General features: G+C 39.7%; 4 protein-coding genes across 11 annotated transcripts in view; 3 read left to right on the top strand and 1 right to left on the bottom strand.

The window, feature by feature from the left end:
• Positions 1-21,517: 21,517 nt before the first annotated feature.
• Positions 21,518-47,812, top strand: htr1d (5-hydroxytryptamine (serotonin) receptor 1D, G protein-coupled). Its single transcript, XM_086275371.1, has 2 exons — positions 21,518-22,099; positions 42,740-47,812. The coding sequence occupies exon 2, from the start codon at positions 43,634-43,636 to the stop codon at positions 44,789-44,791; it is 1,158 nt and encodes a 385-aa protein (XP_086131497.1). The 5' UTR covers positions 21,518-22,099; positions 42,740-43,633; the 3' UTR covers positions 44,792-47,812.
• Positions 47,813-64,644: 16,832 nt separating this feature from the next.
• On the top strand, positions 64,645-90,670 carry ppp2r5ca (protein phosphatase 2, regulatory subunit B', gamma a). 5 transcript variants are annotated; one of them, XM_086274089.1, is made up of 16 exons: positions 64,645-64,939; positions 65,035-65,100; positions 66,014-66,164; positions 79,950-80,149; positions 82,717-82,827; positions 82,949-83,041; positions 83,221-83,351; positions 83,436-83,495; positions 83,732-83,840; positions 84,082-84,135; positions 84,318-84,488; positions 84,587-84,714; positions 85,093-85,194; positions 85,360-85,432; positions 86,805-86,921; positions 88,406-88,714. In XM_086274089.1, exons 1-16 carry the CDS (start codon positions 64,913-64,915, stop codon positions 88,448-88,450), a joined length of 1,638 nt encoding a protein of 545 aa, XP_086130215.1. In that variant the 5' UTR covers positions 64,645-64,912; the 3' UTR covers positions 88,451-88,714. The 5 variants fall into 5 exon arrangements, with proteins under 5 accessions (XP_086130215.1, XP_086130214.1, XP_086130219.1 ...); XM_086274088.1 differs by lacking the exon at positions 88,406-88,714 and adding an exon at positions 88,722-90,670 and having other exon boundaries at positions 64,647-64,939; XM_086274093.1 differs by lacking the exon at positions 88,406-88,714 and adding an exon at positions 88,722-88,860 and having other exon boundaries at positions 64,647-64,939; positions 86,840-86,921.
• Positions 90,671-129,141: 38,471 nt separating this feature from the next.
• On the top strand, positions 129,142-130,545 carry dio3a (iodothyronine deiodinase 3a). The gene has a single exon (XM_086274315.1). The coding sequence runs from the start codon at positions 129,223-129,225 to the stop codon at positions 130,006-130,008; it is 786 nt and encodes a 261-aa protein (XP_086130441.1). The 5' UTR covers positions 129,142-129,222; the 3' UTR covers positions 130,009-130,545.
• Positions 130,546-136,412: 5,867 nt separating this feature from the next.
• Positions 136,413-139,141, bottom strand: part of dlk1 (delta like non-canonical Notch ligand 1) — an 11,128-nt gene continuing 8,399 nt past the window's right edge. For all 4 annotated transcript variants that reach the window (XM_086275337.1, XM_086275336.1, XM_086275338.1 and 1 more), the window contains one exon: positions 136,413-138,618. In XM_086275337.1, the coding sequence (XP_086131463.1) occupies positions 137,832-138,618 (787 nt within the window). In that variant the 3' untranslated portion in view covers positions 136,413-137,831. The remainder of the gene's footprint in view (positions 138,619-139,141) is intronic.

Below are 139,141 nucleotides of genomic sequence, written 5' to 3'. Positions count from 1 at the left end.
ATGTAACATTCCAACTTCCCCCTTAGTGTGTTTGTTGGGCAGCTTAGATAATGTCACTTCAGAAAAGAATATAGCCCATATGGTTTTCACTGCCCTATGCATAGCCAAGAAAACAGTCCTCATGAACTGGAAAAATAAAAATAATCTTAATTCTAACCAATATAGAAATTATCTATTAGATTACATTAGTCTTGATACAGCCACCACATCAGATCAATTGCTCTGGGCTCCTTTGATCAGCTCCATCACCTAGTGGGGGTGGGGGGTCATAGTTTGGTCCCGCCTTCACTGTTGTGATTGGTGTGGGGGTAGGGACAGGCTTAGGGCGTCAGGGGGTTCCCCGGAGGCATCTTCCTTGGGGGGCTCAACCCGGGGTAGCGGTAATGTCCAATTAGGGGCTCTGTTGGCTCTCAGGTGACGGTTTCCTCGTGGCTACGTGCAGCGGGGCTAGGGGAGGGTCTGTGCTGACGGACGTGGGTTACTGACCTGGTAGCCTGGCTGCCCCTGGGTGGGTCCGGGATGGGCATGAGGTTCTGGGGACGCTCCGTCTCTGGGCTGGGGCCTTGGCCGGGCCTCGGGGGCTTGGGTCCTGGTTGGTGTGTTGCCGGGGTTGTGGGCGGGTGGGTACATAGGGGGCCCAGCCCTGGCGCAGGGTGCCGCCGGTGCGTCGAGCCACCTGGGGGGCTCTTCAACTGGTGAGGGAGGTTGTCACACCTTGCAGGAGCTTTCCTCTCTTCAGGAACTCTCTCTGCAGGAGGGGGAGATACAGGAGAGGTGGAGGAAGATCTCAGCCTGGGCGTCTATTGTCTTATGTAGTCTGGAAGATGAGTGGATGGTGGGGTGGGTGCAGTTTTCTCTGTGGTGGGGTTGGGTGGACTGTCCCGGGCTCTGTGGGGCCGAGCGGCGCTGCTGCACTGGGCCCCGGTCTGGATGGGCCTGGGCCCCCTTTCCCTGGCGGGTCGCGGAGTATGGGGGTGCCTACTGGGGTCAGCCGGGGAGCTGGCCCCAGGGAGGGGTCACTTGCCCCTCCCTTCCTTCCCTCCCCATCTCCAGCTGCCTCCCTCTTCCCGCTCCACCACAACCACCCACACATGCAGGGCCTTGGAGTAGGGGTATGTCACCAGGGTGCAGAGGAGGCTACCCCCCCCTCCCCCCTCTGTCCCCTTCTGGCTGCCTCTGCCTCAATTTTATCCCACAACTTAGACATTCACATTACTCACACTCTCATTACACATACATATAGGATCTTGGGGGTGGGCAAGGATTCCAAAAGACCATCAGGGTGTACACCTCACCCCTGGCGTCGTTGCCCACCTCTCAATTTTAAATACACGTAGACATTGAGGGCTAGCAGGAGGGACCATGCGTTTACCTGCTGCTCTCTGGCAGGTAGCTCCATGCCCTCCTGGGTTTTAAATGCACCTTAGAACACACATGCATCAGCACTACAATGAGCGGGTGGAGGGAGGTTTGGAGTCTTCTCTCACCCCCGTTCTCTGCGGCCTGCTGGAGCGGGGGGGTAGAAGGAGGAGTTGGCCGTCCGACTGCGGTCTGGAGTGTGGGGCCTCCCTGCTGCTGCGGAGTCGGGGCAGTCTGCCTCTCCCCACCGCAGGGAAAAGGGTAACACCACCTGGGTCTGGGTGCAGTTCCCCCTCCAGGGGCAAGGGTACCTAGACCCGGTTCGTAGAGTACGCTTGGGGAGTGTGATCGTGTGTACAGCGTCTCTTTATGTCTGTCTCCACGTTGGTTGAGTGTGGAGTGAGTGCATATGAGAGCATGAGGGTGGGGATGGATGTTTGTATCTGTGTGTGCCTGTATGTATGTGTCTATATGTCAGGTTGGGTATCAGACGCCACCTCTCTGGGGACATCTCAGGCCCTCCAAGGTTTGGAGGCCTATCTCCCCCCACCACCACTTCCCCTGCCAGTGGCGGACTCCCTCAGACATCGGTGCATTGGTGGTTCTTTGTGTCTGTGTCTGGCGCGTCACTGCAACTCCCCCTGGCTTCTGCTCGGGGCTGCTGAGTGACCCCTCATCTGGGACTCTCCTCAGCTCTTTCTGGGACAGTGGCGCGGCTGCCCCTCTGTTGGTCTTCCTTGGTCTCTTGTGTTCTGGGGGCCTCTGGATGTCTGGAGTTTTGATCTCCTCCATACCTGCTTCATGCCCTGGAGGACGGGGCTGTGGCCCCCCCACACCCTCTAGCAGATCATTACATGAAGGAACCTTTAAAAAAACAAAAAACAAGCGCGTCCATGCTCACAGGTGTACACACGGGTGATCACACACAAAAACTACACCCTTTTTGGCTCCTACCCCAAAGCACACTGTGTTCTGTTGATCTTATGTGCTGCACAATAATGTTTAATATTTAGTATTTACTGTCATATTCCCATATATCATTGTGATGTTGTTTATTCTATTACTCTTGTTCTCTTCTGCTTGTTTTCTTTTTTCTTTCTCAACAGGTGATCCAGGTGATCGATAGATGCATTTTTTTTATTATTTTTTTCTGCCCATTCTGTTGGTTTTTGTTTTTTGCCCTTCTCCCCCGTCCCTCTTCTCAGCTGTTTCTCTTTCCCTCTTTCTTTCTCCCCTTCTTTCCTCCAGTCAAGTCTGTCCCGTATTCAGCAAGTGAAAATAAAATAAACAATAAAAGGTGAATCAAATGGACCATTACGGCAAGGCTGGGATGGTCAATTTGGTAAAGTAAATCCGTTGGGCATCTTTCTTTGCCTTTAGACAACAATTCTGATGGCAAAAGAGCCAAACGGGACAGGCAAAAAAAAAAAAAAAAGCATTATCAAGACCCAGAAACAGTTACAGTTGACTGAAGTCAAAGCCTCCGTTGTTGGTTTAACAGTGAATCCAGGCAGAAAACTGTGTATTAATCTAGTTTTGGAGTGTTTACAGCAGTGTGCATTCATGAATAGGGGTTCTTTACCCTGAGTCTGGTGTTGAGGGTAAAATTCTTGAATGACTTAACTCTTGAGGTGCATCTTGGTTGTACTGCTTCAAGTAATCAGCTTGTCCGGATTATCACACAGTGTAAACATCACACAGTAATAGGAATGAAGGAAGTGGGCAATTACTGTAGCAAGACACCCATGGTGTCTTGCATAAAGACAGTTGCAATCAGAACAGTCAGTATAAGCCAAAGGGAAGGATTTTTTCATAGATTTCTGTGTAGGTTTCTGTCTAAAACAGTTGATTTAACAGTTTTTGACTTTGCTGACTCGTCTCAGCAGAGTGATTAATGATTTATTGTTTAAAAGTTGGGAGAATCCTCTTTTTCAGGTAGCAGCAGCTGACGTCAGCTTTAATTAATGTCAGCTCCAGAATGACTGCAGAATGTCCAAAGAAACTTCTTAAACCTTTCGTTGAGCACAACGCATCTCTTCACTGTCCATATGCTCAGTATGTTCCAAACACTGCTATTTTCAGCAAATGTAACAAAACAAACTTCTTCCAAATTACAATGATTGACATTGACTGCTAAGGTTTGGGATTTTCAAGAACATTGGCTTAATTTATGCTCTGACTCTGAGTTTTTTAAGTTTGTATTGGTGTGGGGGACTGTATGGTTTATGTTGTTATGTGGTAATTATGAGACAATGCATTTCAGGTCATTTTACAGAACATGAAAGTAATGTATCGAGTAGTGTAAGAGTTACTTTTGTTGATGAGAAATTAAGTAATGCACTCCATTTCTTTTAACAAAAGAATAGAGTAAAGTGTAATGCACTTACTTTTGGAAGTAACAATCCCAACACTGTTGAGCAATGATGTGGCATGCTGCCGCTCACAAGCTGTTTGTCTCTTTCTCCATACTTTTCTCTTCCCATTATTAAGGTATTAATCTTCATTTTATCTGTCCAGAAATGTACTTTACTAGAATTGTGCAGGCTAGTTTAGATGTTTTCTGGCAACGTATAATCATACATTCCAGCCTTGAATGTAACCAGTGGAATGCACTTTGCCGTAAATCCTCTATCTTTACATTCAAGACTGCACTGGTTTGCACTGATATTGGCTGATGCTTTCTTGACATGGTTCGATGTTGCAAAGGAGTTTTTTTAATCAGAAACAATTCATTCATTTTAGTTGTCTTCTGTACTCTGTCAAATCCTTTGGTCTTGTGCTTTCCTTCTCTTTAAGAATTGCCTGATTGTTGATTGTTTAACTACTCCTAAGACTTTTTTCGATCTTGCCAAAAGGTTGATTTCGGATTTTTCAGCCTATTTTTGGCTTCCTTCACTTGCATCTTCTTGGACTTCATATTGGCAGTTCCAGTGAAAAGCTACCAAAATCAAGCTCCAGATCTTTTTATGGTCTTGGTGAAACTGCCTGTCAGTCAATCATCAAATTAATTTTGAGCCTCTCAAAACACTATGTATAAAAGTGGCAGCAATACCAAAGCAATTGTTGTTAAACGCTTTGAATTAAAGGTTAAAGTCTACACTTCAGTCACATCTTAACTGTGCCTTTTAAGGTGCGCTGCAGTGGTGTTGAGAGACATTGTCCAAATACCTGTGGACCAAACTTAACAAATACTTATATAACATGAAAGTCTAGCACAGATCAGATAGAGGATGAAGTCATTACACTTTATCACAGCTGACTGAAAAACAACATTTTCCAGACTGCTGTAAATCTAAAAGTAGTTCCATCTGGAATAAATGTAATATAAAAGTGACACAGACTGTCAAGGATACAGGGCAGGTTGTTGTTAACACCATATGACAGATGATCAAAAAGAACATGTGACTCATGTAAATGCACTCAGTGATGGAGGGCTGTTTAATAAACCAAGATTACCAAATAAAAAAGTAGTCAGAAAAAGCTGCTTCACGAAGAAGGATTACATAATTGGGACATGACCATGGAAACCCCATCTCTCCAAGCTAACCCTCACCTGTGGTTAATTTTTGAGCTTAGCATTCACTAGCTTACATTGTTTACAGAATCTATGTTTGGCTGCTCCTTTGATTTAAATAAGTTATGTTCTGATATTTATAATCTGTCCTCAAACTGGAGGATGAGGTTAAGGTCAACCATAGTATTGAACCATCAGCTACGACCACATGGGGAACAACAACAACATAACCCCTTTCATGGACTTTCATGTCTTATAAATGCTCATTTTCACAATGGATTTTTGATATCATTTTTATCTTTGGCCCTGCGACATTCTGATGGCTTCTCCAAGTGTAGCCTGTCTATCACAGCTGGGTAAGCTTACTCAACTTATGACGATATGATAGTGGAGCCCTTCTTCTGTGACCCTGAACTGGATAAGTGGAAGAGGATGAATGGATCCATCGTTATATTTTGGGGGTAAAATAAAACCCACACCGTGAACATTGAACCTGTGCCTGTACATGTCGTGGTCTTGAAATCAGAGTTTTGACTTTTGTAGGTTCATGATTTCTTTTGGGTTTTGACATTTCACTCATTGTCCTTTTTTTAAAGCAAAGAAACTTGCACACTTAAATCTCTCTGTTGGATTTAGAATTAATCTGAAGTCATTTAGCAATATTTTATTAATTAACTCACTTTCTTGCTATAAAATAAATTACCGCACCGGTGTCCAGATGAGTACTTTAGGATGTTTACACATCCTATCCTATTGTACACAGTCATTCATAAGTAAAATCACACGATGATGTGAGTAAAACCAGTGCACTCCTTTTATATTTTATTTCTGCATCATGTGTAATGTGTACAGTTTGGGTTTCCATGTCAGTTTTCTTCATTATGAATTGATGGTTTCCGTAATTTATAGTCAGTTCTCAAATCTGATGTGAATTTGTTTGATATCATCAGCTTTGAAATAGATTTATTAAACAGATTCATTGACATACTGTGCTTTTTCCCTCATAACCTATTCTATAAAATATGATGAAGAGATGTCAGAAACAACTTGTTTGTCCCTTCCCTTCAAAAGCAGTGAAAATCAAACCAATGACTGACGGGCAATATAATGTGTTATTACTAAGCTGTCCCTTTGCCCATGTTAGCTTGTCCTTGAAATGTAGAGCCTGACTGGGTGGTAAAGTTCAGTTTTTTCTTTCATGTTTCTTTATGTCAAAAGAATGAAAAATGTAGATGTCCGCACCGCAGAGCGGAACAGACAGGCTGAAGAAAACAGTCAAAACCACCTGAACATGTCGCTTGTTTGTAGACCTTTTAAAGGGTTCCTTAAACGTTTTCACTCTATCATTGGCAACTTTATGGCAAGAAAAACAGGTTTGACAGGTGTAGCTGGAGGGATTTTTCCATCTGACTTTCTTGTTTCCACATTCCTGGTAAGTTTTCAGCAGTCAGAATTTTAATGTCTCTTGCTGGGTTTGTACCAATAGTAAATTGCTACTTCTGGGACAGGGCTCAGAGCCCGGCTCTTACTTGTATTCCCCCTAAACACCTAAACATCACACAAAGGAGAGGGATCCAAAACAAGAGAGGTAGTTGTGCAGTTGTGATTTCCTGATTTAGGGAAGGGAAAGTTGGGAAGACTGAAAAGCAGCATCGGCCACATAATGAAAAGGAATGGATGCAGAAGCAGATTTAGTGAAATAAATCTGCTTGATATTTTTCTACAGTCGTTTCTTGTTTTTCTCTTACAGTATCAGGTCATGTTAGGTAACTGATGCTTGATCTCACAGCAATATGTTTTGTTATTGATAAATAAATGTAATAATTTGCTTTCTTTTTAGACTCATTCCCAAAGCGACATGCCTTTCTTCTTTCTTTCCATCTTGTCTATATGTCATTCTCCGTTTCCCCGGCTGGTCTGTCTTTCCATCCGTCATAGCCAGCGTGCTTGTGGGCTCGTGCACGTGCATCATCGTATTCTGGCTAAATGCTAAGAGGCACTTGCAGATTAAGAAAATTGCATCGGAACAATAGTCTATAATAGACTTTAGCTGCATGCTGCCGGGGGGTGACACCCCTATTATACAGACAAGTGGAGCAAGTCGCAGGGCTGTGTCAGCACAACAGAACTGCTCAGAGGAAAAGCCCCGCCACCAAAAACAGAAATAGAGGTGCCATGTGTAGAGATATGGAATGCAAATATGTTTTCTCAGGCAGAGTCCAGAAGGTGCAGAGTCAATTTTTTCTTTCTGCAAAAGGTGAAATGTGTTCTCTTCCAATAAAATGCATCAGCTTTCAGTACTTCAATGTACTTAGAAACTCTAATTTGCCGCCTGCATTAAAGGCAAATATTCAGCATTTAAATGATGACTACTACTTAAGTGGTTTAATCATTAATCTTGTGCAAGATTTTCTTTCCCTATTTACAGCTTTAATTACATTTTTAAAGCTATAATTGCATCATTAATAGCTTAAATGAAGTCACCTTCTTGATAAGATAAGCTTACGTCTTTGTGACCTTGAATGTGATAAGCTGCTCAGAAAACTGATGAATGGATGCATATTACATTTTCTATGAGGCATCTCAACCTTTAATAAAAACCTAATTTACCTCATTTTTATTGAGCATTAAAACAGCTGCTTTTAAGATTTAGGAGCTATTAGTCACAGCGGTGGCTGCTAACCACTATTAATTTTATTCTTGACCAGGGTAGGTAGCATTAATAATAACTTTGGACCTTCTACATTGGGAGACTATATTTCAATAAAAAAGTTTTTTTAAGAAATGAATTTAAAAACTAATTAAAAAATCAATACTTTATAAAGCAATATCATGCCTCATTTAGTTCTAGTAATATGACATTATTAATAAGCTGGCAAAAAAATTACACATGAATAATTTGAAATTAAATAAGAATCAAAACAATTAGTGGTATTAGAACATACAGAGAGGTCTAAATTTTGACAGTATGAACAACTATTAGCCAAACTCTTGGTTTTTCTCAGCATGATGTGCAGTCCCAAAAAAATGTAGAGGATACTGGACAAGTGGAAAATAAAAGAAGTGTCAGGCCTAAAAAACACTATCTAATCTAGAGCAAAACAACAGTGTCTGAAAGTTGTGCCCTTAAGACCTGACACAGGACCTGAAAGACTGATCAAGGCCAGTTCAGTTTTACTATTCACTGAAGACTCATCAGAAATGTAAGGGTGGCCAAGAAGCCATTCTTAAAGGAGAAAAACTGGGTGAAAATGCTGAAGTATGCCAAATTACACAAGAAATGGTCTCAAAACTTGACATTTTTGGTTCAAACCACTGTCAGTATGTACAGAGGAGGTCAGGACACGGGTACAGCAGTGAGTGTCTACAGCCATCTGTAAAACACGGTGGAGGCTCTGTCATGGTTTGCTGCTGCATTTCAGCCAGTGGTGTTGGGAATCTTTAAAAAATGGAAATATGAATACAGAAAAGTAGAGTCAGCTCCAATATTCAACACCACACATTACTGAAAGAGTGTGGCATCATCTTGACTGAAAATGGACCAAAAGGCAGCCGACATCAGTATTGAAGAGTAAAGTTGGTCATATCAAATTCTTACTTTTAAGCAAGTTAGAGTTGTCATGTATGCTGTATTTACATCATTTATATTTGCATAATAAATTACTGGACTAATTTCCATCTATCCCAGCAAAAAATGTGCAGGTATTGCATATGAATTGTAAAATACCAAGAAATTTGTGCAAAATCTGTGTTATTCTAGCATAATCGTACAATGTTCAAAAAGATTCTTGGGATCTTAGGAAAGACTGACTTTGCCTTTCTTGTGTCCTTCATTACATTTTCATTGCAGCAGTTGTGAAACAAAACCATGAGAGTAAAAAATTATTTGGTCTTAAATAGTTCTTGCAAAGCTTTAAGGTGTGTTTTGGATCATTATCCTACTGTAGCAATAATCCCCCAACAAACCAGTGAATGAAGAATGTCTCTGTCATTCTTTGTTGGCCACAGTGGAGCCAGTGAGCGAAGGTGTAGGCAAGTCATCTTCAGAAAGGTTAAACTAGTACTTCCCCCCCCCCCCGAAAAAGTGATTTAGAGTCAACTACTCATCTGCTGAAACTCCTTAAAGACACCCTGGACAAAAATTCTGAACTCTGTATCTGTGATGAAGTAGTTTGGATGAAGTTCTGAAATGTGATCTCAGACTTTTGAAACAAATTATATACATGAGTAGAGTCATAAACATAGTAGGCTGCAGGGAGAACAAATTGCATAATACTTCAGACTTTTGAGTGGATTACTGCATCAGCTCAAGCATGTATACTGTCAAATTCTCATCATTGGAAATGGAATGAATGTATGTGTTAGACCCTGATCTATAGCTACCTTTTAAAACCTGAACAATGATTAAATATGATTAAGAGGACTTCAGTGATTGACTTTAATGTTAGCAGGTATCTATAGCTATAGAAACAAGGTCAGCATGTAGATAAATAGCAGACATTGTATCTGCAGCTGCACTTACTGCTTCTAAAATCAAACTTATGGTCACAGACTCAATGAAATGATACATTTTCATTCCTCTTACACAAGACTGTTTACAGTTGTCCATGGAAAAGCAGTCTGTCCTCCTGCTGTAATGGTCTCTGTCACAGAACACATCATAGAAGTTGTCAAACAAGTTAAGAGAGAGCAAAGAAACACTGACATGCTCTTTCGTCGTGAGATGTCCCAGATTTTGTGTCAGTTGTCTGTTAAATCGGAAACTATGCTTCTAAATCTGAATTTCCACCCCTTCTTTGTCAGCTAGGGTCTTTTTCATGCTGAACTCATGGAGTCTGATCTCCGTGATCAGATGTTTAATATCAGTTAGGGTCAGGAGTCATGTTGTGCTCAGTGAACATAAGGCAAGGTATTTATTTTGTCATTATATGCAACTAAATTCCTTAAACTTACATTTCCCTTTACTCCAAAACTCGGGTCTTTTATTCAAATCACTGAGTATGTTTAAAGTTGATGTTCTTTTCAGACAACTTTATATACTCAAACAATACCAGACCTCCTCATGAAAGATGTAGGAAGAGAAGGAGCATCTCCGTGAAGGAAAATACCAAGTTAATGACACAGTGGAGATTTAAGCTGATCGCTACACGAAGAAATCTTTTGTAACTGGGAATGTTTTCAAGAAGCATTGGAGTGCAAATCAAATTGTAGGAGGAAGAAAATATTTGTACAAGCCTAAAATAGATCATCTTATCATACATAACAAGAGGAGAAACAAAGGCTGTAAGATTTACATTAATCTCATGCACACTGTAAGAGTGTCTGTGCATGTGTTCATGCGTGTAAGCATGTGAATGCTTGAGTTCAGTTATTTCTGTTTATTGTTTTCCTGCTGGCCATCCAACATGTTTATGTTGTCCCTCACAGGCTTCTTGGCACTGCTTCACCTCAGATGCTATTAACTCCCTCTGAGCACAGCTATTTATCATATGTAATATTTTCACTTTCCTTTTACTTTTTAATCAAAGGGTTGGATCCCATGCTGAGAGGCTTATTCAACTGTGAAACAAGGTCCTGTCATCCCCAGCTAACCATACGCATTCTTAACAGAGTGAGCTGCTTGCTGACAAATGAGTTCGGCTTGCACAGCGAGAAGACAGGCTGCTGAAAATAAAGGAAGGAACAAGAACAAGAAAGGAAAACAATACTTTATATACAAATGAATTGCTTCTTCATTTATCATATGCCAGTCTTTTCATGTTGCAGCATGGTTGCAGGGCTTAAAAAAGACAGTCTGTTTAAAATATTACTGATTACTGATTATATTACTTCATATGTTACAAGTGAGGGGAAAAATGCCTTCTACATTGATCAGCTACAACATTAAAACCACTGACAGCTGCAGTGAATAACCTTAATTATCTCATTACAATGGCACCTGTCAAGAGATGGGATATATTGGGTAGCGAGCAAACAGTTAGGTCTTGTATATCACTGGGGGCAGAAAAATGGGCACGGCTTAGGATCTGAATGACTTTGACAAGAGGCCAAACTTTAATGGCTACATGACTGGGTCACAGCATTTCAAAAACAGGTCTTACAGCAGTGGTCAAAAGTTTACATAAAGTCATGATGAGTGTGAATGTTATGGTAACTTGGAGCTTTGGATTTCTCTTTTCTTTTTTCAGGATAGAATGACTTTCAAAAACAATAATTGGGTGCACAAATTTGAATTTATTTAGATTTTTTTATGGTCAAAAGGGCCAAAAATATACATACAGACTGTCTATATAAATACATCCCCACTAATATTTGGTTAAATGTCCCTCAACGAGCTTTTGGATGGATATTTGACCACTCTTCTTGGCATTCTTTGAGTTCATTACCACCCAGGAGCCATTAAGGCTCAACCTTGCCATATTGCTGGCTAGTCCATTAAACTTGATTTTGGAGTTTGAAAGATTTTCTGAAATTTGCTGCTGCTCTCATGGACGAGCAGAATGCTTTCTGGAGAAAAGTGTTGTGGTCATATAAGAGAAAGACTGAACTATTTGGCCACAGTGACACGATGTATGTTCGGAGGAGTTAAGGTGAGATTTTCAAACCTAACAACACAGTACCAGCTGTCAAGCATGGTGGTGGCAGTATCGTGTTGTGGGGCTGTTTTGCTGTCAGTGGTACTGGTACACTGTGGAAAGTGGATGGAATAATGAAGAAGGAGTACTACCTCCAAGTTCTTCAACTTGAACTCAACTCAACAGCTTGTCAGTTGACAAGGTGACAACTATTGTCTGTTCAAACAAGACAATGATCCCAAATTTATATCAAGACTGGTTTTGGAACAGGTAAAGCAGACATTAATCTTCTGGATTTGCCTTTCCAAAGAAGCGACCTCAACCCTACTGACATTTTGTGGACTATGCTTGACAGCCAGGTCTGTGCCAGGAAACAACCAATATAAATGAATCTTAACACATCCTCCAAAAAGAGTGGTCAAATATCCAGCAATAATTATGCAAGACACATCTGTTAGAGGTGTATGTTTATATTAGAGCATATAAAGATAGAGAAAATCGAAAATTATTTCAAACGTATGTGCACAATTCTTGGTTTTTAAAGGCATTAACGATATATGACATACAATCGATCCACTCTGGAAACAAAAATAACAATTCAGACAAACCATTAAAAGCTTCAAATGACCATGAGATTCAAGCCCATGATGAATGTATGTAAATGTCTGACTCTGACTGTATGTAGGAATCTAAAGAGGGGTAACCAGTGAACCACTGACGTATTCATGTGTGCCCAAAACTCACTAAAGGACATGGAGAGCAAAAACTGGCCCAAACTGCTCTGTGGAGCACGGTCTTGAGGTTAAATAATAAAATGGAAGAAAGCAAAGTGGCAGAAATAGTAAGATGCTCTGAGTGCTGGCAAACCACAGTTCCTAAAACTCATGTGTATATTTATTTGCATATATGATTTTAAATTTATATCATATTTGCTAAATCACGCATTCTTTATTAATTTATTTCTTTAAAAAATGTATTATTCAATTTATTTCATCACACTGATGATGTAGAAGTCTCAAAAACTCTCAAAAACCCATATCAAATATGATAAACTGATAAACTTGGCTTTAAAGGGTTAAAAATGTCTTCAAATTACTTTAAATCAACACTCTGTGAATTTGCATTTTCTCACATGTAACACATAACAGGTAACAGTCTTCTTAAAATGCAGTCTTACCACAGAAAATGCACGTTTTGGTTTAGGGGAGGGTACGCCTGTGAAGATCATGCAGACACCCGGACATTAATTTGCTGGCTGTGAATTTACTGGACAATTACCAGCTGTGTTGTCACACGCCGGCCGTTAGAACATCACACTGAATTTGTAAACGCGAGCAGGCAAATTAAAATTTAAAATAATTTAAGTCATGATTTGAATGACTTGGACAGTTGCATTTTCACACATACTTCTGCAGATGAATGTTTGGACAAGTTAAGAACTATATTGTAACCATAGTATTATCCTCCGGTGTTATGGGTAGAGTATTGTTTTATCATGGAGGTGCCTTTGGTTTACCTCATCACAAACCCAATTTGGCTTGGCTGGGTAGATGCTGTTACAGTCTGTTTTACCTTCCATGCACACACACAAAGCAGTCTGCTCTGGTGAAGCCTACCCGGACCAATGGAGCTCATACAACTGATAAAAGCAAATAAGGGTATTTGGTTAGGCTTGCTGCACATTCTGGCATGGCTGTATCTGCTGGCATCACGGAGGAAAATGGAGGAAGCAGCCTTCCCAGTTTATACCGCCAAATTCTGTAATAGCTCTCGTCAAAATACTAGGGAGGCAAACTCTACAGATAGTTTCAAGAATTTCAGTCCTACCTGCTGAGTTCAGGCACATTTAGTATTTTGGAAGATACAGACCATGTACATCATTACTACACTGGTCTTCTACTTCAGTTACTTCTGTTACTTAGTAATACTGCTTTTATGACCGTGTGGGTGTGTATGTATTTAATTATTTCTGATGGGCTGCTTGTTTTGCTGCTTTAACTTGTAAGTATCTTTGTTTCCTATTATGTTTTCATGCCCGTGAAGCCCTTTGAACCTCTTTATGGAATATAGGGCTGTACAAATAAAATTTAAGGGAATTGAACATTTTATGTGCTACATTTTTATATATTTGATATGTTCTTGTTCTATAATTCAACAATGAGCTTGTTATCAGCAACAGTACAATTGCAAGCAACAAAGGCCTTTCTGTGAAGTCCATGACTGATCAGTTTTGAAAAGTTCTTGCACTGTGAAGAAACACAGGCCTCAAAGTTATTAAAAAAAGATGGCGACATTAGTATTCTGTGAAGAAGATAGTGCAAACATCTTTCTGAAAATGAATGAGCTTGTTGACGCTCTCAGTGAATAATACCAAACCCTGCAGCTGACACTCTTCTGCCAGTCTGATATCTGCTGTTGTAGCTGCTTCAAAGAACACGCTGTTGTCTTGAGTTTGCAGAATTTGTGGACTCAGTAAGAATTTTGTCTTTTGTTGGTAGGAGTATTTCAAATGTTTTATTTATACTTATTTATTGTCAGTAAATCTCATGAGAAACACACCAGAAATATGTTAGACTGTCTCTCATACTCTCTGACTTCCCTGCCTTGCCTCTGGCACCTCATCCAAAAGCATAAATCTTTATAGACGTCACAGATATACAGTATAGTGTTTTTTGTTATTTTCTAAGGGAGAATTTTTTCTTAAAAAGTTTCCAATTTTCCAAATAAATATGGCTTTAGTTGTCGATACTGATAAATCTACAGCAAAGCGTAACCTGACTCTGCAGCTCCCCGTGGCATTACAGAACTTAGTAAATTTCATCCAATTGATTGTCTGTCTGGCCCACTATCATTACGGTTCACTCTTAATGCTCCTTTTGTGTTGTTTTTGGCTAACAGCCAGTATCAACAACTTAGTGATACTGGCTGGCAGAGGGGAATTGTGCAGCTAAATAACTAGATATTTTCCTGGGAAGATTGAAAAGACCAAAATCAGAGCTGAAAGAGGTAATTCAGGTGACCATAACACCTCCAATGTATATCGAGACTGGTGGTGTTACAGAGATTGGTGACAATCTCGACTAAAGTCCTTTATACACCTTTTGTGTATTAAAAATATTTCTGTGACTCACCTATTCTTATTGCTGCCTTTCACACAGGTCAATTTGTCATTTTTTGGATCAAGCTCCATTTAAGCTCGAGTAAAGCAACACTATTTTACTTTAGACACTATGCTGCTCTGGATCAATTGGCTTTCTAAATTACTTCCTCTGCCTCCTCAGATGTGGTCCCAACTCTGCCAACCACAGCTCAAATGCCCCTTTGACATCCTGAAATATGTACAAAAGCTGCCGTGATCCAGCTCCAACTCCTGGATCAAAGCATGAAATTCTCACAGCTGATTTTTTCTCTTGAGATTTGAGGAACCAGGAATCTCAGTTTCTTCCTTTTCTTGTTTAGAAACATCAGGAGCACCTCATCCTTGCTTTATGTCAGCTCCTTTTTTTGTTCTGGTGCATTTTTGAGGATGTTTCTTTCTTTCTTTTTTTTTTGCAAATTCCAAACCCTGTTCTGATTTTTTGGAATTTTATATCCTTTTTTGCAATAACTTGCTGCCTGATCCTTAATTTCAGCATATTTTATTTCACTCTTGTTCATGAGTGATGGGAGAAAGGAGTGGGAGATTGGTGCTGTGGCTGCAGTGATGCAGATGCTGTACTGGTCCTTCATGGTGAAGAGAGAGCTGAGTGTAAAAGCAAAGCTCTCAATTTACCGGTCGATCTAGGTCCCTACCCTCACCTATGGTCACGAGCTGTGGGAAGTGACCAAAAGAACAAGATCACGTATACAAGCAGCAGAAACGGGCTTCCTCCGAAGGGTGGCTGGCCTCTCCCTTAGAGAATAGGGTGAGAAGTTTGGCCATCCGGGAGGGGCTCAGAGTAGAGCCGCTGCTCCTCCACATCGAAAGGAGCCAGTTGAGGTGGTTCGGGCATCTGAAAAGGATGCCTCCTGGGCGCCTCCTGGGTGAGGTGGTCCGGGTATGTACCACCAGAAGGAGGCCCCAGGACATGCTGGAGAGCTTATATCTGTCGACTGGCCTGGGAACGCCTTGATGTTCCCTGGGAATAGCTGGAGGAGGTAGCTGGGGAGAGGGAGGTCTGGGCTTCTCTGCTTAGGCTGCTGCTGACCCAGCCCCAGATAAGCGGAAGAAGATGGATGGATGGATAAAGATATAATTATACTGTACTTAAATTTAGGTAATGTGTAACTTATGTCAAATAAGTAAGACCGCATGTCAATAATGTGTTCAGATCATGCCGTTTTCTTCCAATTACAAAAATAGATTTAAAGCACCAATTTTTAAGAGTGTATAGCTACAAGCTCCAGGAGCCTACAGTGTAATGCAAAGGGAATATGCATTAAAAACAACATCACTCTATTGGGACTGAAAGTTTGTCTGAGAGGGTTACTGTGGTAAATGACCTTGAGGTCACTAAAATCAATCTTTGTAGCATTAATGTGCTCGGGAATGTCATGGCAATCACCCTGTCAAAGTGAGAAGTTGGCCTTTTGGCCTTAAGAAAGTGCAAGTGGAAAACTAATTGAGTTCCTAAAATGAACAGGAGAGATCCTCTGGGGACACAGCTGGATAATGAATGCTGAAATCTTTCTCTCATATTTTAAGCGCCTATCGTGAAACAAAAGTGACTCACTTCACTATTGAATTTATCTCTGGAAATCCTGCCTGCATATAAAACAAGCATTTTGTTTAAACACCAGTTCCTGTTTGCAGTAATCTTTTACCACGAGGGATGCGTTTTTGCTTTGTGAGTGTGATAATAATACAATGATATTTTTGTTCTGCACTTTGCCAAAGGGAGGGGCGGCACTTTTAATCTTTTATGTGTTTAAATTGGAGATGCAATAAAGATTTCTGGTTCCTTCTTGGTGGATCTCCAGAAGGCTAATGTGCGCTAATATATCACTCCATAAAGATATGACAGGATTTATTACATGCTTACTGTTACCACATGGTGCTACTTGAATATTAAAGAGACACAGAAATTATAATTAAAATGTAGCCTACTTGTATGTAGTACCTATATTTGTAATTTGGATGTCTTTTTATACTTAGTGCATGTGATATTAAAAGTGTATTTAACATATTCAAAAAACAAACAACCGACAAAAAAATACATTGTTAGTATGACCTTTTAATGAGGGACAGTTTAAGGAATTAAATTTGTATATTCTTGTATTTAGATTTTTGTAGCATGCTTGCTTTTACTGATTTGTGAGCTGAAGAACCTACTAACCCATTTCCTCCTGTTCTAAAATGTGATGTCAGATATAGATTACTTTTATTACAGCCACGAAACTGTGATTTCTGTTTTAAATATGGGAAAACACTAACCCCAAGTGTGTCTAATGGCATCAAAATATACAGTACTATGATAAATCTTCGAGTCAACCCTCGTTTCTTTATACTTTTCTTCCAATGAGCCAGACTTTCTCATATGTAAAGTGGTGTCGGTCAATAGTTTTCCAGACTTTCTGAAGGTCTTAGCTGCTTTTTCACTCATTTTCAGTCCTTTCCTTGTACAGGACCATTTTCAGAGGAATGTTTTTTGTTTATTAAGCCACTTAACACTGACCTGCAAATAGGATTTTTGCACCAGCAAAGTGATTAACAAAGTGTTGTTAGCTGAAAACTTAGTCTCAGCATGGTGTTCAATGTTGTAAAAAAATGAGGAAACTGGAATCATGGAGGAAAAATGAAGGGGTAGGCCTACAAAAACTCTACACAGCAGATGAGCAGTACCTGAAAGTCGAGTCATTAGGAAAGGGGGAAAAAAATCTAGCAAAGCTCCGAGAGATGCATTTGGACCTTCAGTTGCTCGATCTACTGTTCATATCATGGTGGACAGGTGGTAGGATGGTCTCAGTGTAAAGAAGCCATTCTTCATGCAGGAACAGGGAGAAAAGACTGGGGTATGCCAAATTATCTAAGAACTGTACTACAAAAAAGGACCAACAGATCTTATGAAGTGACAAATGTTTGCTTCAAATCATTTACACTGTACAGAGGAGCTCTTGAGAAAGGTGAAAAGGCCATCTCTGAAGGCTCTGTCATTCTTGGGGCTGCATTTGCGCTTGAGGTGTTGGGGATCTTCTCAAAATTGAATTTTATAAACAGAAAAGTACAGGCAGATTTAAGTGACTGTGCAATGCCACCTGTAAAGTATGTGATTGGCCCCATCTTCACATATCAGCATGGCAATGATCTCAAACACACTGTCACTGAATTAAACGTAAACCTCGATAGAAAAAACACACAATGGGACTCTATCGGTCATGGTTTCGGCTCCCCAACATTATTACTGCAGTATGGGATTATCCAGACAGAGAACAGAATAAAAGGCAGCCAGCATCCAAAGAGGAGCTTTGTCCTTCAGGAAGTCTGACGATGTATTACTGAAGGCTACTTAAAGAAATTAAAAATAAGCTTGACTAAGAGAGTTCAGGCCTTTCTAAAGAATACAGGTGGTACCAAATATTGATTTTCAAGCTCTCTTATTTGCCTTATATAGTGTTTTTCCATGTTTGGTTGCACATGGTCCAATATGTAACTGCATCTGTTACCCATTTGCCTAGCAAAATATAAAAAAACCAAGTCGCGCCTCAAGGATTTTGCACCAACAACTATGTACCTCATCTTTGCTATAACAACAGTTTAAGGCCACTAATACTCTCCAGTTATGGAGAAGTATTCCACTCACACCAAAACACACCATCAGTTTTCATTGCTCTGTGTTTCAGAGAGATGATAAAATCAAAGTAAAAATTAAAATTCAGTTTTAAAGCTGAGCAGCTTTTTGTTCTGTGTAAAACATCGCATAAATCCTTTATGTACAAATGTGAGCCTACAAGCTCAAGTGATATGCTTCATTTCTTCCTTAACATTTAATGTAGATGAAGAGTCTGCTAATTTGCTTTCAAAGAGCTGGTATTGATTCAATTAAAGATAAAACATACAGAAGATGGGAGAGAAACAGCAGTGCACTCAAAGTACTTAATGAACTAACAAGGCTGTTCTTTGGGTGAATTAGTTTGGCTCATGTAAAATTATGTCGTTCCTACAATTTATCATGTAATTCTTTTGAGGCTAAATCCTTGATGTCAGAAGAAACCACAACTCTAACATGACGTGCTTAAGCAAGATGCAAATTTAAAGAGAAACCAGTTGCTAACAGGCAGATACTTTTACTATATTCTCAATAGCAGCCTGTATCACACCTTTGTTTAAAAATAATGTGACCACCTAGCATTGCTCCTTGGGGGCACTCTTCAATTTCAGCTAAGCTGTCAAAGTCCAAGTCACGCAACCTACTCTTAATGTATGTGGCCTCTTTGGCTGCTCGTTTTCTCTACAGTCTCTGAATCAATCCAAGCACAAGTTTCCCTCGAGGTCCAAATAATTTCCTTATGGCAGTTGCTTATTTCTCATTACTGACATCTGTGCTGAATTCCACTAAAGTTCCCAGGAGTTGGCAATGCCAATATAAAAATGGATGAGATGTGGATATATGATGAATAACGCTTTCAGCATACCTCCACTTTTGGAAGTTCACTGCAAACTGGTAAACCAAGTTTCTGCAAACTCATCACTGCACAGCCACGCTCAAGAGGGTATCTGAACTGCATGCTGCAGCTGTCCACACCAGTTTAAAGTTTTATTTTGATAGAAATCACACGCTGCTCAGGTAATCTGTTGATGCCCCATGTGGAAAACAAAGCAAAAACAGTACCATACGTAAATATATAAGACCTCATGCTTGTACCAGTTTTCACCATCAGATTTTTAACATCCTTTAAAATGATAGTAATATAGTATTTGTTTGTGGTGTAAAGTGTAAGCAAGTGATGATGTGAGAGTGATTTGTGAATTATGCATGCCCTCAACTATACTCCCTTTATGTCCTGTTTTATTCTACAAGAAATAATTTACAAAATAAACATGTTAAATTCAGTGACACATGAAATGAGCACTTTTAATGATAGCATGATTGGTAAACTGCTTCCTGTGCTAATAAAGCCAGTCAAAAATAGGTCAGTGTTCTTCTAACAGACTTGTATGCAATCACATTGAATTCAAACCAGGGGATTGGACCTCCGGCTGTGTATGAGAAAAAATACAGGTTTAAGGTATTGGCTTCACTTTTCAGACGCAGAAGCCAATTCTGTCTCTTTTATATACCTCTTGCTTTTAGCATGCTTCCAAATAGACTGTCTCAGTGTCTGTTTTCATTCCCAGTGAGATGCTCCAGCCCACACTCCTTTCTGGAAGAGCTTGGTGAATGACAGAGAGAAGTAACCAATTGGAAAGGCACAGCACATTTAGTTGACTGCATCGCAGCTGATCAGGCACAAATAAATCATCCTGTCATTTCCATCTTCCTCAGCGACTGATCATTTTCAATATAAATACAGCCGTTGACATCACAGCCTTTGTTTTATCGTGATTTTGTCAGAAGAGGTTGCAATAATAAAATTGGGGTTTTAGCAGTGCAAAGGAGCGACGCGAAAAACTGTCATGTAAGTCAGAACAGGTTATCTTGTAGTTAATGGTGATATTTTCTGACAACCAAGACAGGAAAATATGCCAATGAGATGAGCTTTATTGGGAATTTAGCTCTACTGAAATAAGGTACTGTATGTTATATGCAAACATAGAAGATAGAAACACAGAAAGCTACGAGCTGAGAAAAACAAAAACTGTCAAGAATATAAGCTTTTATGTGCTCAGGTGTGTCTGTGAAGGTTCTCAGTCATCCAGGTCATCGTAGTCAATCTTTTTGAGCTTGCAATCTTTTCTTTGCAAGCTCCTTTGACTGCTCAGGTGTGGTGCCTCTAAATGCAATCAACTTTGTGCAAACTTGAGAAAAAAAAGTCTTCTGATTCTGGTGTGTTTCCAAAATGAGAATCTTTTTCCATGTAACAATCATGAATTTTGAGTTCCATTTGAAGGTAAGTAGTAAATAGACTGGTACCTAAATAATGCCTTTCTACTCAGCTGAGCACTCAAAGTGCTCTCCCCAGTCACACATATTCATGCAGTGCTTTTATTTACTTTTCTAACTTTTGCAAACACACTCACACTCCGATGGATGCCTTAAGGTCACCTCAGGGTTCAATATCTTTCCCAAGGCTCTACCACTTAAGCCACAGTCCTCCCAACTAGATTGTAGCGTAATCTACACCATGCACTCACCTAGAGGCAGCAAGGCTATGAATACTTCGAGCTTGACAACTATTGGTTCTGATAAAAATCTTAGGGGCTCGTAAAGCTGGACCATCTTCCAGTTTGTGTGTATGGTACAAGAATGTAAAGAGTAAGAAGCAACAAATTGCAATAGCTTTGATTTGACACCTCTGAGTTAATCTAGAAAGAAACAAACTGAAAGCATATGCATTTTCACAAGATGATTTAAACAAAGTGTATCACTCTTTCAAGAACACCCAAGGCTCCCAAGAATGTGCTTTTCTTCAATTTTAAATGAACCTCAAATATACTTGGTGGGTTTTTTGTAAATAGCAAAGTTTAGTAGCAAAATAGTTTTGTTCAGGTACAGTACAAAATAATTTTATATGATGTTATATGACAAAGCATGTAAAAAGTGAATTCAAACTTACAGTGAGGGTTATATTTTTATTGTAAATTGGGAGGCCAACGCATGCTGCATCAGTCTTGCACAGAGCTTTAAAAATCATCCAATTTTGATTAAGGCAATACATGCAACTGGAATGCCAGCATATAAGAATGCTCTTACAATTTTAGTCCTTAAAGAGCTTGGTGGAAATGTGAGTCTTTAATTTAGCCCATATGTGGATTTTCTCTTTATTTTCTCCAAAGTAATATTGTTTACTCTGTGATGCCGTCTTGGACCCTACACCCGGTCTGGAGCACCTCTAGCCAATGCTGTAACACTAACGGGGCGGACCGTCTAATGAATTACTTGGAAACGCGCCTGTGCTTGCAGCGGGTAAATTCGCTCTCAGTGCAGCCATGCAGCCAGTCTCAACTAAACCTTCTTAAAACGCAGGCTTGAATGCAACTTGTTGACGTTTCTCTAATCTTCCCGGTGGAGAATCGTTCGCATCAGATCCAGGAAGTCCCCGTGTCTTCCACCGGGAGGGTTAATAATTACTGGAGACACCCCACAACGATCTGCATCCTTGCGCATACAACGAAGGTTCGCCGGTACAGCAGTTTTCACACTTTTCAGACATAGTGGGGATTTAACTCTGGTAATAAAAAAAAGAGAGCAGCTTTGCCAGTGACTGTGAAGAAGTCGTTGAAAGTGTGAGAAAGTGTCAAATATCAGATTTGAACGCTGACCACACGACCGCCTTAACTGTGTTTATACCCACACGAAGGATCTGCCTTTCAGATAAGAGTTGAAGGACCCTCAGCGCGCACAGCAGCAACATCTACAGAAGCAGATGCACTTTTAGTATAACCAGTCTGAGTTCCGACTGTTTGTACTGGACGTGCGTAAATAAAGGACGCCTCCAAAGACATTCCGGGATAGCTTTTATTCTTTTCTCCAAAAACGAAAGACTGAATATCAACAGACGAAGAACATCCACGGTACGTTTTGTTGTCTTTCTTTCTTTCTTTCTTTCTTTCTTTCTTTCTTAACCTCTGGGTAGACCGGTGACTGTTTGTTACCAATACGCATGGATCTGAGTGCGCAGAGCCGATGATTCAAAGACATCTAGTAAAGTTTATGTTTCTAAGTACAAAAAGAACTAACACAAAGACACAAGTAAAAGGGGGTACGCAATAAAAATTAAACCGCTCAGCGGAGAATTCTAAAATAATATATACAAAAGATACGACGAAGTGTGATAAGGTCACTGGCGCAGTTTACGTCCCTTTAGGATTATTTTAAGCGACACGGTAGGAAATGAAGAAATTTAAAGTAGGCTACAATAAGGCAACAATATGCTATAGACTAAATATAGAAGTCCCTTTGAGAAACCAATGCGATCTTAACATGAGCGATAAGACGTAAGAGATGTGAGATGAGAAAAGAACAAAAAACAAAACGCACATGTAGAAAACCTGCATGAACCTGCATGAACCTGCATGAAGCTCCAGTGTGCCAAAAACGGATTCACAGGGCGAGTAAGCCTGATCTTGTCGGTCTCAGCTGAAGGTTGTTGCAGCGTTTAAAGGCAAAAAACACAGTTTTGTTCAGGGAAATCAAGAAAACCCCAAAGACCTTTTAGCTCCCTAATAAATATCATTGATGTTGCAGAGTTATTCTTTTTAAACAATGGTAGCATTTATTTGCTGGACCTGACTTCATTTATTTATTTATGTAGAACGCTCTTTAAAGCTTCTTAAGTACGAGGCTCAAACCTACAGATCTCATGTATTACAGAGCATACGCTGCAGTGGGGGGACACATTTGAAAACATGTTGTACTTTGGTATCTGTAGAAGGTTTGAGCACGACATTTAAATTAATTTCCGCCTCAACAACTGTTAAGGTGGATTAGTGAGCAGCAAAGTCAATTAGTCAATTTCAAGTTGGAAAAATAGACCTGTGTGCTCTGTTGCAGTCCCCCCCCCCCTTTATTAGAACACTGATGTGAGAGATGATAAACAAAATGAAAGAGATTCACCACCACAGCGTTCTGATGAAATGTGTCTTTCAGCACAGAATGTAGCCCCATTTCACCACAGAGAGACACTCTCACACATGTGGAGTTTCCACTCTCACGTTCACCCTCACACCATTTTCTCCCCCATCCCCTCACAGTCAAGCAGAAATGTGACACACACACACACACACACCAGGAGACACACACAGACTCATCGGTGCACATACACCTTAACTATCAGGGTGTGACTGAAGATGAAGAACTGAATCCACCATCTATTTATAACCAGGCATTGCTTAATAACACTGAATAGAAAAACAGAAAAAATTGAAGATTATTATATTTTTAAATGAGTAGCTTTACCGTATTGTGATAAAAGATTTTTCTCCTATTATTTCAGGCAGGAGACGAGCACAGACGGGCACAAACAACTCATTTGCAGTTTTTTAGGCATTATATAAAATTCTGGTTTATCAGTTCATGTTGCACGAGTGCAGATGTTTAATCTCCTCTTAAATTTAGAGAATATAGAAATTCAAGAATCACTGGCTGCTTTATGCCTCACTTGTTGGAGTCACATTAATTTTTCACCTATAAAATATTGAGCTATAATATATTGTGAGGTATGAGGACTTAAGTGAACGTTGTTTGTTTTGTGTGTCAGTTTCAGGTTGAATATTTATTGTGGGAAGTAAATATGCCCCCTTTTTTTAGCTTATAGTGGCATTTTGATGAATATTGTCTTTTCATGTATAACACAGGATAGAAGAGCGGGATGGGCATCTGCTTTGGCTTTAAACTTTAGCAAAACATCTCATATGCAGCCATCCGTGTTACTGTATAATTATGTGTTAGCTTAAAAATCATCCATGCACATTTTTATCAAGCTCTTGGAGCATCACTAGCTAAAGCTAGAGCTGATGAAACCAGTACATGTCATTTGATATGGCCACTGGATACAAATGAGAACTCTGTCTTTGTCTACCTCTGAGATCACGAGGTGAATGGTCCACCACTTTCAGTGTTAACTTTACATTTGCTGTGAAAGAATGTAAAGGTGTAGTAATGGTAACTAAGAGAGACAAGCCTTATTAAATGTTTAACTGTAAAATCTAGGATTATATAATGAAATGAAAGTCAGTAGAGAGGAACCCAGTGAGACGCCAACAGCTTATTTCTCTCAGCTTCTTCTTTCTGGCACAGGGATTACCAAAAGATATGGACAGCAAAGCGCAGTAATGAAGTAAATGACTGAGTCTTCCAGTGCATGTGAGTAACCACCTGAAGGTAACTACTTCAGCTGCTTCCCAGAGCTGAACATTTGAGAACTATAGAGCTATGGTTCACACTTTTAGTATGTAATATAATGCAAACTTTATTGTCCCAACATGTACTTTTCCAAGACACAAAAACACTGGAAGCATAGTGTCATCCTTACATAGTTTGTTCTGCAGTCCACTGTACTGTGCAGCACAAGTGCTGGCTGACTAGCAGGATTACAGCTAAGCAGATGGTGCAGCAAGCAGTGTCTGTGAAGAAGAGTTCACCATTTGGCTCTAAAGCACTCCATCCTGAGAACATAGTTTTGCTAAAACTCCTGCAAATGTCAGGGGAAGCTATGTTCATTTGATTATTGCTTCTCTACCAAAGAACTGTCAGTGCCAATGTAATGACTGCTACTGACTGTCTGTGCTATCACTCATCCATCTCATCTCAGGATGAGCCCTCATGCCTTAGTCATTAAGTAGCTCAACTTCTGACATAAAGGAGAGCTAACTACTGGCAGATAGAATGTATTTCCCAAGCACTGTGAGACACGATCAGTCAGTCTGATAGCAGGTCTCAGTGGAGCATAACTTACAGACCAATGCATTAATGCTCTAAGCATAATGAATTTGTCACTGTGTGAGTCCATCGACTGTATATAAAAGGAGAGCGGAGTACCTTACTGCGAATGTAGCAACTTGTCAATCACAAGGCTGCACAGTGCTTTATTGTCTTTGATTATCAAAAGCCGACAATAGCAGAAATAAAAACTATAGTAACACAATGATAAAGCTTTAATTGTATAGCACTTTTCAAAAAATAGTTACAAAGGTGTTTTACAGAACACATTAACTGACTCAGGGCTGTGGGGTGACACTATGACACCTGTCATAGTGTGAGAGACTGGATACGTACTACACGTGTCACCAATTTGTTACATGGTTAACACAGAGATAGACAACCTTTCATAATCACATTTACACCTACAGCCAATCTAACCCCATATGCATTGGGGTTAGATTACCCAGAGAGAGCCCACTCAGACAGTGGGAGAACATGTAAGCACTACACTGGGCAGCTGTGGCTACAATGTAGCTTGCCATCACCAGTGTGTGAATGTGTGTGTGAATGGGTGAATGACTGAATGTAGTGTAAAGCACTTTGGGGTCCTTAGGGACTGAGTAAAGCGCTATACAAATGCAGGCCATTTTACACAGAAGGCCCCGGACTGGATTCAAACTGGTATGCAGTTTGGTACTGGGTGACTGTACTAACCACCACACCATCATGGTGCCTGTTAAAAAAAGAAAACAACAAGAAAAATAAATAATACAAGGCTAGATAAAATATGTGAGTAATATGACAGGTATAAGACTTGAGACAAACAAAACTTATGGGGAGAGATTTTAGTGAAGCATTAAATCTCGTAATAATAAAATTAAATTTCAGCTGTGATCGGTGGAAAGGCCATCACAGCAGTCTTGATGACAGAAACGGGGAGTGCTGCTTGTCAAAGAGGGCTCCATTACATTAGGGTGGAAATGTTATTAAAAAAACACACGCATGCACACACATGCACAAATATAGGCTATATTTAGCAGATATTTAATATCAGCTATATATTATTGCTGAATTACCAGCGAACCACTCAAAAGTGAAATATTACATATAATTAAACTACTAGTTTAATTATATTTTATTAGTAACACAAAACAGAGAACAGATCAGTTGGGAAAGCTGTAGGAACTGTCATCAGATACATAAATATGCAAAGTGAGTCAGCATGTTGTAAGCACAGTAATCTAAGTGTCATAGAGGTGTTATAGGAAACATTTTTATCTGATGGAAAAAATTACTCAGACAAACTGACTGATTTAGCAAAGCAGCTGATTGGTTTGAGAGATCACATTGTCTGATTGTTTTGCAGTAAATAAGACAACAATGTAAGGTGGTGAGTTAGCTGCTGCAGTATTTTAACTACAGACTATGTTTTTAAAAGCTGTGAAAAGTTTAAAGAAACAGACCCACAAGTCAAAATCAGGTGTTGATCTCTAAGAAGAAAAATGAGCAGACTTTGTTAGATAAAACGTGCCAGCTCACAGTCGCCATTCAAGCTAAAGAGTAGAATTGAATCATTTCATATTTGAGTTCTGTGATTTGCCAGGAAGGTATATAGTATTAATTCAATTCAATTTTATTTATATAGCGCCAAATCACAACAAAAGTCGCCTCAAGGCGCTTCATAGATACAGAGAAAAACCCAACAATCATATGACCCCCTATGAGCAAGCACTTTGGCGACAGTGGGAAGGAAAAACTCCCTTTTAACAGGAAGAAACCTCCGGCAGAACCAGACTCAGGGAGGGGCGGGGCCATCTGCTGCAACCGGTTGGGGTGAGAGAAGGAAGACAGGATAAAAGACATGCTGTGGAAGAGAGACAGAGGTTAATAACAGATATGATTCAATGCAGAGAGGTCTATTAACACATAGTGAGTGAGAAAGGTGACTGGAAAGGAAAAACTCAATGCATCATGGGAATCCCCGGCAGCCTATGTCTATTGCAGCATAACTAAGGGAGGATTCAGGGTCACCTGGTCCAGCCCTAACTGTATGCTTTAGCAAAGAGGAAAGTTTTAAGCCTAATCTTGAAAGTAGAGATAGTGTCTGTCTCCCGAATCCAAACTGGAAGCTGGTTCCACAGAAGAGGGGGCTGAAAACTGAAGGCTCTCCCTCCCATTCTACTTTTAAATACTCTAGGAACAACAAGTAGGCCTGCAGAGTGAGAGCGAAGTGCTCTAATAGGGTGATATGGTACTACAAGGTCATTAAGATGGGGCCTGATTATTTAAGACCTTATTAGAAACCTTGAATTGTAAGAACTCTTGGAAAAAAACAAGGTCCTAGGACTCCACTCTTGTGACTTGGAGAGAGTTTTGCACGCATTTGTGACCACTCGCCTTGATTACTGTAATGGACTTTATATTGGTATTGATCAGGCTTCACTATCACGCTTGCAAATGGTCCAGAATGCTGCTGCTCGCCTGTTGACAGGGACACGCAAACGTGAGCACATTACCCCTGTTCTTGCCTCCTTACACTGGTTGCCTGTCCATTTTAGAATTCATTTTAAAATTTTATTGCTTGCTTTTAAAGTTTTAAATGGCCTGGCTCCGTCTTACCTGTCAGACCTTTTACACCAATACACTCCACAAAGGTCCCTCAGATCATCTGACCAGTCACTCCTTGCTGTCCCCATGTCGAGACTTAAACACCGAGGAGACCGAGCTTTCGCTGTTGTGGCCCCCAAACTATGGAACAAACTGCCCCTCCATATTAGGCTGGCCCCAACACTTGAAATGTTTAAATCACTTTTAAAAACACACTTTTTTTCAAAGGCCTTCTAGGAGTGTTATCAGAGCCAGTTTGTAGTCAGTTTTTAGTCAGCTGTTGGTCATTCTTAATCTTTTTACTTTGTTAATCTTATTCATTGTATATCTTATTGTTTATTTTACTCATGTTGATTTATTTTTATCTTCTTTTTCAATTATATATTTGTTTTGTTTATTGATTTCATTGTATGCTTAAAGTATGGGTTTAACTGCTATCTCTGTTTTATTATTGGAAAGCACTTTGGTCAACTTTGTTGTTTTTAAATGTGCTATATAAATAAGGTTGGATTGGATTGGATCATTAAAAGACCCTTACTCTTATAATACCTTTATTAATACTACTGCAGTAATAGTTTAAAAAAAAGCGAGGCTGAAGTGCAGAGCTAGTGTTGCATGTTATTGCATGAGCACCGAAACAGCTTCACATTCTTATACTGAGTTTAGTTAAACAAAAATGGCGGTCACACAATGAAGGTTACATACATTACACTTCTGTTCGTGCTTCCGCTCATTAAGTCCAGAAGAAGTGAACAAGTCACTGATCGCAGCGTGCAGCAAAAGGTTGAATGAACTGCACTCAGACAGTTTCAGGCTGAAATGGACTGCTGATGGCCTATAATGAAAACAGTTGTGAACACGCTGTCAGCAGTCCAGAAGACAGTGGTCCGTTGAGGATGTCATTTATGAAAATATGCAGTTTTCGATATTCGAATATATCAGGACCGCTCACCCAAATATTTTGTGAGAAAAAAAAAACGTTTTCATAGGACTCTATACAGTCCTGTCATAAGCTAAGTACATCTCATTAATCAGTAGCTTGCAGAACCACCTTTAGCACCAATAACTTTTTCTGTATGACTTTCTCAGTCTTTTGAAATTGCTTCAGTTCATTGAGGTTTGCAGTCATTCAATTATGCACACTCTCTTGAAATCCCATCACAGCATCGTAATTATCCTGAACTCTGAACTTTAACTCGAACATTGTAGCACCTTAATTGTTTTGTTTGTACATGGCATTGTCCTGTTGTGTGACCCAGTTTTGGCTAAGCTTTAGCTGTTGGACAGATTTCCTCATATTTGACTCTAGAATATTTTGCTGTACAGATGAGTTCTTTTTTGATTTAGGCACTGCAAAGAATCTGGGTCCTGTGGCTGCAAAACAAGCCCAAATCATCACCCCTCCGCCGCCGTGCTTGAGAATCGTTATACGGTATAAGGTGTGTTTATTTTTTGCTAAACATGGTGCAGTATATTATGATCAAACATCTCCACTTTAGTCTAACCTGTCCATACTGCCATGTTCTTTTTAGAGAGGCGAGGCTTTCGTTTGGAAACAAGCCATGCTTTTTTAGTGTCTTTCCAATTGTGCCGTCATGACCTTTAACATTTAACATACTAACTGGGGCCTGTAGAGTCTCAAACGTAACATTTGTTTTGTTTTAGTTTCTCTGAGTATTACACAGTCTGACCTTTGGATAAATTTGCTTTGATATCCACTCCTGTGAAGATTGTGGCACAAACCTGAATGGTCCAAACTACCAAGCTGCAAAAAACTTGTGCCTTTAGAGAGGTGGTCACACTTGCTGATGATTAAAAAATACAGTGCATGTTACTAGCAGCACAATGCTACTACTTAACCTCTTAATTCCTAATTCCGAAGCACGAGTGGTGCACTTAGTGTTTCCAATTACTGCACAGAGAGCTGTGAAAACTTTCTTTTTCACATATTGGCTGACCTAACAGACACGTGTCCACATTTATTCAGATATTCTTCCTTACTACTTTGATTTATCAACTCCAGGATCCAATATGAGTCTTGTTTTGAGTTTACGTGCCGTGTTAGCTTTCTATTTCAGTTCCTCAAGTGTCAAAACATGAAAACAGCCAAATGGAAGTTAGAAGTAACAGTGCAGTTTGTTAAACTATGCTGAAAAGAAGATAGAAGTTATTCTAAGTCAGTCTTCATTTCATGGTACGGGTCGCTTCTTTCATTAAATCCTCTTGTTAGTTTTCATGCTGCTGGGTTTTCGCTTTACACTGGAATTAAAGCAACCCAGAACATTAATGCTGTATCACTGGTAATCCTGCTGGATTTACAGGCGAGATTATTTGAAAGGGAACGCAATCAGTGTGAGATTTTTTTCACTCAGGAAATGACACGCCTCTGTCAGTCTGTCCTCTTTTTCTGTTTATCGTTTTCCACATCATTTCTCCAGCAGCAGAGACAACCCACCACGTTGTTTCAGGCCTTGCAATGTTGTTCAAGTTTTTTTTTTTTTTTCATGATGATTTCTAACCTCAGTCACCCAAAGTTTATGTCTGTTTTCAGTCTGTTTTCCTGGCTCTCTTTCCAGGCCCTTGATTTCAAATATTTTCTGGTCTTGACTCTTTTGCTTTCCTCACTTCCTCCCGGCCTTGTATTTTTTTCATTGCTGTATCCCTCCTCCTTCAACTAATCTGCAGTCAGGCTGTCGGTATAATTAGAGCTGATTCCTAGGGTTGGGCCCTCCAGATGAAAGCTGTAATTTTAAACCATGAGAATTTGTCACTTGCTATGAAAATGACTGCAGGGGTCATGTTTGATTTCACAGAAAGCTGCACTCCCTGCTCTCACAGCAGCAACCTATCAGGCCATTAGTGGTCAGTGTTTCAAGATGGACTACTTCTTGAAAGATGTCTATTTCCGTTACTTCAGCAGCTCAGGGAAATAGTTAGCTCACATTATCTCAGAGCCTGTAATTTGCTGACTGAAAGCTTCTAAGTTAAAAATGTCAAACAAGCGTAACATAATACACTGTAGAAAAACAGTTTTTAGGTTCATTTAAAATTTTCCTTTTGCTTGAAATTTAAAAAGACAATTTAGGGTAGGAGGAGGACCAGAAAAGTTTAAATATTAGTAGTTTTACATGTTACTTGCTATAATAAAAATATTTTTAATGATATTCAAGCCATAATATGACTATAATAGCTCAAATAATGAAATTCTATGTGTTTTGGCTTCTACAGGGAAAATTCATTTTTGCATGTTAATAATGCAGAAATACAACAACAAGGGCAGACTGAATGCTTTAAATTTATTTATAGGTCCAAACCAATCTAATAGAATAGATCCAAACAGATATATGTGACAAGCATAATTTAAGAGAATTTCCAAGCTTTCTTGTACTTTGAATTTTTACTTAGATACAAACAAAATGTCATAGCGGTCCAAAATCAGCTGGAAGACGCTTACCTTTGACTTCTTTCAGCTGCTCACTTGCCACAAGTGATCACCCCAGTGGGTAGCTTGTACACAGAGATGCTCCTCCTGATGTAACCCCAAAGGGGAATTGTGCTTCTGGAGACACTTGCACCACTAAGCTTATGAAGAGAAAAAATCATATTAAGCAGAACTGAGTTCAACTGATGTGGCCCAATCCAAGTTGTAATGTTGCACCTTGGGAATGGCAAATTAATTTCCTGTCTTAATTCCCAAGTAACACAAAAAATGGGTCACATTAGCATTTATGTTAATTCACGTATTCCACAAAGTCCAGCTCAGCTGATAGCCTTCAACGTATCCAAATGTATCCTTTTAAAGATGCTTTAGCCTTCCCACAGGGCAAGCTGCAAGTCTGCAAGCTGCTTTGCAACCCCCCTTCCATTCAAGCTCTGCCTTTCATGCAGCTGCAGACTTAATCATTAGGTATCATATTCTGTGTGCAGATGAAATGGCAAAGAGGAGTGCTCTTCCTTTCGTGTGCATATGCGAAATGCAGAAGTTCAGGGAGGTAAAGCCAAATATAAACAAATAATATAAACAAACGCCTTAACGCCCACTCACATCCTGGGCCATTCGACCTCAATAAATCACATGATAGGGTGGGGCTAGGTTTCACAGTGGGTTCACCCAAAACCTTGGCTGATTGTGACCCACACCCGTTTTCACACCTTGGCTCGTGTGATTAGGTAGATAGAGACACTCCATAGGGCTTCAAATCTAGGAGTCTCCACCAACTGTGCTTAGAGCTGAAGAAGCTTCTTGGATGAGAGGTGAAACGTCTTCAAGAATACTTAAAGAAGTCCAGACGTTTTTCTTTTCAAGCTCCTTAGACAACGATGACCTGGATGTCTGAGAACCTTCACAGACACATTTTTTAATTTTTTGCTAACACGTGACTGAAATTTCACCACAAACACAGCATAATGGATAATCTTATACGGCATTAATATAATGATGAAAACACACAAACACACCTTCTCATGAGCAGGTGGCACTCCTGAGGCTAAAATCAACTCCATAAGATTGCATGTTTGAGACAGTTTTTCATTTGGAGAATAAACTTGGAATAAGACTGAAGATTTAATTGCGTTAATGTCATTTTGATATTTAAAGAAATGTTTTTGCAGATTTTTTTAAGTTTAATGATTTAGCTGAAAATGTGTTAATTGACACCATCTTTCTGTTAGAAATGTTACTCAAGTTTTGCTCAAAACTTCTTCTAAATTAGATAGTCAAGATGTCAGACTATACTGATCCTTTTACTTACAAATAGGCTTACACACATATTTTCTGGGGTTCTGCAATGCTCTATGGATCCATCCAGTTTAATTGACAATAAAATCGATATGCCATCTCTGTGAGAGCTACAGCTGTCTGGGTTTACTCACCAACTAACCGTTACCGCTCCTTTTTAGGCGCACTCCGAAACCATTGTTTTGCTGTCAAAAAGTTTATTTTTCTGCTATTTTTAAACACACCACAACTTGACCATTAAAAAAACTTTATGTACATTATAGGCATGTGTTGAGAGGCTTAAAAAACAATGAAGAGTAAACAAAATGACAAGCTATAGTGTAATAAGAATGAAAGGGATTGCAGCTTTTGGATGAATACGTCTGTAACAAAGCAGCATCACAAAGTCTGAATTCAGTAAATCAGTAGTCACATAAAGTAACACGAAAATAAATCTTTTTTTTTGACATTAGGTGTAATGTAAACATTGTTTCCCTTGCTAAGTACTGTACATTACTATTTGTATTCTCTGTCATGTTTCCCATAGTATTAGGTTATACTTTAGTATTTGGAGTTATGGTCTATCTTTGGCTCTCTTTGCTTTTTTTGCCTCATCCATTTTTTGTCACTATAGGAAGACTAAACCTACTATAGGCTTTCATGTTGTCCTCTTCAGTATCAAACATCCGCTGTTGTCTCCTGGATGGATCGTTGATCCTAACCTCTGGTGAATCACTACCTCTTTACTTTTATGACTCATATACACAGTCTAACACAAAAGATAAAGATAAAAGCACTCCTGTTTGTCACCGTCAGGTGATATGAAATCCAGCTTTAGTACTTCCTCTTGCACTCTCTGTGTGTGTCTGTAACACACACACACACACACACACACACACACACACTGCAAATTATACTGTTGTTACAATTATCTAGACAATTTTATTTATTTCATTTTTTTTTATGCCCAAGGTAACAGGCAAAGTGAATAACACTGATTATCTCTTCATCCTGGCACCTGTTAGTGGGTGGGATACATTGGGGAGCAAGTGAACATTTTATCCTTTTGACAAGGGCCAAATTATGATGGTTGGATGACTGGGTCAGAGCTTCTCCAAAACTATAGCTCTTGTGGTGTGTTCCTGGTCTGCATTAGTCAGTACTTATCAAAAGTGGTCCAAAAGAGGAATGGTGAGGAACCAGTGACAGGGTCATGGGTGGCCAAGGCTTACTGATCCAAGATACAAGCTTTTGTAGTTCAAATTGCCCAAAAAGTTACTGCTGGTTCTGATAGAACGATGTCAGAATGCACAGAGTATTGCAGTTTGTTGTGTATAAGGCTGCATTGCTGCAGACCAGTCAGGGTCCCATCTGTCCACTACCAAAACCACCAACAATGGACATGTGAGCATCAGAACTGGACCATGGAGCAATGGAAGAAGGTGGCCTGATCTCATGAAGCATGTTTTACAACATGTGGATGTGTGTGTGTGTGTGTGTGTGTGTGTGTGTGTGTGTGTGTGTGTGTGTGTGTGTGGCTTACCTGGGGAAGTCTTGGCACCAGGATGCACTGTGGGAGAAAGACAAGCGTGCAAAGGCATTGTGAAACTTTGGGCAATATTCCGCTGGGAAGCCTTGGATCCTGGATCCATGTGGATGTTACTGTGACACGTGCAACCTTTCTAAGCATTGTTGCAGACCAAGTGCACCCTTTCATGGAAACATTATTCTCTGATAGCCTCTTTTAGCAGGATAATGAGGCCTGCCACAAAGCAAAAATGGTTCAAGAATGGTTTGAAGAGGACAATAATGTACTTGAGGTGTTGACTTGACCTCAAAATTCCCCAGATCTCATTCCAATTGAGCGTCTATGGGATGTGCTGAACAAGCAAGTCTGTGGACTATGGGGGCTCCACTCCCCAACTTACAAGACTTAAAGGATCTGTTCCTAACATCTTTCTGCCGAATACGACAGCATACCTTCGGGGGTTGAGTGGAGCCCATGGGTCAGGCCTGTTTTGGCAGCAAAAGGGGGACCAACACATTATTAGGCTGGTGATCCTAATATTATGCCTCATTGTTGTGGCCAGACTGCTTTGAGCTGATAGAAAGGCAACAGTAGCTCAAATAATAATTTTTACAAAGTATTTAGAAGATTACACTGTGTGGTCTGTGAGCTAAGGACAGGAAACTGAGACTATAATTTACTTGGGCTGACCAAAATTGGGAAATTGATTGAAGATTGGAAAAGTGTTGCCTGATCTGGCGAGTTTCAGCCTCTGCTGCATCATTCACAGGGTAGGATCAAACTTTGGTATAAACAACATGAAAGCATCGAGCCATCCTGCTTTATATCAGTGTTATGTCATTGATGTGCAATCGACAAACCAAGTGTGTGACACTACCATGGAAATATATACCACACTCTCTGAGGAATGTTTCTGACACCCTACTGAATCAGTGCCACAAATTCAGTTAGTTCTGAAAGCAAAAGGGGATCCACCCTGGTACTAGCAAGGCTGGAGTATACATTAAACTATAGTAAATTATTTATATTCACAGGACATTAGCTTGTCTTTATAGCCAGGCACAGGTACTACCAGTGCACTTCACAAAATTCGAATATACCAAAAGTTTTCTCAGTCTCAGTGTTCCTCCTACAGCATCCTATAACATTTGCATTCTGATAATCTCTGCACCGTGTTATTTTTTTGGGCCAGCTTTCAATGAAGGGCATCTAAGCTGTCCCAGATTTACACTCGTCCTGTTCCACTTTCAAAGGGTCACATACATTGTATTACTGGTGCGAAGACTGTCTGCGTGTTGATAAAGTTTATTTTGTGCAGAAATGAGGAGAGTACAAAAGTCAGAATTTTCTTTTTTAAACCAGTTTTATGAAGCTGCTATGCAGCCTGTTAAAACTAACCATTTGGATGCCTTTAATTTATAGGAATGAATTTTCTACCATCTGTCACTTTCCTTCTCAGCTACTGTAATATGTCCTGAAGTAGACACAGAAAACTATCACCATACCGCGGGTTAACCTCCTCTTCTTTCCACACTTTCTAGTCATTTTCTGGCACCACACACCTCTCTCTCTCTCTCTCTCTCTCTCTCTCTCTCTCTAAACACATATATATATATATATATATATATATATATATATATATATATATATATATATATATATATATATATATATATATATATATATATATATATCGTGTCCCACTGATCTATAACTCTGTTACTGTTCTGCACTAAGCTGCTAAAAGACAGTTTTTCCTTACACCTGTTGCAAAGAGGTGGCTCATATAGGAGATCACTGGATATGCATAAACAATTTTTGCCTGTGTGCTGACTATAATGATAGGAAACAGCATCCAAATGCATTGGCAGCACACGCTTGGCTAGAACACAGTTAAAAGGCAGTTCACCTACTGAACAATGATTATTGTTTGAAGCCAGGCACGTAGGTTTGAGGAGTGAAATCGAGGAACATAAAATGTATATTTCTTGTATTTAAATTAATCAGGGAAGTTCTTAATTCATGCATTTATTCATTTTTGACTTTCATTATTGTGCACAAGAAAACACTGACTGATGCTAAATTATGAAATCTTTAACAACAAGTGCATAGCTGTTATGTGTACACCTTCTAGGTCTGTGTGTTTTTGTGTTCGTGTCATTGTGCCAGGAACTTAATAAATTTAACTGAGATCAGAATGGCGTTGTCTGATCTATTCAGAGATGGGCAGTAACGCGTTACTTGTAACGCGTTACTGTAATCTGATTACTTTTTTCAAGTAACGAGTAAAGTAAGGGATTACTATTGCAAAAATGGTAATTAGATTACCGTTACTTTCCCGTAGGAACGCTGCGTTACTGCATTACTAAAACCGTGATTTTTTGCGAGAATGTCTCACGACAGTGACGTAAGCGAGTGCGACGTTCGTGACAACAGCTGTGTGCAGATCAACAGTGGATCACATATCGATTGTGGGAGAGAGTATGAGCGTGCAGCGTTTAAAGCGTGGAAGTACTGACCTTACTTTGAGTTTGATTCCATAAAAAGTGACAAAAACATTAGCGTCCATTGTGCGTGGGAAGAAAACTTCTTTTTACAGCGAAAAAAACCCTAAACTTCCGAGCAAGCACCGAGTAGCTATGACGTAATGGGAAACTCACAGACCTGCACCAGGGTAAACCTCCGCCTACCGCACTCCTGCTTTACAGGTGAAAATAGAGAAACAGGACCGCTGAGTCTTTGACTTTATTTATTTTCTGCTGTGTTTTACTTGCATCTATTTGAAAGACTGAGTGTAAACACAAAAAATATTTTATTTTATGTGTTGGAATGTGTAGAAAATAGGTTTAAATGTTAAACTAATTTATTCAAGTCAGAGAATGTTGCTTATAGTTTAATTTTTACTTGATGCATAAAGTTAAAAGATTAAAACTAATAAAACAAGTTAAAAAAGAGACTTTTCCATCTGATTACATTTTGTATGATGGATTATGTAGAAAAAGTAGAATTGGGCTGAAAGATCTATCACTTTATCACCTATTCAGGTTGTAAATCGTGTTTTAAAAAAGTAACTAAGTAACTAAGTAATTAATTACTTTTGAAAATAAGTAATCAGTAAAGTAACTGGATTACTTTTTTGGGGAAGTAATCAGTAATTAGTTACTGATTACTTTTTTCAAGTAACTTGACCAACACTGGATCTATTAGTACTGAGTACTGATACAGTAATGTAGCAACACTCAGCGACTACTCATGGGTCAGATCGTCAACATTGTGACAGGATTTGTGGCTGGTGCAATCCCACTGTAAGATGATTTCTACCCTTGAGAAGGTTTCTTATTTAAGAAATGTTATACTGATTTAATGTGTATTTGTGATGCAAAAATCAAAGTTACTTTTGGTTTTACTCATGCCAGCAGCAGTAGCTTAGCCATGCTTACTGTTTTCAGGTCATAGTAGCTGGTGTGATTATATCAACATTTGTAATCAAATTAGGCAATCTCTCATCTGAATGGTCTGGGAATAACTGTGGTTGCTGGACAGTTTCCATGCATGTCCTGCAGCAATAAACTTTACCGCTGCATCTGTGAAACCAAATGTCCACCTACGCCAGAACTGATAGTAAATGGTCTTTAAGCTCTGGTCTCTCGTCTAATGTAGTACGAGCAAGTCCAGAGGATTCACAACAATAGAGTGGACAGCAAATCTTCTACCCACTGCACGATCCAACCTGTTCCTTAAACCCAAATAAAGGTCTCTTTCAACCCAGTATCACAGCAGACATGTAACAGACAAGCCAAATGAAAGTAATCATGGGAAAGCATCTAAACAGACATTACTAACACATTTGCGTGTAAATACATATTAGCCACCTATCTTAATAGATTCTTGCATTGATGGATCCTAGAATGGACTTCATACCCTTCTTTGTCACTAGCGACTTCTTGGCCTTAAATATATCATCTGCCCCTGCTGGTACATATATGTCTGCATGCCTGTCCTTTTCACGACTTGGAGAGGCAAAGCTTGAAATTGAAATGGTGGACCTGGTCTGTTACATGCTTTGCGGTGACATTGGGTTGACTATTTCCAGCTATGTGCTCGGACAAGTTCAGTTCAATTCAATTCAGTTTTATTTATATAGCAACAAATCACAACACTCACCTCAAGGTGTTTTATATTGTAAGGTAAAGACAAGTAGTAGAAAGAAACCCGAACAATCTGACCACCCTCTATGAGCAATCACTTGGTATCAGTAGGCAGGAAAAACTTCCTTTTGACTGGAAGAAACCTCAGGGTAAAGGAGGGACAATCATCTGCTGGGCTAAGAGAGGGAGGCAGGACGAAAGAGACACAAGTACAAATTTGGTCATTGTCTAGAGTTCATGTGCGATGCACCTCTACAGATACTGCAGATGCTGCAGAATGTATCATTTTACACCATCACTGGGTTCCCAGATGTCTTTCTCTGTTGGCATAAATTGAGAAAGACATAACCCTCATAAGCCCACCACACATTCAGGCACATAGCACATCCATGCTCACCTACCATTTAGTGCATGCTTGAGTAAACACTAGACATTAGCTGACAGCAAAGGTAGCAATGGCTCTGCCTCTTGGTTAAATCAATTTGTCTATCTACCCCGGCGCCACACGTCATATGCAGGCCTGCTGCATTTGGAGGGTATTACCCTTTCACCCAGACCAACAACCAGCCTGCCTCACATGCTGCAGCATCTGCTTGGACTTAACTCAAGCCTGAAATTAATAAATTTCTGATTTGTGAATGGCATGTGGAGCAATGGCTCCAACTGGGCAGAGATGCGGTATTGTGGGTGCTTCAGTTCTGCTTTTTGTCACACCCACATGAGTAATTTTAACTTTTTTTTTTTGCTTTTTATTATTGCAATCTTGAGATGTTGTTCCCACTAAGTTTTTTAAAGGATGATAAATGCACATTTCAGCTTAGCATCAGGCCTTACTGCATTAGACCTTCAATTTCAAAGCCAGATGTAGACATAATCGCTTTCACACAAACAGTATAGAGCTAATTTTAGGCAAGGTCTGGTCTTGATTGAAAATCTTCCCCTCTTATCCATTCATTATGAATCTCATTAAGTCATTGTGCTGTAAACCAGGCTCTTAGGAGATAAGCTTTGTCCTTCACTTGTCTGATGTGTAAACAGATAAGCTGTTTAATCATCTATCATACATGCTACTAGCACATGTGTTTGTGAGTGTGTAGGTGTGGGGGTGACATTCACTAGAAACATATTAGAGTATAGCAGCTTGCATCAGGGATAAGTGAATGAATAATTCAGCGTTGTCCACAACAGTCTTATTGCAGCCTCACTCTGTGGTGCATTCAGTATTACAACACTAGGAGTAAGCGTCATTACCAGACACTCTCCGCACGAATCAGTCACTTCTGTGCTGATGCAATGAAGCACTGGGATGACTCCAAAGTAGTCATGCTGTGTGAGCTGTGTGATGTTTCACTCAGCACCTCTGACACATGTGCACATCGTGTTTTTTTTGGTGATATTTTATGTGTACTATGAATAACAATATCTTGAGCTACTCTCATACACAAGGATGACAGCGCTGTGTTTGTATGCACATCTGGGAATGAATCTCCACTCCTGTCTCTGTGTTAACCATGGTCACTGTTGTTCTTCTTCTTCACCGTGTTACTGTTTACGCTGCTGTGTGGACACTGAGTGATGATGATAGGCAGAATGCATATGCAGTAAAGCCAGAAGGAGCCATCCTAATGACTCAGTATGACGGTTTTAACAGTGGCTGCTTAGTTGTGGATCATGCATGAATCAGACCTAAAAAACAAAACAAAAATTTGATGTAACCCACTTGGATTTATAGCCAAGGCTTTTGTAAAAATTATTATTTTAGTTTTCTAATTATTAAGCAGCTGGCTTATGCTTGTAGCAACGCTCACCCTGGGGTTAAAAAACGAAAGGCAAAAATGTTCAAAACCAGCAAGTACTTACCTTCACAGTACCTTTTAATAAGGATTATTTTAAATGAAGCTGCAGTGAAGATTAGCAGGTCTTGGTTACCATTCCTTGTGTGTCTGACTCAGTTTTAGTAATAAGCTTGTATGTACAGTGAGTACTCTGTGCCCTTTTCTTGGCTGTTTAAGTGTACACGTCTTTGATGGAGGAAAGCCAGTAGTCGACTGACCTCTCAGCTATTCGAATGTCATGGTCCAGGCTTGGAGCAAAACAAAGCAAGCACGAAGAATTTGTATTGTATGATGTGAGGGAACTTTAAATAAATTATCTCAGTTTACACTAGCTGCCTTGGAGTGAAAGGAGGATCCCACAGGAGGAGATGAATGAAGTAACTACAGGCAAGGAGACTGATGACTGAAACGGGCTAAAGGGTTTGATTAATGAATGGATGAATTAAAACTCTTATACTTGCTAAGCAGTCCATAGGACACTTATAATGACAAAAAATGAACCACAGACCAATGAATATCAAAGCTGTCTCCACGTTTAATAGCGGTCACAGCAGAAAAATATAGAAGGTTAAGTCACTATAAGGAAGGGATGAGATGTCTTTGTCTTTAATTTAAAAAAGAAAAACAGTGGCAACTAATGTGGTTAGTACATGGTTATTAACAGTTGTTAACATGTTCACACATCTTTTCCACGTACTCTGACTAGTATTATTTTTATTTTTTAAAACAAAACTTTTAATACATTAATATATCTATGGTTTTGTACAGTAAATATACAGTAGAAAACAATTCATTTATTAAACTTACTCTTGCTAAGAAGGCATCACGGCTATGTCGCCTCACATCAACGCTAAGAGAATATCCATGATGTTGAATCAACTTTCATTTTGGAACTGTTACCGAACTATACTACGATTAGATGCTGAGACAAGGCTGCCAGCTGATGGTTATTTGCCATCAAAATAGTAGTCCTCATCCCCAACCAATCACTACAGATGGATCCCCCTCCCTGAGCTTGCTTCAGAGTTTTTCCTTTCCACTGTTGCCAAGTGTTTGCTGTAGGGGATTGTGTGATTGTTGGGGTTTTTCTTTCTAATATTGTCTTTATCATACAATACACAGCACCTTGATTGTTGTTTCTTGTGTTGTTTAGATGTTTTAGGTTGTTTGAACTTTTTTTATTTTTTCATAGGGGTCTAACCAGCTACAGTAGTAAATCCGCAAGTACGCCATTCCACATAGCTAACTGTGACACATTTACTGTTGTGCTGCGGCATTCGTTGAAATGTTGTTAAAGAGACACCATCAGTTACAGGAAAGAGAAACTGATTAGTAATGTATTTTCCTATTTTCCCATCAGAGGTAGAAAGACACAACACAGGAACTTCAGATTAGAGTCAGCTGACCTTTATTGTCTCAGTGTTTGGATATGATTCACTTTGAGTCATGCTGCCTGTGGAGCTCTGTGGAAGTCAGCGCTGGTTGTTAGATACACCATTCTAGTCTTGTTTGGAACACCTTAATAAATATTAGATGCACTGCCAATAAATTTGGTCATTCGTGGTCCTCAGATGATGGTTGTTTTTAGCTAAATGTCTCAATAACAACTGGTTTGATTGTCCTGAAATTCGTGTTCATCTAATTTAATGAGTGAACAGTTTTTGTTTTACCTGATGGTTCTTAAGAAAACAGCACATATGAGAGCAAACACTGCAAAAACAAACCTTTATAAATTGTACTGAGGATGAATTATAAAAATGGTCATGGCCGCTTGAGAGTTTGCAAATGAATGCATCAAGACTGGTGAGACTGGCACCGAGACACCAAGAATGTTTCCTTTGCTACTTAATATGCCAATTTATTGTCACAGCCCAAGCACAATAATCCCTCTCAAGAGCCCAGCTGCCAATCAACACTTCACTTAATGGAGGTGATTTGTGGAGTTGTATCAGGAACAAACATACACTTGGAAATCGGTCTTAACAGCAATAATGTGCAAGCTGAAGGATGTGCTAAATGTGAAAAGGCAAACATTTGTAATTAGCGTGGCAAACGCAGTTGTTTGTTTTCCAGCCACCACATTCCTTAACGCTTCGAAATCACTTCAAAGCTGGTTGATGTGTGAAAAATGAAATCAACAAAATCCCTAAAAATAATTAACAACTTTGTAGACTTTGTTCTGCTAGTAACTCCTCTCCCTAATCATTTCATGTTTAAATGAATAAAACCCACTTCCCACACAAAACTCAGCTGAGATTTTACAATGTGGCTTTTTCACAGTACCTGACAAGAATAAAGATTTACATGACAATTTGCCACATACGCTATAAGTGGTAAGTAAATCATGCTGTTGCTCTTCAATAATAAATGAAAGCAAACGTGATACATGGATGGAAAGCTGGAGGGTTGTGATTAGCAGACATTTGAAGTTTTCGTTCCTTCTGGGACATAACGCCACTTTTCCACATTTCAGTTCCTATCTCTTTTGTTGTATTTGAAATTGAGTCAGCTTCCATCGTGTGATAATGTTCTGTTACTGTTGCCTGGAAGAAATATTTCCCTTTGTACCGCTACACTCCAATTTCCCATCTCCCTTCAGAGTAATGTGAATAAAAAAGTAAATACTTTAAAAAGTATTGACTTTTGAAGAAACTTTTTTCATTTTTTCCATGAAATATTCATTTGTGCTGCAATTATTGGAGAGAGAATATCGTTTTTATGTAGTTGTTGACAATTTAGTCTTACAACTACACAACAGGAGTGTGGGTGTTAATCCATGGATCAAGTCACGATACTCCTTTCAGAAATCACAGTTGAGTTTGCAGTTTATTCACATGCGGTGATTCCAGGTGGTTTGTCTGTGTATGTCTCTGTTCATATAAATAATATGGTGCACAGGATGATGCACTGCAAAATACAACATTTCTAATCATTTTTCTCTCATTTGTCTCACCTAGGAAGAAAATGCCTCGGAAGAAGCTGGATGAAAATCTGACAAAACCTCGCAATCTTTACGGACTCTACAAGTGAACATCTGTCTGACAGGCGATGCTGTGAGAAGAGAGATATGGATGTTGAAGAATTACCCATGAGCTACATTTATAAGTTTTTCCTTGGTTTGATGCTGATCCTGTAACTGTAGTGCTTTGGCTTCCCAACATCATTAGAAATAGGGAGCAAAGCCAAGTTACAGTCAGAACCTGACTAAGCTTTCTTGTGGACTTCAGAAAAGATAAGGGAGAGAGAGAGAGAGCAAGCAAACCTTTGTATCTGTTGTCATCATCTTCCTACGCACAGTTCCCCGGTTTGTTTTATTGAAAAGGAGGAGCCCATTAAAGCATTTGATAGATAGGAAAAGCTTGGTCTGAAGGTGTGGTTGCTGGCTGGCTGCTAGTTGGAGATGAGATAAGAGCGTGGGGAAACGAGAGAGACAAGACGTGCCTTTCTGACGGGAGATGAATACAAATTAGGATTTTGCCCTCCTGCAGCTACACCAGTTAAGCGAATCAATACTGAAGTGGAGAAATGGTCAAATTCGTCTCTGATTCATGCCAACTAATCATCAGTATCATTAGTTCTAAACCAAAACTGTGGAATGAGTTGTTTGCTAACGGTTAATATGAAATAATTCTTTTGAATAAAAGGGTTGATGAATTAAGGAGAGATCTGTTTACAAATGCGGTTTCAAAAAAGTTAGAAAAAAGAACATTAAAAGACGGACTTCTGGTCAAAACCATCAGTGCCACACCATCATGGCCTTTTTCAGTGTTACACCTGAACTGATCCGTGTACAGTTGTAGATTATAGATATGAGACTGGATTCAAAGCAGGTTTAACAGAGTGGAGGCGCGATGGAGCTGGACAACAGCTCACTGGACTACTTCATTAGAAACTTCACAGAGATTCCTAACACCACTACAGCACCACCCTGGAGCGAGGCCACACTCCTCGGTTTCCAGGTCTCTCTGTCTGCTCTGTTAGCCATTGTCACCTTGGCTACTGTCCTTTCAAATGCCTTTGTCATCGCCACCATCTTTCTGACCAGGAAGCTCCACACACCTGCCAACTTCCTAATTGGCTCCCTCGCCGTCACAGACCTGTTGGTTTCCATTTTAGTCATGCCAATTAGCATTGTGTACACTGTCAGCAAGACCTGGTCGCTGGGGCAGATTGTTTGTGACATCTGGCTGTCATCTGATATCACATTCTGCACCGCCTCCATCTTGCACCTGTGTGTAATTGCGCTGGATCGCTATTGGGCTATCACGCACGCGCTGGAGTACTCAAAGCGCCGCACCATGCGCCGTGCAGGGATCATGGTTGGGGTGGTGTGGGTGATATCTATATCGATTTCCATGCCTCCACTTTTCTGGCGGCAGGCCAAAGCCCATGAGGAGCTTACAGAGTGTATGGTGAATACAGATCAGATCTCTTACACCCTATACTCCACCTTCGGCGCCTTCTACGTTCCCACAGTGCTTCTCATCATCCTCTACGGTCGGATTTACGTTGCAGCCCGCTCTCGCATTTTTAAGACACCGTCGTCGTCTGGGAAGCGTTTCACCACAGCGCAGCTAATCCAGACCTCTGCAGGGTCCTCTCTCTGTTCTCTTAATTCCTCCTCCCACCACGAAGCACACCTACACTCTGGCAATGCGGGAGGTGTGGGAGGAGGAGGGGGAGGGTCACCTCTGTTCATGAACAGCGTGAAAGTCAAGCTGGCAGACAACGTGCTGGAGAGGAAACGTCTGTGTGCAGCACGGGAGAGGAAAGCAACCAAGACACTGGGCATCATCCTGGGCGCGTTCATTGTCTGTTGGCTTCCCTTCTTTGTTGGCACGCTTGTCATGGCGATATGCAAAGAGTGCTGGTTTGATCCAGTGCTGTTTGACATCTTTACATGGCTGGGATACCTGAACTCCCTCATCAACCCTGTCATCTACACCGTCTTCAACGACGAATTCAAGCAGGCTTTCCAAAAGCTCATCAAATTCAGACGGTGCTCCTGAAAAGAAGACAAGCGTGGATTAAAACTGGCATATCCAGTGAAAAAAAATGGAGCGAAAAAGGCAAAACAAAAACAATAGATAATAGTCAGAGTGGAACTACTGTGCAAAAAATGTACCATGTTGATAAATGTGATTTTTTTAAAAATACATTAAATATCTGTGCATAGACCTTTAGATACCTACAGTATTTCAATTATAAAGACTTGTGCATGCATCCTACAAAAGACCCCCCCACCCCCACCTTTCCAGACATTGCGATGTGCCAGAATTCCCACACCTAAGACGAACTAAAAAAGAAGTTTGGGAAATCTATTTAATATGAGAGAGACATCATTGTTATTTCTTGGAGCAAGAAAAGCTTCTACACAGATAAGGACCAGAGTGACTGTTTGGAAGGAGCAAACTCTGAGCGACTGAATTCAATCGAGCCAAAAAAGAAAAGCCATGAAATGTATGTTGTCTTCATCTCTGTGTCACACTGTACGCTGCTTCTCCTATGTACTGTAAAGTTTCTGTGGAACAGTAAAGTACTTAGAAAGACTCCAACTTCTAAAGGCTCAGAAAAGCTTTGTCCATGTATGCAAGTGTGCATTAAATGTGTGTGCTGGTGGTGGGAGCTCTGTGCACGCGCATGTGAGTAAAGGTAGACGTGTTTGAAGAAGAAGTGAGGATTTTGAAAAGGAAACTGCATTTCAAGTCCAAATATTAATTCAGGTTTTTGTGATGGATTACACGTGCTTCATTTCCACCAAGGCATAATAGCTATAGTAGTCGTGCATGTATTTCCCCATTCATGTTTTAGAAACAAACAAATGAAAAACAGATCTGACATGTGATTTGACCATGACGAAACAGTAAAAAGATAAAATAAAAAGATGACTAAAAAAAACAACTTTTTATGCACACTCAAAAGAAATTCTGCCCAAAATAATGACTTGAACTAATTTGGTTATAACTTTGCTACGAGTACAATGTAAAACGTTACATTTAATGGAATCTGGTTAAATGAAATTTACTAAATTGGTATACATTCAGTTTATACCAAAAACGTTTTCCTTAACAAATAAGCAGCATCAGCATCATTGCTTCATGTTAACTGAGTGAATAAAATTAAAAAGTGTAAAAAATTCAACAATGAGGGATTTCCTTGTTGATAGATGTGAAATTATGTGACTCTACAGTTTTATATTCTGTTTATTTTGTAATTTATTGATGAACACAAATACAGGCCTGATTTCCATGACTGATTTGCAAACTTTTAGAGAATCCCTGAGCTCCCTACCATGAGGAACAGCACAAGGTGGACAGACTGCTGGCTATACACGTACATATTTGTGGTAGCTTCACTTTATCTCTAGATCAGTCTGACAATGATTGGATGAATCGCCCAGCGTAATGGACAGTCTTTGAAGATATTATGCTGAACCACCAGCTCAGACCCTTAAAATGAATATATTATTTATGTGCAATTTATTTGTTTACATTTCCTAAGTGTGCTTTTTGATACTTCAGCTCATTGTGCAGCAGAGTAAGGCTCTCTTACTGCGAAATGTATTTTTAATGAAATGCTTCTTTTTTTGTTGAGCTCAGCAAAGGCATCTCGATAATGGTGTACATTTTCCTCATTTTCTGTTATTTACATACTGTTACATGCTTGGACATTCATATATTTTTGACATGGATGAAGTTAAAAAAACATGAAAACAAAGAAAGGCAACCATATGTATTAGGTTTGAACCAGAATTGAGAAAAAATCTGATTTAAAAACTATTAACAATGTTTGGTTGTCAAAATGTTTCTTTTACTTTTTGCTGTTTGGCATTTTGGCATAGATTTCCATATGTGGTAATTACAGGTTGGGTTAGAGGAGGCAAGGCTTATAGGCTCCAGTTTCTCTTTAAAGATGTCAGATGAAGAGCAGCCAATCAGAATATCAGTCAGTCGGTCTTTAGCCTTGTGTCACTGGAGGCAAATATGTTGATTGTTGTTTGAAAAGCTTCAGTATCAGACTGAAGGTCGCCCCTGCTAAGACGGTACGGTGTTATCCTAATAACAAACCGTGGGTAACACAGGAAGTCAAAGCTGTCCTCAACATGAAGAAGAAGGCTTTCAGGAGCAAAGTGAAGGAGGAGATGAAGGCAGCACAGCGGGAGGTGAAACGCTGCCCGAGGGAAGCAAAGGACACCTACAGGAGGAAGGTGGAGCAGAAGTTGGAGAGGAACAATATGAGGGAGGTCTGGAATGGTGTGAAAACCATCACAGGCCACAACACCAAGAAAAGCACAGTGGGGGGGACTGTGGAGAAGGCAAACGAACTCAACAACTTCTTCAACAGGTTTGACCAGCCCACAACCCCCCCACCCTCACCTTCACTACAGAGTCCAATCCCCACTCTCCTACCTCCCTCGCTTCCCCCCCTTCCTGACACCATGACACCCCCCTCCTCCAATCCCTCTCTCAGCAGCAAGACATCTCCCCCCCTCCCCTCTTCCCAAACATCTCCCAGTGTCACAGTGGATCAGGTCAGGAGGCAACTGAGGAAGCTTCGCCCCAGAAAGGCAGCAGGCCCAGACAAGGTGTGTCCTAGGATGCTAAAGGCGTGTGCTGCTGAACTTGGGGAGCCGCTACAACGAGTCTTCAACCTCAGTCTGCGACTGGGGAGAGTGCCCGCCCTATGGAAGACATCCTGCATCGTCCCGGTCCCCAAAAAGAACCGGCCCAATGAGCTGAATGACTTCCGACCGGTGGCACTGACGTCACATCTTATGAAGACTCTAGAGCGGCTCTTCCTCAACCTCCTCCGACCACAGGTACAACATGCCCAGGACCCACTACAGTTTGCATACAAGGCGGGTGTCGGAGTGGAGGATGCCATCCTGTACCTCCTACACAGAGCCCACTCACACCTGGATGGGGGAAAAGGCACAGTCAGGATCCTGTTTCTTGACTTTTCCAGTGCCTTTAATACCATCCGACAGACCACAGTACGTCAGGCTGAAGGACATCACGTCTGACACAGTGGTCAGCAGCACAGGAGCACCACAGGGAACTGTGCTGTCCCCTCTTCTCTTCACCCTGAACAACTAAGCTGTAGTGCCTCTTCACCTCACTGTGCAATACCTTTTGTGCAATACTTTTGTAAATAGTCAACGGTGCAATAGACTCAATACTTGAAATGTGCAATTCACTTGTATTTTTATTTTTATTCCTATTTATTCTATTTATCCCCTTCGTATATTTTATTTATATTGTCTCTGTATTTATATATATGTGTGTGTGTATAACTCTGTAACTTCTGTCGGTGCTGTGCTTTTTTGGGAATCGAATTTCCCAGAGGAACACACCCGAGGGATTAATAAAGTTCTATCTTATCTTATCTTATCTCTGAAGTTGTGAACACCAGAAACAAACAGCTGATTCTTTGCAAATCAAGTAAATAAATATTAACATATATATAAATACATATTAGCTGTTTGTTTGTAGTTTTACACGTCCCACATGTTTCAGTATGTTCATCAGATAGCATCTATCATCTACCATTTAATGCTGGGCAGTTAGTACAGATGAGATTTGTTAGACATGAAAAATAGATGCATACTGCTATGGGAGCATTGAAATAGTAAAAGGAGGGTCAAACAATAAATGAATCAAGCTCATAACTTTATAATGTTCTGTAAAACTGACAATAACTCCAAAGCCAGGTGGTAATTGTATGTAACTTTATTACTGCATACATGCAGAAACGCGATCTAGTGTAAAAATGAGCAATCATTTTAGTCATTTTAATAGTTATTTATTTTATTTTTATTTTGCCCCAGTCATCAAAGCAGAAAAGGTTTTAGGTCAGAATTGCTGCTTCAATGCACACTGACGGCTAATAAGGGCAGAAGTCAGATTTTCCCTTTAACATTCTAGCTAGACTTTAAATAAGTAATCGTTTTGAAAGCTAATGGCCTTCACAGTGTCAAATTAATTAGACAGTGAATATACAAAGATCTCTGAAAAGAGGTCACATTTGCCTGAATTTGTCTGTGGATCATGTAATTCAGGATACAGAATTAAACATGCCACAATTAGTAAGATGGCTATGGCCTTTGGGATTTCTGAGGTCATAGATAAATGTTGAGCAGAAATCAAAACAAATCACAGAAAACTGAATTTCTGTACAAAGATAAGTTAAGATGCAAAAGAAGTGCTCAGACAGCTGAGATGCTCAGACAAATACCACATAATCTTGGGTTCAAATTAGGCTGCACGTGCCTCTTTTAACTGAGTTCTCTAAAATTATCTCCAAACATTTATATGGATGAAGAAAATGAGAAAGCCAAAAGTAGTCCTGTCACTCTGGATGAGCTTGGACAGGAGATGGCTTCGGATAACGAAAGGCTGTCTTAAGCAGTGAAACCAAAATGTCAGGATGCACTTAACCTTATGAGATGGGAACTGCCACTTCCCAACCTGAGCAAGGCTGAAAGGGAGCACAGAGGAAAACAGCTGCAAGAGGGTAAGTGGATTTAAATCAAGTGACAGTCCTACAAGCTCACAAAATGAAAGTGTCCAACAGACTGTTGAACTGTTAACCAAGTCAAGCCAAAGTGTAATAAAGTACCACTTGGTATATAACATACACATTATATTACTTAGAAAAAAATCAAGTTAGAAGTTATTTTGGCAGATTTTCTATAAAAATGTCCTGTAGATTTGTTTAAATGGCGAACTTCCACAATCTTCCCAGGAGTGGACATCCTGCAAATTCACCCCAAAGTCAGACTGTGGAAATTGCAAGAAGCCTAAGAGCTGCATCGCAGACTCTCCAGCCTCATTTAGGATGTTAAAATGTTAAAGTTCATGACAGTACAATTAGAAGCAGACTGAGTGAGTCTGGCTTGTTTAGACAGATTGCCAGGAGAAAGCCTTTTCTCTCCAAAAGAACATTGCAGAAAGTTTCATCTGAACAAACCAAGAGATTTCTGCAACAGACTCACAAACTCAACGTGAAGATGTCTGGTCATGATGTTCAGCACCACATTTTGCAGCACAAACGCCTTACACCAACAGATAGTGATGGAGGTGTGATGATTTGTGATGTTTTTTTCAGCCATAAAACCCGGGCACCTTGCAGTCTATGAGTCGAATATGAACTCCTCCATATTCAGAGTACTGTAGAGTCAAATGTGAGGCAATGATGATAATGACCCAAGACAAGCAGCAAATCTACAACAGAATGTGTGAACGAAAAGAATTCAGGTCCCAGTCAAAGTGCAGACCTCAACCTTATTAAAATATTGTGGAAAGACTTTATACTGTAGAGAAGAGCGAGCCAAGAGTCCTCCAGAATGATGTGAGAGACTAATAAAGTCAAACGGACACTGATTACTTCAAGTTATTGCTGCTAAAGGTGATTCTACTAGCTACTGAAGCATGGGATGTATTTACTGTCTCAAAGCACTGCTTTTTATTTGTAGGCGATGTAGTCATGAACCAAAGTCCTGAAATATAAAAAATACTGAGCCAAATGTGCCTGAAGACCACAACACATGAACTTGAAAGTAACAACTGTTCAAAAGTCTTTGCAGGTCTTTACACACACACACACACACACACACACACACACACACACACACACACACACACACACACACACACACACACATCTGTGAACCTTGAATCATAGCCTTATAAAAAGTGATAAACTAAGTCGACTGAGATTAGAGTCACTTGTGTATACTCGTGCTTTTCGTGTAGAAATAACTACAAATAAATAAGTAATGTGAATGGATTGTTTCAGAGATGATCTTGTTCTATTCCTTCTCTCTTGTACGTGCACAGAGACATACCTACAGATTTTTTAATTTATTTTTTTTACCTGAGCTGAGAATTCATGTTTAATGTATGAAGACAGAACAGCAGGAGTGTATAAAAATATTTCTTTAAAACATGTATGAGTTTCAGACACATTTCTGCAGAACTCTGCCATGTGGCACAGGTAAGTTATTCTTGATTATTTCAAGTGGATTGCATTGTCAAGTATTGGCATCAGCACTGTAAGTTATCTGGTGGCAGTTATGCCAGACACCCAGTTTACCATACAACACCAAATGAGACTTTCAAATTCATATAAAGAGTACACAAAGAGTTAAAATCAGGGAGTAGGGGAAAAGAACGATTTGCTGAAGAAACTGCACAGACTGAAGGTTAACCAAGCACAAAAATGGGCACAGAGGGAACACCGGTGTACGGCAGATGGGCCAAAAACATGATAAATAGCTGAAGGGGCTAAATTCAAAAATGCGAAAATCAGTACAAAAAGTGAACAAAAACCCTCTCCCTCTCTTATCTTTGAGCTGTACAATTGTACAAGATCCGTTTTTTTACAATAAGATACTGTTGGTTTTCTGGATACAACAAAATGCCATGGTTATGGTATGACATCCAAAACTCAACCATGTACTGTATAGGTTGAACAAACATTTCTTGAACAAACTACCATTCGTTAAAATGCTAGTTTGTTTTTAAAATTTAATTGGATTGCCTTGTAAAGCCAGTCGTTGTCTTAATGTTCCAGCATCCCGTCTCACTGAAAGCTGGTACATAAATAGAGTATAAACAAAACACAAACTGATACTTAGCATAGTGCAGACCACCATAAGGATAAACTATTAATCTTGTATTAAGCTTGTCTTAGTTGTGCGCTTCAATTGTTTTTCTCCCTGTGGAGATAGGCACACTGCACAAAAGCATGACCAGCCTTAAAATGAGGAAATTACTGAATGCCACAAACACTCTTAAATCTCTCGTGATAAAAAGAACAATTGTACTGAGGGCCTAACTTCTTTTGAGATTAACAACAAACGATGCTATTAACACCACTTATAAAACATATAAACATAGCATCCTCGGGGTGCTGTTACACAACGGCAACATTCTGAGTGTTTCTGTGTGTGTATTCAGCTTAGAGGCTTCATCTATCAAATTCTATTTGTGATACTACCTGATATTTTCTACGCCCAGAAATCCAGGATTTGCAATCAGTGGAGACCACTTATCCTTTGATGTGGATTCTACAAACGCTACAAATCTTTGAGTAAATTTTCAGTAAGCACACCTTCATAGAGCTTTTTGAAGATCTTTTACTTCTTTGTACTGCTTTCCAAAGATCTGTGATACAGCGATTCATTCTCCGGTCCTGAAGGGTTTTCAGAGTTACAAAAAGTCTCATGATGATGATAACTCTTTAAAGCAGGATTAGAGTATAAAGAACTGCAGTGTAACAGTGCAAGACACACACACAGCTATAACAAATTACAGTACTGTGCAAAAGTCTTAAGCTTCAAAAAAGCCAGGCATTTTTGTCATTTAAGTCGTGTTGAGTAGTTCTCCAGGCTTTTTCTTTGGACTTTGGTTGCTTTTTTACTCATTTTCAGTTCAGTCCCCACACCTAACCATTTTCAGAAAAATATTTGTTGTCTGTTAAGCTGCTTAACACCAACCTAAGAAAAGGTACAAAACAAAAGGCAGATGCACACTGGGAAAAACTAAATGCTAAACACAATAGACAAAGAACAAAACCTTTAACATGGAAAAACCTGGAAAAACCTGGAGGCATGAAAGCATGGAAACATGATGAGAACTCAACAGACAACCTGACCAGGAAGGAATGAAAATACACAGACTAAATGCACACAGGAGATGATGAGGGGAAGTGGAAACATGGGGAAACAGCTGATTAGAATCAACAGAATGATGCCACAAGGGAAGTGAACCTAAACACAATGAACATGGGACACCAGACCTCTTCAAAATAAAACAGGAAACATAATGAGATGCACACATGACACACGAAGGGCAAGGGAGACTTAAACACAGGCGTGAAGACACAAGGGGAATCTAATAAACAATGAACTATAACAGGGCAACATAGGCAAAATAGAAATGAACTTAGATAAGCTAATGAGTTTAAACATAAACCATAAATATCAAAATATATTAAAACTCAAAATGCTGGGTCAAATGACCCAGGAGCGTGACATACACCTCACAGAAAAAATGAGCTTCAGTGAAGAATATTGTCCCTAATGTCAGCAATTACACATGCAGTTGTGTAATGGCATTTTTGTCACGGTCCCCGTGCCTCACCGGCTGATTCCATGTTAGGCAACATGTGTTTTGATCTTGTGTTCTCTCTCTCTCTCTCTCTCTCTCCCTCTTTCACCAGCCACAGCGGTGCTCACTGTGGGCTCCGCCCCTGGCCCACACACCTGTGCTCATCATCACACCTGGCGCTGGTTACTACAATCAAAGGGCTTTTTAAGATGGCAGACCTACACTACTCATTGCTGGAACTTTGAGTCACCCGCGTTAGTGCTTCAGCAATCTGCCTAAGTCTGTGAGTTTCCCTATGATCTAGTGCTAATTGGATTTTCTGTGTGTGTGCGAAGATTCCCCCCCAGACCCGTCCCTGTACCCCCGAGTGAGCGAGAGGAGCGACTGGAGTGGGAAAAGAGTGGGATTGTTGGCTGAAAGAGCAGAGTGTGGTTTTGGACCCTTCCCCCCTGGTGACATCAGTTTCTGCAAAAGTCTCCTGGTCTGCGCCTGAGTCCGTTTACAAAACCGTGTCAATTTTTAAGTGTTGGCAATTCACAGACTTGAAGAAAAATTATTTCTGTTGCTATCTCAATGATAAAAAATTCCCTTTGTGATTTTCAGAACGGAGATGTCCAAAATCTACCTACCTTTAAGTTGTAGTGGATACGCTAATGTGGATCTTGCAGGTTTACATTGTCATGCAACAATTAACCTTTGATATTCTCTCCTCTGGATGATTCTGAGATGCAGGACAGGAAAAGGTCATGATATTAAAGGTGACTAAAGGTCACTGTAACATTTTGGTCACTGGGGTTTTAGCAATTAAAAAACACATGGCAGGTAAAGCCTTTCATGAAGGAATTGGACAGTCACCAAGGAAGTACACATTAACCTTATAAACCCCCTTTTTAAATCTACCCACCTGTTTACGCAGTGACGGCAATGCCAGACAGTAATGTCAGCTACCATAACAACAGCAAAGGACACCAATACTGAATACAGGTCACAGATACAAACACACAGTGAAGGATTGATGCACTTAAGGAAATACAAAAAATTCTCCAGTGACAGTGTGTAGGCTTGTGCTCCCAACAATGTTAATCACAATGAGGAGTTCCTGGCAGAGAAAATGCTGGGTTTTAAGGTGAGAGGAGTAGAGAGAGAAAGTGGAAGGACGAAGGGAAGTCAGGAATACCACACATATATACAGGCACACACAAACACAACACAAGGGTTGTCTGTTCAAGATTATCTACCTAGATTAGAGCAGATGAACCACGGGTGAACCTAAACAACACGAAGCATGGAAATCATATTTATTTATAAGTCTGCAAACATGCTCATTTTTAAACATTTATCTGAACAAAGATTGACAAAGTGATTTATTTTCTGCTCATAGATGAAACTGTATACACACACAATTAACAAATAGCTTCACTAATCTGGTGTTGTCATTCTTAGACTGGGTCTCCTTATAAATACAAAGAAAGATTTTGCGACAACCAAAAGCAATAATCTTCATAATAGCATGTATTATTCAGAGCCAGAATCTCTGATATTCATATGAAAAAAGCTTCACCTATAGAAATTCATATTAATAAAAACTGATATTAATGATCACTCCAAAAATATATGGCTTTTGGCATTATTATAGAAAAATAGCCTCTATTATGTCTGTCTTTGCTAATAGCTGCTATAGTTTCAGCTCTCATTTAATTATAATAGGACATAATGCCTGCAACTGCAGTGCTGAGTGGACGACCCAACCACAGTGATCCTCCTACGCTGGACAGTGACAGCTCCAATAAATACTTCATTGCTGCTGCTGCTCCTCCGGAAAACTCATCCTGGAATAAAAATGTCCTCTTTTTCAGACCTCAGGCAGCAGCAGTTGGAAATTCATTATTCCCTTAGGCTTTCTTTTCAGAAGAAGATATCCTAGAAGATATCATATTTACATTCTTTTCTTTGCTACTTACCATGTCATGCAGATATATTTGAAGCATGCTACATAATTGTAGCTTACTGACAGCCAAGATTTCCATTCCTATAAACACCTGCGACTAGTAAAAATGAGTAATTCAAATAACTGAGGTAGAAATAATGAATTTATTGGATGTTATTATTCCAGAAAATCTTCTTGTCTTCCAATTTTAAAGCATGCACACAAGACATCTCAGGAAGAAATATTCTGAACAGTCCTGACCATTTGCAGCCAAATTGCGTGCGCGCGCGCACACACACACACACACTTATCAGATCATTGCGCTACCTAAAGGGCACACAAATCCTCCAAGAACTGCCTCTCTGCCTAACTTCGACAGAAAAAAAAAATCCTCCTAATTTCCAGTCTTTGTACAGTGCTGCTATGCAACCATGGAGCGAGATAAAATGGTAAGTAATTTCCATACTCGCTGTATTGCCTGAAAAATAACTGAGGGACTAATTAGTGCAGAATGACAAAAGAAAACTCTTTTTTTTTCTCTGCATATTTTGAAATACTCCATTAAAGGCTAATTAAGTGAATCCATACCTTGCAAGAATCACATTTTACATTTCTGAATCTGTGCTCAGGGCTTAGGTGAAAAACTCCCACAAAACAATTTCACTGCAGTGATAAAAGGTTTTAAGCATGAATTAACAAAACCCTCATTAGCGATCCACAACACCCACACACAATTATGCAATTACCCATTCAAAGAGCTGTTTATTTGCAGACAGATGATTGATGTAAAAAGGCTTCCTATTATTCTCCTGTTATTGGTGAATTTTGTTAACCTCAAAATAACCAATATACAGCATTATCTCTTCTGTCGGTCAGAGTCTTAAAGTCAAATTTAAATTTCTACTTCTACAAAGTTATTCTGAACTTCACATTCTGGGTGATAGAGTCTCTCTAGATATGAAGATGCATTTCTCTTTCTAACGGTCAAGCACATTTATAGGTCAGGTTGGATGGTATCTGACTTGAGGCATGAGCACAGCCTTTTATCAACCAGGAAAAGCTGGCCTTTCTGTCAACCTCTGTCTTGGTCTTCAGCTGCCTGTATTCCCCAGATTATAGCCTGGGCAGCTGGCTCATTTTCTGACCTGAGTAACTCCCGAGCAGAGAGGACGGGGCAGAGGCTGAGAGAGAATGCAGAGGATAGTGTGAGGAGGAGATAGGATGAAGAAATGTGAATAGGATAGAGGAAAACGGGAAAGCAAAGTCGCTCTGAGAGAAGAGAGGAGTCAGAGGAGCCACTGACTCACTGAATGAGACAGTGGTATTTCATTTCAGAAGCATGCTTTTCACTTGAGCTTTATCTCTAATGAAATATGGGGTATGAAAGCAAGATAGAAACTCCAGAGAATTGAGGCTTTCTTAAAAGCCACTATCATGAACCACACGTTTCCCCACTCATTTGTCAAGGTACCATTAAATCTAAAAGTCAAGTAATGAAATGAGACAATTATGAATGCTAAAGTCCATCCAAGCTGGAATAATATTTTACAAGGTGTTTAGGATCACAAAACATTCAAAGGCAACATTCAAGGGGAAATATGCAAGGCATCCTGTCTTGTCTTTTATCCTGTTTTGTTTCTATGGTAACACAACCTTCAACAAGTCCACGTTTCCCACCAACACAGCAGCCACAGATAAACCATCACAAGCTCTCTCTAAGGAAATTACTCAAAGCAGACTTGCACTACTTGACTGGAGCATATTTGATTTGCTGCTGTTCTCTTAAAGTCTGCTGTGTGCATTTTTCAAAGAATCAGGGTTAGGCTAAATGTTAGCTGTCTCTTTTAATTTGCACACTCGTGCGTTGCTCTCGGTACTAGTGTGTACTGAAACCATGAAAGCATCGGTTTATTTCAAATTAAACACCCGAAGGAAAGTGGAACAATGCCCGAAACTTCAAATCTTGTCATTGTTTACATTTCTGATGATGGAATTTAAAGAGATATGACTAATAGTCCCTGGAGAAGAGCAATATGAATGTTTTTAAGGACGTTTAGAATACGGTGCTTCACCCAAATTAAACATTTGATAGCAAAAGTGGGGACATTTCATAAAGTCAATTGTGGCTCCACAACCCAAAATCAGCGTGAAAAGGAAGGGATCATAATTTCAGCCAGCAGGAGGGAGAAACTTAGCTAATGCTAGCTACCTAGTTGCAGTGGGGCAAAAAAGTATTTAGTCAGCCACCGATTGTGCAATTCCCCCACCTAAAATGATGACAGAGGTCAGTAATTTGCACCAGAGGTACACTTCAACTGTGAGAGACAGAATGTGAAAAAAAAAATCCATGAATCCACATGGTAGGATTTGTAAAGAATTTATTCGTAAATCAGGGTGGAAAATAAGTATTTGGTCAATAACAAAAATACAACTCAATACTTTGTAACATAACCTTTGTTGGCAATAACAGAGGTCAAACGTTTACTATAGGTCTTTACCAGGTTTGCACACACAGTAGCAGGTATTTTGGCCCATTCCTCCATGCAGATCTTCTCGAGAGCAGTGATGTTTTGGGGCTGTCGCCGAGCAACACGGACTTTCAACTCCCGCCACAGATTTTCTATGGGGTTGAGGTCTGGAGACTGGCTAGGCCACTCCAGGACTTTCAAATGCTTCTTACGGAGCCACTCCTTTGTTGCCCGGGCGGTGTGTTTTGGATCATTGTCATGTTGGAAGACCCAGCCTCGTTTCATCTTCAAAGTTCTCACTGATGGAAGGAGGTTTTGGCTCAAAATCTCACGATACATGGCCCCATTCATTCTGTCCTTAACACGGATCAGTCGTCCTGTCCCCTTGGCAGAAAAACAGCCCCATAGCATGATGTTTCCACCCCCATGCTTCACAGTAGGTATGGTGTTCTTGGGATGCAATTCAGTATTCTTCTTCCTCCAAACACGACGAGTTGAGTTTATACCAAAAAGTTCTACTTTGGTTTCATCTGACCACATGACATTCTCCCAATCCTCTGCTGTATCATCCATGTGCTCTCTGGCAAACTTCAGACGGGCCTGGACATGCACTGGCTTCAGCAGCGGAACACGTCTGGCACTGTGGGATTTGATTCCCTGCCGTTGTAGTGTGTTACTGATGGTGACCTTTGTTACTTTGGTCCCAGCTCTCTGCAGGTCATTCACCAGGTCCCCCCGTGTGGTTCTGGGATCTTTGCTCACCGTTCTCATGATCACTTTGACCCCACGGGATGAGATCTTGCGTGGAGCCCCAGATCGAGGGAGATTATCAGTGGTCTTGTATGTCTTCCATTTTCTGATGATTGCTCCCACAGTTGATTTTTTCACACCAAGCTGCTTGCCTATTGTAGATTCACTCTTCCCAGTCTGGTGCAGGTCTACAATACTTTTCCTGGTGTCCTTCGAAAGCTCTTTGGTCTTGGGCATGGCGGAGTTTGGAGTCTGACTGTTTGAGGCTGTGGACAGGTGTCTTTATACAGATGATGAGTTCAAACAGGTGCCATTCATACAGGTAACGAGTGGGGGACAGAAAAGCTTCTTACAGAAGACGTTACAGGTCTGTGAGAGCCAGAGATTTTCCATGTTTGAGGTGACCAAATACTTATTTTCCACCCTGATTTACGAATAAATTCTTTACAAATCCTACCATGTGAATTCATGGATTTTTCCTCCACATTCTGTCTCTCACAGTTGAAGTGTACCTCTGGTGCAAATTACTGACCTCTGTCATCATTTTAGGTGGGGGAACTTGCACAATTGGTGGCTGACTAAATACTTTTTTGCCCCACTGTAAGAGCGGAAGATTATTTTTTTCAGGTACTAACATGATGTATTGTGACACTGAATGGTTTTTATGCATAGTAACTTATGGAATTGGGCAAAGACGTGAACATATGTCATGAAGATGTAAACATTTATTTATTGAGCTGCCCCTGGAATCCCTGGACCCCTTTTCTCCCTCTCACTGTACATATGTAAATATTCCACCTGTTGCTGTAAATAAACCCTGTTCTGTCTGCACAGTTCTGACTCCTGCCCTTGAGTCCACCCTAGTCATCATGACACATAGTGTGTGAAAGTCTGTATTGGTCCAGATCTCCTCTGGCATTAACATCAGCTGCAAAACTGTGCAAGCTTCACGGCATGTTTCCACAGCCAACCTGCTCCTGTATGTGTAATGTATATGTGACACAGTACTTTCGTCCATATAAGTAAACAAGTAATGTCACATACACGTAAGAAAACACTGAACTGTCTCAAGAGTGCCAAACAATCAACTGACTGTTGTGAAAAGAAGACAGAAAAACTTTTATGTTAAGTCTTAGCAGTTGAATCTGATTAAAATGTTCCTCCTGTCTTTACTCTGAGCCATCGCCTTTTTGCTCTTTCTTTCTATTTCTCATTTTATGGCACTGACAGCTGCAGCTGTTACAGCCTTTTTGATCAGTTTTTCTTTTCCTATTTTTTTTGGTTTTAACAGATAAAGGGAGCCAGAGGCAAAAAATAAAAGAAAGGACTGATCTGCATAATGAAAGAGAATTCAACTTTATTCGTGATGTCCACCATGGGGTTGAAGAACTGGCAATTTTCATCCCAGTGGAGAGCAGCGCACTCTTCTTTCGCTGAAGCAGTCGGAGAAATGACTCGGGACAGCAGGAACGTAAACTGAACAAAACGTATCTCTTTCATTACAAACAAAGATTGACAGTGTCAGTGTCTGTGTGAACGTAACACTGAGATGACAGCTGTGGCTTCAAACTGACCGCCCCTTTTAGAAGAGATAGCAAGTCACAAACAGTATTACTGTATGTGATTTTAACAATTCAGATGGTGATGCTTTTGGAAATGTAGATCCTTGTCTTTCCATTAAACTGACAAGGAGATTCTGCAGTAAAGTAGGAAACCTTGTTGCACTGTGAGGTTTCTTCCTGTTAAAATGTATTTTTCATTCCCGCTGTCACCGAATTCACAGTCAAGGGGGTCATGGGAATATTGGGATTTCTATTATTGTAGGGTCTTGCAATATAATGTGCCTTGAGGTGACTTTTTTGGTGACTTGGTGCTATGTAAATAAAATGGAATTTAATCTTTCTTCTTTTGTTTTAAGTACATACAGTATAATGTAGTAAGAGAATGGATGGATGGAATCAGCTGCATTCTTCCCTTCCCTTCCCTTGCATCAATAGTATCAAAAATATGAATATGGTCGTGCAGTCCTCCCGTCGAGAGGTAACGTAGCTGGAATATATTTGACACTGACTACATACAACTACTGCTGCTAAGTAGCATAGACTATGGCTAAATAAACCCAAAATTTCTACACTATATATACACTAGCCAGTGTGCTAACCTTTACACATTTAATAGACTGATTGTGTACATCCATAGCTACAGTACAATGGCTTCTACTATCATGACATGAATGGCCATAGAGGGCTTTAGCTAGAAGGGATGATCATAGGCCCAAGTGTAGGACATAAAGCGATATGAAAATCATTCTGCTTTTGTCTTGTGTAGGATAGTGCATGTGTTTAACCTGAATCAAGTCCATTTAGACTGTTTTTGTTTTTATCCTTCATGTATGTGATGATGTTTTAAATGTTTTATAACCAGATATATTTCTTAATTCTTGCAATCTCTGTCATGCATTTGTCTGCAGCTCCAAAGTTCATCCATATCTTTTCCTCCGAAAGAGGATTCAAAATGTTTCTGGCAACCATTATTAGTGTCAGTATCTTTATTAATTAAAGCTGCATGTCGATTTCATTTTGATTGTTTGATTTGGAATCTACTTTGGTGTTTGTAAAAGGAATGACAGACCCGACCACATATTTCACTGGTTTACACACTTTTTATTCCTGGTTGCTGCTCTTTGGGCCAATACTCAGCTGCAGCTTTTCAGCTGCCAGCCACACCAACAACAACAAAACTCCTCCAGTCCTGACACGTTTAATATGGGAGGCATGATGAGCCGATCGAGGTCAGGTGTGTCCGCCTCCTCTGCAGCCGCGCCAGAAACCACGCCATGCCACGGTGGTGTAAAGGGACAAAAAAAAAGCCCCCAAACCTATGTATGTTACTTTCCTGCAATTAAACTCATTTCTGGAGAAAATGTTTTGCATTGTCTTCACTGAAAATGTCCATTTTGCTTCCACAAATTACAAACATTAATATTTAAATTTGTTTAAATTTGAGATTCCTTCCTTTTTAATGTCTTGACAATGTTGTTGTTGTTTCTGTTTATATGGCACATGCTATCATCATTACTTAAAGGTCCAGTCTGTAATTTTTCATCATATTATCAAAATCACCTCCTGACTTTTGATTTTTGTATCAATGTGAGCGTCAGTATTATTATTATCACGTTGTTTGTTTGTTAAAGCTAAATTTTTTAGATATAAAATCAACCAAAATATGTTATGTGAACTTTTCAGGCTGGCTGATAAAACCTGTAGTGTATAAAATCTCTGTAAAAGACAGATATCAGGCAGAAACACAAACGCAAAGGGTAAAGTCCAGGGAAAAGCTATCTGGAGAGCTCTCCAAAACCCACGGGAAAGGAAAAAAGGTCAACGCTGGCGCAGCATGAGCCATAGCCTGCAGAATATGAGTTGAGACCAAGTGGAGATGGCACGAAACAACAAAGTGACTGCGGAGAATAGCTACAGGTGAAAAGAGTTAAAGGTCACCTTGAAGAAACCAGAAAGTTGAATCCCGGAGGACGATGCTGAAGAAGCAGGTGGTACATGTTGTTTTTTCAAAATCATCAAGCCAGTCATCTGCTGAAGCAAACTGAAGGCAGCGGGGTGCTACCACTATTCATGGTGTGAGAGCGCTGCATCATGTTAACATAAGTATGCCCCGATGCAATACTCTGGTTTATACATTATCGTTTTGCCATAACTACTGTCTTTCCTTTTAAGCTTTTTAGTAAAGGATCAACTAAAGACTTTTTAGTAAAACCTTCAGTTGATCCAAAATGCCGCAGTACAAATACTAACGGGGATTAGAAAGAGAGAGCATGTTTCACCCATATTAGTTTTTCTTGACTGACTTCCAGTTAAATTAAAAATTCAATTTGAAACCCTTCTCCTCTCATGCTAAATCTCAAATAATTAGGGCACCCCATATATTAAAGACAGCTTATTATCCCAACACCTCTCTGACTGCAGGTTTGCTTGTGGTTCTTAGAGTTTACAAAAGCAGAATGGGACGTTTCAGGCCCATCTTCCGGTGGAACCAGCTCCCAGTTTGGATTTAGGAGACAGACTCACTAATTTTAAGATTATACATAAAACTTTCCTTTTTGATAGAACTTATAGTTAGGGCTGGATGAGGGTATAAAAGTGAACCATGAAGTTGTAACCACTTTGCATTTAATCATTAGTTATTATTAAACTCTGTTTATAATACGAGTTAACTGGATAGCTTTTTACAACATTAAGAAGAGAATTCAGGTTTTGGTTTGAGGCACTCAACCTGCTGTGAAAGGGGAAATTGTGAGCTGGTGGTTGCACTTACAGGATCACAAAACTAATTCTGATTCATTCCAAATGAAATGAATTACCCACTTAATCAACCTGCTGAACAATCACAGTTCCCTTTCATGGTGAAAGCAAGTAAATAGACCAGCATATGAGTCCCAGCTTGTGTGACATAATCAATACACATTTGTGTGTTATCAATGGAGATCGTGCACCTGTGATAAAGCACAATGATTACAGTCAACCAAGCCATTTCTACCTACCGATTCGCTTTTGTCCTTTCAAGCAATCTTCTTCTATTATCACAAGCGGCCCATTTCTCTCTCCTGTCATTCTGTTCCCTCTCCTGGAAAAATAAACAAGCTTTTTGTTGATCAGCCCCCTAATTAGCCTCTTTTTCCAGGACAGTTTTCTTACAAAAAACCTGGTGTTATGGTAACTCTCACTTCACTGACTGTGCTACATAGCTCTCCGTATAATAGGTTCAGTGACTGTAGCAAATAATTAAATAATTTACATTAGGGCGATCTCACAAAGAGCTGTCTAATGAAGAGTCTGGAAAAGGGAGAAGAGAAGAGTGTGGCTAAGTTTTAAGTTGATAAACAGGAAGAGATTACTGGGAAGTTTAAAATGGAGAAAAAAAATCACCCTTTAAACTCCCGATAATTTGTCATTACAAGACTAAAACTACTCCACTTATTATCTTTCTTTGGGAGGAGAGGACAGATTATGCTTTCTCATGCACATTCATCCACCCAGGCACAAAAAGCAGACCCTTTTTCCCCTTATGTTGTTGCATTGCTGTTGGTGAGACAGGAAATGAAGGGAGCCGTATCATCGTGTAATAAAACTGTGATGATGAAGAAGCTCTGACCATGGACAGAGAGGGAGGGAGATGGAAATGCAATGATTCAGAGAACAGAACACTCTCACAACCTAATCAATACACGCCAGTGTGCCGCATCAACAACCAGAATAGAAAACAATCCTACTCTGTTTGTAGCCCACACATGCATTTATTACTCATGTCAATCTGCACTCTCTTCTCCAATCAGTCAGGATAAAACGCTGCGCTCACTGTATTTGCCCAAAAAAAAAAAAGAGGCAGGTGTCAAGAGAGGTGAACTGTATCCTCGCTCTGGTTTAAGTAGGAGTTTATAAGGTTTTCAGAGACGGGGAATGAAAATAATAAAACAAGAAGCCTAATCTCCCAGAGGTTGGCTTAATTAATTTTTACTACAAGTTTACACTTAGTAATTGGTGTTTGGGTTGTCAGGGTTACATAAATATTGCTGAATTTTCTACACACAACAGAACACTCACGGATGAAAGAGTCTGTCCTCGGTTCAAATTTTATATTGATCTTCTTATTAACACCTGCTTTGGGGCAAATACATTTGACCAGGAATGAACGTTACACAACGTTCAAAAGGATGCACCACTGCCACCCTATGGACAAAAACGCCTATTACAACAACGTAGCAAGTTAAATGGGGATAAAAACAAGGGGATAATCAGCCAAGGACAGCTAGTTAATGAAACAGTTATATGCAAAAAGAATTAGTTAATTCCATTCATACAATGACTGAAGATAGCTCAGGTAAGGAGGAGGGGAAGTTGTATCAAACATGATTAGATAGACACAGTTTCATTCACGATATTTTCTGTTGGCTGAAAAACTTGAATTTCGTGTTTTTATATATTTATAGATGTGACGATTTGTCTTTGAGACCCTTTTAAAGCTAAAGTTTAAAAAATACTTGAAATTTGCAACGAGGCTGTGAAATTTCATAATAATTGTAAAAGTTATTTATTTTTTACATTTTGTTATTACTCAGTTGACTTATTGATTCGGAAGCTCAGTTACAATAAAGCATAGTGTTCAAACGTTGCATTCATGATTTAATTGTAAAAAAAAAAAAAAAAAGGAAAATACAAGATTAAAAAAAAAAAAAACTAAACTAAACTAAAGTACTATTTAGCCAAATTCAATCGGTATTTTCTTTCATTTAAATGTGTCACACCTTAAGTCCTGAGGATTTGTAGGAATGATGTTGCATTGTGGGCATAAATTGAAGAAACAAGTGCGCTTAATTATTATTTTTTATTTGTTATATGCTGTTTTCCAAAGCAAGAGATTGATTGTACTGACTGGATCCTACAGCAACTTTAGCCAAATGACTTAAAGAGCACACGGAGAGAGAGAGCTACCTCCGGTTTTCCATGTACAGCCCTGCCCTCTTGTGGCGGTGGTCCACTTTTACAAGCGACACCGGAGACACATCATTCGTTTAGGGCTGGAAAGTGCAGCTATGACCAGAGTAAGTTGGGTGTTGACAGCGGACATAGACCGTATTTGTTTCAGTTGTTAACTACATTTCTACAAAGGGTGAGTAGTGCTGTGCAGCCGTCGTAGAAATAGGATGACTGCTTGCGGCTCCGACTTAGTCACATGGTGTTTGAATGGTCAGTCGTGGAAGCCTCATTATTAGTGTAGTGCAGACGTGTTTTAACCAGGAGCCTGCTGTCAGTGTGTGGCCACACTTTCACTGCTGACACTGGGGATTCCCATGTCAGCATGCCTCACAAGAGCAAAAAAGAAAAGGTAAAGTGGACTTGGATAGGAATGCTGAATATTTGTATTCATGTATCTGTTTCTTTCTTTCTTTCTTTTTATTAATTCCCATGCTCACTCTTTAGGACTCCTCCAAATCTGGAAGATCCAAGAAATCTGGGAGTAAAAATGGGCCTGCAGGTGACCAGGACGTAAGTTTTTTTAAACTTCTCACTGTCCAGCGAGGATCTAAAGTTAAGGTTACTGAGCATTTGTTACTACATGGATCTAATGTCTGTAGGCCAAAACTTTTATTTTCTCTGATACTTTTACTTATTGTTTATTTATGCAATTCTTTGTACTAATTGTGTTCAAATGCTTTACCAGCATTAATAAGTGACAAAGAGGAGGTTTTCTGTTGATTTATGAGTTTTCAGACGTCATGCATATCATATGCATCATGAGCACATATTATAACGCTATCTTGACTACAACTGCTTTTACTGCTTTCTGTGAGCGTTGCATTTGTGTTCTTCAAGTATAATGGCTTTTTGTCCTCGTGAAATTCAGGCAAACCTACTCATGTGACCTGTGGCATGATCTTATGACTTTATTTTCTTTGGAAAATGCTTGCATTCAATCCCTATTTTTACCCCCACTGTGCCCTGTTTGACTTCTGCATGTAATACCAGCCATCGTCGTGGCTATTTTTGTCCTTGTCATTTGTACATCGGTGATGTTGAGTGGAGTTCGGAAAAGATCTGATTGATTGACTCCTGGACCTGCTGTGTGTTCCCATTGACAGCTGTATCCTTTCCATCTATGTTCAATTATTCTATCCACTGAGGTCCATCACAATCTCTGTCAGCAGATGCAGTACAGCACACCGCCGGCTGTGATCAGGTTGCTTAATTGAGAATCGCCCGATCTGATTCAGAAAGGAACTTGAGCCTTAACTGCAACACCCTCGCCCCTTCTACTCCCTCTCCCCCTCCCCCTCCCTTGGACTCTGCAGTGACACTTGAGAAAAATAATTCCTGTGCCATTTCCTTCGGGGCAGGAACTACCTTTCCCTACCTTGCTCTAGTAACAAGAGCCCTTCCTCTATGACTCTTATTTCTGCAGGGCTCCAATAAGAAAGTGCCTCCTGCAACTCAGCTGATGAGGGTAAAGCAGCCAGGGTCACAATCGGCCGTCAAGAGGGAGAAGAGGTTCAGCACTTCCTTTTTCCCCCTCAGTGCTAACAGAGAACTACACAAGCTACCCGAGCTAGCCGGTATGCCTCCTTCAGTATACAGTATCCCAAAAAGGAGCTGTCTTTCTTTTCTTCCTGTCTTCTACAAATGCAGCTCAACTACAGTTCGCTTATATGCAGAGATAAGCTACACTTCTTCTGGAAAACACAAGCTGACCTTTATCTTAGATTGCACGTTTGGCCATTATGGATGAAGGGAATCATATTAACAATTCATAGCCTTGGTGGATCCTCATAACCATCTTTTTAACCTTGAGGTCTCACTACATAATTTATATCTAAGCAGACTGCCCATCAGCTTTATCTGTAATGCAAATGATGTGCAATCAGCTGTATCTGCAATCGTACCTGGAAGAAACAGATATTACCCACCATGGAGGGCTCATGTAAGATAACACTGAACGAATGGACTGAAAGAATCTTTGAATCTGGGCCACTGGATAACAATAAAAAAAAGAAAGCTCCAAATCAAACATTTAACGTAAGCTTGAGCATGGCCCGTAATGTTAATCGTGTCAGATAAACAATGTTGCATAAGCTAATGTTATAACACAGCCCGGCCAAGCCATGTGGATAACTGCGATGGGAGACTTGTACTTGTTTCAGTGTCAGTTTAGTATTAATATTAAACAAACCAGCAAACAGACACCTGTAATTATAGCAAGCATGTTCCACTGTCAGTTTGCCAATTTACAGCATTGACTGATTCAGTTGGTACATAGTGCACGGATGCTGACTCTGAATTAGGTTGAGGTTTGAACATTTGCATCAATCTTTCATGGCTTCTTTCTTTACACCCCACATTACAGACAGGATTTGGCCTAAGTGGTTTCCTGTAAACTATACCCAGCTATGCTTTGTTCTCATACCTGGATGAGGTGGGTGACACTACAAAGGAACAATAGAGGCGTGCAGCACAGACAGGGGTGGAGTGAGACACGCACACGGTTGGCAGAGTGTGGCAGTTTATCTAATGATAATTTGAAAAGTAATAATTAGCTTTGTGTTTCTGTTACTGAATGTTCTCTTGAACCCTGCAGTGAGGTGATCTGATGGCTGCAAATCAATAAAGCTGTCTGATGACTGTGAAAATTACATAAGTCATATTGATGGCACTGAATACACATTGGACATGTATTGGGAGTTTTTAAATAATAATAATAATAAAAATAATAATAATAATAGAAGAAGAAGAATACATTTAATGGGATTATACAATTAAAACAGCAAACCTGAAATATACCATGACAGAGCATAGCTTAGCAGTTAGTTAAAAGTAGTATTTAAAGTTGTATCATAAATAAATTAAATAAAACAAACAGAATATGGCTAAGGCTAATATGGCTATGGTTTCAATCAAAGTGAATAAACTTGTTTAAAAAGTTTGAAGAGCAGTCTTAAATTATATCAATGAGTCCAGCGCATGAATGTGAGGAGGTAGAGAGTTCCACATGTAGCTTAAAGAAATGGCCCGAACACCCACGTTTCTGAGATTTAATGAGAGTTCTTGCAAATAAACCTGCTCATGAAAACCAGATCAGTGACATCTGCAGGGCAGAGACTAAAGAACTTTAAATGTTAACGTGAATATTAATGGAAATGCTAAAAGATATATGTACATGTTACACCTTGACTTACCGGTACATGAACTTGATTGGGATTATTATTGTTCACATTTTCATTGCAGATTTTTTAAACCAAGTTATTAATCAATGAATGAAAAAAAATAAGTGAGTACCACCCACACACTTTATTAATTACTGACTTACTCTGAGCAGGAGCTCACTGTGAAGGTCTTTCATTAGGACAATGTGCAGGAGCTTAGCCGAGGTTAGGTTGATATTCTTCACTGTTATTGGAAAGTATTTAAATGTTTTCTTCTATATTACTATATTATAAGATATGCCCCAAGATTACACTGAATCCCAATAAATTCACACAGTAATCAAATACATAAAAATAGACAGCTACAAACTACAGACAAAACTACTTTAGTCCTGTATGTATTTTGTTTGTGTGTGTATGCTTTTGAGAGTAATGAAAAGTGAAACATGTTACAAGTCTACAAAGGTCATGCATGTGTTAGAGCTGCTGCATATATGAAAGTTTTTGTCTGTTTCTTTCTTACATGGAGTGCAACCGTGGGTTCACATGGTCTCATTTGGTGAGATGGACAAAATCTTGTCAGTAGGACAACGTTGCATGTTTAATGAAGGCGAGTAAACAGCAAGTTGCTCCAGGTGTTAGTAAAACATTTAGTAGTAGCTTTGTGTTTCAGAAGCCTCTTGCACAGATGGCCCAGTCTGTGCTGCCACCTTTTGACTGAAAATGAAAGAGCTGTTATTTTGGGAGCTGTAATGTTGAGATTTTTCATTGAATTCTAGCATAATCTCAAGTCTTACTGCCCTATGGCTGACTGTACATTGAGAATAAGACAAGTAGCATTATTCAAATAGATTTCTTTTTCAACAAACGAATTACTTTTTGTATGACTTCACTGGACTTGTGACTCTAAAAAGGTGTAAATAGTATATCTGTTGAGTAAAAGACAATTTTTGTATGTGTGTCACCAAGTGCAACAATATGGCTTACTGTTGTGTTTTTAACACTTTTGTACAACAGTGGAGGAAGTAGGGGGGAGGCATAATGTATAATTGACCCATCAGACATGTTAATAGGATAAATTGTGCTGTGGGTTTTGAGTGGGAGTTTTAACAGTGAACTAATACGCTAGATCTCAGAAACCAGAAGTATTTCCCATAGAGTAACAGTGGTATTTGAAGCTTTTGAGTATGTCCAATTTGCAAGAAGTAAGTGGCAGCTTTCAGTAAATACTGGTTCCCGTTGTCATGGCTGTGGAATGTAATGGCACCTCTTGGAGAGGCTTTGGCCCCTGAGAGAGAGAACAACAAGAATAAAAACTGCAATACACTTGGCCTGCCTCGCCTCTGCCTTTGCTTTAATTGCTTAATATGTTCCTCTGTGTCACTGGGTGCTTCTTTTCAATGAGTTTTAATTCACACTGTAATGAGGTGCAGAGAACCCAAAGCAAACTTACTGTTGTACCTGCTAATGCAGAAATTACTTGCCAAGAGAAATTTTTACCTATTAAAATAATGAAGACATTTATTTTTCAGTTATAAGTGAAGCAATATACAGTGTTGTGCAAAACTCTTGAGGCATATATTTTGCTAGAAAAATGAGAAAAAGGTGTCGCGATTGATTGAAATATGTGCAAACATACATGGAATTTCAGTACATAAGGCAAATACAGAGTTTGTACAATTCTATTAAACTTGAAAGTGAATATTTGGTGTGACCACCTTTATTCTTCAATGCAGCCTGAACTCTCTTAGGCAGCTTTCTTTTCATTTCTTAAAGTAGTCTTCAGGAATTGTTCTGCAGGCTTCTTGAAGGACTTTCAAAGCTCTTCTTTGAATGTTGGCTGCCTTTTGTTCGGTTCTCTGCCAAGATGATCCCACACTGCTTCATTAATGTTAAGGTTCAGGCTCTGAGGAGGACAGTTCATGACTGATAATGTACCATTGTGTGCTTTTACTGCACTGAGAGTGTGTTTGTCAGATTAAGAAATTAGACTGTTGCCACTCAGACGCTTCCAACATCACTGGCTGGCATGCAGCCCCAAACCATGACAGAGCCTGAATGCATACTAACAATAATTTGAACCAAAAATGTCAAATTTCATCACTGTTGCCACTCATTTTGAGTCCAGTTCTTGTGTAATTTGGTGTACCTCTGCCTTTTCTCCTTGTTCTTTTCCTTAAGAATGGCTTATTGACAGCCTCCCTTCCACTAAGACCATTCCTGATCAAGCTTTAGGGAACAGTAAATGGATCAACTAAAGAACCAGATGCATTTATCCCATCTTGTGTCAGGCCTTTGCTTCATCTACTGTAGACAGTTTTTAAGCCATTTTGCTTCTGTGATCCATTTATTCAGTTTCCTCAAAATTTTTAAGGACACATTGCACAGCCTTGCGAGATATGCCAAAGATAAGATAAGATAACCTTTATTAGTCCCACACGTGGGAAATTTGTTTTGTCACAGCAGGAAGTGGACAGTGCAAAAGTTATGAAGCAAAAATTAGAATACAATAAGAATAAATACAGTACACAACTGTACAGAATAGAATAAAATAAAATACTATACACAGTAGAATAAAATAGAATAAAATATACAATAAGATAAAAATAGAATACAAATGCTATATACAACTGAGTAAAAATACAACGATGCCAGAGAAGATTATTGCACTTAGTGTTATTGCACATGTGTGGATGTGTGTGTTTGATCAGTTAAAGTCTTTATTGTGGAGTCTGACAGCAGTGGGGAGGAAATACCTGCGAAATCTCTCCGTCCCACACCGTGGGTGCCGCAGTCTCCCACTGAAGGAGCTGCTCAGTGCTGTCACAGTCTGCTGCATGGGGTGGGAGATGTTGTCCAACAGTGATGACAGCTTAGCCGCCATTCTCCTGTCACTCACCACCTCCACTGGGTCCAGAGGGCATCCTAGAACAGAGCTGGCCCTTCGGATCACCCTGTTCAGTCTCTTCTTGTCCCCGGCAGAGATGACCAGAGACCACACCGTAAAAGATAGCTAAGGCCACCACAGAGTCATAGAAGGTCTTCAGGAGTGGACCCTCCACTCCAAACGACCTGAGTCTCCGCAGCAGGTACAGCCTGCTCTGCCCTTTCCTGTAGAGGGCGTCTGAGTTATGAGTCCAGTCCAGTCTGTTGTTCAGATGAACACCAAGGTACCTGTAGCTGTCCACAGCCTCGATGTCCATACCTTGGATATTCAGTGGTTGCAGTGGAGGATGTTTGTGCCTGCGGAAGTCTACCACCAGCTCCTTGGTTTTACTGGCGTTGATCTGGAGGTAGTTCAGCTGGCACCAGTCCACAAAGTCTTGGGTCAGTCCTCTGTACTCTTTGTCGTCCCCATCAGTGATGAGGCCGACTATTGCAGAGTCATCAGAGAACTTCTGCAGGAAGCTCTGGGTGGAGTTGTGGGAAAAGTCTGCAGTGTAGATGGTGAAGAGGAACGGAGCCAGAACCGTTCCCTGTGGGGCCTCCGTACTGCAGACGACCCTGTCCGACACACAGCCCTGAGTTCTCACATACTGTGGTCGGGTCAGTGAGGTAGTCCAAAATCCAGGTAGTGAGGTGATGGGCCACTCCAGAGTTCTCCAGCTTGTCCTTCAGAACCGAGGGAAGAATAGCGTTGAAGGCACTGGAGAAATCAAAGAACATGATTCTCACAGTGCTTCCAGCGGTCTCCAGGTGAGCGAGGGAACGATGTAGGAGGTGAATGACGGCATCATCCGCTCCAATGCCAGGCTGGTAGGCAAACTGAAGTGGGTCCAGTGATGAGCTTGTTAGGCGCCGAAGCTGAGCCAGGACCAACCGCTCCAGGGTCTTCATCAGGTGGGATGTCAGAGCCACCGGCCTGTAGCTGTTGAGGTCCTTGGGGCGTGAAGTCTTTGGCACTGGTACAACACAGGGTGTTTTGCTAAGTTGTCTGTTATGTGTGGGGACAACTCTTTTTCATCCCTTGTGTTAGGGGCTTTTTTTATGCTTGAATGATTCATAGGTCAGTGCTAAGTGGCTTAGTGAAAAAACATGACCATTCCTTTGAAAATGGTCCTTTGAAAAAACTTTGAAAGACCTTCAAAATGCCCGAAGAACTATTTTTCAAGACCACTGTAAAAGTAACAAAGTCTCTCTCATTGGAAGCAAAATATACGTGTCTTTTAAATAAAACATTTTTGTGCAACAAATGTCCTTTAGAGTAAATCCATTTTCTTCTATGTTTGCTTAATTGTGATTTGTACATTATTTGAACGTGTCCAACATTCATTAAGTGGCATCAGGATGGGACGAACACTGACTAATAAGAGATTCAGGATAGCTGGAACATACTGTACATCTTGGCCTTTTTGTTGGACTCTTCATTAAATTCCAATTAATTGTCTGACTATGTCCATTGTTGCAACACAGCATGGTCCCTTTGTTTTTAAATGACTGTGAAAATGGCTTTGTGAAGCCCTTTCTGTTATGAAAAGCCTAGTCTGTCTTGTGGTGTGAATGTGGTTTCACTGTGTCCTCTGATAAATCACATGAAAAGCAGGACAGCCTCTTCATTATGTAAAGATGAAATGCAGATTAATCATTCAGTGTCTGCAAGAATTACTTGTGCTGAAGTAAACATTCCCAAAGTAATTATTCACAAACAAAAACATTTGTCACGTTATTAACAGTAACTGAAGAAATAAGCATAGCCGACTACTACATTTTACAGATTAATGTAGAACATGGCATACTCAGATATGTAGTATTTATCTCATATTTCTAATTAACTTTAACATTTGTCTGATCAGGTAAATTGTGAGACAGGAAACCACTGCTGTTTGGAGTTTCTATTCTGTGTCTCTATGCATTTAATTTTCTGTGTTCTCGCTTTCATTTCCTGCTTACAGCTAATTGTACTAAGAATGCCGGCATCACTCACAACATAATGCTGTATGTCCTGCCATTGCTCAGAACAGTGTGGGATTCGTAAGGCACTTTCACAAAGTATGTCAGGCACCAACTAAATTTTATTGTAGCTTCATCTTATTTATATTTATTTGATTTCACATTGTTTTACATGCTATAAATGGGTCTTTCATCTTGTGTGCAGTGCCTCCACTGGCTCTCTGTGGCTCTTCTTGCTGGAGACCACTGTTGTTTCAACCCTGAGCCGTCCAGGTCTCAGTTCTCATGTGGTTTCCGCTTGTCTGTGTTGCTCATTGAATCCAGAGCCCCATCTGACCCTCTTCTCCAGCTCCCTTTGATAAAGAACCAAGGAGAAATGACAGGAGGAAACAATGAAAGACTTTGAAGATTGAGCCAGGGCCTCTCTCTCTCTCTCTCTCTCTCTCTCTCTCTCAGAGTAAGTTATTTCCAGCTGCTTATCCTAAGTCAGATTATGCCAAACCCGCTGCTAATGGCTGAACTGTAGAAAAGATTCAAGTTAATCTGATCTAAGATCTGTAGCAGGGCCTGCTTTGCAGAGCGTCACAGGAGAGCAGTGAGTGGAAAGGAGGAGCAAAACCAAAAAATAAAAAAAATAAAAAAATCCGACGTATGACCCACCTCCTATGCAAGCTCTCATCCAATCATCTCCCTTCTCTCGAAGCAGTCCTCGTCTCGATTGAGCCAGAGCAACATGGACTCAGCCAATCAGCTGGCTCCTTCGCTGTTTACGTCACTACCTAGCCAGTTCCCTCCAGCGGCACAGAGCTTCATTTTCTGATCTGCTTTTGTGCTAAAATGGAGGCTGGCCTCTCGCCCTGAGTGGAATCGCCTTCCTGGTTGAGGTTTAGATGTTGACATGCAATAAATCTGGAGACAGGATGGTTGTGGATGCACCCAATTCCAATGGGCCGTTTCAGCCGGTGGCTCTTGTGCACTTCAGAGGTATGTAAGGACAAATTATTCTTCCTGTATTGTCCTATGGAAATTAAGAAGAGCGAGAGAGAGATGTGTGTTGCTGCGCTCCTGTTCCCCTTCACTGGCCTGGCTAGTCAGCCGTTTAGTGTACGCTTATTGCGTCTTAGTTTTAGAAAGCGAGCGGTTTTATCGGAGAAGCAGTCGTTGCTTTTTAATGTTTCGGTGGTTAGCCGTGAGATCCGGGAGCTACATAAAAAAAATCTGGTTTTAGTAGCTAGCTGCCCATCCCCCCGCCAAGCTAGTGATGTCAAAGGAAGTGAGGTCATAGCCTAGGGAAGGGTCTCTTCTTTAGTTTTTCTTGTGTTTGGATGTAATTGTGTATTTCTGGGTTTGTTGTGCAGCTGGTAATCGCTGTCCGTAAGGCAGAGATAAGTGGAAGTCAGCTATTGTATGATGGCTTCACCTTCTCGGTGACTCTTAACTGGCCTAGTGTATTCTGTCATCTTATAGTGAGTGGGCTATAGGCAGCCACTGCTCTGCAGCAGGCTGCAACCCCTTTCTCCAGCTCCCCCACCCCTTTCCCTTGTTACCGGCTTGCCAGTGGCATGCTTAAAGGCAACCTTTTGCTCAAAACAAGAAATTCAAAACAGAAGGCATCTCACGGGTGCACGTCGTGTAAGCAAAACACTGTGACCCAGCCATTTTTGTCAGAGCATAGCAGCAATATTTTAGGATTACAACATCGGACTCTGCCTCTTAATGCCTGTACAATGTATTCAGTCATGTCTGAAAGGGCCAGCCTGTTACCACTGTACTCCGGGTGCAGCCCAGCGTTAGATGAAGCCTTAGGCAATTATTGATTACTCTCTATTGAGCCAAAGAGGCAAATGCCTTGAATGACAACAGTGTTGTGGTACAATCGGGCTTTCTTTCTCATTCTGTTTCTTCTCTTTGTGAGTCCATCGTTCCAGCCGTGTTCAGATCAAACATCTCTTATCCCAGCATTTGCAAATTTAATCCCGATCCAGCTGAAACTGATTGCCATTCACGCTTGGCATATGAATGAATCAGGCTAATTGCTGTGTTTCAATTCAGTTCTTCCTCTTGCGTTTTTTTGTGAGATACTTATTCTGTTACTAAACAAAAAACGTATTTACACTTGTATAGGTGTGTAAATGCATATGGTGACTCATCTCGGGGATAGACTTGAAGACTTGCATCTATGTTTGCCTAGTCTTAGAAGATTAACTGAGCCTTCCACGCACTACACTACAAGTATTGTTAGCAGAGCAAATGCATTCACACTATACTTTGACACAGTTAGCTGAACAATGGTAAATTAGGCACTCCACCAGTACTTTGACAGAAATGTGGGTTTATGTGCTTAGTTTGTGAAAAATAAGCCCAAAGTAAACAAATGAAATGTGTGATGATACATTTTGTCTTTCAAATATTCTGAAAACATGAACATGGTGCTCGATCCAAAGCTATGTTTATATGTGAAACTTTATTTGCCTCCTTGTCTGTTTCGTCAGACATTATTTAAACAGCAAGCGCTGAGACGCACTCCTCGCCATTATTAGTCACAGTGGAAGCTCGAGCTATAAATGTGTCTCAAGGGTGTCAATGATGCATATCTTTTAACTGTTACCAAACAATAAAAGGGACCTTCATCCAGGTGCTGCACTTGACAGCATCTATATCATGGATGTATTTTTAGGTGTTGCCTACAACCCATTCAAATTTGTTGAAATGGTAGAAAGTGGCCAAACTGGCTCCTCCTACACTGTCACACCTATGACACAGTTTCTTTTTGTGGTGCTATAAATAGTAATTGGTCAGTGTTTACATTGATCATATCGTACCGTCAATAAGGCAGGTTGCCAAACCCGTCCTGGCTTCAGACTAGCAGCTGTTCATTTGACCCATTTACAGAGGAAACCGTATTGACTATGGCTCCAATGTGACTCCCACTTATTTATTATCTTGGATTGAATTGAGGGGTATTAAGATAAATCTTTCTCTGTTCTCCACAAAACATGATGCTTGGGCTTGTGTGTTCATGCACATGCTTCTTCCCACCTAAGGCTTCTATGAGTTATATTAATAGAAGTCACACTATGGTTAACATCATTTTTGAGACCACAACACTGGGCCTTTTTATGTGTTACACAACAACGTGGTTTGTACATTAGGAGTGCACAGAAACTTTACAGTATAGACAGACAGACAGGCTTATGTAATCCGGTTGTTCAGTGATGACGCGACGAATCCTACTTCCGGGTCTAAAGTAGTCTGCGTTTAATATGGCTTTTGTGTTGTTAACATGTTTAATGTTATGTATTTTCTTCTATTTGATCTCAAAAAGCTCCTAAAACAGTCAGTGATCCCTGTTGACCTCCCTCGGCTTTTATTACCGCTAATCATTTATTTAAGCTCAGTTTTTAAAACCTTAGGATGTAACTACAGCCCAGACCATGCAGCAGTATATGAATGACTAACTTCGTATTGTGGATGGATTATCTCAGTTGTTCTCCTGGCTGAAGTTTGGTCCTTTTACAGCATCCTGCCATGCGATTACATTTGTTCCTGACCACCGAGAAAACTCACGTTAACTTTTATCGAGTGGAAAAAAAGTTAGCTTGTTTATATTATGCTAACATAGCTATGTCGCTAGCGGTCACGTAGCAAATCATTATATACCAGCTAGCCCAACTTCAGTAACCCTACAAACGGCACTGCTGTTTAGTTTTCTGTCTTCATTTATGCTGGAAGTGATAGCAGAGCTGTACGTTTTAATTTGTATCCAAAACCCTGCAGTCAGGACATGCTATATTGTATTTAGATAGAAGCTAGCGAGCTAACTCCCTGCTAACTTCTAACTCCGTTAAATGTCATAAATTCCGTTTTCATGGATGCCTGGATGCTAAACTCAATTGTTACACCTGGTAGAGCAGAACGCTGATCATTTTATTAAAGATGAAAGACTTTAGACAGTTTTTCAACTCTCAGTAATGCCATAGTGATCGTTTGATATATGGACCTGCAGCGGAGTTTAGACCCAGACACGGCTAGTGACGTCAGACTGAACAACCGGATAGGAGTGCCACAAGCCTGGCAACTCATCCCTGGACAGCTTTGTGTCCTGCAGGTCCAATTACCAAATATGTTACAACACAGTTCTTATAGGCTATAGATAGAAATGGTTCACTTAAGGACTTTGGTGCTTAAAAAGATAATAAATGTTAATTTAAGCCTTCTTACAGTTCCACTTATCTCAGATTGGGAGTTTAAAATGCTGCTCCTCAAGTTTAGTCTACAGGCTTTTTTCTAAAAAAAAAAAAAAAAAAACCGCTGTGTCACCTTTGGGAAATGGTTTTCACCTGCTTTTGACGGGATAATGAAAAAAGATGTATATCTTGGATGAAGCTCTCATTCCTTGTTATTTCCATTGACAGCCCCGTCGACTGCCAAATCTTTATGGAAGTGGCTGATAATGGCTGTGCACACACTTGCCCTCTCCTCTGGAATTCCCAATCTGTTACTGTCATCAAGATAAATTGGCCAACTTGAAACTGACACTGCAGAAGTGTGTGTGTGTGTGTGTATTTGTGTGTCCGAGCCAAGTCTCCATTATGTCTGAATAGAAGATCTCTCTTCTTACCTAGAATCTGCCTGTTTGCAAGAATGTGACACACACAGGCTTTGTGTGCACGCGTGCATGTGCACCATCCTCTATAGTGTGCTGTTGACTTAGTCGCTCTTTGTGTAGGTTCAGTAAAAGTAGGGCAAAGCTGAATATGTTTAGCTGTTTCCTCCTAAGTGTCTATCGAGTCGCAATGATTGCCTGCTTGTTTGTTTATTTGCTAATTAATTGAATTGTAATTAAAAACGAGATGGAAAAACATAATGAGACCAGATGGAATTAATTAATCTCAGAATAATATGATTATATGTTGATTTCAAGTAACCAGTTTGCAGTGCTCAGTTTAGTGTTATCAGCTGGTAGCTGGTTGGTGCATATGCACACCTTTTTCTCATTTTAGTCCTCTGCTAAATTCATAAATCATAATTTGCCTCACAACCTAATTTGCTTATCTCAGTAATAGTAAGCTCTAAGCCCACAAGTTGCAGTACACTCATGGAAAACAAATGGGATTCCCCCCTCCCCCCCTCCCGTTGCTGTGCATATATATGATGTACCTCTAGTCACCCATAGCATCATCAGCCTCCCCCAGTGCAGGCTGCATCCAAGTCTTAAGTGCCAGCCCTCAGTCAAGGCTTCACCTTCACTGATTAGTTCTTTTTAGGCTTGTCAGCATATATGGTGTATTTTGGGGGCATGGGGGTATTTTAAGGTGCATTTATTTGTTTGTTGAAAAAGTTGGACACTTAACTCATTCACTGCCATTGACGTCTATAGCCGTCAATGGCAGTGAATGAGTTAAACCCATTGACTCATTCACTGCCATTGACGGCTATAGACGTCAATGGCAGTGAATGAGTCAATGGGTTTAACTCATTCACTGCCAATGGCTGGCAGTGAATGAGTTAAATAATGTTAAGTCACATTTATGAATCCCTGACTTCTTGTTCAAGTTCACTTCAACAACAACATTTAACTATCATGGTTCTGAAAAAAAAAGAAAAAAAAGAGCTCCAGAAACAACCACACAAGCAGGGAAGGAATACGACAACACCACATAGAAAAGACAGATCAGGGATCTTGGGTTTGAACAGAGGACTGTGTTACTGCAAGTTGCTCATTGTGTATATTAAATTAGACTGCATTAAACTTCATACTCAAAAAAATACTATTTGTGATGCCACATGGGGTTACAAAAAAAGACTAAATTAAGAGGCAAAAGTTTTTTTTAAAAAGGACTTATGAGAGACAGACCACATTTTAGGCAAATAATTATTTTTTTGCTGTTATTTAACATTTATTTATTAGTGTTGCACATGGGCATTATGAAATCTGAGTTGTTGTTTTTTCTTTTGGTACAAAACACATTAAACTAAATGTAAAAGCTTTCTGAATATGAAGGCTGTAAGTTCTTCTCAAGCTGTTGCATCATGCCAGACTAGTTTGCTGCCTAGCTTCAACAGTAATAAACGGTCACTTTATTATTACCCATAGCCACTAGTCGCTGCCTTAATGATAGAGGCAGCTCATGTGAGTAATAGCTAATAGTTAAATGGTTAATTTTAATGTATCCACCACCCCGATAATGTTTAGTACTTAAGTGTTGTTGAAATGGAAGCTTTACTGACCTCTCAAATTATTTTAGAGCCCAGGCTGTCGGTCTTTAAGATGCTTCACCCAGTTATGCTAATATTCAGTGTTCAGCTGCTAGTGGGGGCGGAGCTTTGTGCCTCCCTGACTGCAGCATTGCTGTATGTCAGCTGGAGGAAGCAAAGATGCCACTATTGGCATCAGTAAGGTTGCAAGTGAATATCTAATACCACTGTAAGTTTTAGTAACTAGGTATGTTTATTTTATTTATTTATTTATGTATTGCTACTGTAGATGCCTACAATATTTAAAAAAATACAGTTCTGTTTTCAGAATTTTGGTCTGCATTTATGGTTTTTGGATAAGCAGCTGGTTTCTGTTGGCATTGGGGTTTTGTGAAGACTTTTCTTCAGTTCTGACTTTCAAAGGTAACATTAAACATCATAAAAGAGGAAAAGAAATGGGCTACATCAAAGTTGTGTCAAGTAACTACATAATTATGGTGTCACTATGTGTTATTACTGCACCCCATGAGCAGGTAGCACTGAAAATGGTTATTTCCTCCTTGGGTTTTCATGTGTGAAGTGTGCACTTTGGCAAAGGTTGTTTGTTTGTAAGCCTGTGCTCTTGAGCTCAGCTGGAATCAAAGCAAAACAGAGAGTCCTCAAACCACCATGGACAAATGTAATGACTAGCTAAGGTTCCTTTAGACATCTCTCAGTGTGTGTGAAATGGTTAGTGTGACCGTTCACCTAGTTCCCAAATCCTTCTCCCTCTATCCTCCATCCTGTCTTTTCTGCTCTGCTCTGTTAGCCTAACCATCTTAGTCTTTCTCTCAGCGCCCTCAGTTTTCGTGACTCATTTGCTACTCTTCACTTTGTTGCCATTTTACATGTTGCAGTTTTAGCTGTCATCCTTGACAGATAAACCGCCTCCCTTCCTTTCTCTTGTGACCCCCTCACTCACCCTCATACGTCTCCTTTCTTCTATATTCTCAACCACTTTATTTCATCACCACTTTTCAGCCTTCAACACTCGTTCAGTTGTCCCAAGACTCTTCTCCCTCTGCCTTTTCTTCACCCACCTAATTTTTTCCTCCCCTCTCCATGTTTCTTTAGATGTGGCCCCTGCGGAACAGGAGAAGCTCTTCATCCAGAAGCTGCGACAGTGCTGCGTTCTTTTTGACTTCCTGTCTGACCCACTGAGTGACCTGAAATGGAAGGAAGTGAAGCGGGCGGCTCTAAGCGAAATGGTGGAGTACATTACCCACAACAGGAACGTCATCACAGAGCCCATCTACCCGGAGGTGGTTCACATGGTCAGTAGAGCTGAAGGGAGTTAGGTTTGTCCCTAATGCTAAAGATGAGGCAGAAACTTGGGCTAAAAATATTGATACTCTGCTAATGTTTCCAATAAGATTTCAGTGGAGCGTTTGTGTAGTACATCATGTTTTTTTTTTTTTTTTTTTTTTTTTTTTTTTTTTTTTGCATTCATCCGGGTTTTAAATGTTTTTTACGGAGGCTTCTTCCAGTATTTGTTTTTCCAGATAGGAAACTGAAAGGTTTTTTCTTTTGTTTTGTTTTTTTACTGATGACTTAGTAAAAAACGAGCAATGTGAGGTTTTTTAACACTATAAAATATATATATATAAAGAAAGCATCCTAAGTTGAAGGCGTAAATTTGAGTTTTTGCTTTCTTCTAGTATTAACTTTGCATTACTGATGTGTAAGCCTTTTCTAAACAAGAAAATCTCTTCTCATCACTTGTATGAGTTTTTTTTTTTTTTCTTCTAAAAGAATGAAGTAGGTTAAAGCCACTGGGAATGAGAGAGAAAAGGCACATGAAAGCTCTTACATTAAAAGGGGACTTTTCCAGCAGAGGACTTTCTCTTGGCACACAGAGGGATGCATTTTATATTTTCAGGAGCTACAGCGGTTTGTTTAGGAAGTAATGAAAGAATGGCCTTCTCATTTTTTGCGGCAGCAACTTAACCTTTAAAAAGAATCAAAGTAAAACAAGATTGTTATGACAGGAGGAATTGTGCTAACTAGAGATGCACTAATTGATCAGTAAGTAAGTGAGCACCACACATATTCGATTCCATGCGGATCCACCACATCCTGAGATTTGCCTGCCCAGAAATGTTATTGCACGTCACGCCACCGCAGACAACAACTGTTGTCATTTTGCTTGATAGCATTATGCCAAACACGTAATCTACATGTTTGTTTACGCAATCCACTTCCTCCTGAAAGCAAAATGTAACATGTAAAGACCTGCATTGTACGTGGTTACATTATAGGGTTAATGTATTCACCAGTAATCGGCCATTATTTGTAACCTTTTCCTTATTTCTACAGGCGTGTCAATCTGTATATTTATTCAGCGGGTTGGTGGTCTAATGTCTATTTGACTTGTACCCAATTTCAGTTAAATTAACCGTTTATTAGTTCATATTGTGCAATGTGACAGGTCCCGGGTTCAACTTCCGGAGGAGCCCCCAAATATGTTATGGCCTATCTAGGGGTGGCCAGACCACAAAATAAAGCTGTTTCATCCTAGGCTCATCCCAACCAGCAGACCTTTTATCACTTGCCCAGTGCTGTTCGCCTGTCCACCTAGGGATGGACTGCCTTTTTGTTTGATTATAGTTTTGTCATGTTTTTCTTAGTTGGGGAGGCAAGTTGCTATCATTTGGTTTAATAACGAGTCAACATATTGTAAATAAACCATTATCAAACTTTACCACAATTGGTAAAGTTTGATAATGATTTATTAAACATCATTATCAGATTTCTGATAATGATGTTGCTGCTTGTGGTCTGACGAGGATGGATCACCCTTATGTTGTGGTCTGGCCACCCCTAGACGGGCCATAACACTGCTCATTAAGTCCTCATTGTTTGATGTACATGAAAGAGCTGAACATAACATGGAAACACCATTGTCAGCCAGCTCATTTGTCTGAATGAAGGCCCTGTTGAGTTGTCGGTGTTTTATGATAAATATGAATTTAAATTAAATTGTTTATGATGGAAACAATATAATTGTGAATTATTGTATCCAGTTGCGTTCATCTGTTCACGTCAACAATAAAGCATTTAACTCTGTTAAATGGAGCATAAAAACAAAACAGAATATTTGAGTTTTACGCTCACTTGTTGTTTGAGAGAATAAAGCTCAGTTGTTTCATGAGTTTTATAACTTTGTTCCCATTTTGAAAAGATTACCTGTAATGTTCAGAAATGCATATAGAGGTTACATAAAATGCAGTGCCCTCTTTTTATTTGTGGCTTTTGTTCTTGTTGTTTTTTTTTTTTTTTTTTTTTTTTTTTTTTCCCTCGTCTTTTTTCTCTTTTTCATCTTAAAATGAAGAAAGTGCCCTTGGTTATTGGTTGAAGTGCAGTGCAGCACAGCACAGTGCAGACAGTCTATCTACCTTGTAGCCTGTCTTTTCTAACAAGGCACTCAGTGTTTTAGTAGGCCACCTGCACTGTCCCATGATCTGCTTTGTGGGGAAGAAGCCCACAGGGGAGTCAGTTGACACTGAGAGACCAGAAACACAAGATACTTGGATTATTGTGGGCTAAACCCTTGGGGCCCAATTACAAGGACAAAGCTACCATTACCTAGAAGGAAAACATATTTTATGGTCAATCAGTCTTTTTTTCTTTTTTATTTATTTGAAATATCTTTTATAACTATGTTTAGTTTAACGGTGGGCAATATTTTATGTCAAAAATATCTCTTTATTATCCTAAAGTTGTAGTTCATATCGTTCCCTAACAAAACGACAAATGGAAGTCTGCTTAAATTGCATGCAGTCATTTACAGTAAACATAAACATTTACAGTAAGCTATCGTTTTCCTTTTTACTTGTTTCAGTTTGCTGTGAATATGTTTCGAACGTTGCCTCCATCATCCAACCCAACTGGAGCAGAGTTTGATCCTGAAGAGGATGAGCCAACACTTGAAGCTGCATGGCCTCACCTCCAGGTTGACATTTTATTCATTCAGTTTTCTACACACAAGTCGAAAAACGTTTATTTCTAACCTAGAAGACACTCAGAGATTGATTATAATGTGCTTGCATATATTCTGCTTTTGTCTGTTGCAGCTCGTCTATGAATTTTTCCTTAGGTTTTTAGAATCGCCGGACTTCCAGCCAAACATAGCGAAGAAATACATCGACCAGAAGTTTGTTATGCAGGTAAAAAAGAGGGCCTAATATTTTTTTCACGGAACTCTGAAAATCTATCATGTGGTTAAAAATAAATCATGAGAATGGTAGTAACCAAAAAGTTTGTAAAGCAAAATAAATAATAATAAGAATAATAAGAATAATAATAATAATAATATTATTAACATTTCACTTTTCATCTCTCAAAGCTCCTAGAACTATTTGACAGTGAGGATCCCAGAGAGAGAGACTTTCTCAAGACTACCCTCCACAGGATCTATGGAAAGTTCCTGGGGCTGAGAGCATACATCAGAAAACAGATCAATAACATTTTTTATAGGTGAGTTCATTTTGGATAAGCTAATTGCTCCTTTATCAAGAGTTTGTTTATTGCTACTGAACAAGTCTGAACTTGTTCTTACAGGTTTATCTATGAGACAGAGCACCATAACGGTATAGCTGAACTACTGGAAATACTTGGAAGGTATGGCGCTGGTGTGCGAGCTTTGGCTTTCATAATAAGCACAAGGTGTCCTTGTGCTTATTATGAAATCTGAGTTGTTGTTTTTTATTTTAGTACAAAACACATTAAACTAAATGTAAAAGCTTTCTGAATATGAAGGCTGTAAGTTCTTCTCAAGCTGTTGCATCATGCCAGACAGTGTTTTAGATGTTCTAATGATTCTTTAATGGGTTTTTCTTTTTTTCCCTCTTTGACAGCATAATCAATGGATTTGCCTTACCACTAAAAGAAGAGCACAAGATTTTCCTGTTGAAGGTTTTATTGCCTCTGCACAAAGTCAAATCACTCAGTGTCTACCATCCACAGGTAAGCCATACAAGCTTTTTTAATATTTTTAATTAAAACTTTTAAAAAAAATATTTACGCATACATATTTTCTTGTCCTTATATGATTTGTGTAGAGACTCCTCTTTTCATGAGAGCAGCAGGTCATTCAGTCACTACATGTCTCAGCCAGTCGACTCGTGTCCCCTTTCCTTTTAATTTGCTTGTGCATTGGTTCAGATACTTTGACTGTCCAATGAATGTATTTGTTTGTGAATTGCAGCTGGCCTACTGCGTGGTGCAGTTTTTGGAGAAGGACAGCACTCTAACTGAGCCGGTATGTCTAATAAAAACATGCTAGGGTAGTTCTCATTTAGCTTTATGCTGTTTGTCGAAACTTTGTAATTTATGCGCCTGTTTGATTTTTACACTGTGATGCCTTGTTTTTATTTCAGTGTATTTTCCTTATTTTTAAGCTCAAATCTGCTATCTGTTTATTCTTCCTGATTGGTTATTTAGGTGGTAATGGCTCTACTAAAGTACTGGCCGAAGACTCACAGCCCCAAGGAAGTGATGTTCCTCAATGAGCTGGAGGAGATCTTGGATGTTATTGAGCCCTCTGAGTTTGTTAAGGTGCAAGAGCCTCTCTTCAGACAGCTGGCCAAATGTGTTTCAAGCCCCCACTTCCAGGTACCGGATGGATAATCACAATTTTCATAACCCTGCAAAGAAGTGCTTAAGTTGTAGTGGCTGTGACTCCTAAAAAACACTGTATATGTTCTCTTTAGGTGGCCGAGAGAGCTCTGTACTACTGGAACAACGAGTACATCATGAGCCTGATCAGCGACAACGCAGCAAAGATTCTGCCAATTATGTTCCCCGCTTTGTACCGCAACTCAAAAACCCACTGGAACAAGTAAGCTGCATCTCGTGTGGAGATGGTTCTGTGTGTACTTTTGATTACACATAACATCAATCTGACATGATGCCTGGCACAGTAGTTCACATATTTCCCTCAGTTACTTTTCATCTGCTGAACTTTCATATCTCAACTCTATTCACATCACTCTAGACTCAAATTAAAACTGGCTTAAAGGGCGCGTAATCCCTATATATGTTTGCACTCATTCTGTCAATATGCTTCATTTAATGCCACCTGTTTAAAATGTATGTTTTAAATTTTAAGTCTGTCTGTAGTAATAATTTTAGGTTTGATCCTCCAGGGCAAAAGTGACCTTTACACAAATGCTGCTGCTCTTATTTGACTCTCAATACCTATTCCTTGTGTTCATAGGACCATCCACGGCCTCATCTACAACGCTCTGAAGCTTTTCATGGAGATGAATCAAAAGCTCTTTGATGATTGCACACAGCAGTACAGGGCTGAGAAAAACAAGTAAGCATCAAAGTCTCATCTTCCTTCAGTCTTTTAAAGCGATGCTGAAGTGGGGCATAATTACAGTAAGCCTTAATGCTGCAGATGAATTGTTGTGTTGGATTTCACATTAATCAGAGGATTGGAACCGTTTAGTGACAGGAGGGTTGGTGCTTTGTTAAACAGGGAAAAGGCAAAGTCAAAAGAACGCGAAGAGGCTTGGCTCAAGATTGAGAACCTCGCCAAATCAAATCCACAGGTGAGCAGTATGTGAAGTTATTTAAGCACAATCCCTTCTTAACTGTTTGTGAGTCTGTTTGTGTGTCAAACTATATGATATGCACTCCTGACCCTAACTGTTTGGACAGATAGTCTCTGTGCTGAAGTGCTGCCGGTAAATTGGTAAATAAATAATAATAAATTCAAGGACCAGATTCAGTCTCATAATATGCAACTGAAGTCAAAATGCATAATATGGCTTAAAAACAAATGCTACATATGTTTTCCTCATAAAGAACTAAGGCCAGGTTGTCCTTTTAAACCCCTAGCATTTTTTGTAAAAATAATGGTTTTGATTGAGTGAATGGACTGTTTTAAAACAGTCAAATACAATGTTCTTTCTGTGCTAGTGCATACACACTCCAATTAAGCCAATTCATTGGAATTTATTTTACCATCTGTGATGTCATTACCGAAACACAGAGCCTAAAGGAAAAACTGAAAATGTGTAAAACTGTCCAAATACTTGGGTCCAGGTGTGTTTTCTGCGTGTCCTGTGTGTAAAATTGTGTTGCTGAATTGTAGTTTCCTTTCTGTTCTTTCCTGTTGAGGTTTTGTTTAGTGGTATTTGTTTAAAACCCAGCTTAGAGATTCATTTTTCCCTCCCTAGTAATACCACTAGTAACAGTGGAAAGATCTTTGAGGAACAGTGTGTAGTTGTGGTGAATGGTTGAATTGGGAATTTCTATCCTTCTACGAGAGATCTAAAAACTATGGGAGTCATTTTAATTTGGCTAGAAATGTGGTGTTAGGAATCCAAAATAATTTCTTTAAAACTAAAATCAGCATGAAATACGATGGTGTTTCGTTGTTAGGCGTCATTAAAGGAATATTTCAGCATTCAAGTGTAAAAATTTGATATCACTTTTATACCTTTAGACTAAACTGGGAACTAAAACTAGCATCTGATTACATTAGCTTAGCATAAGACTGGCTAGCGGTTTCATGCTAAGGTAGTTGCTACAAGCACCTGCTAGCTGTAGCTTATTTACAACATAGCCATGAGAGCTGGTATTAATATGAATGAGTATATTTCCCAGATACACTCAGCAAAAACGTAACATTTCCACCCCAAAGAGCACGACTTGGCTTCATTGTGCTTCAGGTACAATCAAATATTTAGTTTAGTATCTTTTTTTTTTTTTTAATTTTCTAAATCTGATACAATATTTTTCATATTTCCTTAGTAAAAACTCAAATTTCTAAAATCATTACTTACTGTTTTCAATCATTTTGATTCCGACACACTCTTATTCCTTTTCTAAATCATTCACTGACTTTTGGATTAATTCTTCTTTGCATGCAACTGAAAGTCTTTTCTCCATTCTTTTTGTTTCTTTTTTTCATCATAGTTCTCTATCTATGTTCATTCCTCTGACCTCAATAGTCCTGTAGCAATGGAGACGGATGTCCCTTTGATAGAAGATGTTCAGAGGTTAAAAAAGACAGTTGAGGAGGGCGCAACTCAGGTAAACCTGACTTTCTCTCTGTCTCTTTTTCCCCTTAAAATTACCAAATACTTTAAACACAACTAGCTACAGATAGCAGTTTTATTCATTATTACTATTGCAACTCCAATTCAATAAAAGTTGGGAAACTGTAAAATGCAGATAAACCCATTTTTTATTTGCGGTAGAGCACAAAAAATATTAAGTATTTACACTCAAGAAATATAATGTTAAGAAAATTTTTATTTTTTTTATTTGATGGTAGACATCATTCATCTCAGACAGTTGGGAGAGGGCCATGTTTAACACTCTGTAGCCCCTCCCTTTTTTTTTTCTTTTTTTTTTTAAACTGTAAATGTGAGGCGACCCCGTTAATGGACTTTCAGGAGAGGAATGTTGTCCCATTATTGTGCCTTATAGGATTCCAGCTACTGTCCTGGGTCTTTTTTGTCTTTTCCTTTTTTTGTGTGTTTGTTTGTCTTTTTGTTTCATGGTGCACCAAATGTTTTCAGTTGGTGAAACGTTTAGGCTGCAGGCAGGCCAGTTCAGCTTCTACTATGAGCTGCGGTTGTATTCGAATGCAGTATGTGGTTTAACATTGTCTTGCTGAAATATGCAAGGCCTTTACTGAAAGACATATTCTGAATCTGACCACTTGTTACTCTTTTAACATTGAGATTGCCTTTTCACATGTGCAAGCTGTTCTCTAAAAAGAATGTCACATTTCGATCTGTCTGACCATAGAGCAGTTTTCTGGTTTTGGTCCAGAGAAGACCATAGTATTTCTTGATCATGTTCACATATGGCTTCTTCTTTGCATGATAAAGCTTTAATCTGCATTTGCGGCTGGCACGGAGAACTGTGTTCACAGACGGTGAATTGTAGAAGTGTCCCTGAGCTCATGCACTGATTTTCATGGCAGGGTCATGTTTGTTTTTAACGAAGTGCTGCTTGAGGGGTCAAAAGATCCCAGGCATCCAGTGTTGATCTTCAGACATGTCCCTCGCACACAGAGAGTTCTCCAGATTCTGTGAATCTTTTGGTGGTATACACTATAAATGATGAGATCTCCAAGGTCTTCACAATTTTACAACGAGGACAATTATCCTGAGATTGTTCACAATTTGTAGATGCAGTTTTTTTGCAGATGTGCCCATCTTTATTTCTAAAAACAAAACAAAAAAAACAACCCTCTCTGTTAGAGGCTTTTTTTTTTTTTTTTTTTTTAATGCTCAGTCATGTTACTGATCTGTTTCCAATTAACCCAATTAGCTGCTAAATGTTCCTTCAGCTGTTTCTTTTGAAGTACCACTAAGTTTCTAGCCTTTTGTTGCCCTCTCCCAACTTTTTGAGGTGTTGCTGCCATCAAATTAAAAACAAGTCACTTTTTTTTTTCTTTTCTTAGCATTATCCTTTTTTTCCCATTTGATATGTTTTCTATAGTCTACTGTGAGTGAAATGTGAGATCAGCAACATTACATTGTTTTTATTTACATTTTCCCCAGCGTCCCACCATTTTGGAATTGGGGTATCATTGTTGTTATTATTAGCTACAATAGACTACTGGAAAGTGTGTGTGTGTGTGTGTGTGTGTGTGTGTGTGTGTGTGTGTGTGTGTGTTGTGATGGTAGTTTAGAGTTCAGTATTATGCAAATGACTAAAAACTGTGTAAAGTATATTGCATTAAATCTTAACTCAGCTATTGTGTAGTTTGTAACTTGGATCATGATATCTGTCGCTGTCCTGAAGATTATTTAATAATCCTGAAAATAAAAATGAGCCCAACTTTTCGGCTATTGTTCTTTTCTGTTATTCGAACAGTTGCAGCATGAGCAGCGGAAAGAGCGACCCATGATGCGACGCAAATCGGAGTTGCCTCAGGATATCTACACCACAAAAGCCTTGGAGTCCCACCGCAGAGCTGAAGACATGTTGACCACCCACGATGGACTCTAGGTCCCACAATCTGCTGGCTCTTGGTTCAACTAACCCTCCTACACTCTACAGCCATGGACATCTTTTATGCCCGGGTGCCAGAGTTACACTGGTGATCCAAGCTGGGCTTTCCATCCCTCCTGTCAGTCCCCTCCCCCAGAATACTTAGTTTTCCTTATTCCTGCTGCTCCAGCACAGAAAACCTGTATCCACCTCCCTCCAATTTCTGCTTTCTCAGGTTTTTTTTTTTTTTTTTTTCCTTTATTTGAAGAGGAGTAGTAGTATATGTGTGTGACTTTTAGACTCGTATTTTCTCATCATTTTCCTCATTTGTTCACCTTCCATTCTCCTCTCACGTCACGGTGCGCTCACTGTAAATGTGGAACCTGAGAGTACAGACAGCACAACACAGGTTCTTCATTCCTTCTTACAAATGTGTTCACAATGGATGGATACAAAAAATTAGGAACTGCCTGACTAAACGTCTGAGGATCGTCTCTTAGTCTTTTCTTTGTTTTCTTTCAAAGGGAACAAAAACAGACCCGATTGGTTCAGATAGAAGATGCAACTTTCTGTTACCTGTTGTATGTTTTCTTTATTTTTGCTGTAACACGCATCTTGTCAGTGCCAAGACTGTTGTGTTCTGTTCGATTCATGTTTGTATCTGTGACTTTAACAGGGACACCTGACGTTGTTTCCAGTCACTGGTGTTTTGGGGTTTGTTTGTTTTTTTTATTTGTTGGTGTTGTTTTGGTTTCTTTTTCCACTTAAGACCAAACTGAGGCCTGTCCTTAGCCTTGCAATCTCCCGAAAAGATGGATAGTAAAGACTTAGTTGTCCTGTGGACATCTTGACACTTTTCATTTATTGTTTTGTGCCATATGCCGTTCTTTTGTATGCTTGCTAATTGACATTCATTGGCAATATTTAAAAAAACAAAACAAAAGCAAAACAAAAAAACAGACCATGGTGAAGCCTACAGTTCAAACAATGGTACTGCATGAAAATTGTGTATTTGCTGCCTATATTGTTGGAATTGGTTGTAGCAAGGTGTTGTAAGCTCTCAGTCACATGTAACAGGTGCCTGCTGACTAGAAATGCAGAGCATGGTGCATTCACGTGATGATGTAAGATAGGGTATGAATATATTTATATAAAATAAATGGGGAAAATGTAAAGGGGAATGCAATAGAGGGTGAGTTTTTCCTGTGTTGAATAGAGAATTTACACCTGCAACTCAACTTGTTGGTTTTTAGCATTACTCAGAACATTTGCTCATTATGTTTATTGAATAAGTTGGTTTAATATCCTCCAAGAATTAAATATGGAATTGGTTTATTATCGAACAGAAGTTATTCCGATTTTTTTGTTTGTTTGTTTTGATTTTTCAAGCCCTACCACAAGAGTTACCAAATGTAAAGACGTAGCATGTTTGTTTTGCTACCAGTCCTACTTTCACTTTTCTAGTTTGTAGGTTTTATAATTTGTGTCCTTCTCAGCGAGGAAGATTTTAAAAGTTCAGGAAATATTTTCCAGTCAGTACCATTGTTTAAACCAAGGTCTGCTAGAGGTCTTCATATTCGATGTGTTGTATTTCTTTGTATTGTCTCTGGAGGTTAATAGTGTGGATGTCAAGTTCTGGATTTTTTTTTTTTTCTTTCTTTTTTCCGGCCGTTCGGATTGCTCCGCGCTGAAACACGCCGGCGTGAAACGGCCGCAAAAATACCAGATGCTGAAAATAAACTGACATTGTGACTTGGCTTGTTAACTGTATTAATACTGTATTTGCTTGAATGCAAAAAGATGTAAATTAAAACTACCATGTTAAACATGTACCTTTTACCCTGGAGGAATGCCATTCACCAAACTGATTTCTGTTTATGAAACAGTCCTGCTTGCTGGGAGAGATGTTTTAATGAATTTTAATGAGTTTGAGTCAGAGGTCGGAGGTTTCCTTTTAGTGCTGAAAAACAAGTCAACCGTGACGAGAAGAGATGATTTAAAAACGATTTGGTGGCTTGTTCTCTCTGCAGGATCTTCTCAGATCTTTTAATTTTAACATATTATTTCCAAAACATAACTTAAAGTGTCCTTTTTGTATGTCACCTGTACTATATGCTTCATTTAATATTGTATATATGATTTACCTTGTTTCATGTAGTGTTATATATATATATATATATATCTAGATTAATTTTGTACAAATTGTCCCTCTGTACAGAATAAAACATCAATAGCAAGTGAAAGAAGTCAATCTGGCACATACCGTCTTATTGCTCCTCTTTTTGGCTGTACTTTCAGCATCATGAGAATTTAGGAAATGGCTCTTATTTTTATTAAAAGTTTCCTCCTCCATCAAATAACTGAAAAATATCCATGCCCATTGTGTGAACCTATCCCTGTCTTTAGTGGTGTAAAAATTCAAATGAATAAAGAGATTATTTGAATATATATTTTCAACCATGCATCCATTCTGACTTTACTATCCAGACGTCTTGAATGAAATACACGTGATATGCACATTTACCACAGCAGCGATGAAGAGTATCGACTCACAAAAAACTCATTGATTAATCAGGGTGTTGCGTTACTTATTCTTTTTTACAAATTTACAATCATGCGTTTAAATCTATACACATTATAATAGTGTGCCACACAGGGATGCGCTTCCAAACACCAGATTCAGCAGCTTAAATTTCTGTTACTATAAACTGAAATGAGGATAAATCTGAGGTAATACAAAATATAACTAAAGGCACAATTTGGATAACTTTTATATAGCATAATAATATATATTGAATACTTTTTGGCATAAAAATACATATTTTACATGCATAAGTTTGTGTCAAATGCAGTGTTGGGACTAACGCGTTATTAAGTAACGCGTTACAGTAGCTACGTTATTATTGTGGTAACGAGCACTGTAACTAGTTATTATGCCAAAACCGGGAACGCGTTACCCGTTACTGGGATTTAGATAGGCTCGTTATTCGTTACTTCGTGTGGTGTCTATCGCGGAGCTTCCACAGATTCAATAACATTAGCAAGTGGTGGAGGCCAGCAGGTGGATGAAGGAAAAGGGAGGCAAGAGGAGAGACCCGAAGCGGCCGCTGGTCCGAGAGTGTCAGGTGAACTGAACTTCAGGTAAGAAGTTATGACCTGCAGTCCATCTGAGTCACATATAAACCAAGTTTAGGTGGAGTTTATTTTCGTTATGCTGACTTTTTCGTACTGCGTGCTAGCTAGCATGACGGAGTTTCTATACAGCTGGGTGGGTGCTATGTTACTGATGTTGAACTTTATTTTGTTCATACGGTTAATTATTAGAGTTGCCAACCCTCCCGTAAAAAACGGAATCGTCTCGTATTCAGAGAAAATATCACGTGTTTCGTATTGAGGTGACATTTTGTCCCGGACTTCAGCTACAATGGAAAAGACACAAAGCTGGATTTATTCTGTGTTTACGCTGCACAGCTGCCTCTTCTTCTCTCATTCTCTGCCCCTCCCTCTCCTGTTTCTACTTCAATCATGAAACTGATCAATGATCAGCTGATCGGCTTTTCTCTCTTGTTTATTTATCGCCCACTTTGCGCCAGAAAGAGGAAACCAGTGGATGTCGCGCTAAACAACAGCAGCACTTTTAAGCTTGATCAGCTGTTGTTAGAATTTATTTAATATTAATTTCTAGTATCAGCTGATGTTTGCTGGAGCCACAGCTGTAAAGCTGCTGGTCATGATGTCGGTTTGGTTATGTAGTGAGAGGGAAACATGAAGATGAAACCAGGAGATGTCCTTACTGAATCATCAGAGCTGAAGAGGTGATGGAGAAACAGGTTTACCTTTTAGGTGACATGAATGAGTTGAAGGGAAGTTATGAACTGTTTCTGAGAGACAAATAACCCCAGGATCCTTTTTTTACTTAGCTGACAGCTGGTAACTGTGCAGGGGCGGGTCTAGCAAAGTGTTGCCAGGGGTCCATGTAGGGCATTAAAAGGGGAAGGGGGGCACAAGGAAATACTTTCTTATTCTCATTTAAAATGTCTCACTTTTAAAAAAATAATTATCTGAGTCTTGCAACAAACAATTGATAGATTGATACATATATACCATCAGAACAGTGTACATCACTGTCACAACAGGCTTTATGCTTTTTCCTATAATGGTGGCCGGTCTCTAGTCAAAATGCCCAGGACGATTTTTTTGTCCCAGTCCAGCCCTGTAAGCAGCTCATCTGCAGTCGTCTGTTACTTACATCTTCCTATTCAGAAGGCAGGATTTCCAAGTTCTGAGTACAATCGAAAGCACCACGACTGCAGTTTTTGTGTTGGATGTACAAAGCAGGCTAGGATAGAATCAGACGTGGGATTTCTCTCGTGGAAATGTGCACATTATTTTTTCCTTTCTATTGGTAGGTGGCACAGTGCACTTGTGGCAAGTAAGCAAGTTAGAAGACTGTCAATCTTGCTGGGTATCCAGTTACAGAAGCAACACATTAACAAGAGAATTCTGAGTAAAACCAAAGTTACTTTCCCTAGTAACTAGTTACTCTGAAAGTAACGAGTAACTTGAAGTAACTGAGTTACTTTTGATAGAAGTAACTAGTAATGTAACTAAGTTACTAATTTAAAGTAACTTACCCAACACTGGTCAAATGGCATATAGCTGTCTTTAATTTTCCTGCATGTTCTATTTAACCCTTGTGTGGTGTTCATATTTTTGTTACTCAGCCAGTGTTCATGGGTCTGGTGGACCCGCTAGAGTTTTGGCTTTCCAAATTAACACTATCAAACAATTTTATGTTAAATTACTCAACAGATGTTTACTTCATCCCAATTACAAGCCATATGAACAGCAAACATGGTTAATTTTTTCCCTTTACCTTTGTTAGATCACATTTATGAATCAATGTGCTTCTCGTTTTTTGTTTTTTTTTTATAAAATGTTATAAAAAAATAAATCAGTTATAATCAAGTGGAGTGAGTGGAAAGACACAACACATTTACACGTGAAGCAATATGTTTCACAACTAAATGGGATCAGCTGCTCATCAATGGTGACATTAGGCCCAGGTTTGTAAGACAGGGGGAGGTGGTGCACACACTTATCCCACACTGTCCTGATGGCAGCTAGCTTGTCTCTCTGCCGTCGAGCTGGTCTGTCGTCTCAGTTATCAAAACGGATAATCCTGGAAATTTTGTGGAAGTTTTCCAGAAACATTGATGCACGGAAAGGTTCTTGCCGGTTTCTGCATCCCACAGGGATTCTGTGGATTCCCCTTTGGACCTGAAAACTCCTGCAAGGATAAGAACCCCAAAGTAGGCCTTTGGGGTTCTTAGATCTCCTTCCACCTCTCTCCAAAAACACACCTTCCTTCTAGATTACTGGAATCTAGAATAATTTTCTGGATGGAATCTGGGATGAAAAGCTAAAATGAAGACTTGATGTCCTGCACATGAGTAACTGTCAGCCGTGTTGGCCCTGGCTTATCACAGTAACAGCTCTGCAGGGTGGCTCATTTCTTGGGCAAGAAGACCATTCAGTTTCACCAGTTATTGACGTCCATATTTCTTCACTTGCTGTCTGGTGGGCTTGTTCTGGTCCTGGAGCTGGCTGCAGATGGGGTACTCGTCTTCGTTTTGTTACTAAATGGTGCTCAACCTCATCCTCTTCTTCAAAATCACTGTAAGACTGAATTTTCAGAAATGTGAAATATTCTGAAACCTCTTTGTCAACATCATCATCCGAAGCCCCTCTCTCTTCCAAAATTAATTGGATGGCCCTCGCAGCAGATAATCTTTTGCCATCTTGATCAGTTGTGATAAAGAACCACACTGGCAAAGTCTTATTTATAGTATTATGCCCCTAATTTGCAGGAGGGACAGGGAATGATAAAATAAAATTTGGATCCCTCAAGAAAGAGGGCAAAATGTGTGGGAATGTCAGAGCAGACGGTGTTGATAGTTGAATTTTTAACAATGTTGCAACTTTGTGCGGAGCAGGAGGGGAAGAAAACACTATCAGCAGCACCAGAAAGGAGGAAGACAGAGTGTGGGAACACAGGACATACACTTTCAACACTTTTATTAGACCTGGGTCCAGTGGACCCAAACACCTTGTATGTAATGTAAATGCGTGGGGGGAGGTACAGTATGAGGTCATTGAAAATTAGTTCGGATTTATGTTCTTCACAGAAAATAAGCCAAAGCCAATGAATTTCAGGTTGAAAAAATAATTAATTGTTGAATTTTTCTTTTGAGAAAAACTGAAAACGGGTCTCACAGACCCGAACACCATACAAGGGTTAAAAGCAAAAAGGGACAAAATTACAGCCAGCATCAACTTAAAACATGTTGATTAAATTTTTACGTCAACAGGCAAGTAAAACCTCTGGCAGAGCGTTGTTTTGGCCACAAGGGGGAGGTAGATCACTGAAAATCGCTTGCTGTAGTCGAAGAAGATGCACAGAAACATCTGCAGTACCACTTAAAACTATAAGCATCTCAGCACTGATGCAGAAGTGCAGGCCATCCAGACTGTCTGGATGCATTCGCAGTAAATAAAAGCCAATATCATTCACATCTCAACCAAATAGAAATTTCTCATAATCAATCCCTCACACACACATTGCAAAGAAAATGTCGGTCTTGCTTCAAACAACAGCAGCACCGCAATACGACGAATTTATCAGTGCTTACTGTGAAGCATGTTTGCAATCAGTGTTTGTCATTATTATCATTATTATTTTTATTGATGTTTTTGTTATTTTCCAATATAAAAACTGCAAAAAGAGAGCCAATATATTACCTGACTTGATTATGTGGAGATTGTTTGTTTTTCCTTGCCAGTTGGCTGTGTTGCAAACGCACATATTTTCCACTTTGCAATTTCTTTAGCTGAAACAAAAACAAAAAAGCCAACTATAAAAGTTTGACAGGTGTGATTTTTTTTTTTCACCAACAACGTGATTTCCAAAAAGCTATTAGCTGACAACTTTGGATATTTCAGCACGATGTGCAGTATGTCATTAAAAAATGAAGGAAACAAAACAAGAAGTGGCAGGCCTAAAAAGAAACTACAGTATATAGACTAGTACTAGTAATGTTAACTAAAGCCTCATCAAAAATCATCAGGGAGAAAAGGCTGAATTATACAAAGGCCAGTTTATACCAGAATTGGACTGAAAAACCAGTGACAACAGTTCAAATCATGGTGGAGGTCACGAGAGAGGTAAAGCAATGAGTGTCTACAGCCATCTGTAAAACACTGTGGAGACTCTATCATGATCTGTGGCTCCCTTTCAGCCAGTGGTGTTGGTGTTATTCCCAAATTTGATGGGGTCATAAAAAGAAACGTATCAGATTTTGATCCACCGTTGATACCATCTGGTATTGTATCTTATCTGCTATATTTCCATATTTGTTTACACATCTTCCAATAAATCACTGCATTTTCCAGGTAAAATATGATATCATAAAGAAATGAGGGGTGAGTTTTTACAGCACTGTAAATGAATACCCAAGATTGTGAGAATTTATCATATTTAGGTGGCAAGTTTTAAATATTTTCTATTTATATTAAGTAGATATCATACTTGTTTTTTACTTAAATATATGTGGCATCACATCAAACAGTAATAAATGAATATCTTTGTTAATAGAACAGAATAGAATAGAATAGAATAATCACTTCTAGGATATAGAATGTATAAGTTATGTACACTTAAGAATATAAATGAAATTTGTCTATATTATTAGTAATAAAAAACAATTTATTGTGTAAAAGTAGGTTAATACTCGAAATTTAACTGGAAATTCTGTAACTAAAAATCAAGAAAATCTTGCAGAAAGAGTCAACATGTGATTTATTTCATTATTTATATTTTATTTCATCTGCCAGTTTTAGTTATGCAGTTATTCAGTGTAGTGACTTCATGCTTCTGCACTGAACAGATTGGATTTGAGAAAGTGGTGTGTACGTATGTGTGTGTGTCTGTCTGCAAATTCTCTTCACTTGGAAAGATAGAGAGAGAAAATAGGGACTCACTCTTTTTTTATTACTGCACGTGCTTTCTGGAAAACTTCCTGTTAGTAATGAGTGTTTTGTTTTTGATGTCATTGTCTTCCTGTAACAGTTGGCTGTAGTAGCTTATCTCCCTTTGCAGAAAGAGTATTAAATCTTGATCTTACTAAAGGTGAAGATGAAGTCACGAAGGATTGGTGAGCGGAAGGCCAAGTGTAAACAAGTCTGTTTGTTTTTCGCAAGAGGATGATTTCAAGGAAAATAGACATTGGTTGTTCCCCAGAGACATTTCGGGAAGGATCTGCTGCCTTGTCCTGAGCTGACACCGCTGATGAAAATAACCCCGAAGTACAAAGTTGGCCCGAGGGTCCAATGTTGTAAACTCAGACTAACTTCATTAATAGAAGGTAAGTTAGGTAGAGAGCGAACAGGGCGCTGATTGTACTTCAGCATTTTCACTTGTTGAGGATGCAGCACTAAAACCATCGGTACATAATCATCAGCCTATGTGTGTCGTCTCTGTGTGACTGATGCGTTTATATGATTACAATCTGATGGGTCATGATCGCAGTCATGCACAGTTTATATTACTGCAGCACCTCCAGAACAATTAGATAATAAGGTAAAATTAGATTTTTATTACATTAAAAGTTACCAAAACAATCGACTTGGACAGTTTACATCTTCTCACAGTATGTTTGACGTTATTCTGTTGTGGTTGCGAAGAGCCACAGGCACACTTTTACAAGCTCTGCGATATAAATACTTCCCATGTCCAACAATAAAAGTATGACAAATGTAAAACATAAACATCACATTACAATACATATGTCTGCATTATTGTATTGCATTTTATTATTAAAGGTAACCACCAGTATTCCATTTTATCCAATCAGTTTAGCCCAGATTTGATGAGATGAGACCCACTAAGGATATTTCCAAGGGACTTGTGACCAAGTAGGCAGCAGTAAAAGCTGTAGACAGTATAATATATTATACAGTATAATATAAAAGATACAAAAGCAGATACATGAACAAACATGAGGGTAGGTTAGATTACAGATGTAATATATTTCTTATATGTTCAGGTTTTGTACATAAAAATGCATGCTGAAACATAAAAGCATCCCACGGCTGCTTGTAATCCTATTTTACGTCCGATGGAGACTGCAGGAAATTGAAGATTTAAGCCAAAACAGCAAGATTACAATTACATCCAGATGATACGCAGTCACGAGCCGAAATGCGAAGATCTAAATTGTCACATGTCAACATCAAACTGTAAAAAAGCTAAATAAATAGGAGAGCTTTAGTGTTTCTCTGATGCCCTTATTTGGCCTGGAGAATCAGTTGTTTTAGTGCAGCTGCCAAACACTTCTAAGCAGAACGCCTTAATGTACTGTGACTGCAGTTATAATGAAGGATTATCGGCTCAATTTCTGTGAATGATTCTGTATATTAACTGTGACCTGATGAAAACCTGCAGTCTGGGTGTCAGCCTGCTTCTTTTCTCGGGGCTTATTCAGCGGGATCATCGAGGGTTTGCTTATATCACCAGTTCTCAAAGTGGGGTCTGGGGACCATGACGAAAAAGATAATTTTGTAGGAATGGTAACAGAAAGGGACCATGTACCAAAAAAAACCATCACTATCACTTACCTCTGAAGTGTTTTAGGTTGAAAGGGTTTAGAATGCAAAAAGGGTAAATGGCATGTAGGAATACAAAAGTAGTAAGCATTTAGAAAACAGACGTCAGGATTATGAGGGGATTTGTACATTTTACCTTCCTTGCAAGAGTCCCCATGTCCCCTTAAGTGCAATCACTGATCAATTTCTTAACCCTCTCAAGGCAGGCGTTGCCGATTTACAACAGTTAAAAACTAACAACCTGATTACCCCACATACATATTTTATGAGTTCTTTTTACTCAGAAGTACCGCTGCAGGACTTAGTTGTGCATTAGCAACAAAAAGTTTAATTTGAGCCTGAGAGGGCTAAAGACAAAGATGTTTTACTGACGGTCCCAACATTATATGCTAGAAACACAATACATTTTATATGTCATCACATTTGGTTTCTCTGTTTATATTTCTAACTTGACCAACATTCCATAGACTCGCTCATAGGGATTATAATCGTCTAGTCCTTGTACAGACTATGAATGCAGAAATTGAGTGAAAACCAAATTGAAGTCAAAAAGCAGCAGAACACCTTCACAAAAGGAAAAGGCTGGAATACTGCTTTATATTTTCAAGGAATTTAACATTGCACTAACTGATACTCTTGTTTGTAAAATGTATTGCAGGAATAAAGCCAATGCTGAAATTAATTCTTACTGATCCCGGTCCTCTGTCAAATCCCACAGCTTCTCCTGGGATTGTGTATCGCAGTGTGTTTTCCTGCCAAGTTGTCCTCACCTGCCCCTACCTTACTCACAGGTGGCTCGGAGCCAAGCCTGACAGACTGCTGGAAGGGAAACTAGCCACCATCTGGAATATCACAGCCTGCCAGAAACAACTGAAGCCAGCTCACCGACAAAAGTTACATTTACGTACTATTGTGTGTGGACCAGTATGCGTCTTTTAAAAGTAAAGCTATTTCTTTATTATTTTATCCACACGGAAGAAGTGATATTAAAATCCATTTGATGTAAGATAAAGTGTTAAGTAAATGCCACATATATGTAGCATTTACTACATATATGTGGCATTTACACACATGGAAAAAATGCACATAGGGAAAAAATGCAAAGCTTAAAGGGAATACCGTACATTTAAACAAGCACATATTTCTAATACCTTATGACAGAAAACACACTGTAGGGGATCTGAAGTGCTGGTTATGATTTCTTTCTCAAGCCACAAGTTGCCATGCGCATATTTTGTGCCTCGTTAGTATGTATAATTTTCTTTTTCAGTCCCCTTTTTGTTTGCCAGGAACTCCAGGCTTACAGTGTAAGCTATTATGCATGCTTTTTTGGCGTAAACAACACTTTTTTTTCTAATATAGAATATCTACTGTATAGGAGCCACCCACAGAGTGTCATATCCACGGATCTTCTTCTGCTTGTCTCTTGGGGATGAGACACTTTTTTTCTTTTTACTTAAATTAGCATATTCAAGCTATTACAATTCATATGCACTCTTTTATGTTTGCTTGTTTCAAAGGTGAAAGGAAGACACAAGAGCTATTATGCAGATGACATGGTTTGCATGTGTAAGGCTGCACACATGCAATCCTAAAATCTCCAAATATCAGTGAAGCTGAAATGTTTTACAGGAGCGAGAAAAGGTTCAAAAACAAGGTACAGTGCTGTGGGGCTGAATAAGCAAATATTAAAATAATGCCATGAGTCCATCCATTTATTCTCTTCTGGGAGAGCTGGAGCCTATCCCAGCTACCATAGGGTGAGAAACAGGGGACACCCTGTACATGTTGCCAGGCTATCGCTGGGGCTTACAATAATGCACTGTACCATAATCTGGTGCTCTACATTTCTCTGAACATGTGTAATGCAAAGCAATACAATACTGTACACCCACAGACACACATGATACCAGTAGTTTTTTTTTTTATTCTTTTTCAATTTTTCTTGCTTTGAGCTGATGTAACCAGTACATTTCCCCAGGGTGGGATCAATAACATCTCATCTACATGTCATTATGTTTTGAGTTGACATAGATCTTTCACATTTGATGACCCACATAAGTATCAGACAGCTTGCATAAATAAAAACAAACAAACAAAAACAAAGAAAAAATAAAACGTATGAATGAAGCAGAGAGAAGAAAAATTATGCTCATGTCGAATTTTGACTTGATTAGAAATGCAGGATTTCAAGTGGATAGGAAAACCTTGAAATTATTTGAATGTCATGTCACAAATAAGCTGTAATATTGGAATGTTTACTCATCAATAACCCTTAAAATACCGTCATGATAACTTAATTCGTGACAAATGAAAGAAAATTGAATACTAATCCATGGAAAACATGCACGGCAGCATTTTACTTACCTCAAAAGCCTCAGTGAAGCCTCGATGAACTGCAGCCAGTAATTGCAGATAGCTCAGCGATTTTCCTGGCTTAATCCTACAGGGGGAGTTGTTACTCTACAGGTACTGGAGCACCTGGATGAAGGGAGGAAGAGAAAGACGAAAGAGGGAGGAGAGTGCAGCTGAGGTGAATGGCGAGATGGAAGCCACAGCCCGAAGCCTCAACACAGTCTGGAAGGGTAATCTAATCAGGTTTTTCCGAGACTCTCTTATCCCCATCTCTCACACACTTTCTGGGAAATAAGATGAGCTTATTCTTCATTTTTTAAGTGATCTTTTCCGTTTCATTATCTTCAAATACTTATGTAAAGGTATGAAAACAAGAGATAAACATGCCTGGGTATCCCCTGCAGGAAGTCTAGAAATCTAGACAGGTTTCAGGATATTTACTGGCACGAAAATCACAGAATTAAGGTAATTTAATTTAATGCTGATAGCGAGTCAGGACAATACTGTGTGTTTTAGTGTACATGTAACAATTTCGGGTTGGAGAATGGGTCATATACAAGCTTCTACCAAATAATATATCAGAGTATCTAGAAAAGTCTTTAAGAGACAGCATTTACCACAAAGGATTCAACACTTTCTCCACACTGTGTAGACAGAACAATCCCAGCGGGAAAGACTGACCCACAGGATAAAGACATTATCTACTATTTTACACCAGAAATGTCATATGGGCTACTGAAGAGTGCGGCTGTTAAAGCTGTCATAGTTACTTCCCAGCAATAAACCACTTTACTGTTCATCTCAAAGCAGTTAAAGAGTATAACACCAAAGCAGACCTCTTCATACATTTCTAAAGACCCACATTTCAGTGCTAGTTGCAGAATTTAGCAGCTGCAAAATTGCTGCTGACATGTGCACTGAATTTATATGACTGACATCTTCTTACATCCTTTTTTTCTGCAGCTGTTAAAAGATGGAAAGGTTTTATTATAAGTTGTGTAAAAACACAAGATTATCCAGATAATCAAGAATAAGAAAACTAGTTGTAATTGTTAACAGTTAAAAATTTCTGCTATTATTTTAGCATTGCAAACAATATTACAAAAGTATAATACTGTGTTTATTATGTGTTCTTGACAAAACACAGACTGGATTCTTGTTAACTTATACATACAATCTTGTCCTTGTTTAATACTTTTTCTTATATAAAAACCGAACATTAAAAGAAATTAAAAAAACAACAACCTGTGATTAGTGTTTAACTGTGATATATCACCAGAGCTGAATTATCATTGGATTTTCTTGAGAAATGAACAGAAAATTCTTCAGAAGCCAATTTCTATAATTGCTTTGTTTTCAGATCTAACTTATTTTAAGCAAAGCTGTCACGGCTGCCGGGGCGAGCCGTGTGGTGTAGGAGGAAAAGGACCCAAAATGCAGGCAGTTGACTGGTGATGAGAGTGACGTTTATTTACAGAAGTGGCAGTGACAAAAACAGGCAAAGAAGGGTGGGGAGCTAACCGAGACCTAAACTTACTGCACATGTTGTGTTCTCATCCATGTCTCGCACATCTCCATCACTTTCCAGTCAGAGATGAAACAGAATGGTAATGGACAACATATTTTAAAGCTACTGATCAAGCCTGCTTCAATCTGTAATCATATGAAGGCTCGCAAATTTTACGAGGCATCTGTGGCGAACATCTGAAGACATTCAATGTAAATGCATACTGCTTCATGTATATGTCTTGATTACGGGAGGTTAATGGGCTGAGCTATAATTATCACGTTGATGAAAAGGTAAGCAGTTCATACTGACACTCCAGTAATGACCATGTTTGTAGAATTATATACATCCACATCCTACATGACGTGACATACGGATAATTTAGGTTTGGCTGGGGAAGCTGAAGTGAACGTCGGAGTCATTCAGTTATTTAGATGCCCTTCCATAACCTGAGGATGTGGGTTCATTTATGTCTTTTATTAGGTGAGAAAGGGTACTATTTTCTTTTATGAGCCAAATATCCTGGAGATTTGAGTCAGATTCAAGGCACCTGGTGATGGGAAGGATGAAAACTTTATTCATCTTTAACTATCTTTTTTAGTCTTGTGTATAGTTATTAGATGTCTATATTCCTCTTTGAAGAGGCAGGGCTTTAAAGGGAAAACAGTACAGATCAGTAATTGCTAGAAAGTTGGCAATAATCTCCCATATCCATAATGACAGAGAACATATATTTCTAGTGTTTTAAAAGTTGAAATCTTGCAGCAACGCAAACATCAACGTACAGAAACCTATTATGACCAATTAACTATCACTGGAAGTTCTTTAGAAAAGAAAAAAAAGCAACATTTAACAGACAAACAAGCCTCTTGGGTGGTATACAGACTCTGAGAACACATGACAGAAAACCTGCTAAAACATAACATGTAGTCATTGGTGTTTCGTATGTTTATGTCAAATTAATGAGCACAACTGCCAGTAAAGTCCCAATAAAATTCGGCTTTCTCTTCTTAGACAGATGTTGAAGATGATGGTGCAAGCCAATACCTGCATACTTATAAAGTGTCTCCTGGTGTGCTCATTTAATATCCACGCCATCATCTGGTGCAAATATTGATACCTTATGTATAAACTGCAGGAAGCTGATAACAACATCAGCATTGGTTCATTATCTTAGCAGTCTTGAAGATACATATATGCAGCAGCTTAGAATAAGAAAATGTGAAGAAATTGTAGGTTTCTTGTCACACATGCCACACACCAACATAGTCAGACCAGACATTAGCCAGTAACGTAACCTGCTACTCACTAGTATAAAGTCTCTGTGATGGTGGATTGTGCCGTGTAAGAACAGATCATCTGATTTTCTGTGCACTGACCATTAACTAGCAGGCTTTCTGTTTGCTGCCTCCTGCACGCTCCAGGCAGCTCCCACACCTAACCCACACAAAGTATTCCCAGTAGTGTGAACATGTCTAAAACAGACTATTTCCTGCTGTGTGCAACATGTGAGAAAGGACAACTGTGCAAAACAACAACCTTGTTAGCTGAATCTTTATGTCCAGTGGCTTTTCCATTGTAGCGTCTCTCATTATTAAACAGAGGTGGCACACCGAGTCAGAAGTTCACAGTGAGCTTGAATTTTGTGGCCAGATCATGTATTTCTGTGTTCATCTTCATGTGTGGGGGTTCAATGGCTCCACTTAATAATAATGGATTGGATTTATATAGCACTTTTCAAGGCACCCAAAGCGCTTTACAATGCCACTATTCATTCACTCTCACATTCATACACTGGTGGAGGCAAGCTACGGTTGTAGCCACAGCTGCCCTGGGGCAGACTGACAGAAGCAAGGCTGCCATATCGCGCCATCGGCCCCTCTGGCCAACACCAGTAGGAAGCAGGGTAAAGTGTCTTGCCCAAGGACACAACGACCAGGACAGAGAGCCCGGGGATCGAACCGGCGACCTTCCGGTTACAGATACGCTTCCCAACCCCCTGAGCCACGGTCGCCCCAATGCAACACTTGCTGGTTAACTCTACTGATAAGTTGTCATCAATATGATTGAATTCAGAATTCACTTAAAGATCTGTTGATTCAACATTAGACAAGAAGACTGTGTGAGTGATTCTAATGACTATTTTCTAGACATTTTGTTCTGACTTTAAAAACAAATTAAGGTTTTACATTTTGACGCTAGTCATAGATAAGAGTTGCCTCACAAATTTTGTTTTAACTGTCCCACTTTTAAGTATTTTGAGTAACTTGCACATCTTTTCAACGATCACTTAAATACTTTTTCCTCTTATTTTCATTATACCCAACCATATGGTGTCCTTTTGCTGTATCCTTATCATTTCTAAAACTCTGGCTTATTTGAGTTTTTGTAACACCAATCTGAGGTTATATCTTAGTGTCTGTTTTTATTGATCCCATGACTGTCACAACCAAGACAGGACACCAAAAAGTCAAAGCCTTAGACATGCAAGACTATCCATAAATGCTGGGTGATGTTTGGTGCTTCAGAATTTAAATCAAGTTCACAGGAGCCAAGCTGCCTCTCTATGCAGCCGCGCCATCACCCAAACAGCAGGGGTATCGAGCCGACATTCACTCTAATTATAAATCAACCTCCTGCTTAGTCTCCTCAGATTGCTCACACTGTTCTTGCTCTCTTCCTCTCTGACACTCACTCTTTTTTTCCTCTCAGTCTCTCTCCTACACTCTGTCTCTCTTTCTCTCTCTCCCTCTCGCCCACGTCTATCTGCAGCCAAATGCTGGTTCATCCGAGGTAAATCTGCACCGGATGAACAATCACCACCACAGTGGATGCAGTTTAGACCAGATTCTGAAAACTTCTTTTGAACAAACAGGTGTTCTGTCTGCAGATGGACCCCTCAAACATGTTTCTAACATTTAATTACAGCTGGTTGTATGAATGTCACTGACAAGTAAAGGTCGACATCTTTACATGGTAGCTTCGCAACCTGTAATTCTCATGCCTTCAATACCCCGCCTGACAGTAACACGCAGAACTGGAGATGTACCCTGTCATTATTAGTATATTGATGACGCACTGAACCTTCCATTAGTGGGCACATGGAACACATTGTAAAGTGTGACCTTAGGATGGCGCCAGATGAGAGGACATTTCAGATTTGACTCATTCCAGGCATACCTGTCAACTGCCATGAGTTTATGAGTCCTTAGCCTCACAAGCATCGCGATATTGTGGTTAACATATCATCACAAAACTTCACAGCAATCCCTTTGTGGTAATTCTCTCTGGACAAAGTTGTTTGATAAAAAAGCACAACTGGTTGATAATCTCATCCTTGCCCAATCCCAAATGATTTCAACATTAATGTAACGTTCAAGTTAAAAGTTCCATTTTTTTAGGAGTTATTTATCAACCATACCACTGAGTGTTTCTATTTCATTTCCTGCTGTTGTGAAGGTAATAATGGGGCACTATGTCATGTTGTTAAGGGATTCCCTGGATGCCTAGTCCACTGACCTGATCTGTAACCAGGTCACAATCCTCCTGACCCTGGTGATTTGGCCTGTAATGCCTAGTGTCGCAGTGGAATAAAATCTGCATCTCACGTTAATCTGTCCTTAATTACGGCAGACGTGAGCTTTGCAATGTGGCACAGGGTGTCACTTTTTAAGGACAAACATCTGATGATTCAGTGTTGATACGTGCATGAGGGTTGCTCATTTGAATGCGTGCATACTTCTTCTTATTATAATAAAGACCATGCAAATCTCAACCGTTTTAAGGGAAAAGAAAATCCAGAAGGGTGGTGATGAGAGTCCTACCAGTTATTAGTGACAATCAGTGCATAGATAAGTCACATGAGCCAATGATACTATACAGCATTTAAGCCCCAAGAGTGTGCGTATAACCCGAGATGACCCTTCCAAACTGGAGCTCTAGTAAACAAGTTTGACTAAACAATTAAGTCAAAACCAGTGTACCAAAACCAAACCAACCACACTTACTGGTTTTGGGACATGTGGGAAATGACTTGCATATCTGTTTTTCCATAACTGTCCCCTTTGCCTCTCCAGTTGTCTAAACCACACCCTGAGGTGAAACAAGTCCAGAAGAGTGTGGGGGGCCCTGCATTGTGGTGGCTGAGCTTAGGAAGGATTTAAACACTACTACTTAGCAGCTCTTAACCCCACTGACCCTTTTCGAACTAATACAAATCCTGTTGTGCGAGAGAATTACATTAAGCCCTTGCTTTGAACCCAGGCTTCAGTAAGCACATGGACAGGAACATTTATGCTAGATTGTTAGCTCTTAGCATAACTTGGTAGGTTAACTATGAGTTTTCTATTTTGATGTGTGCCGCTGATGTTGCTGTGCTAGACTGCAATGAATTGGTGGAGACATGGACCACACTGAGTTTTGTTTCTTTAAGGTTTTAATGATGGTAACTTTTGATGTTTACTGCTGGCCCCTGATCACTGAAAAAGTGATATGAAAATGCAAGTGTGCATCAGTGGCTTACTCAAGTTGTCTGATGGTCTGTCATTTTGTTTATAACCGTATTTCTCCCCTTTACACACAATCTAAACAGAGAAGCTCAGCATCATGAAGTCATCCCATAAATTTCCTGATCTCACCTCTTTTAGCTGGGGCTGAAACAAAGTGGAGCCTGTGCAACAGGTGCTGGAAGGGATTCTTTTTTCCCTTTTTCTCACTTCTGAAATGATCCAGAGCGCGTTTTGTGAACAGAATGCAGTTTTCATACACAGACAACTGGCAGATGTAGTGCTGGGGCCTTTAACAATTTACATGACAGCAAATTAATTGTAAAATATAATAACAGCCCTGTAGACACACACACATCTTTTTGTTCCATTTTAGTTACACACTCTAGGCCTTTGCAATACCCCTGTGACATCATCCTGCTTTGAAACCTGGAGTTCTATTATGTTAACATCTTTTGGGGGTTTTTTTGTTTTGCTTTTTGGGATGTTGACATTGATTAAATGATTATGTTTAGTTAGAAAAAGGCATTTCTTTCTTCAATCCTAGAGGTTGATGTGCATTTTATACATTATTTAGATTTGTCATCAAGGTGGATGCTTTCATTAATTTTGTTAAGCAGGCCTGGCTGACTTGTCAGCCCATATGGCATGCCCCAGGTGATTATGAATAGGAAGTCTAATTTTTGTCTATGGTGCACTTCTGCATATGATACAACCACGACCCTTGACTTTCATTAATCTTCACATAAAGCGTGATCAAACAATTCTGGGGTGCGCCTCTTACAATGAAAAAACCTGGTCAGATTTAAATTGTGCTGATCTCCTACCATCCCATAAACAGTGTGACTGCATTGTCTGTTATTTTTAGAAGTCCTGTTATGTCCCCTCCTACTTGTAATGCTTGATCTTCTCCACTCTGCCACCACAGAAAACTTTAAGCTTGACTTTTGTTTTCGACAGGCAATTTGGGCCAAATAGAGCAGGTGGCAACCAAAGATTGAAAACCAAAGATGGCATATGCAGTAGGCTCTGTGCCTACACGCGTTAGCAATATACACGTTAGCATCTTGCTAAATTAGGACATTACAGGAAAAGTCCACATTGACAGTTTTACTGTTGTGTTTATGGTGCACATGGTGAAAAGTGACAGGTTGCAGGTGGAAATCGACTCAAAAATGATTTGGTTTAAAGAGAAGCCAATGTTTCACGTTTAAGCCCTCTAGAAGTTAGCGCTCCATGTAGCCAAACTGGAAGCTGTCTGGACATAACAGAGAAGATGGCCTTGAAGGGGAGATTTAAATTAGAGTTTTTTTGTTGTTCTTGTAAATTTTTTATTCACACCTTTTATATGACGTGTGGGCTGAGTCTCATAGTCAGGTAAACACTTGATTGTTATGATCTTTGTTTCTTTCTTTGTTCTATTTCTTTCTGCAAAATCAACAAATCCACAACCTCTTTTTTTTCACTTACAGCTGCCAAAATAAATTAAATCAATTTTAGAAGAATTTATGCAAATTCAGTAACTTGGAGTCAAAGAAAACGAATACCAGGTTGACTCTTAAGCAACCACGGTGTTATACCGGAACCAGTGTTGTTATAGCTGAACTGAGTCACTGCATTTGTTAACCACTTGCCGATTCTTCCAGTAACAGTATCTTTGCATTACGTCTCTACTGGAAATGCATGACTTCAGTGTAAGTTGAGACAACTCTGATGCAACAGCACATCACAAAAGCATGCCTGTTTTCATGAAAACCTTATCCCAGACACTGAAAACAATTAGTCACGAGCCAGACATTTAAAATAAAATTTCCTGTAAATCGTGATGAAAGAGCCTTATGTTGCACAAGTAAACACTAAAAATGAAAGAAAAAGGTCCATCCAGCTTTTTGTACCAAAAATGATCCCTGTGACTAAGTATCTCGAGGTATTTACTTGCTCTTCCTGTCTTTTACAGCAATTAAGTTGTACAAGACAGCTTTGAATTTGTGCAAGTAACTATAGCTGTGCACACTGGCCGTCTTGTTGTTTTTTAAACTCACCTCACAAACGCAAACCTGAACATTTTGGCTAATGTGAAAATCAACCATGGTCTCTCATTCACTCCATCTCTTCAAGGGCAAGCTGTTGGGCTGACATTCAAAAGTTCTTTTTTTCTGGCAAGGGAAAGCTGTTTTAGGTTAACACCCCCCCAGATTCTTGGAAAGCTTCATATTGTAGGCTATAGAAAGAGGGCCTCACTGCATAGTTTATGGAAACCTCAGGGAATAGTTCACAGTAAATGGAAGAAAAACAACAGAGTGCATAGGCCAGGACACAGAATGTGCAATTTTCTCTGTCAATTTGCATCAAACTCCAACATTTAAGACAACATTAATGAGAAAATTAAGTGCACTTTGAGCATCATCTGATAAACACAAAGAAAACTGAGAGGCTAATCTGTGGGGAGAGAGCAAGGTCTAACATAAACTAGTTAACAAATATGCTGGCTCTCACACATGCCGAGCACGTACCCTCCACATACGCTCTGCTTCTCATTAAGCTCACTTACATGCTTCTCATTATGTTTGGGCCATCCTTTCCCTAGGCCTATAGCCTTATAGCTATTTATGTGTCAACTGAATTACCACGGAGAAGCATCTCTGTCTCACATGAATGTCTACTTCTTCTTCAGCCCGGTCTGATGTGTAACTCAACATGTGATCCTCCCCTGATCCTCGATTAGCCTTAACTGTCCCCCTGTGCTGCCTATATACTCACCATAAACTGTTAATACATTGAGGGCTAAGATGGTCGAAAAAAACATGACCCGGATTAAAGAGTTTGCTTGTGCATCGTCACATGAAAAGGGCAAAAAATGCCTAATTTTAGAGATAGGATTCATTTTACATGGTTGAAGTTCAGTTCTTTCTCATGACTGTTGCACCCCCCCCCAAAAAAAAAAAAAACAACAAAACTGGCTAATCTCAAGGCAGCGAGTGTACGAGTCTGTCCTCGTCTGAACTTTGGGGTGGATAAAACGGCGAGCACACAGCTGAGTCCTGCTGCTGCGTAGCCTCTCTCTCACTCTCTCTTCCTTTCTTTCTCTCTTTCTGCTCAGCATTAGCTTTGCTTTGCTCCATTGCCACCCGCTTGCTCTCAGCATGTCAACAAGTTAGATCTGAGATGTGACTGTGTCAAGTTGGACTCATGTCAGGTCTAAATATATATAAGAAGAATGCTATTTGGAATTCAAAGGAAGAGATACTAAAAGCGTTAATCAGGAGATAAGCGCACGTATGCAGATGCACACACAGACAAATAAATACGTATGGATGCCCATGCATAAATGACATTCAAAGCTATCCAGTTATCTAAATCCTAATGAAAAGTACAGCAATGACAAGGGTGTAGAAAAAAAAGGAGCTTCATTTCTGTGGCAACCAGGGAAACTGAAAGATGGAAAAACAAAAAATACTGCATTGCGTCGCAGTGTAAAATCTGAGTGACTGGTTCTTGCATAGCTCCAGCTTTATTATATCTTCCCACTCCGGCTGAATAAAGTCCACCACAAGAATAACAGTACAATAACAGGACTTTTTTCTTTTACCCCATGGCTTTTTAACCTACCAGCAAACTCCAAATAATCCTTTGCACCTATAGTTTCACAGAGGATGTGTATATTTCTCATCAGTGGTTTGTAGCCTGGCTGTGTAAATATTTAGGAGTGACCTGAATGTGGTCCAGATGTTCTTCATGAACAGCATGGGATGGCAAGGAGAGTGTTTCTCCACCATCTGTCCATAAACTTAAAGACTTTGATCAGAGAAGTTCTTGGATTTATCAACAAAAGGCTCGGCTGTACTGTGTAAGAATCGAAATGGTAATGTTATAGAGACTGCTTTTGCCCTATGAATAAATATGTAGCAGTGTGTGCTACATTGTTCACTTAAGAAAAATTTGACAAATAAAGCAAATATTTAAAGCCATTTTCCAGACAATGTCAGCAGAGTGCCTAAAGTTACACAATGGGAAGTAGCCTAGTATTCGCACTATTGCATTTGGTCTTGATGACTGGAAAAAATCTGCAGTCTAAATATAAGAAGAAAATTTTGCGAAGATCCAGACTATAATCTGCCAGCGTAGCAAGATGATAACACAGGGTAAAATTTCTTAAAATAAGAAAAAGGTTTTAGACGTTTCATTCAAACTTTTTTAAGCAAAATAAACTCAAAACTAGCTCATAAATGCTTCTTTCAGTGACGCTTCTTTCTCACTTTGAGCATACATGAAGCAGGACCCTGTTAGTTCATCAACCATGAAGTATATCCTGCGCTGTTTTCACACTGGTGTAATCGGACATCCCACAAACTTTGCTTTAGGAAAGCTAGCGGCCATGTGCCAGGCTTGCCAGGCCTGTCTAGGAAAGGTCAGGCTTCCAGTGCGTGTGGGAAAACACACAGAGTTACTTAGACAAGACTCAGAGTGATAAACTTCACACCCAGGACAGTGCTCGAAATCACTTTGAGGTTGACAGTTTTGCTAATTGAGCTATCGTTTTACTGCGACACATCTTTATCAAGTTAGGACGAGTGCTACATTCGCCAGTGACAAAAACACAGATGAGTATCTTATGAAAAACAGCTTTTTGAGTGCTCATCAGTTATCTTGTAAGCCAAGTGTTGCTTACAAGACGTCAAACACATTAGATAGTGGAATAAACAGCGATTAATAGCGCTCTCATTACGCGTCTCAGTTTTCACCACAAAGTGCAGCATGAGTGTTTCACATCCAGCAATTCAAGAAAATGGTGCTGAGATAGCATACTAAACTGAACTAAGACTGGATTAAGAGGCAAGTGTTTTGTTTTGTTTTTACATTTGTACTTTGTGTATAAAGATCTTAAACCGCAGCTGCTGCTTTTCATTTGTTTGTGGTTTGTTACAAGCAAACTGCTTCTCAAAGAATCGTCTCAATTGTGTCAGCGTTCAGTTTGAAGTGCCAGAAATGTCTTTAATCTGCCATTTACTGTTCACCGCGCAAGCTGTCACAGAAATTCCTACATATTCCAAAAAACAATCTCTTAATGAATAGATGCCACAAAACCCCCCAAACCTTGTAAAATGTGTCAGTGACAATGCCCAGAGCAGAGGGGGTAAATTTAGGCCGTGCTAGTCCCTACAGTTGACATTGTATAGCCTGTATTTTCTTTCAGTTTGAGGCATTAGATCTCAGGTTTAATGACTCTTTTGCAGAAGAAAAAAACAATGAAACAATGAAAAGTAATTTGTTGCCACAGCTGTGTCCCCATCACTATGGGAAAAAAAATTATGGTATGTGGGGATTTTTTTTTAAACACACATGAGAATGAGTTATGACCGATCTACTTACTTACTCGGTTAAAAATGTAAGAAACACACTGAATTGCACTGCATTAAATTACACCTGGCAGACAGATCTGATCACACTGTGAGCCAAACCACCTCTGGAGGTCTGGCTGGCCTAACCACTTACCGATCACTCTTAGATGTAGACTCAAATAGTTCTTTAATACCAGGCGTGAATGTGGTCAAATCTGGTTTTTCTATTATCTTGTTCTCATCAGAAGTTTGCCAGGGCACATTTTGGGTTAATGACCTTATATTACCCACTCTGTTATTCTTTAAAAATGCATTTGAAAAGTATAGCTGTTTTGTTTTACACATATAGTCGGTGTGCTTGGGGCAAAATACTTGTAGAGCAGATGTGCTGAAATGGGATAGTGAGATCAAGGCGCCAGAACACAACAGCAACTCTACTGTAGAAATATGCCACGAGTGGGAATGTCTCAGATACGGATGTGCAATCAATTTTCCCAAGGGGCCGCATGTTGTGGAGGGCCAGACCTGATTTAAGCTTACACATTATTTTTAAATAACTGAGTGATAAGTTCATACTGCAGGTCAGTCTGTTTGATTGTCAATAGAGATGAATTTGCAGAGTCTAAATTGTTCAGTAGTTTCGTTTGTTTAAAACGTCTGAGTTTGCATGTTTCCTTATGGCCTTTTCCCTCCTTCCAGACGGCTCTAACACATTGGGTGCTACGTAGGTAGGTGTTTACTCCTTGAAAAACCTCTCACTTCCCCCACAAACACATTAAATATGGAACCATAAATTGAAAGTGGACTCTTTGCGGGCTTCTTATGTAATGCCACCGTATGATGGGTATGGTGATTTGAACAAAAAGTTTCTCAGCCCCGTGTAGGAGGAAAAGGACATTAACAACAGCTTTTTCTAGACAGAAACTCATGTTTGCAAAAGGTTTTTTTTCTCTCGTGAAGTCTTACTGCAGAAATAATTGTTATGAATTTATATACAGTTGATAAAATACTGAATTTTCTTTCATTTCCCTTTGGGTGTATCTTTAAAAACATGGGCAGGACAAGGGTTAGGGAGAATCTACCTACTGTATACACTGTACAGTATATTGTAGCAGCATTAGATATATTGGGGATGTAAGGCTGCTTGCTTACAGTCAAATCAAATCCTTCTGCTTAAAAGATTAAATTCAGTGGCAATCATGGCAAGGAGAAAGCACACAGATTTAATGTTACTGAAACGGAGAAGACAACTTAATCTTACTTCAACTTGCGCATCTTCACTGTAAACAGTCTCTACCAGCACTGAAAACTTGGAAAAAGCACAAGAATGCCAAGCTCTGTGTGTGTGTGTGTGTGTGTGTGTGTGTGTGTGTGTGTGTGTGTGTGTGTGTGTGTGTGTGTGTGTGTGTGTGTGAGAGAGAGAGAGAGAGAGAGAGAGAGAGAGAGCGAGAGCGTAACCCAGACTGATGTACCGATGTGCTGTAGCTGATTGATGGACACCTGGTGCACATCAGCTACGCGCATGGGAAATTTCTTAGAAATCCCTTTTAGAATGACCTAAATCTACATTTTTGTAAGGGCTGGTTATTTCAACAATGAAAGTTCGTGCTCAGGAGAAAAACAATCTCAAAGAATCAGACTGTGGCAAGTTTTTATTTATTCTATTATGGTTGCTTTTAATGGTAAAGGTTTTTCAGAGCCTCTCTAATCTGATGCATGATGGTATTTAAAATGCACCTAAGTAGTGTGTCTATCTTTGACTCTTCATTGTATGCGACTGAACAGCATACAGGCACAGTCTTAATTAACTGTGTATAATGACACTTTCTTTGCCATGCTAATTTTCTCCGGGCTTTTTAAGCACTGTTGGCTACCTTCCCTTCAGCCTATACAGGCATCTTTTTGTGCACTCTTTGCTTGTTTCTTTCCCAGTTATCTCTCCTTTCAAATCTCTTTAACCTCCACTTTATTGCTCCAAAGCCCTTATCCAAAACGCCTCGCCCTTTGCATGATTACAATACATAATGCGAAACAAAAATGATCTCCCATGTTGCCCAGAGTCTTAAACTGCATTGCTCTATTTATTTTGCATTTTGTATTTTGGCTGATACAGGCGCCGGTTCTTATTCATTCTTCCCTTTTAAATATTTAGGGAGCTACCTAAGATTAGCTGAGGGCACCCTTATTCGTATCCACTCTTTCATTGAGTTAGAGAAAAGTTTATTGTCTTGGTGTAATACAAAAAAAATTAAAAATGCAGTGACGCAATCAGCATTTACCTACAAGTACAATCTTTTCCTGAGCTTAAGTAAAAGTGCATCGTTCCCTAAAACCAAACACAGGCAGAGCTCGGGATAGAAATCCTAGAAAAAGCCTGTCAAACAGGCCTGAACTTTCTACTCCCTCTGTGTTACTTTTCCTCTATGTTATGCATGAATGCTTGGATTCATCAGCCTCTTCTTTTCTCAAGTGGTGAGTCACATACACCTGATTATGGCACAGAGTGTCCTGAGAAAACAAGGCCACTAAAGCAACAAATGCACTGCAAACACAGTGACCTCAAAAAAATCACTGGCGTCACTTGCGGTTTCTCGGTCACTACCTTGTCTCTCATACTCGCTCTAATTTAATCGCTCAGTCTCTTTCTGCGGTCTGAAACGGGACCTGAAGTGACCAGCACACGTTCCCACTGGGTGGTTCAGACTGATTCATGTGGGAGCTGCTGCAGAGCTTCGCACTTCTTGTCTTAATATGTCCAGGCAGATGAAAGGGGGAGCAGAGCAAACCGATGGCACAGACCAGTGCTGCATTTTCATTCCTTTGAAATGGGAGTGTGATGCCAGGATCCACCAGGGGGTCTTACAAAGCCAAGGCAATAATAAAGAGGAGAGGAGGGTTACGGGGAAGGGAGGAGGTGTAGTTGCAGATTGGTGAGAGAGAAGGGAAAATAAGGAAAACGAGACAGATGGAAGGGAGATGGTGTGAAAAAAGAGGAAGGGGAAAAAAAGCAGATCAGAGCTGCAGATGACGGCAAATGAAGTAATGTGCAACAACAGTCTGTAATGTGAAAATCCTTTAAAAGACTGGCTTTATTTTATAGCCTTTAAAAAGAGCATGAAATCTTTTGAAATAAGTGGGGGAAACAGTTTCTCTCGGTCCACACCGCACATAAATACATATGAATGAAACACCTGCGATCTGAAAATTCAAACACAGCTGGACTCAGTAAATTATCCCATTTTGTTGTTGGGTTGTTGAACACACTTATTTTGATCAACTTCAGAAGAAAACTAGAGAACAGAGTCTGACAGAGAATTCCAAATATTTGTAAGACTTTAATCGCCTGTCAAACATTTGAAGCACACCTCCCCCCGATGACACACAGGCATTATATAGCATTCTGCATTTCTGATGTAATATTATTTTTGGAACGGCCGCCGACAATTCACGCAGGGCACAAAAACAATCAGGGGCATATTTCACTAAAAAATGTTTTGCAGAGAAGATGTTCAGAAAGTAAATACGCATGTTTTATTTATTTATTCAATTGTATTTTGCTTACGCTTGAACTAAGATGTGCTTTTGACATCGTATTAGTCATACAGACGCGTGCTTTAGCCTCTGTTTAAATTTTTTAGCAGTGTATTTTCACACCGTAAAAAAAAGTCAGCTCTGAAAATCACAGATTTTTTATGACTCGGTTTCTTTTCTTAGTACAGTTGGAGAATGTAAAGCAACAGAACATATTATTCTACTGTGAATGAAAGAAATTCATCTAAATAATGACAGTAATCTTTTAGCTCACTTATTTTCAAATTTTCTCATATAACTCACATTTATTGTTCTTAAATTATGTTTAATTCAAACAATTTGTATTGCACAACTGGATCAATTCAGATCAATTCATTTCTACATACAGCCACACAATCTCTCCCCGACGTTGCCACAGATCTTTTTGACAAAAAGCCGACGTAGTTAAAATAGTTTCACAAATTTCGTTTTTCTGCTTAATTTAGGCAAAGCAAGTTTATTTATATAGCACAATTCAACAACAAGGTGATTCAAAGTGCTTTACAGAGACATTAAAAAACAAAAACAAATAAAAAGCATGATTTAAAATTGATTAAAAAAACAGTAGATAAAATCAGAACAGTAGATAAAATCAGTAGTTAAAATGTAAGTTTTGAAATTTAAGCTTAAACATGTGGATTAGGTGTTTTATTCAAATACAGCTGAGAATAGGTGAGTCTTCAACCTGGATTTAAATAAACTGAGTGTTTCAGCTGATCTGAGGCTTTCTGGGAGTTCAAGTTAGGAAAAAAAGTTTAGCTCAATGCTGAAAGCACTGTTTTTGGTTTCAAAGAGGCCCATTAGGAGCAAAAGAATACATGACAATGAAGCGCTTACTTAATAAATTCAGAAACATTTGAAAAAAATAACAAAAAAACTCAAAATCTTCAATAAAGTCCTTATAGCAGGGTCCAGAGTGCAAAAACGCCATGCCTCTGGGGCATAAAATAGCGGTATGTGTCTGGACGTGCACAAAAGAGACAAACAGAGCCCTTTGTGGTTTTATGTAGCTTTCCTAGTTACATTTAACCAGTGATGGGAATAACGACGTTACAAGTAACGGTGTTACTTTTTCCAGTAACGAGTAATCTGACTAATTACTATTTCTATCTTTACAACGACGTTACTAACAGGAAATTGCGGTCGCGTTACTATTTTTTAACAAACAGACGGTTGAAGCTGTGTTCAGCTTACTGCACGTAAGTAATCTGGGCGCTACAGCTTTAAGCAGCTGCGCGCGCTCCCGCGGACGGTAATCACTTTCTGGCAGACGATCACTTTTTGGCACAACACCTGTAGCTAAGGGGGCAAAACAATGGCATGAGTTTGACTGAGGAAGAATAAAGTAGTCGTGGTAAGCCAATCACATGGCCACTTCAAGATGACAAAGCAACAAGGTGATATATACCAGTTTTTAAATTGTGCTGATAGGCCACGTAAAACCAGAGTTATGATAAACAATATATACATGTGTTTTTTCCTCAATAGTTTTGTTATTGTCTAAGGACAGCGCTAGCAAGCACTCTCTGCTTGTGACCAAAAGCCCCCCCCCCCCTCCCAAAAAACAGCCCTTTCGTGTTGGTGGAAAAATGCACCATGTCGACCAATCAAAAAATTATATAGTAACATGACATGTGGTTGTTTAGGAAGAGGGGAAGTTTTAGGAGTGACTGCGAGAGAGAGACAGAAAGAGCAGAAAAAGAGAGAGAGCGAGTTTTGAGATGTGAGAGATTTGTGACTTTTAGTGTGTTTGGAGCGTGTAGTTAATGTGTTGTCTTGTGTAGTTAGTGTGTAGTGTTGTGGATAGTTTTGTGTTGTGTGTCAGAACAATGAGGCCACTGCTGTCTCCAGGTAGAAACCTGCTGCTGTCAGACCTGCAGGTATCAGGCTGTGATGTTCTCCTTTATTGTGGACAGAAATTGTTTAGGGTTTTTTTGGAGTGGCACAAATAATTTGTGTGGCATCTTATTGAATGCAGAACAGCTGATGGTTATGTAAATAGTTTGAAGTGGTTATTTTAAAAAGGGTCAAAGGTAAATGGCTGCAAATAACTTTGTTGTTTGCAAAACTTGTGCATAGGATTTTAAAATTGACAATTTATATTTGCATTTAAAGTTATGAAATATGATTAAATAAACATGTTTGTGGTTGTTACAGTAAAAAATATAACGTTTTCTACTCTGATTTTATGTTTTTTGTCTGATTTTAGATCAATTATGCTAATACAGTATGTAAAAATGAAAACATAACTGTAATTTCAGACACGTGAGGTTGTGCTGAAAAGAATGATACCAAACAAGTCAAAGTAAATAGTTTTTAAAGGTGAAATCCATCCATCCATCCTCATCCGCTTTATCCGAGGCCGGGTCGCGGGGGCAGCAGCCTAAGCAAAGAGGCCCAGACCTCCCTCTCCCCAGCCACCTCCTCCAGCTTATCCGGGGGAACACCAAGGCGTTCCCAGGCCAGCCGAGAGATATAATCTCTCCAACGTGTCCTGGGTCTGCCCTGGGGCCTCCTCCCGGTGGAACATGCGTGGAACACCTCACCCAGGAGGCGCCCAGGGGGCATCCTTGTCAGATGCCTGAACCACCTCTGGTGGCTGTAGCTCAGGTGGCAGAGCAGGTCAGCCACTAATCAGAAGGTCGGTGGTTTGATCCCAGGCTGCATCCTGGCTGCATGCCAAATATCCTTGGGCAAGATACTAACCCCATGTTTGCCTACTGGTGGTTGTCAGAGGGCCCGGTGGCGCCAGTGTCTGGCAGCCTCGCCTCTGTCAGTGCGCCCCAGGGCAGCTGTGGCTACAATGTAGCTTGCTATCGCCAGTGTGTGTGAATGGGTGAATGACTGAATGTAGTGTAAAGCGCTTTGGGGTCCTATGGACTAGAAAAGCGCTATACAGATGCAGGCCATTTACCATTTTACCTCAGCTGGCTCCTTTCGATGTGGAGCAGCAGCGGCTCTACTCTGAGCCCCTCCCGGATGGCCGAACTTCTCACCCTATCTCTAAGGGAGAGGCCAGCCACCCTTCGGAGGAAGCTCATTTCTGCCGCTTGTATCCGCGATCTCGTTCTTTCGGTCACTACCCACAGCTCGTGGCCATAGGTGAGGGTAGGGACGTAGATCGACTGGTAAATTGAGAGCTTCGCTTTTACACTCAGCTCCCTCTTCACCACAACGGACCGGTGCAGCGTCCGCATCACTGCAGCTGCAACCCCAATCCGTCTGTCGATCTCCAGCTCCCTTCTCCCATCACTCGCGAACAAGACCCCGAGATACTTGAACTCCTCCACTTGGGGCAGGAACTCATCCCTGACCCGGAGTGGGCACTCCACCCTTTTCCGGCTGAGAACCATGGCCTCAGATTTGGAGGTGCTGATCCTCATTCCCGCTGCTTCACACTCGGCTGCGAACCGTTCCAGTGCGAGCTGGAGGCCCTTAAAGGTGAAATGTGGAGGGAAAATCAAAAGTAGCTAAAAATGGCCAATTATACTCTGGACCCCAGAGGGTTAAACTTTTTTTTTAAAGTAACGCAATAGTTACTTTTAAAGTAATTAATTACTTTTAGAATCTTGTAACTCAGTTACTAACTCAGTTACTTTTTTGAAGAAGTAACTAGTAACTGTAATTAATTACTTTTTCAAAGTAACTTGCCCAACACTGCATTTAACTGACTAAAATTAACTTGTTTCACACTGAGGGAGAAATCTGTGAAATAATAGTTATAATAGTGATTTAAACATGACTACCTTTAAAAGAGGGAGGAATTGTTGGTGCAGGGATTTCATGCATACGAAGAGATTAGTGAGTTTGTGGCTTGAGCTATAAAATCAAAAGTTGAACGTCTCCTAAAGTCTACAGAAAACTGATCCTGATTTGATGGAGATGAGTGAGAAAATGAAAGACTTATATTTCAGATTCAACTGGATCATTAAATGACAGAATTTTAACTACTAAAAATAATGTAGGAAAAGCAATTTGACTGTTTTTCACAAAACAGGATAATGTTGAGTAAACAATTTGAAACTGTTTAAATTACCTGGGGGGGGGGGGATAATTAAGTAAATAGGTAAAACCTCCATGAGCAATCACGTTTCACAGGTCATCCCAGTTAATGTCTGCGCCTCAGTTTGTTAACCTAGTCTGCCCTCAGCTTGCCTGAAAATCAGTGTTTTGCTTCACCTTCCTGTCCAGCATCACAAATGCTGCCAGTTGATGTTTGTCCCACTGCTTTAGCGGTATCCCGCAGAGACAACTCAGGGCAGAAAACACATCCTATTAAACACTGTTGAGTGCACATGACCTTATGAGGACAGCAGTGCTTTAATTCTCCAGGGATTTGGTTTTTGGTAAACACATAAACCTCGCATTAACCTTTTCCACTCTTCAAAAGCAGCTAATTCTGGCTTATTTAAAACTGAAAGGACACATCGTTTGTGGATGGAAAACCAGGATTCAACATTCTTTCCCAAACTGTGAAAACTGAGTCACACTAAATGCTTTGTACTGCACCAAAATGTCGTACATGGCTGATTTTCAAAAAAAGAAACATCTGATCCCATTTCATCAAAAATAACAATTCATAAATGGACCAACATCACACAAGAGAACATAAAGAAAATTGTTTACAGCAGCTGTGAGTGCGCCTCAGGGGGCGAGAGACATCGAGACAGAGAAAGACAGACAGAGAGCGAGAGCGGGAGTGTATGTCAGAGGTTTTCTCACTCACCCTGTCTTGCCACCATCTGTCCTGAGGACTGGCATCAGTGTTACAGTGCACAGAAGGGAACTCACTAATAAGCTCAAACAGCAGTGAAAGAAGCCACATGAGGACATCGTGCGACATGCACACCATCATCATTACTTGGAGAGTGCAAATAAGGCCAGGGAACACTAAAGACTCTAGCCTGTGTGGAGACCTGCCAGAAACCCCTCAGACTACAGATAAAATATCTGTGAGAAACAAGCAAAGTTGCTCTCAAGGTTTTTTGTAAATAGCTTTGAAAGTATATTAACACACAGTAAAAGGATTTTGCTACAAATGAAAAGTAAATTGTAATAAAACCTTTGTTAAGTAGGTCAATCAGAAGCAGTTTTTTCACCCCTCCCCCCAAGAAATATTAAAGAAGATACACATACATTTAGGCTTACTTTTTAAATGTTGTGCTGAAAGCGGACTGTTACGAGGATATGAAAATAAGTGTAGACTTGTGATGCTGCAACACAGACAGGCAGAGGTAGTGACGTAAACTGGCCAAATCTAGGCCAAGTATAGACTCATTCAACTGCAGCCGCAACTGCAGAACTACGCGAGCTGCACATGAAAAGAAAATGAAATTGGCTTTAAAATTGCAGGACTGCACCATTCAGACGTGCATCATCTATTGGTGGAGAAAGCGAAAGTTCCTGCACTTCTGGCACTTGTGCCACCTGCAGGCAGTGCGCGTTACGGTGTGTTCAGACAAGCACGGAGCGCGTTTTCACCTTGTTTCAGTCGAGAAGATTTGCATGCTGAACGCGCCATGCAGTCTGGCCATTTTTGCCCTGAGCAGTAAATGTACGAAATGTAAATGACTGTATGTCTAGAGTGTGTTCAGCACAGGCTCCGACACTGCTGTTCTTTCTGCTGTTTTGCTTCTTTATTCTTTCATCTCTGGAGCTTTAACCGCCCCGCAGTGAGCAAAAAGCTGAAAAATAGTTCCAAATATTGTCTTAGCCTCAGCTCGCACCACTCAGAGCAACTATGCATCAGTAAGTTCTCACCTTTTCATTGACTTTCCACTGCATTTAAATTTACGACGTCAACACAGCAGCCCTAACGGCTCCTTCTTTTGTGCCGCTTCTTATATATTTTTGTCTTTTTTTCCTCCTCGCAGTTTAAATCCACAAGTGCAATTTCATTTGCTCAAACTAGCTGCGTCCTAATGGAGTTATTAAATCGTTTACCTGATGAAATGTTGTCCTCTATCCACAGACAATGCCCACAGCAGCTCAGATGTCAGCACTTCTCTTGAGATCTGGCGTGGAAATGCGTTGTTTTGTTTAACGCCAGACAAAGAGAGACAGAAACTAATATCAGCTAAACCATCTAAACTTCAACAGGTTGTATTTTTGAAATACTAGCACAGACCCTAAAGGTATACTGCAGAGACATCACAATGCCATCAAAGTTAAAGACTGTATAGAGTGACAGTATCAGTGACACCTTGACAGTCTCACAGAAGACGAGGATTTCAAAAACATCAAGCATTTCTTATTCTTTCAGAAAAGGTAAAAGTAGGTTTAGAAAAAAGAAAGAAAGAAAGAAAGTAAATTGTTAAAACGCTGTTTCTTCAAAGACTTCTTTTCTGGCGTGCTTAAACTGAAGGACTACTTGAATCGTCTCGTGAGCGATGTGACCAGCAAGATGAAACAGATTATTATAACACGTTGGTTCACTCCTCATTGGCTCGCCAGTTGCTGAGCTACAAACAGCCCATGGGACAAGCAACAGCAGTTCATTCAAGTTGAGCGTGAACACTAGTTCTCTTTGATTTAGACGGGGTCAGGGAAGGTGAAGCAGAGGATGGGGAAGAGGTAGATTTTTTATCCTCTATTCAATTCAGTGCAATGAGAGAGAGATATCAGTGACTTGAAAGAGAAGGAGCAAGCATTGAAACTTATCATAAATCTGTTTTGTGGGTTAGTCTTTATGATATTTCATCAGTTGTGGTTTCTGGAGTTTCGCCAACTCAACAAGTAAGCAGCAGAAAAGGGCTGTTTTCCCAGATCTGCATTGTCCTCAGATGAACCTGGAGCCACTGCCAAGAATCCAGCAAAGTTTATAGGAGGTAAAAGTAAGTAGGTTAGAATACATCTCTGGTTTTCAGCAGCAAGAACAAAAGAGTAATTCCTCAAAGCAAATTTAGGCACAGTAGGTGAGCCTTTTTTCCACCAGCACACTTCTGTTTTCGCGCTGTGAGAAAGTAAAGAAGGTTTAGATAATAGAGTGTTAATACAGTTTCAGCGTGGGGAGGAAGCAAAGGGGGAAGGAGTAGGAAGGTTGGCGGAGGGAGAAAACGGCTCCGAAGTGAAAGAGCTGGAGGATTAAACGACGGCAGATATGTTAAAATGTCTCCCAAAAAAGAGAACGGCAGATTGAGGAATGGTGAGTCAGCTGCTGAATTCATTACAGTCATGTTTCTGCTTCCCAGTCTAAATGAGACGCCCAATAAAGAAGCAGCCTGTCATCACACGCATCTCTTGTAGCAGTGAAACATACCAGGCACATTATAAGCAAACGTCCCATTTATTCTCTTTAAGTCAAACATCAGGTCTGTGCAATATGAAGTCTGATCAGATGCCACTGTCCACGCATATTTGAACACTTTTAAACACTTCTAACAGGATTTAATTTGTAGGTACAACACGCTATCGATAATGTTACGATTACATTAACAACGCCGATGTTTCCTGTTATTAATTTTTTGAAATGTCTGCCTTTGTTCAGGTCATTGAATTGGTTGTTTTTGCTCAGCCTATAATCAAACAAATTAAGATGCCAAAAATTTATCAGGTTATACTTGAGCTTAAGAAACATTCAGTTTTAGGTGTTAGATCAAGTGGTGTTTAATATTTAAGGAAAAAGCATGATGCAGAAAATATGTAGATACAGTAACACATACTAGTATTTCGTGAGTTTAAAATTTCCAAAGAAACAAAGTCAGATAGAAAAAGGAAAAAGGCCAAAATAAGACAGTATACCAAATGAAATAAAATTAGTCTAATACTACAGCCTGACAATAAATCCTGTATTCATAAAGGTTAAAATGTTTGATGTTAAAATATATTAAGATGGTATTTATTGTATCTTCAACATTAAAACAGCCTGTCGAATATCGTGTGGTTCCCACACATGTCTCAGAAACAACTCGGACCCATTTACGCATCAGAATGAATCCTCTGCAGGGACTCTTGCGGCATTTGGCACTGAGACATTGGCAGTGAAGCTTTTGAATTCGCAGACTGTCGAAAGGCTTCTCTGGGGTTTAGGCTCTTCTAGTGCATCCTGCAGGTGCTCAATTGATAATAATAATAAAATTTTGTGACCTGATGTGGGGTCAGGTCATGCTTCTTGCTTTTTTGTTGATTACCTCAAACCATTCTTGGGAAGTTTTAGTATTGCGGTGGGACATGTTGCTCTGCTGCTGGTGGTCCCTGCTGTCAGGGGCTGCCATTGCCTTGGGGGTGCGCATTTGATTCGCAACAATATTTAGGTGGGTGGTACCAGTAAATAACGTCCACACGGATCCCAGGATCCAAAAATTCCCAGCTGAGTATAGTATTTACGAGATACAACGTGATGATCAATGTTATTTACTTCTGCTGTCGGTGGTTTTAATTTTGTGGCTGATTGGTGTAAATAGCATCATGAAACCTCACCATCAACACCTGCCTGAAACAGTTTGAACAAAGCTAAACATTGTAATTGTCATGATAAAGTGATGACTGACTGTGGAGTCAAAACACAGATACACAATCTTAGCAAAATGGTTTGAGGATTTCTGAAAAACCCATACGTGTCTCTGTCGGATTACATAATAACTGATATATGATCTTGAGAAAAATCCTTTTGTTAAGCTGATGAACCGCACACACACACAAAAATTGGACAGCGATATCAACTTACAGTTTCTCTTCCCTCCATCTGCTGTCTGACTCATCAGAATGACTGTGACCCACAGACAAATGACATCTTTACTTGTGTGGTTTACAGACGTCTTGCAGTCATACATGACATGGATTTACCGTAACAGGAGATTAGGGCTTAACCGATATACCATGTGATCTCTAGACCAGGAATGCTTTTGTTAAATAAGCACACCAGACCGGTAAATGGCATTTTAGTCTATAATGGCTAATATGTATGACCAGATGTTAAATCCCTGTGGAGCACAAAAAGATTTTAAACAGAACACCCTTCAAAAAGCACGGTCGGTTACTGAGTCATTAACATTAATCCCACAGATTAATGGACATGGATCTGATGAGGATATATGTACTTCCTATGTCTAATCATCTCATGTGTAATAATATCTGCTCTGCATCAGAGGGGTGAGAATCTCTGGCTTAAAATGATGTCATTCAGTTGCTTTTATTAAGGTGTAAGTTGGGTTAAAATCATTTTTCTTTGTCTGTCATTCTATAAAAAATCCCATGTGATTAGCAGCATACATACAAGAAGAAATGAAAGTTACTGCTTTCCTTCCGGAGTTGCTTAATTTGTACATTTGTTTTAGCGTTGATGCAACAAATGAAGCATTACTTCCCGTGAGAAGATATTTTTATTTTATTCCCAGTTGTCACATAACACATGCAAAATATTGCTACACCTTCACCTGGGATGCTTCAAATTACAGAGGAAATAAAACATGCACATGTCTTCTTCTTCTCGTGGTGATTCTGTTCCTACTCATACCTTATGAAATTTTAAATAAGAATTTGAAAACACATTAAACACATACATGGTACAAAACATATAGCAACTACTGTAAAGAAACTTCAGTTTTTTATTGCCAGAATGTGAAAGAAGTTTGTACAAACTTATGAACTGATTATATTATTTGACAATGTTATGCTGCAGTGTTTCCTGATAATCAAACTAGACAGGCTCTAAAGGAAAATATGACACTTCTAAAACAATCTAACCAACTTGTATTTTCATAACCGTTAACTGTTTGCTTGTGTTTTTGACAGAAGCTACACATCTAGTGTCTGTTAACTGTCCGATGTGTCAGCTCTGCTTTAGCTTAATCCACAGGCTGTTTGGGTTTTTAAAAAAATCCATAACATGCAACATTACTCCGAGAACCTGCCTTTAGTCGTAGTATCATCCTTCCCTCTGGAAACGAGTTGGTGTCTTTTTTATATACGTGTCGCACGTGTGGCTGTTTATTTCGATGGGTGAAATCTCACTGGTGTTTTATTGTCCTTCCCCGGTGAGAATGCCACTTTATTAAAAGTCTTTTAAAAGTTTCCGATACCTCCTTTAACTTGTGTTCTTTATAATTTGTCTTTCAATTTCTAAGGCTTCTTCTAAAGGTTTATTTTTGTGAAAGTCTCTAACAGCTGTGGTGAGAAGGTTTGGAAGGATTTTGGATGTATTGTTGAAGAAATCCCCCAAAGTCTTGTTCCAGTGTTTGCTTTAATGGGGTGTTTATTGATATTCCGGTATACAGCTTAGAGACACAGACAGTGGGTCTGTGCAACATGTTGTAAGGTTGATGAGATCGCGATATCTGGCAGACAGATGACAGCAACAACAGGGTGATGAAATCAAGGAGTCAAAACACTCGAGGAAACTGTCTCCACTGCAGTGTTAAAAACGGGGATAGGTTGCAGGTTAGTAGATGATGTAGAGAAGTAGTCACATTACATTTTTCTGTGATGAAATTCAGTAATCACATTACAGTTACTGAAATTATTTATTTAATTTCCATTAGTCTTTCAACTACTTGCATGATGTGTGGATAACAAAAAGAGGGGCCCTTTCCCTGCATCGTTTTGCTACTGGCAGTGTACTTAATTCCTGTGGCGGGAGAGCATTTGCAGCATTTCACTAGTAAAAATATGAACATGACTTTCAGTTATATTAAAGAAAAGGACAAAAACATGATGGCAACGTGCAAATTACACAAAGGCCAGAGACAAGTCTGCATTGCTACTAACATGACATCAACTTTTTCCAAGCATCTGCAAAGACAATGTGCTAACACTAAGCTAGCAGCAAAGAACCTGAAGCTGAGTGCATACTGAGTTCATTCAAGCAGCCAAAGGTTGATTTTCAGCAGGTAACAAACACAGCGATCAGCAGGTGAGCTTGTAGCTTTGTAGCCTCAGTTTCTACCTGCAGCTGTTTTTTAAATTTGTTTTGTGCATGTGTGGCAGACTTCAGCTGTTTAGTGCAATGATTTGATAATCAGACAAGACGAGGTGTGAATTCCAACACCATAACTATTCATTATTTGAACCTTTATTGTCATATGAATTGAGTCTGTATAGACAAAAAAAATAGCTAACTGGCACCTAGCTAAACTCTGGGCGGGACAGAAACCCTAAACCAAAGTCTGATGAGCACCTCTTCAGTAAAACAACATCTGTCATTGTTCTTCTTGGGAACAGGCATTGCAAAATCAGTACACTGATTAGAATAAAACCTCTGAAACAAAATAAGGCTGTAAATGTATCTTGCCTGTTCACAATGCTACACGAATGACCAGTGTAGACCTACGGCATTTTATCTTTCAGTCTGTGCATAGATTCAGTAGATAACTCCAGCATGGTCTCCCTATCTTAACATGCTATTGTTGGAAGCACATGAAGAAACTAAACACAGCCTAGCCCTAAAACGACATCAGCTGGTTGTGGAGGCCACATCTAAGCTGTGTAAAGATTCAATAGAGTACAAATGAAGCTTAAACCATCCTTTCCTCTGTGTGGTTTTCCCCTCTTGATGGTTGCCTACCAGCTTTGCTCAACCATGTGGTCTGACAATACAACAGGATAAATGGAATATCAATGAAATTTAGAGGTGATTGGTATAAAGCATACATGGTGAGAGGGTGTTGCAGGCAAAGCAGTGAATCAGTGAGTTTAATTTTCTGTATCGATGGCATTTAATTTTTTTGAGTTCAGTCAGCCATGCCCATCCGATTATCTCAGGCTCAAAAAAAGTGTATTTTCTTTTTCAGAAATGATGTCAGTGTATGTTATCTAAGATAAGATAAGATAAGATAACCTTTATTAGTCCCACACGTGGGAAATTTGTTTTGTCACAGCAGGAAGTGGACAGTGCAAAAGTTATGACGCAAAAATTAGAATACAATAAGAATAAATACAGTACACAGCTGTACAGAATAGAATAAAATAATATACTATATACAGTAGAATAAAATTGAATAAAAATATACAATAAGATAAAAATAGAATACGAATGCTATATACAACTGAGTAAAAATACAACGATGCCAGAAAGGATTATTGCACTTAGTGTTATTGCACATGTGTGGATGTGTGTGTTTGTTCAGTTAAAGTCTTTGTTGTGGAGTCTGACAGCAGTGGGGAGGAAAGACCTGCGAAATCTCTCCGTCCCACACCGTGGGTGCCGCAGTCTCCCACTGAAGGAGCTGCTCAGTGCTGTCACAGTCTGCTGCATGGGGTGGGAGACGTTGTCCAACAGGGATGACAGCTTAGCCGCCATTCTCCTGTCACTCACCACCTCCACTGGGTCCAGAGGGCATCCTAGAACAGAGCTGGCCCTTCGGATCACCCTGTTCAGTCTCTTCCTGTCCCCAGCAGAGATGCTGCCGCCCCAGCAGACCACACCACCACTATTCAACTAAATGACTTTTCCCCCCCTAAATTGTTGTTATCTGATTATGAGTATTAAAAATTGTGATGTAGTTTAGATAGTCTGAAGTCTACTTTGAACTAGGCCATTATTGGCTGTCTGCGTTTAACAGTGTGCACATGGCCTGCCTAATCTTGTTTTGTGGTACAGTCCGCCCGACAATGCCGCACAGTCTTTTTACATGTGGCAGATATTTTTGTTTTTTGTATCAGACAACTGGCACAAAAACAGTGGAGACCTCAGTCCTTACACCAGGAAAGAAAAAAATCAAAACAAAAACCAACAAGAAGAAATCAAAACAAACCAAAGGTGTTCCACATTTTTGGAGACGTCTGAGTGAGGCGAGGAGCACTGGCACCCTTTTACTCAACAAACAGATGTGTCCACTTGTGTTGTGATGGAGGACAAAAGAAAAGGATTTGGGACGCATGAAAAACAATTTTGGCTGAGAGTGATTTGAAATGTAAGACCTCACAATTCACAGCAGGAATGTGTTACTAGTTTGACTTTGTTTTTCTTCTGAGTTTAAGTTAAGAATTATGAGAAATAAAAGCTTTTTTTTTTCTTTTTAAAAAAAGTGTTTGTTTGTTTTGTTTTTTAAAAATTGTCTTTTTTGTTTTCCAGAGTCAGCCTTTTAAGCTCAGATTTTTTATGATAAAAATTTCCTCAAATGTAACTGCTCCCCCCCCCCAATGTCACATTAATGATTTTGCATATCCTTATATTTCTCCCACAGTTGTACCTAAGACTTGCTTTTAACATCTCTTTTGATATTCTGATGATTAAAAACAAAAACAAATTATATATGAGAGACTGCCCATAACGCAGCGCTTTGGTGCACCCTATCCAGCACCGTTGGCTTTTGGCTGTGACTACAAGCTGCGGAATTGACAGAAGGTAATCCCCGCCATGTGAGGCCTCGACCCCGGTTTGGAGGCGGGGTGTGATTCATTCAAATCTGCCAGTGCTATAAAAAGAGGGGAAGTTGCAAGTAACCCAACTTCAACTCACAAGATCGTGGCATAACGCTAGACAAATCGGGTTGTTATTAGAGGTGATAATGAATACTCTTAAAACTATTAAAAATGCAATAGTTTGTTTAGTCCTGTTGCCTCGTTTTTTGGTGGCAGCTGTCATGTTTTGGCTGCTTGACTTTTTATGCATAAGAAAAAGAGTGTTCTTCAGGATGAAGGAGCAGGAGGGCGATGCCATTGATCCTCCTCTGTGCATATCGGACTCCAATCGGCTCTTCAGCCTTGAGTCCCTTAAGGCAGTCTGGCACGGACACAAACTGGACTTCCTGAAAGCAGCGCATCTTGGACAGGTAGCGCCCAACACCGAAGTTGTCCAGCTGGAGGATCAGCGGCGCAGCCGTATCCTCGACTACGCACAGGACAAGAGACCGCTTATCCTCAATTTTGGCAGCTGCACCTGACCACCGTTCATGGCACGTCTGAAGGCTTTCCAGGAGGTTGTGAGGGAGAATGCAGACATAGCAGACTCTTTAGTTGTATACATCGAGGAAGCACACCCCTCCGACGGCTGGATGAGCACCGACGCGCCATATCAGATCCCCAAACACCGGTGTCTGGAGGACAGGCTGAACGCTGCGCAGCTGATGCATCTGGAAGTGCCCGGCAGCCTGGTCGTGGTTGACAGCATGGAAAACTCCTCCAACGCTGCATACGGAGCTTATTTTGACAGACTTTATATCCTGCAGGAGGGAAAGATAGTTTACCAGGGTGGTAGAGGACCTGAGGGGTATCGGATCTCAGAGCTCAGAGACTGGCTGAATCGATATAGAGACGGGCTGGACAGATCCAATAACCAAGTTATACACGTGTAGATTAATTTTCACACTTTTAGAGCTGCTACTTAAAAATAAAACAACATATGCTGCATTTTTTCAGTATTGTAACTACCCTTAGATAGATTTTCATTAATGGTGTATTTATTTTTTCATAAGGGACTGAATTAAAGAAAGGTGCTGTATAGGGTGTCCTCCTTCCTTTAATACTGGACATCTATACATCCTCTTAGGACCCACCTACAAAAGGTTAGTTTGTTTGGACTTTGGTGCCGAACACATGCACTTTGTATATGTCTGTATACGTTCTTTTTTCTCCTCGTGGAAATGCGCCTCTATGATTTTTTTCCCCCACTCGGGACTTAGAGATGTGCGCATCACTTTGCTCACCAGTATTGTTATGAAGTTCGGTTTTTAAATGGGATAAATCCAGAGAACCGATATTGATGTTTTCCATACTAGTGAGCAGAGTGAAGATGGTTCTCTCTGCCTTGCGTGGCGCAAAAAGACTTTGTAAATGTTCCGTTTTATGGATGGCATTTTATTGTATCCAATAAATTCTTTGGTTTACTCCTTCTTTTGGCCTTTTTTGTTTATTTGTTTGTTGTAAGCACAATACTTAAAGTGGACAAGTTAAATTATTGGTGCCTGCATGCAAGCCAGGGTTATGGCATGCGCGCGCGCGTGTGTCTTTATATTTTGTTTTTACAATGAAGCATGCTGTGTACAGATTTAACTGCCATTCGGTCTCGTAGAAGTGAAAGACGATTGCTCATCTGAAAGATGTTTTAGATTAAATCTTTCTCAAGAGCATAACGGTAATTTTGTTTAAATTGAATCAATTTCAATATTTTTTCTCTAAAATCAGCCATTTGCTGCAAGCAAGTTTTCTCTTTGCAAAAATGGTGAAATATTGCATTTGTAATTAGTGGTCAACCACTTAAACTATATAGTTGGTTATGGTGGGATGGCTCTAGGAAAAAAAGAGAGAGAGAGAAAAAATCCATTGTTCTCCACACCCCCACCTTCCTAAACCTTTGACCTCTTACAATTAAATGAGGATCATCAGAGTTTATCCTATTATGCTAAGTGATACTTCCACCTGCAAGGGTCTAAATACACTAATGTTTTCAGGGTTAGCAAACCAATCCCACATCAGAACACAGTCCTTCAAAACGTCAGACGTCTGCAGCTAATACTGAATATCAATGCCGTGGCATCACCCGGTCTAAAAACATGCATAATGATTTGTAATGATCTAATGTGATTTAATTCAGCCATGCAGCGTAAAAAGTATAAAGCTGAAGAAAGAGCTCTTCTGATGCTTCAGACACAGGTCACAACGCAATGAAGACACAACAGTGGGCAATGGCTTGGACACAGATGACTCAGGAAACCATATAATAACTGTGACACAGCCCTTACATGGAGCAACATCTTGTCAGATGATTTGGTTCCCTGTGTCGTTATTATTCATAGTCAGCTTTGGGATACAGAGTCCTTACCTCCAGCAAGGAGTCACAACCAGGGGCACAAATCACTGTAGACACAACACAACAAGCTTTTAGAAATGTAAATGTATTGACGACACAAGGATGCTCTTTGTTGTCAAAGTGGGTTTTTTTTTTCCTTTGTCAGAAAACGGTTCTTATGAATCACTGCTTTGAAATGAATCAGAGTTTGCTCTAAATATCACTTGGTCTGTGAGATAAGTGGGTGGAGTTGATGGAAATGAAAGGAGGCTTTTGTTATGGTTCAGGAAAACTACATCGCTCTGATTTCTCTTTTATCCAACAAATTATCATTAAATTTGAATAAATCTAAACTTATGTTATTTGGAAATAGTAGTTTAAATACAAATGCAAAGATTCAAATAAATGGTGTTGATATTGAAAGAGTCAGTGAAAATAAATTTCTGGGGGTAATAATAGATGAAAAACTTAACTGGAGAGCTCACGTAAGATATATTCATTCCAAAGTATCACGAAGCATTGCAGTACTAAACAAGGCAAAACAGGTATTCGACAGAACATCACTTCATATTCTCTACTGTTCACTGGTTTCACCATACTTAAGCTATTGTGCAGAGGTCTGGGGCAATAACTATAAAACCACATTACATTCACTTTTTACTCTTCAAAAGAAAGCAATTCGAATCATCCACAATGCAGGTTATAGGGAACATACAAACTCACTATTTTTGCAGTCTGAAATATTGAAAATTGACGATATAGTGAAATTCCAAACAGCACAAATTCTATTCAAAGCAAAAAATAAAGAACTGCCAGGTAATATTCAGAGTATGTTTTTTTTGAAAGAAGGAAGTTATAATTTAAGGGGTTTTTGTAACTTCAAAACAATGAAGGTACGTACTACAAGAAAAGGCTTTTGTGTTTCTGTTCAAGGAGTGAAACTATGGAACAAACTGAATATGGAATTAAAGCAATGTCCAAACATAAAACTGTTCAAAAAGAGTTATAAAAATATGATCTTCTCGATCTATAAAGAAAAGGAAAATATTTAAATTAAGTGAATGTCTCTATTTAAAAACAAACAAACAAAAAATTCATGATGTGATATTATAGTATATAGTATATCAGAAATCTGTTCACTATTTTTATTACAAATTATATCAGTAAGGAAGCTGACTAAATATTCACTGATAATTTATGGGACAGGGGTGGGATTAAATAAGTGTATACTTCTTCCCACTCCCTTTCAACATGTAAATTAATCAGAATGTTTTTTTGTATGTAATTTGTATAGTATATTTTTTTTCTCTCATTTCTTTTCTAAATGTACTTGTATATTGTTCACATGTTGAAATAAATTACCAATCAATCAATACCAATCAATCACGGCAGTAAAACAGACAATGCCCTTGCAGTTTAAAGTATCTGGCCACCAGACCTTTTTCAGTGTCTGTGGTCCCAGGATTAGACACTCAGCAGCCAATTGACACGCTCACCCCACATTAGTCTCCCATAATAAAGAAATGTACTAAAAAAATGTTGTTGGGCATCACAAGAGCATAAATATTGCACAGATAAAATGGAACCCACCTTGGTTGACCTGACAATAGTTTATAGCAGACATCTTTTTGTTTTAGGAACTCACAAGCCCAAAACATTTGGCGCCAGAGTAACAGAGAGGAGAATTAACTCCAGCACTGTTAAAGAACATGTTGCTGGTCTGACTACAGAGGCTTACCAGTGACCCGACTTTACGGCTCATCTGGAACACATTTAACACACAAACACACAGTATTTATGCGGCGCTGACAGCTGACAGAGGGGTACCTGCCTGAGTGAAATATAACTTTCAGTGTATCCAGTGTGCACCCCTCAAAAGAGACCCCAACTGGAATGCTTTAGATTTGGATTCTTTCCATGTGTGATTTTCCATATGCTGAGTCTCATCTCTCTGCGGAGAGGCAGACAGGAACAAAGGGTTAAGGGTCTCCGGCTATGTGGTGAGATTTAACTTTTGCTGCTCTGTTTTGTTTTATGACTTGAAGGGAGCAGACTGGGTCTGCTGAGGTGGTTTTTTTCTGCTTCCCTGGTCAGCTTTGAAGGTGAGGGCCCCTCTCTCCCCAGGGTCATAACTCCACAAATGAATGTCTGGTGGTGGGGAGCGAGGGGGGCCTCAGCACACACAAAAAGGTTTCAGGGAAACTAGCGTGTTACTACTTAACCAGCTTTTAAACCATCTATTTTATAATGGTCAAAAAGAAATCCAAATTCTGAAGTGAAACACACAAATAGAGGCACTATATGGAAATAAGAAGTGTTGCATTATTAACATGAACTCGTTTCATGTTTTATTTTTGCAGTACAGATGCTAAAAGATATTTCAATTTTCTGTTTAAGGATAGGTTTAGTATGTGTGTGTTTGTGTGAGTGTGTGTGTCAGATGAGGGATATGCAGGAACACAGCAGGAGTCCCTGAAACATTTTCCAATGAAGCTCAGTCAGCAGTGAAAAATGGCTGGGTGTAACTTGGAAAAAACACTGATTGTCACCCCAATCGTGAACTGAAATGGCCTGGCAACAAAGTGGAAAATGAGCTGTTATGTGGGACAGGCAGCACTCATCCCCGAGTCTTGTGATGGCTTGCATTATTGTGCAGAACAAGAGCAGCGGAATGGAAGCTGCAAAACATAACCTACATATTTTTACAATCTTACCAAGTATGCAGTTTCCATACATTACAAATATATATTATATATAGGAAATATTAAAATACTAATCAAGCAAAACATTTAAAAAATAATGGTTTTGTATAGATTTAAATGATATAGTGGCAGCTGTCTTGTTTCCAGATGTATAAAAACTGTGTATAACTTATAATTAACTGATGAAAGCAAAATGCAGTGTTCTCAGTGCACTGAAATGCTGCACTCGGTGTCCAGCTTGTGGCTATAGCCTTTCCTCTTTCTTTAGATGGATGACACCCTGTGGCCATACTTGGTGACTGCATAGCTTTTTTTTAGAGCAGACTGAAGCACAGTGAGTGGAACACAGCTGAACTCTTATTTTGATGTTGGAGAGCCTTAATGGAAAACAGAAAGCCTCCGACTATATTGTTAAAGAAATGTCAGTCCTACTTGAAGAACTGACGATGTGTTTATCATTCTGATATTGAAATGAACAACGCTTTAATTGAATGTTTAGTGCTGGATTCTTTAGATGTTATAATAAAGTTCTATGTGATGAGCTTTTAATGTTCAAAGGAAATTTGCCATGTCTCTGGCCCACGATGGCAGTTAGAGGAAACTGTTTTAAATATTTAGATGTTAAAGCCTGTGCACAATTATTCTCCACTTATACAAGTGTTTTCACTTACGCACCTCTTTGGGCCTTTTCTGGGGACAATTTAGGAATGTAGAAGTGCTCCATAAAAATCTGCACACTCCCTGCTCTTGGTTTTGTTGCACCTGTCAAATTCACAATTTCTCCTCACCTACAAAATCATGAGTAGTCGGGCCTCGTCATATCTTAATGACCTCATTGTTAGCATGTTATACTTCGTTATGCTGCAGTAAGCTTAGATTTCTGTGGCTTCCCATCATGCTAAGCCTTTCTTCTTTCACTCTTGATATGTTTATACATCAATATTGTTCAATCTCCCCCCACCCCCAGTCAGTAGCTGCAGATGGCCGCTCCTCCCTCAGCCTGGTTCTGCTGGAGGGTTCTTCCTGTTAAAAATCAGTTTTTCCTTCCCACTGTCACAAAGTGCTTGTTCTAGGGAGTAGTCTGATTCTTGAGTATTCTAATATTATAGGGTCTTTATTTTATAATATAAATCTCCTTGATGAGTCTTGTTGTAAATGTATGTTATGTGAATAAAACTGGATTGAATTGCAGACATTAGATTAGGAAAACTTCATCCGGTTATACGCTGTTTATAGTTTTATACACTGTTTATAGTTTACAGTCTGAAATGTACACACGGTGGATCAAACAGCAAGTTTGAGAGGTTGTAACTTGGAACAAGCTTCTAGTCACTACAATCACTTCAGCCTGGCACTTTCCTGCTATCTGTTCTGCTTCTATTCTTTAAAATGGTAATAAATGCAAATTGAGAGTTACACTATTATATCAAAATTAAGTCAAAATGAACTCGACATGAAACAAGAGAGGCAGGATCTACTACTCTACTACTAACTTATTATTCTCATTAACACACAGTTTGAAGAAACTGTAATTTCACCTTAAACTAACCGGGCACATAAACACAATTTGACTGAAACAATTTGAAACTGTCTTTTTCCTGTTTACTGTCCTTTGCTACAGTCTCCAACATACACTGCACTTGCTATCTTTTCCAGCCATGGTTGATAGTATAAAAAATAGCAAACACATGATCAAATCCAAAGATCTAACAGAGAAACAATGTATCATAAAAAAGAACTTATAAAAACATCTTTATTACAATTTGTAGAACATTTTAGGCTTTTACGAGGGGTTGACCTGCCAGATTTGACATGGCTGTCTGGAATGGTGCCGTAGAGGAGTAATGTATAACTGTACCAGAAGATGGAGACACAGACTGTTATCTGAAACCTTTACAGCCAGTGGAGGCGTGTGGACAGAGCCTTTATTATCACTCTGCTGAGAACCATCAAGACGGCCTTGGGGAAAAATTTATGAAGGAGATCAGAGCAGGAGAGCAGATGTTTGTATGATTTTAGAACAGGTGGTGGTGGTGCACTCGCAGCATGTGTATCAGTTGGACTTTGCACTGTTAAACAGCTGACGCACTGTATGAGCCTTGGGGAGGATCTGATCTTGTCTCCAACTGTCTGTTGTGTGAAGAAAACAGCAGCTAAAAGCAATAAAATCAAGACCAATGACCAACTAAGGTGGAAATCAAGTCAAATACAAGACTAAAGTCACCTTTGTGTACAAGCATGAGACACTGCAAGCATTTTAGTTAGGCGGACACATTGTGGCGTATTTTATTAAAAGCGATAGACAAGCAAACGTTTTCAAAGTACAACAGTGAATTATCTCAGAATAATACAAGTCCTAAATGACTGTAATTGCAACCTCCTGCTAGATAAACCACTTGTACATCATTATGTTTTACTTCTGCATGTCAGAAAATGAAATGTAGATAACCAGCCAATTAGAGAGTTATGATAAACAATAAGGAGGCTGAAGGGGACTTACTGAGAAAGCGACAGAATCTTTAACCTTGAAATCCCAGCAATCCTCATATCAGCAGTGATGCTTTACACACAGTACTATTCACATCAGTCTGCATATTTCCTGTGTAACAGACGTGTATTTTCAATATTTTGACATATATTAGGTTTTCATGGGAATCACGTTTCCTCCATTTAGAGTAGATGGCCATCTCATGCGTGAAGCAAACTAATAACACTGAAACAGGTGTTGCAGTACCAATTTCAGAGCTCATTGATGCATAATAACACTGACAGTAAGACGCACTAGTGGAAAATCTTATAAAAGCTCATGGAACACGAGTTTTAGAACGACCACGTAATTAATCATTGATATAAATAGGTGAAAACGAGTTAGCAAAACAAATAATGTCATTATATCAGACTCGACATCTATACTTACCTTTCAAATTAATGTCTGATATGATGCAGTGGGTAGCAGCTGTGTGGTATATGAAAAAGTAAATTACCTTTTTAGACATCTGAAATACATTTATTACATTAAAAACAACATTTTCTGTAGAGTTCATCCCTGCAGGATTTGCACAGCTGTTTGGGTGGCATGTAACACGATCTATAGCCACGTGTTATTTGCACTGAAAACACTCACAATATGTATTTTTGCATTTATAAAGAATCTGGAAATTCACAACATGCTGTATGAAGGAGGTTTGGGCTACAATAAACGATGACGTCTTATTGGCTTATCTTTCAAATGAGAGATTGCAGCTCTGATGGTGCTCATGAAAGTACAAACTAAAAGTCAGCAGCTCAGTCACTTTGTACCGACTATTATGAATTCAAATATATTTTTCATTTTCTTAATTAACCCCACTTCCTAATTAGATCAACTCATGAGAAAGAAGTAAATAGAAAGAGGCCACGCAATGACATATTTTTAACAACATGCTATGTGAGAGAACATGTTTCACATAATTATACATTTTAATGGTAATTTTGGATTAAAAATACATTTACAAACCAGCGTCATGTATATCCATTTGGTCCAGCAGACTTTACATTCAAACATGTACCGGGATAGCCCACCAGCTCTCGGTTATACACACTTTAAACACAACTGCACGACAGTCATAGCTTTTTAATCGCTGCTATTTTTACACATTCACATTCAACTTCTTCCAGGGGGAGTGTGGGTGAGGACGAGATGATATTATCAGATGGAGGTGTAGTGCCTCCCAAAGCTGGTGAGTCTAATCTTCTCTGGCAGGATGATGTTTACCGAGTGTTCCGCCTCTTCCTGGCTTGTGCTGCCAGCTTCTCTCAGCAGGTGCTCCCTTTGCTGCCGGACAAGCTGGCTGTACTTGGCATTCGCCAGCCACGTCTCACAGCGGCCAAAAAACACAATGCCTGTAGTGCCCAAGATGACCAGGCAGGTGAGCAGTGCTAGCAAGCTGAAGCAGACAAGCTGACCATGCGTAACGAGGACACCGGACGAGTGAACCGTCTCCTTCAGGGTGATCTTGAGCAGATCTCTCTCAGGTGGTCTCAGCAATTTGTGGAAGGCATGAGCGGGGAGGGAGTAGTGCTGTGGAGTCAGAGCAAACACTCTGTCCACAGGCTTGGCAGCAACCGGCTTGGATCTGTTTCTTGGTCTGTGCAGCAGGGAGCATGTGGGACCTGTAAACCATTTCTGGCAAATGCACCGGAAGGTTCCATCAGGTTGACCGACACAGGTGCCCTCGTTGGCACAGGGCCGCCCGGCGCAGGGAGAGAGGCTGGTGGTGTCATTACAAGTGAAACCAGTGAAGCCGTGTGGACAGACACATGTGAAAGTCAGGCCATGGTTTGTACAGTTGCCACCGTTGAGGCAAGGGTTAGGCTGGCAGCTGTCAATGCCGATCTCACAGAAGTCTCCGGAAAATCCAGGGGGACATAAGCAGGAAGAAAAGGCTGCTGAGCCCTCGGCATCCATACATGTGCCTCCGTTCTGGCAAGGAGAGCTGGAGGACAGGACATAAGAGACATAAAGGAAAACAGAGTGTCCTGTGATTTACATAAATGTAGAGCAGTACAGTGCATGCTTTAGCCTGTGGTTATAAAACAGCAATAAGCAGGGGGAAATTGGTTTAATCATACGTGTCGATTTCAAGGTAGAGATGTTAATGGCAAATTTACAGGAATAATAAAGGAATCAATATTCCTCAACAGGGGAGAAAATTCCTCTAATCTTAAAGCTACAAAAAAATCTCACTGAATTACCAGAAATATGAGTTTTCACAAAGCTGGAATAAACATTTATTGTACATACATGGTTGTCCTTTCATTTAAGGATTTGATGCATTTGATGTTACATAAAATGTAAAAGTTCAAGGAAAGTGTAATTAACAATGAGCAAAATTAGTGTTGTTGTTAAACGCAACAGCTCCTTCCGACAAACATGAAATTCAAAGTAAGGAAAATGCTGTTGCCTGCTGTGTGCGCTTTATGTGTTAACTACATTTCTAAATAACAATACAGTTCCTT

This window comes from Aulonocara sp. 'chitande type north' Nkhata Bay, linkage group LG19, assembly GCF_057382095.1.
Source record: "Aulonocara sp. 'chitande type north' Nkhata Bay isolate Kocher_YH1m ecotype deep benthic linkage group LG19, A_spYH_male_GT1.1, whole genome shotgun sequence".
In the NCBI taxonomy this organism is placed as follows: domain Eukaryota; kingdom Metazoa; phylum Chordata; class Actinopteri; order Cichliformes; family Cichlidae; genus Aulonocara; species Aulonocara sp. 'chitande type north' Nkhata Bay.
This window is presented reverse-complemented; position numbering and strand designations above follow the sequence as displayed.

What these genes read in the sequence shown, in the direction of transcription:
- htr1d (XM_086275371.1), top strand. Translation starts at nt 43,634, where the DNA reads ATGGAGCTGGACAACAGCTCACTGGACTACTTCATTAGAAACTTCACA.
- ppp2r5ca (XM_086274088.1), top strand. Translation starts at nt 64,913, where the DNA reads ATGCCTCACAAGAGCAAAAAAGAAAAG. An exon ending in ACAAGAGCAAAAAAGAAAAG is followed by an intron (nt 64,940 to 65,034) that starts GTAAAGTGGACT and finishes CTCACTCTTTAG; the next exon opens with GACTCCTCCAAATCTGGAAG. An exon ending in ACCAGAAGTTTGTTATGCAG is followed by an intron (nt 83,042 to 83,220) that starts GTAAAAAAGAGG and finishes CATCTCTCAAAG; the next exon opens with CTCCTAGAACTATTTGACAG.